This window comes from Microtus pennsylvanicus, chromosome 8 (assembly GCF_037038515.1).
Source record: "Microtus pennsylvanicus isolate mMicPen1 chromosome 8, mMicPen1.hap1, whole genome shotgun sequence".
Taxonomy (NCBI): domain Eukaryota; kingdom Metazoa; phylum Chordata; class Mammalia; order Rodentia; family Cricetidae; genus Microtus; species Microtus pennsylvanicus.
Window position 1 is genome coordinate 96,385,761 of NC_134586.1, and position 143,835 is coordinate 96,529,595.

Consider the following 143,835-nt stretch of genomic DNA (forward strand, 5'->3'; position numbering starts at 1 on the left):
CTTTCTTTCTTTCTTTCTTTCTTTCTTTCTTTCTTTCTTTCCTCCCTCCTCTCTTTTTCTTCTTTCTCTTTTTGCTTTTTGTTTTTTGAGACAGGGTTTCCTCTGTGTAACAGTCCTGGCTGTCCTGGAACTTGCTTTATAGACCAGGCTGGTCTCTAATTCACTGGGATCCATCTGCCTCACCTCCCAAATGCTGTGATTAAAGGTGTGCACCACCACCACCCAATTTCTTTCTAAGATGTATTTGCTTTTATTTTTTATGTATGGAAGTTTACTCGCAGACGTGTCTGCACCACTCACATGCAGCGTCCTTGGGCTTAGGGGACTACAGATGGTAGTTAACCACCATGAGGTGCTCTACATCACAGATGCTCCACACCACAGGCCCATCTCTCCAGCCCTATTGTCAATTTCTTGTTCAACATCTACATTTACGATGGAGATACCTGCTGCTTTCAAAGGCAACTTGACTTTTTCTATGTAACCTTTCTTCTGCTTACCAAGACACTTCAGGGCTTATTATAAAGAATTTGGAAGTTGGATAAGGTAGTAGCACTAATAGCAAGGTTTACGCAACAGGGTAGCAAATTCCAGGTCCACCTGGGCTATGTAACCTGACCCTGTCTCCAAAAATCTTTAAAAAAATAAAGAAGTTAAAAATACTCTATAGTCCTGTGTCAAAAAATCATCACTGCTGACATGTAGATTGTTAGTTTTAATACATATTCATATATGCAAATGTAGACTTTGTATGATTAAGTTTATATGTCGTGCATAAAGTCTAGCATTTTGCTATTGATTGTTCTCTCTGTGTTTGTGTGTGTGTGTGTGTGTGTGTGTAGAACAGGTGTTCTCATGCATATGCAGGTATTCACAGAGGCCAGAGATCAACCTTTGATGTCATCTTCGGGTGCCATCCGTTCGGTTTCTGTGCAGACTCATCCCTGATTCAGCTAGACTGCCAGGTCAGGGAGCCCTCAGGATCCTTCCATTCCAACTGCCCAGTGCTGAGGTTACAAAAGTGTGATACTGCAATAGACTTTTCTTTTTAAAATGTATGTTCTGGGAATTAAGCTCAGGTCCTCAGGCTTGCAAGACTGGCAGTTCACAGACTGAGCTATTGCATGAGCCTTGTTGATAGATTTTTTAAAGACTTAAAAAATTACCATATGTATCTTCTCATGAAGAACAATCAGTGTCAACAGCACTTATCATCAAAACTTGAGTCAGATTTCAAAGCAAATAAGGAAGACTTGTCAGAGAACTTTATATATAAATATATACATATATATGTATATATATATATGTATGTATATATATATATATATATATATATATATATATATATATGGGTGTGTTTGTTTCAGGAGGTGAGTCTTGAGGCTTTGAGTTGTCAGAGAACTTATATATATGGGTGTGTTTGTTTCAGGGGGTGAGTCTTGAGGCTTTGAGTTGTCAGAAAACTTATATATCTATCGGTGTGTGTGGTGGGGAGGGTGTGAGTGTTGCCCAAGAGGCTCGACTTGGGACTTTCAAGGGCAAACACATCTATATCCATTAGTTTCCCTATCACTTTAACAGAGAAATAAGAAGCCAGCTAAGAGCCCTGGGTCTTGCTTCCTTGTTACACAAAGAGGTTGAAAACATAGGCTTCCCGCTTTACAAGCAAAGTGCTTCTCCTCTGTGCCTGCCATGGCCCCTTTCCTCTCCCCTTCCCCATACATCCCCAGAGTGTCTGATCTCTACTGCCAAAGCACTGAGAGTTCATGGCCGCTGCTTTAACAACTTGCCCAGGATGCACGGTGGTGATTCGTGGACACGGTGGCTTCCTACCTATTCCCAAGTCATTTCAATGTGTTCAGAGTCGCCCACCTTGATCATCTCCAGTCTGCTATGAACTTGGATTTGGTGAGCTATTCCTGAAATGTTGGCAAGGATCATGCATTGAGCCAGCTAAAGTCCGTGCAAGATCAAACAGTCCCTTCAGGTTTGGGAACCAGAAGGACAAGGCTGGCCTATTTAGTCTGTTGTTCTCTGGCCACTCCCAGATGGCAGGCCTGGGGACTTCTTTATTTCCTCGTACAGACATGCATCTGAGATCAAATGAGGATGTACTTTACAAACACACAGAGACAGAACTGCGTCTCGGTGGGCTTGTGGGCTTTTCTGGATTTTACTGAGAACCTCAGAGAGATTTTCCTTGTCCACTCTTTGGTGGGAGAAATGGGAGTGGGACTGGCCCACAAGAATGGATCTGGTTAAAAACAAAAACAACAACAACAAAAAAACTTAGGCTTTGGAGCCAGACAATCGGATAAACTGCTTACCCACACTGCGGTTCAGATTTCCCACTTGAAAAAGGAGTTTGGCGACGCCCACATTTTCTGCCTCTCATGGGAACTGTAAGAGAGATGCACGTTTCTGACAAGAACACCTGAGTCACAGTCCCCTCACTGCCCACTCTTCTTATAAACCCAGCAGGGCCTTACATGCTTCTTGTAACACACTGGTTATGCCTGAAAAAGCACAAGGACTCGACTTTGGTCTAGAGCTTCTCTTTCAGCCGAAACCTCTTTATGTTTTAGGAGAGGCATCATATATCGGGGCCATTGTTGTTATTTCATTTGTTGCTCCAGTTGGCTTTGAACTCACTATATTCACCAGGCTGTCTCCTGCCTCTGCCTCTCAGGTGCTACAATTAAAAGCGTGGGCCACCATGCCTGGTGTCACTTCATCTTTTCCTCCAGGACTGGGGACTGAACTTGGGGACTCATTTTTCTTGGGCATAGCTCTACCACTGAGCCATATCCCCAGGTTCAACATCACTTTTTGTTGGAGAGTCTTGTGACTTCTTTTCCCAATTGTCAATGGGCTCCTTCCCTCAGATCCCCATCTAGCAAGTTTCCCTCCCTCATGTTTGAGACATGCAAAAATAATCCAGCGTTTATAACTACAACAGAGCAGCACAGGCGTGGTGACAGAATCGTGAGCAGCCCCAGCTCTCTAAGGTATGAATGCTGAACACTAGGTAGGAAGTGCTACCTGCATAAAAATGAAGTATAAATAATCAAGAAATGCCATGATCCTCATTTCACAGATGAGGAAGCAGGCTCAAGGAGATTAAGGGCTCTCTCCGACCTGAGCACAGATGGCTGTTCACCTGGGACCTGACATTCATCTTTCAACCTCCAAGTTCCTGTTGTTCTACAAAAGCTAAAATATTTAGGGCGGTGGTGGCACACACCTTTAATCCCAGCACTTGGGAGACAGAGGCCGGTAGATCTCTGTGAGTTCAAGGCCAGCCTGGACTACAAACTGAGTTCCAGGACAGCCAGGACTAAACGGAGAAACGGTCTTGAAAAACCACCTCTCTCTCTCTCTCTCTCTCTCTCTCTCTCTCTCTCTCTCTCTCTCTCTCTCTCTCTCACACACACACACACACACACACAAAGAACTAAAATGCCCCTCTGAGGCCCTGTCCGAAGAACTACTTGCTTGTTCCATCTGCAGTTATGTGCAGTTTTTACACACACTCGCTAATTCTCTTGACTTTATCAGACTTTGTTTGTTTGTTGGTTTGTTTTTTTGAGACAGGTTTCTCTATGTAACAGTCCTAGCTGGCCTGAAACTCACTTTTATAGACTAGGCTGGCCTTGAACTCACTGAGATCCACCTGCCTCTGCCTCCCAAGTACTGAATTTAAAGGCATGTGCCACCAGCACCTGGGGACTTTAGTGGACTTTTGAAGTGGGCTCTCAAATGTGGAAGATAATAAGCACCTATTATAAGTACTTTTGGTTTTGTTTTTCAAGATAGGGTTTCTCTGTGTAACAGTCCTGACTGTCTTGGAACTCACAGAGACCCGCCTGCTTCTGCCTCACTAGGGCTGGGATTAAAGGTGTGTGCCACCATTGTCTGGCTAGTACTTGTATTTTTAAATTATTATTTTATGTTCATTGGTGTTTTGGCTGCATGTATGTCTGTGTAAGGGTGTCGTATCCCCTGGAACTGGAGTTACAGACAGGTTGAGCCACCATGTAGGTGCTGGGAATTGAACCTGGGTCCTATGAGAGAGCAGCCAGTGCTCTCAACTGCTGAGCCCCTCTCTCCAGCGCCCAGTACTTCTGTTTAAAAGACTTTACTTATGTATATATGTACATGTCTGGGTATGGGTACATATACATGAATGGAGATACCTGTGGAGGCCAAAAGAGGGCATCAGATGCCCCTGAAGCTGCAATATCACGTGGTTGCAAGCAAACCAACATGGGTGCTGGAAACTGAACTCAGGGCATCTGCAAGAGCAGGGCATGCTTAGTTTGTTTGCTTTGAGACAGGGTCTCTCCATAGAGCCCCAGCTGTACTGGAAGTCAATATGTAGACCAAGCCGACCTCGAACTCAGAGATCTGCCTGTTTCTTGTTTCCCAAACGCTGGGATCAAAGACGTGTGTGCTACCACACCCCCACCTTTCCACCTTGGATCAATATGCGATCTTTTTTTTTTAAAAAAAAAAACTTTTTTTAAAGCTATTTTTGTATTTATTTATTTTTATGTATACAATATTCTGTCTGTGTGTATGCCTGCAGGCCAGAAGAGGGCACCAGATGGTTGTGAGCCACCATGTGGTTGCTGGGAATTGAACTCAGGACCTTTGGAAAAACTGTCAATGCTCTTAACCTCTGAGCCATCTCTCCAGCCCCACTATGCGATCTTAAGCATCGTGCCATCTCTCCAGACCCTGATCTTTATTCTAACTATCAGCTTGATTGGATTTGGACGCCTAGGACACTAGTAATGCACACTACTAGGTGTTAAATATTCTTCCTGGCCAACAAATCTCTCCACCAATGCAAATAATACCAATCAGACCAAATTAGAAAATGCCCAGGTTTAATGGCAACATTCCTGGGTGCCCCCCACTGTCCAGCCCCCCGGGAAAACACACAAAGGCGAACAGAGAACGAAAAGATCACGGAAAACTGGGAGACCACATGTTCATTCTCTGGGATAGGGAGGCGGTTTAAATAGCCTGTGGGAGTGGTCTTGACTTTCCCTGGGGAGGGGGTCACCATTTGATGGGCTTTCTTGGAGGTGGAGTTTGGACTGAGGTAACTCCCAGGGGAGGGAGCTTAGAATGGAGTTTTCCACCCAACATTTCAAAAATGAATGCCAGGAGGCTGGGGTGAAGCGCCCAACTAAACATTCCAGACTCTTTGTATAAAGGGGTGTTAGGGAGCTGAGGTGAAGCCCCCAACTAAACATTCCAGACTCTTTGTATAAAGGGGTGTTAGGGAGCTGAGGTGATGCTTTTAACCGAACACTAGGTATCTATGGTGAAATGTCTAAAGACAAGTAGACCTAATGAATGGATTAATTTTGCATGGATTCACAATTCAATGGCACTGTTGGGATAAAAGTAGGAAGTGGGGCCTAGTTAGAGGATGTAGGTCCCTGCTTGGTGCTCCCTTGGGGGATATAATCCTGCTCAGGCCCCTTCCTGTCTCTCCCCTTTCTCTTAGCTGGCTGCCATGATGTGAGCAGTTCTGTTGCTAAGCCTTCCCCATCATGATGAACTGAAGCGTCTGAAACTGTTGACCAAAGGAAAAAACAAAAACACAGAAACAGACCCCTCCTCCCTCCACATTGTTCCCAGTACTCCAGTGACAGCCATGCAAACATAAGAAAATCAGTAGCCAGAGTCAGATGGTCGCTGTTACTAAACCTACCCATGTGGTTCTTGAGCCTTTGGAACCGTTTGAAGTGGGGACTTGGAAATGGAGAAGTCCTGAAATACTGTTAGCATCTACATGGCTGGTATCTCAGAAGACGGACACACAGACATAAAGGGAGCTCATGAAGGTCCATATGGAAACGGTTGCTGCATTAGGAGCAGCCCAGAGCCCACTCCTGTTACATTCTAACAAAGATTTTAGCATCTGTGTCTGGAGGCTTTGTGGGGCTGAACTTTAAAGTACAGCCCCTGGGGATGTATCTCAGCCCAGCACACTGGAAACTTGGGGTTCAGTGTCTAGCGCTGTATAAAACAAGGGTGTGGTGTGGTGCATGGCTATAACCTCAGCACTCAGAAGGTGGAAAACAGGGCGGTCATTAGTTGAAGGTCATCTTTGCCTATGGAGTGAGTTTGAGACTTCCGGAAGCCAGAAGAGGGCGGCGAATCACCTAGAGCTGGAGTTACAGGCAGCTGTGAGCTACTGGACATGGGTGGGTGCTTACTAAAATCTCTCTCCAGTCCAAGAACATAAAGGTCTTTAAAACTGCAGTATGAAGCTGGCAGGATGGCTCACTGGGTGAAGGCGCTGGCTGCCAAGCCTAAAAGCCTGAGCAATTCTCAGGACCCACATGATGGAAGGAGAGAACTTATTGTCACATGATGTCCCCTGAGCTCCACACATGCACAGTGAGACATTCTCACCCATACACACACACACACACACGCACACACACACACGCGCACACACACGCACGCACACACACACACGCACACACACATACACACACACATACACACACACACATACACACACACACACATACATACACACACACATATACACACACACACACACTCTAAATATTTTTTAAAACTAGCAGTTTGACTAAAAAAAGGATGAAGTTATAGACAAGGAGGCATGATTGTGAAAGAAACTAGGGCCTTTAAAAAAGAAATCAGTGAATTTGCATTGAGACAAAAGGAAAAACACTTTGAGGGTACCTTAAGAATTGCCACTTTAGACCCCACCTACTGCAGGTTCATGGGTATGAAACAGAAGATTCTGAGCTGGGAGATTTGGGGGTGCTGCTCACACTGAGCTGCCTTTGGGAGCTTTTCCAAGGGTTAGCCACTCAGGGCTCAGAGGAAACTCTAGTGAGGTCCACTGGAATTCTGGCAGACAATTCTATCGTCCATATAATGCTTGTTTTGCGAACATGCAAATTCATGAGTTATGAGGTCACGGAGACTTCTACCTCTATTTCAAAGGAAGGCCTGAAGGCCAGGCAGCCTGTGACATTCAGGATCCTAAGAGCACTTCCCAAGAGGACATGTGGATGTGAAGCCTAAGCTGAAATGAAGACTTGGAAATGCTGGGAATGCCAGGGACACAGGACAACTGGCCAATAAAACCACAGGAAATGAGTTGATCCTGCTCGAAGGGAAGGGGATATGCACTGTAAGTGGCAAGACCACACGACTGGAATCAGAAGTCACATCATGACAGCATGTGGCCTAGTAGGGCGAGACATGGAGCTATAGGAGTTAGCATTTGTTTTTCAAGTTTTGGTCTTTTTTAATCAAAGCATTTCTTCCTTTGTCCCCATTCTTCTTGTTTGGGATGGGAACATTTACATTGCCCTATTGTATGTTGGGAGATTGTAAATTTTGGGTTTTGTTTTTGTTTTTTTGTACAGGAGTTTATAGTCAATGTTGCCTTGAGTCTCAGAAGAGACATTGGACTTCATTTAGTTGGTTTTGTTGCTGCTTGTTTTTCTATTTTATTTATAAGTTTGTAGGAATGTGGGCATTAGTGTACCATGTACGTGGAGGTGAGAGGACATCAAACTCTGGTTGTCAGGCTGGGTGGTGAGTGTATGATGTGTATGGAGGTCAGAGGCTCGCCTCTCTACCACGTGGGTTCTGGGGAACCAAACTCTGGTTGCCAGGCTGCGTGGCAAGTGCCTTTCTTGGCTGAGGCAGCCCCAGACTTAAGCTTTTGAGTAATGTCAGAACTGTAAAGATTATGGGAATTCTTGGAGATGAACTGAAAATAGAGTTTGCCTTACGAGGCAGAGATATACAGCCTTGAGAGTGATCACAGTGGAATGCTATAAAAAGTCATGTTTGGATAGCAGGCTGACCAAAGGACGGTGATGGTTGATCTTATTGCCAACCTGAGAACCTTGAAGGGCACCCAGGAAATCAGTGAAACTGCCATGCTCTAGGTTTCTCTGCTCCATCTCTGAAACCATGAATCCAAACAAGTCCTCCCTGATTAAGTTGTCTCTGTTCGGTACTTCAGTCACAGAATGCAGAGGTAACCAGTAAGCTGTACCCCGACATTTGCCCAGGGACTAAAGAAAATGAAGTGAGCAGTTCACACTCAGCGATGAATGAAGGTGAGCAGTTCACACTCAGCGATGAATGAAGGTGAGCTCTTAGCACACGCTACCTTGAGGAGCTCCATCCCTCCCAGCTCCTTTGCCTCCTCTTTTTTCTCATTTGCGTCTTCCTTTCTTTCCTCTCTTCTTTTGGGGATCCTGAGTCGGCCCTGGTGTACACATAATGCATGCCTGTCATTCACCAATCAGGCCACTCACTCAGATGGTTAACTAGACCCTGGAGGACCATAGTGAAGATAAAAGGTCCCTGGCTTCAAGGTCTGAGTTCTGAGGTAGAGGAAACCATACTCTGTCTCAAAGGCATCAATCAACAAAAAAAATTATAAAGAAAGAAAACCAAAGTGAGTGAAGTTAAGGACCATTTTTGTGGGCAATGGTAAGCCAGGTCGGAGCTGCTGGAGCATTCCTGTTACAGCTAAATATCACCTCTCTATATTCTCAGCAAGTAGAGCTAAGAAATTACCTATTTTCTTATCAAGGTTTATGCTGGGGTTAAGTCCACTAAACCTCTCAGGGTTCAGAAGGATCGCTATAGTAGGCGAAACTGACTGAGGATATTAGCTCACATAAGTCTTTTTATTACGTCTCATTTATTCTTCCTGTACTCTCTCCAGTGCTTTCTTGACGTTTCCCCTTCGCTGTTGCTCGCTGTGCATGCTATGCTCCCCATCCCACACGGTTCCAGTTTATATACCCACACACAGGTAACAAGCATGCATTTCACAGAATCACAGAAACCGAGTGGACCTGGCAAGGAGGCACACTGCCTCTCAGAGGGGGTGTGGCTGTGAAGCTCCCCAATAGATACCAGGAGGATTAGTTAAGAAGCAATACAAAATTCTAAGAAGTTTTCGTGCACTGATGACATTTTTTTAAGTGTTACTAGTTAAGCTATAAGTTTGTGATTAATAATTGTAAGGAAAAAAAGCAGGAGTGTTGTTGCACTTTCTGCACACTTCTGATCCCTTTCCCGTAGCTGGGAACACAGCCTTGGTAACCGTAATAACTCAGTTGGGAAAGAAGGAAAGAAAGAAGGTGCTTGATTTGCATTAGCGTCTAGCTGGCTGACTTAAAAGGAATCTCTTTGGAGACTTTGCTTCCAGCTCTAGCAGGGTGTCTGCCAGCACCCAGTTGAGAAGGAATTTCTTTTTCTGGGGCTGGTTTAGTGACTCAAGCCTTTGTCCTGTATCTCTAGGGGTAAAGGCATAAACAGTTAATTTCCTGGACTATGCTCTATGTTAAGTGAAACCAAGGTTAAAGGTAAATTCAGAATATTTAATAGCTTGTTAGGTTAGAGCAAAAGGCCAGTAGAGTACACCTTCCTGAGTCTGCTGCTAGAGAATTCAGGGCCAGCCAGACATACTGTCTCTCTGCTCAGTGCTTCCTGCTTAGGGCTCCTTTCTTGTCAATGAGTCCTGTCAATAAAGATAATTGCAGAAGACTGGCTTTATGTAGATTTGACTATGAGAACAAAGGTTTGGGTAAGTGAATGCTTTCATACCAGGGCTCCACGGTGTGCGAAAAGGTATGCAGTTGACTTACAGGAAACGTCAAGTTTACAGAATGATTTATACACTGCTAGGGTATTCGGGAACGAATCCCACTACGGAAGGGAGAAATGCCATGATTTCACAAGATTTCTACAGAACTGACAGTGTTCCTGAAGCTCTGCAAGTCGGGTTCTCCACAGGGAGTACACATTCCCGTGGGTTTGTCTCCTAGATCGTCAGCTGTACATTTACTGTACAGTACTTGTGGGCTCGCACGATTTCTATCCTGTTCCCCACTCTCCAACCCACAGCTTTGTCTTTCTTTTCTCTTCTCTGGGTGCTGTGCGTGCATGATGCATGTATGTAGTACCTGTGAGTGTTACATATTCATGCAGAAAGCGGAACAGGACATTGGCCGTCTTTCTCTGCCATTCTCCAGATTGTGGCCTTGATATGGTCTCTTACTGAACCAAAAGGTCACTGTGTCGGTGAGACTGGCTGGCCAGGGAGTTCTTGAGATCTGCCTATTTCCATTCCCCCAGGGTTACCAGTATGCATAGCCTTGCTTGGTTTCCCACATGGGTGCTGGGGATTCAAGTTCAAGTCCTCATGTGTGCAGAGTTAAGCACCCTTACCCACTGTTGGCCTCCCTCTTCACCTTGAGGCCACCACAGGATCACTAACCATCCCAGACCAAGTAGGACCCAAGTTCACCCTTCCTTTGTAGGTCTTCCCAAGCATGTTACCCTAATTTGCTTTGTTTCATGGCTTGGCAAATAGGCAGTCTTGGGGAAATACGCATATCTGCTTGTCTTACACTATCAGGACAGCTGCCTGTGGCTTGGGGACCATAACTCTGTATTCACTCATCTCCTTTAAGGTTTTGATTTGGAATTATGTCCAGTCTTTGATATAGCTCATAAATAAGTTACACAGAATTTCTCCTTACTTATTCTCACCCTCCCATACTCACCTCCACTCTTCATGTACACTGTGCCTCTTCTTCATCTCCACCTGTTTGGTTGGAAGAGTCACCTAGGCCCTGACATTCATTTTGGAATGTTTGAGTGGAAAGTTCCATTTCAAGCCCCCTCCCCTGGGAGCTGCTTTAGTCTAAATTCCACCTCAGAGAAAGCCCACCAAATGGTGACCCCTCCCCAGGGAGGGTCAAGACCACTCCCACAGGCTATTTAAACTGCCCCCCCAGAAAACAAGTACGTGGTCTCTCTGGTTCTTTCCCTCTGTGTTTTCCCGGGAGTGCTGGCATCCCTTAAACCTGGGCTTTTTCTAATTTGGTTTGATTTGGTCTGATGGATTACTGCATCAGTGGAGAGACTTATATCTGGAGGTTGCACCAAGATGGTCTGTTTTTCCCACTGGCCCAGGGCTACATGTTGGAAAAACGCTCTTCTGGCCCACGCTCTCCACCAGGCTAAGATTTGGCTTTGTCTGGGTGAGTTCTCCTTTTTCAAGTACATGCCCCTAGGCCCCTGGGCCCATTCATTTGTCAGGCAGTCTGTTGAAGCCCTGTCCGTGCCAGATTCCCAACCTGCTGGCAGTCCTCTCCACCGTCATGGGGTTCAGGTGGACAGAGATGTCCTTCCACAAAATTCTCACACCCCTCTACACACTGTGGTAGGCTTTGAGACCTGAGACTTGGCATAGACTTGTAAAAATGGGCACTTGCAATCAAGGCCTGATCTCCAAATGCCTTTGGGTTGCCTTTTATAAAAACCCTTTTAAATTGGGACTATCTAATACCTTAACATAAAACAAACAAGGCCCCATATGCCCATGGTTTCTGGATGCTGTGCTCCCACTCCCACTCCCCTTCCATGCTCCCCCTCCTCACTCTAGCTGTTTATTGTTTGTCTCCATTTCTGGCATTAATCTGGTCATACTGGGACGCTCTACAATAAATCCATTTTGGACCTACCAAGGAGACATTCCACCTCCAAAATTCTTTAACTTATTAAAATATTCCTTTTAATCTTCTTACATTTATTAGCATTGGTAAACTATAACTAAATGGGTAAAATACATGTCTAAATTTAACATATATGTCAACTTTATTTATTTTTTTGTTTGTTTGGTGGGTTTTTTTTTGGTTTTTTTTTTTTTTTTTGGTTTTTCGAGACAGGGTTTCTCTGTGGCTTTGGAGCCTGTCCTGGAACTAGCTCTTGTAGACCAGGCTGGTCTCGAACTCACAGAGATCCGCCTGCCTCTGCCTCCCGAGTGCTGGGATTAAAGGCGTGCGCCACCACCGCCTGGCATATGTCAACTTTAAATATAACTAACAGGTAATGGTACCCAATTCTCAAGTGCCTCTACAGATCTGAGAGCATTTAACCAAAGAGCTTCTAACACAGAGAACACAGAGACATGCCAGCTCCTGCAGCATCCTATAGCTCCTCCAAGAAGATACATGGCTATAAAAGACCTTCCACTTGGAGGCTGGTCTTTGGGTATGGTAAAGTCATTCACATAGCAAAAAGTGGCCTTCCACCTCATCAGCTTCCTGGACACTACACTGGGGGGTCAATCGTCTCATCCTACCAAGACAGGTAGACTAAATCCTTCCCCCCACAGGAAAATCTTTGGGTTTCTTGGACTCAGCAGCTAATGGCAAGCACTGCTTGTAAGGCTGGTGTTCTCCAAAGACTATAGAGAGACTTGGGATGGCCTGTGTAGCTAAAAACGCTGTCTCATTTCTGCTCATTTATCCCTCTTAGATCGAATGGCATTTGATGACGTAAGGTATTGGTAAATCATTACTTCATTTGTTAACTTTCCTGCTAAAAATACAGACAGGTGTGCCTCTTTCACAGGCTTCAAAGTCCAGAATTAACAGGTTTCAAATGTATTTTAAAAGATCCAGAGTTCCCAATTCCCTTTAACTATCTTCTAAAATATTCCTGTTACAGTTGTCTTACAGATACCTGCAGGTTCCTGAAAAGTTCTATTGCTTTATCAAGAAATCTGGTCTGGGCCGGGCGGTGGTGGCGCACGCCTTTAATCCCAGCACTCGGGAGGCAGAGGCAGGCAGATCTCTGTGAGTTTGAGACCAGTCTGGTCTACAGAGCAAGTTCCAGGACAGGCTCCAAAGCTACAGAGAAACCCTGTCTCAAAAAACCAAAAAAAAAAAAAAAAGAAAAAGAAAAAGAAAAAAGAAATCTGGTCTGGTAAAAACTAAGTCTCCAGAGTCTATTTTAACCTCACCCATTTTCAAGCACATTTTACAGGTCACTCCTGCTGCCTGGGCCAAGACCAACTTATAAAGGGCCCTTCAGACAATGCCAACACCGGCACTAGCTCCTGGAACTTCATCGTTGGTACCAACTCTCCTGGCTCAAAAGGATACCAACCAAAAAAAAAATGGTTTTAAAGGGCATATCTGCTCTCATGTCTCACTTATTTACCCGTGCCTCACCTGTAGAACCAGGGCATTTTTCTGTCCCATTCTTTCTGACAATTAATGATCTTTTCGATGGCTAGCCCCATTCATAGGACCAAAAATAACAATATTTTTTTCTCCTACCAACCTTCTTTCTCATCTCCCTCAAGGAACAGATGCCTGAAGTCTCCAGGATGATAGTCAACCAGATGTCTCTCCAGCCACACCTCTCGCTAAGTGTGAGCCCACCAACTCTCCTCTCCCATGTCACCCCATGCCTGCAGGAAGTAGCCAGACTTGAGTCTGCACCCCCTTTATCCAAGGAGTCTGGAATGTTTGGTTGGAAGCATTACCTCAGTCCCTAACATCCTTTTCCAAAAAAGTCTGGAATGTTTGGTTGGAAGTGTCATCCCAGCCCCTGACATTCATTTTGGAATGTTTGAGTGGAAAGTTCCATTTTAAGCCCCCTCTCCCTGGGAGTTGCTTCAGTCCAAACTCCACCTCAGAGAAAGCCCACCAAATGGTGACCCCTCCCCGGAGAGGGTCAAGACCACTCCCACAGGCTATTTAAACTGCCCCCAGAGAATGAACACATGGTCTCTCTGGTTCTCCTTCCCCGTCTCAGAGGTCCTCCTGGGAGTGCTGGCATCCATTAAACCTGGACTTCTTATAATTCAATTTGATTTGGTCTGATTTGAATTATTGTGTTGGCGGAAAGGCTTATCAGGCTGAAAAAACTTTACACCGGCTGATGAGAAGCCAAGGACAATGGCACTGGGTTTTGATCCTACTGCATGTACTGGCTTTGTGGGAGCCTAGCCTGTTTGGATGCTCACCTTCCTAGACCTGGATGGAGGGGGGAGGATCTTGGACTTCCCACGGGGCAGGGAACCCCGACTGCTCTTCGGACTGGAGAGGGAGGAGGAGAGGAGTGGGGGGAGGGGGAGGGAAATTGGAGGCGGGGAGGAGGCGGAAAAAAAAAACTTTACACCACCCTCATTAGAGAACTTTGTTGATCAAATCTTTGAGAAAAACTAAGTCACAGTAGACCTTCCCCAGCCTCTTTCACTGTGATCACAAACTGAATTGTTAGAGTATAATAATAAAACTCTTACAATAGGTATATAAATACAAATAAATATCTATGACTCTGAATTAAGACATGGTTTTAATATAACCACAAAATTCACAAAAGGAAAGAAAAAGAACTTTATTCAGAAATTTTTGTTGGAGACTGAAGACAAGGCTTAGTGACTGTATAAACATGAAAACTTGAGCTCCAATCTCCAGTACCCATTAGAAAACCAGGTGTGGCTGCACATCTGTAACCCCAGTGCTGGGGTGTTCAGGGCTTGCTAATAGCTCCAGCTTCAGTGAGAGACCCCCACCTCAAGTAAACAAGGTAGTCAGGGAGTGCAGTGGGAACCATGGGGCCACTGATCTCTGTCTTACCTAGTTAGGTCACTACCATCCATGACACAAACCTGGTAAGTGGTATGTGCTTGCTTAATGGATAAATTCTTGTCCATATTTTGCTGAACTTTGTAATATTTAATAAATATATAATGAATCACTTAACAAATAAGTATTACTCATTGCCCTAATGATATGTCCTTGATTTACTAATGGCTGATTGTGCTGGCTGATTTTATGTCAACTTGACACAAGATAGAATTATTTGAAAGGAGGGAACCTCAATTGAGAAAATGCCTCTGTAAGATCTGGCTATAGGGCATTTTTCTCAATTAGTGATCAATGGGAAAGGACCCAGCCCATTGTGGGTGGTGCCATCCCTGGGCTGGTGGTCCTGGATTCTATAAGAAAGCAGGCTGAGCAAGACACGAGGAGCAAGTCAGTAAGCAGCTCCCCTCCATGGTCTCTGCATCAGCTCCTTCCTCCAGGTTCCTGTCCTGCTTGAGTTCTCGTCCTTACTTCCTTCAAGGATGTGGAAGTTAAGCCAAATAAACCCTTTCCTCCCCAACTTGCTTTTGGTCATGGCGTTTCATCACAGCAACAGAAACCCTGAGACATTGACAAACATTAATGAAAGAAAGATTCTGGAAATACACTTCGATTAATAACCACAGAGGTCAAGAATGTCAGATTCTCCAAATACTTAACCCTGTGGGTCACAACACTGTGTGGCTAGCATTTCTAGAGAGCAGCTGGACATCATGAAGGTGGCTGAAATAGAATGAAGCCCAGGCAGTTTCCAGTTCCCTCCCTGCAGTCAGCTCTGATGGCCACAGCTCCTCCTAGTCCTGTTTCTGAATTGTACCTGTGCCCTGGTGTGTTGGCACAGTATCCCACATAGGGCAGGCTCTCCAGAAAGTCACAAAACTGTAGGTTGCTCCACCTGGCCTGATAGGAGACATCCACTTGGCCAAGGTCCAATGGGAGGGAATCTAAGGACAGAGGCCAAGAACCATGGGTGGGGAGGAAGTGGCAGGTCCTGTCATCCTTGTCCTTCTATTCCACTGATGGGGAGGCCACACCTCCTTACCCCAGCACCTTGGGAGAACAACTTAGGCAGCTCCTTAAGGTGCTGAATATGACACTTCTTGCAAATGTCTGTGTTCCTATGTGGCATCCGTGTGTGGACCCATTTGTGTGGAGAGCAGAGGTCAATGTCAGGTGCCCTCCTCGATTACCCTTGAGGTAGTCTCTTGAAATCTGGAGCTGGCCAAGGCAGCTAGACTGACTGACTGGCTCTGAGGCCCCAGAATCCTCCTGTCTCTGCCTTCCCAGTGCTGGGATTACAGCCATGGGCTGCAGAGCAAGCACTTTCTGGGCAGAGCCGTCTCCCCAGCTCTCTCACTATTTCCTTAGACCCTTTCAGAATGGCTGGAATCACCCGCAATCATCTTGTCTCTGTTAATTCATTTAGCAGAGTGGCACCCTGGTACATGGATGGGTGCCCACAACATCTCTGCCTTTAGCACACCATCATTCTTCAGGAGGAGCCTGCTGCAAGAAGGGAACTGTGATAATAGGGAATTTTGGATGGAGATGTTAGAAACAAACCCACATAGGAGGCTGAGGTAGGAGAATTGTGTAGAGTTCAAGACCAGCCAGAGGTACAAAGGAAAATTTTGTTTCAAAAACAAACAAAAGTCCCACAAAACAAAACAAAGGAAACAAATACCTTGAGGGGTTTTTTTTGTGAGATATAGAGAGCTAGAGATATAGCTCGGAGGCAGAATGCTCTTACCTAGCACGCATGAAGTTCTAGGTTTGATTACAAGTTCAAGGGGATGGATGGATGGATGGAGGGAGGGCCACAGAACAGCAACAGCTGTCTTCTTCTCTGCTGGGTGTGGGTCGGTGGCTGTCAGGAGTACACCAACAGACAAAACAGACTTCTGTGACCTCAATAAGACAGAGCAAGTTCTCCTGAGGAGTAAAAGGTGTTTGCGATCAGGCTGGGCCTGACCTGTGTCTTTATCTGCAAAGGTATGGAGGGCGTTTGGGGATGTTTTGTTCACTAGGCCTGTCTGGTTGCCTGTTTTCCAGTTATCCCTGTCTTTCCCCCACTCTGCTTCCTCACCCTCCTTCTTCCTAGGGTGCAGTACCAAGACCAGGGCTCCATGGACCAACCTCCAAAGTAGGCCAACTCCACTCTGTCTTTCACCTGCCTCTGCTTCCTGGTGAGGCCCTTGCCTGAGGCCCAGTAGGGAACTGTAGAGACAGCACATTCTGGCCCCTTCTCACCTCTTAACCAGACTACCAATGATTTCATCCATGCCTGAACAGAAGTCCCTACTCCCCCCCCCCCCCCCCCCCGTTCCCGCTAGGAAGGGATGAAAGCCACAACGTGTGTCTAAGAAGACAGGTGCTCAGGGAACTTACACAGAATAGTCACAAGGCTGCCTGGTTCACTGGGGGCTGAAGTTAATAAACAATACATGTTTTCTGAATGAAAGATTGGTTAATGAATGAAATGTTTTCATCCAGTCACTCGCCCTCGCCCTGCTCAGTATAGACTCAACTATCTGACACTGACCTAAGAAGGGGAGGCGGAGTGCTCCCACGGACAACACCTGGCCCCCTGCATCTAAGCTGCCTTCTCCAAGGACCTTTTCCTCCTGTCCTTTCAGCTGCCCACTCCTGTGGTCACACCCTGTGCCTCGTCATCAGCTGAAACTGCCCCACCTCTGAAATCTTGAATTCCAGTATCCCACTCTCTCGTCACAACCTGCTGCTCCTCCCCCTACCTCTGGCTTGCCTGCCTCTGCGCCTCCCCTTACTCTGCACACACACCTCTGCATTCTGTCACCTCCTGCTTGTCCCTTACAGCCAGGCCTGGGCCCTAGCTCACCCGACCACCCTGAGTACATGGATTCCAGGCACCCTTCAGCCACTGTCTCTTCAGCACAGATCCCATGCATCCACTCTTCTGCCAGTAACCCCACCTTGGTCCAGTAAGGGCCTCTTATTTAGTGCTCTCCTCCTGCATCACAGCCAAGCCAGAAAAAGCCACACTGCTGGGCCAACTGGCTCCACTCTTGGCATAGGACCTTTCCCTAGCTGTCCCTTTCCTTCGGCTACTTGGCTATTCATGCATTCAGCAAATACACAGTGCACACTTGCTTTGGGTCAGCTCTGAGACTGTGGGAACAGTTATTGGCAACACAGGCCCTGGTCTTGGGACTGACTTCTTGAAGGGAGAGTCGGTGAACAGATGCATGATCAACATCAAAGAGCAAAATTAAGGGATGCAGTTCATTGGTTATCAGACACATAAGAAAAATTTAAAAGGAAAGAAGAAGGTTCACAATTTTAGAGAGGTTTAGTTTATTTAGTGCAGAAGGCAGTTCTAGGGATTGAACTCAGGTTGTCAGTCTTGACAGCAAGTACCTTTACTCACTGAGCCCTCACTGACCCATTTTTTTTTTATTTTAGCCAATCAGATATTTACGTACAAGTTATTGTGGGTTTACTTCTTACTTTTCCAATGATTACTCATGTAGAAGACATTTGCCTGTTTTTATTGGCCATAAATATATTGATGTTACTTTATTAGGTTATTTTATCTTTATTGAGTACCAAAAGTTCTGTTTGTTTTGATTTTATAAGTTCTATTTTTTTATTTACAATCCTGGAGACTGAGCCCAAGATCTTATATACTAGACAAGTATTATGCCACCAATAACATCTATTTAAATTTTTTTTCAATATTGAGGCAGTATCTCCCAATGTTACCTAGAATGGCCTTGAACTTGAGATATATATCAGATTGGCCTCAAACTTGTAATTCTCCTGTTCCAGTCTCCTAAGTAGTTAGGGTTACAGGTCTGTGTCATCAAAGCCGGCTTTTCTTTTTTTTTTTCATTTAAATTTTATTTATTTACAGTCCCCAACAGGGTTTCTCTCTGTATACTTGACTATCCTGGAACTCACTTGGTAGACTAGGCTGGCCTTGAACTCAGAGATCTGTCTGCCTCTGCCTCCTAAGTGCTGAGATTAAATCATCACCATGTCCAGTTTAATTTTATTTTTAATTTTTGTACACGTGTGTCTGTGTGTGGGAAATGTGTGCCTGAGATCAGTTGCCCTTGGAGGCCAGAAGAGGATGTCAGATCCCCTGGAGCTGGGGTTTCAGTTGTGAACTGTCATCTGTAGTTGCTGGGAACAGAAAAACAGCAAGAGCAAGCACTCCTTACCACTGAATCTCTCCAGCCTTCTTCCCTGGTGACCTACGTTAGCCATGGACTCAGTATCTTCCTGCCTTAGCCTTCCCAGGGCTAGGATCACAGGAATATACTACAATGCCCAGTTAGGGCCTCTTCACAAGGCTTAAATACTAGTCCGTTGTTAGACATGCATTTTGTAAATATTTTCTTCCAGTCGTGATACATCTTTTTTTCTCTTTTTATTTATTATATGTATGGATCTGTGTGAATGTATGTGCATGTGCTTGTACAGGTGGACAGGCCTTTGAGCACACAGTGATCAGAAGACATTGGCGTCCCTGGAGTCAGATCACAGGTGTTTGCCAGATGCCTGGTTTGGTGTGCGGGTACCGGGCTTCATGAGTGTGCCGCCAGTGCTCTTAACTGCAGTGTCGTCTCTCCAGCCCCCAGTCTTGAGACACCTTTATTCATTTTCTTAAACATGCCTTTTAATGGTCACTGCTACCATTGCTCTCTACAGCAGCAGTGATGGGAGAAGTGGTAACCCACATGTAGACCCCTGTTACCATCTTTGCCTGACCAGATCATCCAGGAAATGAATTGTGTTCCATGTCTTTTGTCATGACCTGTTCACTAGGATTAGGCTTGTTAAGTTAAGCATTCACAGCACCATGGTCCATTCACTCAGATCTGACCACCAGCGTTAAAAAGTGACAGCGCACCAGGGTTATTCACATTACACCGATAAACTGCCAACCTGTTTACACTTGTTGAATGTTGACTCTGAGAGCAACGAGGCCCTTCCTTGTCTCCACCAAAACTCCCTGTTCTGGGTCAGGCTGGTCGCCTGACTCTGTAAGAGGGAAGAAGAGAAAAACATAAACACCTAAGAGAATTAAAAATATTGCATCAGGTTGGAGAGGGCTCGGTGATTAAGGGCAAAAATTGCTCTTGCAGAGGCCCTGGGATTGATTCCTACCACCCATGTCAGGCAGCTTACAACTGCATGTAGCTCCAGTCCTGCAAGACCCAACACCTCGAGCCTTCACGGGCATTCACATGCACATAGCTACACAGTCACAACCACAGCAAAAAAGAAATATTTAAAAATAAAATACTTTTAAAGAATTTGTATGGCTGGGAACAGCTAGAAGGTAAAGTATTTCCAACAGATGTTCCTGCTGTTTATCTCATCTGCAGTGGGAAAAAGGCCCAGAGCACACCCACAGTGAGTTCAGTGGGAAACTCTAGCTGTCTCAGCCTCCCTTGATTTCTGCTGGGTGTTTGCAAATGCACACGTGGGGGCTCCCCTGATAATGTGAGTTTGTTCTCCCAAGCTCTGCAAGTTTTGAGAGTATGAACTCAATTCCATCATAAAGATGGGGGTTGGGAAAAGCACCATGTACAGCAATGCAGTAGTCAGACTATAGTCCACAAATGTAACTAATTAGCTTGTACTTGTTTTCAGTGAATATCCAACCACCTTTAGTCAAAGGATTGTTTTCAAAAACATGACAAGTCAGGTGGTGGTGACGCACGCCTTTAATCCCAGCACTTGAGAGACAGGCAGATCTCTGTGAGCTCAAGGCTAGCCTGGTCCACAGATGTAGTTCCTGGACAGGCTCCAAAGCTACAGAGAAACCCTGTCTCAAAAAACCAACCAAACAACAACAAAAAAAACCAAAAAACTTTTCAGAAAAAGGAGCGGGGAGACAGATTCGTGGGGGATCAGAGACCGATTTGCTTGAATCAGGTTGCTCCTTCCACCTGGGGATCAAACTTTGGTTGTTAAGTTTAGCAGCGAGCACCTTTACCCTCTGAGCTATTTCCCTGGCTCTTAGAGGATTCTACAACTGAAAAGCTCAAGCCTGGGTGGTGGCACATGCTTTTAATCCCAGTATTCAGGAGGCAGAAAGTGGTGGACATCTGTAAGTTCAAGGCCAGCCTGGTCTGAAAGACAGACACTCTGGAACCAGTGATTCATCATAACATACACATTAATTTTCACAACAGGAGCTGCAGCAGACACTGTTACAAGCCTTATTTTTTTCAAAGGAGGAACCAAAGGCAGGGGGTTAACTCTCGTTATTCAGCAGCACATGGTAGAGCCAGCGGTGAAGTGCAAGCGTTCTAGCTCAGAAGTCTGTGCTCTTAGCCTCAGGAGGAGACATGTAACACAGCCTCCTGTCTGAGTTCACTGCTACCTGGGGACTGAGCACCTTGTTAGATAAGATGCCGCAAGCACTGGCACAGTTATGCTCTGAATGCAGCTACTGCCTCAGCAGAAGGACAAGGAGTGAAGTAGAGCAGACTTGGTGAGTGTGCAGAGACTTTGCCCACACTCAAGCAAAGCTGTGTTCTCCTGTGTATAGCTACTGATTCTCGGATGTGCTGTTCTTGTTGGAGAGACAGTGGATGTGTCTGAAGTAGGAAATCATCTTCATGGAGGTGTGTGGAATTAACAACAAAGGCTTGACGTGTATACAACATTGAAGGACTCTGGGTTAGGATGACTTTTTTCTCTTCTTTTTATGTGCGTGTGTCGGGGATCACACCCATAGCTTTGAGCTTGCAGGCAAGCACTCTACCACTGAACTAAATTCCCAGCAAGGAGTGCTATGTCCTGTTTGTCTCTTCCCTCAAGTTCTTGTGCTGAAATTATACCTCTCAAGATGATGGCATTAGGGGTAGGAGTCCTGAAGTGTTTCCAGCAGGCTTTCTGCAGTGCGACAAAACTCCTAGGAAAGCATCTTGAAAAGCGCACAGGTTTATACTGGTTCATCTCTCCAGTGGTGTCAGTCCACAGCTGGCAGCTCCATGGGCTTCAGGACGGTGGTGAGGCTAACCACCACGATAGCAGGAATATGTAGACGGAGGATGTGTGCCTCAAGGTGTCAGGAAGAGACAGAAAAACAGAGAAAAAGAAAGTAGAGAAAGATGAAGAGGAGGAAGCGAGAGCCCCCAAAAGTATGCCCCCAGTGACCAACTTCTCCCAAGCAGGCCCTATCTTAAAATTGAAAAAATAATCTTATAAAAATCTTTGAATTTATTTTGTGTGGGTGAACGTTGTGTCTGGAGGCCAGAGAACAACTTGCAGGAATCATCTCTCTCCTTCACCACATGGGTCCTGGGGGTCAATCTTAGGTTCACCTGGCTTGGTGCAAGGGCCCCAAGTCTTAGGAGCCTATCCAGCCATCTATTGATCGAGGTGGAACAGTGATGATTCAGTCACCTCTCAATTTGCCATCAGCTGGGAATCAGAGGATTCAAAACATGAACATTTTAGGGAGTGTGATAGTTCATATTCAAACATAGTGGGGGCTGACAGAGTTGAAGGTGTTCTTATAAAGTAGCTTTGGGGAAGCTCCCTGTCCTGTCTACCATGTGCCTTACTCAGGAGGTGAAGGAAGTCAGCTCCCTCCAGAGCCTGAGGGTATCTTGGTCTTGGACTTACTTCCCTTCCAAATCGTGAGAAATTTCTGTTGTTTATAAGCCACCCAGCCCGAGGGGTTTTGTTACAGCAGCCGGAGTGACCAACTTTTTCATTTGGTCACCAAGTATTTACTGAAAGGGTCCTGTAACCAACACTGGCTCAAGCAAGGGCCACAGAGAGCAGATGAGGGAGACGGCCAGAGAACTACAATCCTTGATACTAATTACCAGAGGTTTGCTTCCAAATATCCAATAATTCAAGGATGGTAAGGTCCCTAGTGAACTGTCGAAACTGGGTGATACAGAGAGGGTCGGAGACATTAGTTAATATTTATGTATTACTTTACAGCGGTCTAAAGTAACAAACAGGTGGGAAAAAGGAAACAGCGTCAAATACATTAAAGGAGAGCCATTCCCAGGATAAATCAAGATTTTTAGGTTATTTTAAAATGACAGTTTTTGGAGTTGGAGAAATGCTCAGAAGTTAAGAGCATCTACTGCTCTCCCAGAGGACCCAACTTTTGGTTCCCAGCACCCTCACAACCACCTGTAACTTCAGCTCCATGGGACCCAATACCTTTGGGTAGGCACACATACATACACACACAATTTAAAATAAATGTGTTTCATTAACTTCAAAGGGACCACCGTCTCACAGAAACTACGGGGTCTGAAGAAAACAGCCAAGTTTAAAAAGAAAACATCGCATTACTTTTGGTCTCAATATTCTCGACCTTGGGGGGGTGGGTGTTTTAAATAACTGTGTATTTTGCTCGTAAAAATGGGCCGTCAGGGGGGAAAAAAAACACCCAAAATCTGTTGTTAACAGTATTTATATACAACACAGGAAAGTCCTGCGGCAGGTCCGCTTTGCCCAGAAAGAAAAAGCAGACGAGACTGTATAAGCCCTCTCAAAGCCAATGGGCCTAAAGACAAAGATGAAAGCAACCCACCCTTCGCCGATGTGGACCTGAGGGACCTCGGGGAGCAGCAAAGGTTCTCAGGGGGAGCCAGGAGGATTTGGTGTCGTTTCACAGGGCTTTGGAGAAAGCATTACTTAACCTTTCTCTTTCCCAGATTCCACTTTTCATAACGTAAACGTTTAGAGGGAAGAGGACACGGAGGAAGCCTGGAGAGGGTTCTCGCCAGCAGTCAGCCTCTTCGGAATTAAAGCCGTTCCAAGTCCTCAGATCTGGACCACAGAGGCAGCCCGTACTGAAGGAGCAACCTACGAACTCTCTATAAACGGTAAGCGCTGTTATTATTGCCACGTATTTGTCTCATACGTTAGCAGGTTCAAGCTTACTTCCTCACCTCACGCTTTCTCTTACAATTTCCCTTTTCATTTTACTTTTTTCAGCTCTCAGAGCCACTGTAAGTTTCTGCAGACCTCTTCCGTTCTCCTTCAGCACCTCAGCCCTCTGCCGGAGTCCGAATGAGCGCGCACTTCCTGCGCCCGGAAGTGCGTCATCACCCCGCGCCAGTTCCCACACGCTGCACCGGTGCGCCTGGGATTCGGATGCTGGAGTACCGAGGGGCCCGTGTTCTGTGACTGCTTGCCGGGTTCCGGGTGCTCCGCGCCGCCATGCAGGTCTCGAGCCTCAACGAGGTGAAGATTTACAGCCTCAGCTGCGGCAAGTCCCTCCCTGAGGTGAGTCTTCATCTCCTCGTCACCGTCGCTGCCCCTCTCATTGCCCTAGTGATATATCTTTAATTTATCGACAACTGAGTGTGCTGGCTGGTTTTACGTCAGCTTGACACAAGAGTTATCTGAAAGGAGGGAACCTCAGCTGAGAAAATGCCTCCATGAGATCCAGCTATAGAGTATTTTTTTTTAAATTAATGAGTAACGGGAGAGGTCCCAGCTCACTGTGAATGGTGTCATCCCTGGGCTGGTAGTCCCGGATTCTATAAGGAGGCTGAGCAAGCCATGGGAAGCAAGCCAGTAAGCAGTACCCCTCTATAGCCTCTGCATCAGTTCCTACCTCTAGGTTTCTGCCTGTTTGAGTTTCTGTCCTGACTTCCTTCCGTGATGCACCGTGATGTGAACCGTAGCTGAAGGCCATGGTGTTTTATCATACACAGTGACCATAAGACATCACTTTTGTTTTTCTTGTGTTAGGTTCCTGTGAGAGCATGCTGACTGTTTAGAAACCATTCTCACATCCTTTATTTTTTTTATTTTAAAAAATTTTTTTTTGGTTTTATTTTTGAGACAGGGTTTCTCTGTAGCTTTGGAGCCTGTCCTGGAACTAGCTCTTGTAGACCAGGCTGGCCTCGAACTCCCAGAGATCCGCCTGCCTCTGCCTCCTGAGTGCTGGGATTAAAGGTGTGCGCCACCACTGCCCTGCTCTCACATCCTTTAGTAGAAACATCATTGCCTGAAATACAGTCAGAGCAATATCGTCACAGAGTAGCAACTCCCTTACTGCAGAGAGAAGAAAACCTCTGGCCCATCCCCAGAAATTTGAAAGTGTCATTCTGGTGTACACAATGTCTCTATTGTAGGAGTCTGCATGAGTAGAGAGATTATTCTGCCCTATCTAGTAAGAATAGTACATTGAACTGGGCTGTGGTGGTGCACACCTTTAATCCCAACACTTGGGAGGCAGAGGTAGGTGGATCTCTGTGAGTCTGAGGTCAGCCCGGTCCACAGACTGGTTCCAGGATAGCTAGGGCTGTTGCTCAGAGAAACTCTGTCTTGGAAAACAAAAAGCAAAAACAGCAACAACAACAAAAAAGAATAGTACATTGGCTTTGCCCTTTTAGAAATGATGGATATTTTTTTCTCATTTCTTTGGGGCTTTTAACTTTGAATTTATTGACATTTTAAGTTGGACAATTACTTGTTGCTAGTGTTGTCTTATAGGCTGTTTGCCAGCTTCCCTAGCCCATATCCACTAGATACCAGGATTACACCTACCAGATGTGATGGCAGACTGAATCTTCAAGAATTGCCATAAGCCCTCTGGGGAACAAAATTGCCCCAGTCGAGACCTATCCGCTCAGTGTCACTGTAGTTGACAAGTGTTTCATCATTGCTGTTCATTCAACTGCTGCCTGCAGAGCAGAATCTGTGTTCAGTGAATGTGGAATATGTCAGTTAAAAAATACCACTTCTTATCCAGGGTTGGCTATTAGGCCAGTTGTATATCTGTTCTTATTCTTTGTAAGAAATAGATTTTAGTTAGCAAAGAGACACATTTATAATCCTAGCATGTGGGAGGCTGAGACAGGAAGAGTGTGAGTTTGTGGGTTTAGTCTAGGGTAAAGAGCTACATAGTGTGACTATGTGTCAACACAGAGGAGCATACACACACACACACACACACACAGGATGGCACTCACTCCTCATTGAAACTGAAACCCATCATTGAGAGCTTCTGCGTTCTCTTAGCTTAGATGGATTAATTTTATTCTTTTTTTTTGCTTTGTAAAACAGCTATCCAAAATTTTTTGTTTAGAATATGTAAATGTATTTTTAAAAATTCAGAAGATATACTATCATGCAGTTAAGATTATAGAATAGCCCCACTTTCCATTTTATTGTTTCCTGTAAGTTTGCAGTTTTTAAAATGAACTTTTATTGTTTTGCGAGCAGAAGACAATCCCGGTGTGTTTTAAAGCGCAGCATCTGTTCTCTCCTAGTGGCTTTCTGACAGGAAGAAGAGAGCGCTGCAGAAGAAAGATGTGGGTAAGTATCCACGGTGCTCCTGCTGTCAGTGTCCCATGTGACAGTGTCTTCAGCTCTGGCTTTCCAGTGTGGGGTGTAGGAAGTGAGCTTTTGTCCTGCTGATGGTGTGGATCTTGGTTTTACCTCCTTTTCAAGCTAACAAGTTAGCCTCTTCTGGCTTCATGGGTGGCATCAAGGCTCCAGGGTCAGAGACAGACTCCCGGCATGGCACAGATGGCACGACCTCTGCATGTTTGTCCCAGCTGCCCTTCGAGTCCCTTGGGAGGACTTCAGCATGGCTTGGATGAGGTGTGCACACTGGGGGTTTGTGTTTCAGGGAGGAACCCTGAGGTGGTAAGCCCATGGCTTTGCTAGCAGGCAGTAAACAGGCCTGCCCTTCAGTGACCTCGTCTGTCAAAATTCTCAGCTGCCAGGAACCCGGAAACATGGCTCAGGTACAAGTGGCCAGACCCTTGCAGGACTGCCGCACTAAGCAAGATGCACAGGAACACACGAGGCCTAAGGAGGACTGTCTTTCCCGACAGTTCCATAATTGCTTTGTTCCTAGTGGGCCAGAATCCTTTTTTTGTTTTTTAATTAGTATGCACTGTGTTTTGCCAGTGTATATTCTTTATGATGACGTCAGATTTCCTGGAACTGGAGTTACAGGCGGTTGTGAGCCGCCCTGTATGTGCTGAGAATTGAACCAGGTTCTCTGGAAGAACAGCCAGTGCTCTTGACCACTGAGCCATCTCTCCAGCCCCAGAAACTTTATCTGTTAGTTGAATCTCTCAGTTTTGCAATACAGAGACAGTGAACTTTTTTTTTTTAATGAACAAAAGAACTTCACATATAAAATGTCTGAATGTAAACAATGAGATTGAATTGTAACTTAACTGACTTTGATAAATTTATTTCCATTAAAGTTTTCCAGTTCAGGTGCTGTAGATGAGAGGAAACTTATCGTCCTTTTAACTGAGTCTTCTAAAAATTGAGCATGAGGAGCTTTCTGGCTGTGAGATTGAGATCTTTTGGCAAGCTTCTTGGGAAAATAGCTTTTATATAAAGTACCAAAGTCAGGTAGAAAATGAGATTTTTAACTCAGAAGAAATGCTGTTTGGAGCTCACAGATTCGGGTTTTATCTGATCCCCTTCCAGTGTGCTCATGTGTAACAAAATGGCTTCAGAGTATTTATGGGAAGAAACTGTTTTTGGGCCTGCTGTCCATGTGCCACTGGTTCCTGGGGCCTGTGGTGAGGCAGCATATTGTGGTGGGAGCTCATGGTGCAAGGGATGGCTCACTAAACAGGAAGCAAGAGGAGATAGAATAAATGGGTGGCCTATAGTCTCACTGGGCTCCATAGCTCATAAGTTTTACCATCTCCCAATTAAGCCATGAACCTAGGAACCAGACCCTGGTACCCTTGGGCCTTTTGGGGGGCATTTCAGATCCAAACTGTTAAAGAGGAAGGAGCTAAGAAGAAGCTGGGTGAGCTGTGATGGGGCCGTCTCAGGCCTGGGAACCTTCGAGTTGTATACTCTCTTCTCCCCTGATGCCTGTGCTGAACTAGTTTCTTCCTTCCTCTCTCTGTAGATGTTCGTAGGAGAATTGAACTTATTCAGGATTTTGAAATGCCCACTGTGTGTACCACTATCAAGGTGTCAAAAGATGGACAATACATCTTAGCGACGGGTAAGCATCTTTGTGGTTATGATTTGCATGTGCTCCATAGCAGGAAGTGCTCTAGTAGGAAGGGTCACCCTCCATGTTTACCCCAGTGTTTACTTATAATCACTTCAGACGCACAGAAATGCTCAGGAGAGTTAAACGAGCACCTATTTACCTGAGAATGAGATTCTTCCATGAACAGTTTGCTGTGTTTCTCTATCAATACATATAGGTTTTTTTTTAATGACTTTTCAGAATAGGTCACAAATAGCAGCTTTTAATTTTTAGTTTCTATTTTTTGGTTTTTGGGCTTTCCGTGTATCCTAGTCTGGTCTCAGACTTATAATCTCCCCTCATTACCTCCACTTTCAGTTGCTGAGAAACAGACATGTGCCTCCACCCCAGGTTTTGCTCCACTCTACTTGAACGGCTTCGTACATACCAAGCCAGTCCCTTTGTGCTGTGTTAATGGCTGTCTCAGCACCCATGCTATCCACATCACTAAGCCCGTTTTTTTCCATTTATTATTTTTATTTTTGGTGTATGAGTGTTTTGCCTGTATGTGATGAAGTGTATTATACATGCCTTGTGCCCTGAAAGCCAGAAGAGGGCTTTGGAACCCAGGAACTGGAGTTACACACAGTTGTAAGCCATTATGTGGGTGCTGGAAACCAAACCCTGGTTCTTTGGAAGAGTAGCCCGTCTCTTAACTGTGAGCTATCTCTCCAGCCCTTTAGCTTCTTCTTTTATTTCGAGAAACTGGTAAGGAGGGTTAGGAAGATGTGAGCTATTTGGGCACAGGTACTGAGGACTAGAAGGGGCTTGAATTCGTGTCTTGATCTTCAGATCCAGAGACACTAAATGGTGGTGTCCAGTGCTCCAGGGTGTAGATTAAGTGAGAGAGAGTTTTTTGTTTTGTTTTCTTTTTTGACAGGTTCTCACTCTGTAACCCTGGTATCCTAGAACTGGCTGTGTAGACCAGACTGGCCTTAAACTCATAGAGATCCTCTAGTTTGTGCCTCCCAAGTGCTGGGATTAAAGGTGTGCACCACCACACCTGGCAGGGAGGTTTAATGCTAAATTATATTTCCTTTTATGAAATCATTCTCTACTCTGACAAGATTAATTCCTTTATTACTTAAAATCCTTGGGTTTAGCTGGGCAGTGGTGGTGCACACCTTTAATCCTAACACTTGGGAGGCAGAGGCAGGCGGATCTCAGTGAGTTCGAGGCCAGCCTGATCTACAAAGTGAGTTCCAGAACAGCTAGGACTGTTACACAGAGAAACCCTGTCTTTTTTTTTTTTAATTATTTATAATGTATACAGTATTCTGCCTGCATGTATACCTGCAGGCCAGAAGAGGGCACCAAATCTCACTGCAGATGGTTGTGAGCCACCATGTGGTTGCTGGGAATAGACCTCAGGACCTCTGGAAGAGCAGACAAAGCTCTTAACCACTGAACCATCTCTCCAGCCCCAACCCTGTCTTGAAAAACAAACAAAAACAACAACAAAAAGAATCCTTGGATTTTACTTTTTATCTTCAAAAACACCATTTTCATCAAGAATTTGTGAAAAAAAAAAAAAGAATTTGTGAACATTGATAGTAATCTCAGAACCGAAGTTTTGATTTTAATTGCTTTTATTTTAAATAACTATGTACACAGCTAGTGGCTGTCATGGGACAGCGTGGTTGGGTGCAGAGTCCTTAGCACCTCCTTCTTTGGCCCTTTAGACTCAGGGTGCCACTTGCTGTCTGCTTACTTCAGTAGAGCTAGCGCTTTCATCTTTGATTCTGCCACTGTCTCCATCTCTGTCACTGTCTTAGAACTTGTGGCTAAAACAAGTTGGATAAAATTTGTCCTTGGAGATGTTTTAGTCTAGTTGGGGAAATCAACTTCCCCAGGAAGCCAGTCCAGGGGACGTGTGAACTGTGGACCTGTCGCAGAGCTAAGCAGCCTCTTGGTTTCTTTTGGAAACATTCAGTTTAGAATCAGGCCAGATTCAAATCTGCTCCTCTCCTTGCCAATGCTGGGGATCAATCCCAGTGCAGTAGCGACTGAGCAACGTCCAGCTGCAGAGCTATCCTTAGTGTCCTCGTGAGACTTTCCTGGGACACAGGGATGAAAATGGACGCAGAAGTGCTGATTTTATACAACTGTGTGCTTTTTGCCACATTTTCTTTCTCTTGAGAGTCAAGATGATACAAGTGAACCTTGTAGACAATGCAGAAATATAAAGGAAAAACAAAGCCAAGCACAATAGGAGCAAAGGCCCTGCATATATTAATAGTTTTTCCTAAGGCCCATCACACAAAAGTCATTGTCCAACAGTGGATTCAAAAAGTCTGCATGAAATCTCAAGGTCTAAATCAGGAGCAGAAGGAGAGAGAGAGCACGAGCAAGGAACTCAGGACTTCGAGGGGTGCACCCACACACTGAGACAATGGGGATGTTCTATCGGGAACTCACCAAGGCCAGCTGGCCTGGGTCTGAAAAAGCATGGGATAAAACCGAACTCACTGAATATAGCGGACAATGAGGACTACTGAGAACTCAAGAACAATGGCAATGGGTTTTTGATCCTACTGCACGTACTGGCTTTGGGGGAGCCTAGGCAGTTTGGATGCTCACCTTACTAAACCTGGATGGAGGTGGGTAGTCCTTGGACTTCCCACAGGTCAGGGAACCCTGATTGCTCTTCGGGCTGATGAGGGAAGGGGACTTGATTGGGGGAGGGGGAGGGAAATGGGAGGCGGTGGCGGGGAGGAGGCAGAAACCTTTAATAAATAAATAAAGTCTGCATGCTTTTCTGCTCTGGGAGGACTTGTTGTTGCTTTGGGAGGCAGATGTCTTCTCTGGCCTAGAGCTTATGTGCCTTTTGCCTCAGCTTCGTAACTGCTGGGATAATAGGCATGCATCACCATGCTCTGTATATTTCAGTGTTTTCTTTTTTTTAATGAAATCTTAGGTTTTATGCATGCTAGAAAAATGATCCCTTCCTCCCCCCGTAATACCATGTTTTGCTTTTAAAAATTGATCCTTGTTTTTCCTTATTGCAAGCATGGGGTATTTGTCTGAAATACAAAGAGTATAGAAGGCTGTGACATAAGATGTGAGCATCCCCAGATTGTGCTTTAGAGGTAGTTGCTGTGTCTGTGCTTCCTTGTCATTCCTGTGCTGCAGCCCTTAGCTGTACAGAGTTGGGATCATATGCACTGTGTTGTAGCAGTCACCTCCGGGCCTGAGCGCACTTCTTTCTGTAACACATTTTAGGAGCCGCTTAGGCGGCTCAGCAGGTAAAGGTGCTTGCTGCCGAGTGTGACAACCTGAGTTTGATCCTGGAACCCATGTGGTAGAAGGAGAGAACCAACTCTCCAGCAGTCTTTGGGAACCTGCTCATCTTTTATGTGCTTCCTGTTTTCTGGTGTGGGTTTACCATTGTTTATTGATGTATCCACTGATAGATCAATGAGTTCTTTTGCTTTTAGACTCTGGCCATGTGTGACAGAAGTTGGAGTGGACATTTTTCCCATCGCTGGTGTGCTCGTGGCTGGGTTTTTGTAGTTCTCGATTTGTGTAAGCTGACATATAGTTTTAGAGTGGTTCTCCATCACACACACACAGACCTTCCAGGTATTGGAGATTATCAGGGAAGTTGTATCAATTTGTTTATGGCTAATTTTAACTGTTTCACTGATACAAGCATTAAGATATTAAGCATCACTCTCTGTGACTTGCTTGCTTTCCCTTTGTCATTCACTTTGGGATGCTTGTATGGTGCTGCTGTTAAAGTCCTCTCTTTCTTTGATTTGATGATAACTGTCTTACCTCAGGACAGAAAGGACATGCAGCAGTTTCGTAGGGTGTGACTATGAAGAGTGTGTTCTTGGGATTTCTATCAATTTAAATTTTTTTTATAGGAACTTATAAACCTCGGGTTCGGTGCTATGACACCTATCAGTTATCCTTGAAGTTTGAAAGGTGCTTGGATTCGGAAGGTAAGAGACTAACTTTGAACTCATGGATAGCTTTTTGTATTTGTCAGTCATGCTGCTTTTTAGAATGGGAATGGGTTGTGTAGTGGGCTTTGGTTGCTGTGGATTAAATAGTTAAATATGTTGCTGCACTTACAGGCTGTAACCCACACTGGCTGGGCCCTTGGCTCTGCATAGGGCTACCCTCAGTAGGTCGGCCAGGTGGGCTGGCTTCTCTGGGAGAGCAAGTGCTCTTAACCATGAAGCCCTATCCCTGGCCCTGAGAGACCTCTTCTGTTAAGAGATCCATCTGATTAAACAAAACTTTCCATTGTCATACCATATAACATGACCCCTGGGAGCAGTGTCTCAGTAACTGCAAGGCTCCATACCTACTCTCACCAGGGGGACACAGAAAGCACACTAAAATGACACAGTTAACTTATCAGTTAGTCTAATGTTAGGATCAAGGGGAAAGAAGTTAGTGGGATGCAGTGTTGTGTAGAAGTGCCAGCATAGCATTCTAGTCCCCACTTTGCTTCTGAAGAGCGGCAGGAACTCTGTGTGCCATCCATAGCTGTTACTATTTTCGTCTGGAGGTCAACTTTGTTTAGGGAAAAGCTACTGTTGCCTCTTTTTCCTTCTTTTTATTTTGAAACAGGGTTTCTTCCTGCAGCCATAGCTGGTTGGAAACTCCTTATGTAGACCAAGCTGGCCTCAGACTCGCAAAGATCTTCCCCCTCCCGAGGCACGAGCCAGCACGTGACTCCCCAGCCTGGGGCCCTTTGTAAAGCAATGCTCTAAAGGGCGCTCTTCAGTTTCTGTTTGAAAGTCTTAAAAACCATTTAGGACATCTCAGTAAGGCAGTAGTTAAAATTTTAAGGAGTCATAATTTGTAAATTCTCTTTAATTCTATAAAAAAAATCTAGTGGGACTTTTCTTGTTTTATGTAGAAGTAGAAATAACATTTGTGTACAGTTATTCACCAGGCAAAACCAATTAGAATCCTCACAAGAAGCCTGTGCTTTTACTAGGACACTGGTCAATAATTGTGGTTTCTTTTTTCTATTGCTACTTTTCAGTTGTCACCTTTGAGATTTTATCTGATGACTATTCAAAGGTATTTACTTTTTATTTTTATTTATATGTGTATGTGTGTTTGTGTGGATGTCCACCACATGTGTGCAGTTGTGCTTAGATACCAGAAGAGGGCATCAGATCACCAGGTGGTTGTGAGCTGCTGTGTAGGTGCTGGGATCTGAACTCAGGTCCTCTGCAAGAGCAGCAGGTGCTCATCACTGCTGAGCTGTCTCTCCAGCCCTGGAACTCATTTTTCTAATAAATATTTCTTCTATCTTCCCAGTATTAAGTTAAAAATCACTGTGTAGTAATAGATAATTTATTATTCTATTGATTTTTGGCCAGGTACATGCATGACGTGTACTATCTTTTAAATCAGCATTGGGGGAGAGAACCTTTGCTTGACTAGTATCGTTGGTTCTCCGCATTATAGGACCTTGCCTGTTTTCTAAGGAACTTGTAACAGTTGCCCTTTGCCAGGTGTCTAATGGTCTCCATCTGTGGTTCTGATCATTGATACTGGCCTAGGTTTGTTTGCCAGGTTGCCGTCATCTCTAGTATTGATTGATTTACATTTAAACACCATGCAAACTTTATACACACTTCTGTAGTCTGCTAAATGAAAGTGTGTGCACATAAGTCTGTGTATTTGCATACAGAGAGTAAGCAGGGGGAGAGATGAAAGTTTTTCTTGTTTGGTAGTTTTAGTGATGTTGAAAGTTAAGCAGACTAGACTTTGATTGTTTTCTTTCTAGATCGTCTTCTTGCATAACGACAGATATATCGAGTTTCACTCACAGTCAGGTTTTTATTACAAAACCAGAATTCCCAAGTTCGGCAGAGACTTCTCTTACCACTACCCATCCTGTGACTTGTACTTCGTTGGTGCGAGGTATCCATCAGTGTTTTTTTTTCCTTTTCACCTCTCACACAGCTAACTTCACTAGATGATCTGTAGACAAATGTCCTCAATAGAGAAAGTGATGTGTTGTTAGTGTGGAAGGGACTCAATCTTAGAAAAAAGGATTAACAACAACAACAAAAATCTAGTAGATACATAGTTTTTAGTGGGTGGTATTACTGTAATGTTTTATTTTATTATTTTAATTTATTTACTTATTATGTATACAGTGTTCTGTCTGCATGCATGCCTGCAGGCCAGAAGAAGGCACCAGATCTCATTACAGATGGTTGTGAGCCTCCATGTAGTTGCTGGGAATTGAACTCAGGACCTCTGGAAGAGCAGTCAGTGCTTGTAGCTGTTGAGATCTCTCCAGCCCCATTATAATGTTTTAGCATCTGATATTTGCTCACTAAGATCTTTTTGAAAGACCTGACTTTAAAATATGCATGTGTCGAGTGTTTAAGCTAGAACCCACACAAGTCTCACAGAGTAGCCCTGTTGCTGAGTTTACAAGACGCTGTTGTTTAGTTTTGGTTTTGTTCCTCAAGTTTTTCTTTACCCCCTGAGCTTCTAGTTCCTGCTTTAAGCTTGTTCAGTATTTTGTCATTAATGTCATATATATTTAGGGGGGCTGGGGACATGGCTCAGTGAGTAAAGTTCTTTCTGTGCAAGCGTGGGGACCTGAGTTCAGATCCCCAGTGTAATATAAAAACCAGGCCTGACAGTGCTGCAGGCCAGTGACCCCAGTGCTGAGCTATGAGGGAGATCCCCTGGAGTGACAGATGGTTGTGAACGGTCTGAGGGGGTGCTGGGAACTAAACTCGGGTTCCTGCAAGAGTCTCAGCTCCTCACCTCCAAGACTTAGAATAAGTTTTTTATCAGCTTTTCAGAGTGAAGTGATGGCTTACGGGTGATAGCTTTGCATGTGTTTCTGAAGCTTATGTTTACTCACAGAAATGCTTGTTGCTTACCGGGTCTCTTTGTTACTTGCAGCTCTGAAGTGTATAGATTAAATTTAGAACAAGGGCGTTACCTGAATCCTCTCCAGACAGATGCCGCGTGAGTACCTCAGCCCTACTGCTCTATTTATTTTGCCCAGGAGATGGAGCCAGAGGCTCGTGTTTTCATCAAGTGACCTAGTTGCGGTCCTATTTAGTAGGATATCATTAACTATGCTCTTAATCGGAACTGAAGGTGTTGTTCGGTTTCTTTTTTCCCCTAACACCATCAGTCCATCTTCTGTACTTAGTATACACAAGGCCCTTGGTTCGCCGCTAAGCAGATAAATAAATGAAGGACTCGGTTTTTTGTTTTTTGTTATTGTGGTTGTTAACAAATAGATTTGCTGAGAATACCAAATGATTCCTTAAAAGTTTAAGTTCTCATACAAAAAGACTTAGAAATTAATCCCAGCACTCAGGAAGCAGAATTGGATGGATCTCTGAGTTCAGGGCCAGCCTGGTCTACATAGCAAGTTTCAGGCCAACCAGAGCTATATAGAGAGACCGTGTCTTAATATAACAACAACAAAGCTTCTGACTGACTTTAAAAAACGCAGGGTATTATTTTTACCTGTAATACTAAGTTTTCTTAAATATAAAAGTTTTTGGTACTTTTCTTTTTTGAAATTAGCTTTCAATGAATGACATCTGGTTCTGGCAGGGCCAGTTCTGTGTTCATGCACTGGGATAGGTGGCCTGCCCGGGGTCTGCAGCTGCCCTGGGATAGGTGGCCTGCCCGGGGTCTGCAGCTGCCCTGGGATAGGTGGCCTGCCCGGGGTCTGCAGCTGCCCTGGGATAGGTGGCCTGCCCGGGGTCTGCAGCTGCCCTGGGATAGGTGGCCTGCCCGGGGTCTGTAGCTGCCCTGGGATAGGTGGCCTGCCCGGGGTCTGCAGCTGCCCTGGGATAGGTGGCCTGCCCGGGGTCTGCAGCTGCCCTGGGATAGGTGGCCTGCCCGGGGTCTGCAGCTGCACTGGGATAGGTGGCCTGCCCGGGGTCTGCAGCTGCACTGGGATAGGTGGCCTGCCCGGGGTCTGCAGCTGCCCTGGGATAGGTGGCCTGCCCGGGGTCTGCAGCTAGGTAGGCGTGGGAGCTGGACTCCTTCCCATCTGTACTTCCAGAACTCGAACTTTGCCTTGTCTCTGTGAGGTATCTGAGAGGAGAACACAGAGTGGTAAAACTTCCAAGCTGGCAAGATGGTTTTGTTCTGCCCGGGCTTAAAAAATTTTTATGTTTTTTTGATTTTTCGAGACAGGATTTAAAAAATTTGTAACTTCATAATACATTATTGCATAATAAAAAAGTTACCTGCTCTTCAGCTGCTTGCCTTCTTGTTCATAACCTCTGTTATTTATTACGTATCCTTTATACGCTGGGCACTGTTGAACATTTTGTTCTTTAATTTAATCCTCACAGTAACCCATTGAGGTAGGTCAAAATTCACTTCAGGGAGTAAGAAAATGAGGCTTTGTTTGTACTCCCAGGTCTGGAGATTGCCATAGTGATGGCCTGTGTTCCTAAGAATGCAGCATTGCCTGGGAGGAAATAGAAGGGCCTTTTTTCTCATGGTGGAATAGTATTTCAGAGGGAGAACTTCCCCTGTCTGGCATCCGGCAGGTAGTGTCACCCTGGGTATCAGGGCCTTAGGTGAGCCAAGCCCTTAACTGACCCATGCCTCTATGCATTTCATGTAGCTGAGAGCCTTGATCGTGTCTGTCTGCAGCATCTGGTGAGCTACAGACCTCTTCCCTAACTAGATGCTCCTAACACTTCTTTCCTGTGTTTGCTTTACTGTTTTAGGGAGAACAATGTTTGTGACATAAATGCAGTGCATGGCTTGTTCGCCACAGGAACAATAGAGGTTAGCACCTGTTGACTTCGTTTTTGTAAATGTGTTTTCACTTGTTTACAGTTCCATTTTTTTCTTTAAAACGTTTAACATTTGTTTGTGTGTGTGTGTGTGTGTGTATTTTGTGTGAACATGTGCACGCTTGCTGTAGTGCTTATGTAGAGATAAGAGGGCAACTTACTGGAGTTGATTTTCTTCTTCCATATGAGTCCTGGGGATTGAACTCGGGTTGTCAGGCTTGTCTGAGCCATTTTGTAAGACCTACAGTTCTGTTTGTATTCAAAAACCATTTTCTGTGACCTGGAGCAATAGTTCAGTAATTACAAGTGTGTATGACTCTTATAGAGGACCCGAATTTGGTTTCCACTTCCCAGGTAAGTCAATTCACAGCTGCCTGTGACCCAAGCTCTGGGGGAGTCTGACACCATCTTCTGGCCGCTTTTGGCACATGCACCCACAGACTCATGCCTGTACACAGACATACATATACATGCAATTAAAAATAGACACCCGCCTAGCATTGTGAGGCCTAGGTTTGCTCCTTAACAGTGCCTAAATCAGTGAGCCAATCAATTAATCAAGCGTCAGCATTTAATTTCTTAAAAAAAAAATTATACCTTTAGAAATGTTGAAAACAGCCAGGTGGTAGTGGCTTTTGCCTTCGTCACAGCGTTCAGTAGCAGAGGCAAGCGATCTCTCTGAGTTTGAGGCTGGCCTAGTATACATACTGAGTTTCAGGACAGCCAGGGCTAAAGAAATGTCAAGGGTTAAGAGCACTGATTGTTCTTCCAGAGGACCCGAGTTCAATTCCTACCACCCATATGGCAGCTTATACCTATCTGTGGCTTCAGTTTCAGGGGACCCGACACCCATAGCAAAAAATAAACTAAAAAAAAAAAAGAAAAGAAATGTTGAAAACATAGTTCAGGGTTTGCATTCTATATTCCCACTTTCTTATAAAAATGTTATATTTAAAAAATGTTTCCTTAGCCATTTGAAAATAAGTCATGGATATTTTGACATTTCATGCCTAAATATTTAAAGTACAATTTTCTTTTTTTTTCCCCCACGAGATAGGGTTTCTCTGTAGATTTGGAGCCTGTCCTGGAACTAGCTCTTGTAGACCAGGCTGGCCTCAAACTCACAAAGATCTACCTGCCTCTTCCTCCTAAGTGCTGGGAATAGAGGCGTGTACCACCACCGCCCAGCTTAAAGTATAATTCTTAGAAATAAGGAGGTTCCAGCACACTCATGTACATATAGGGAAAGCACCAATGCACGTGGGGCTGGAGAGATGGCTCAGCAATTAAGAACATTGCCTGTTCTTTCAAAGGTCCTGAGTTCAATTCCCAGCAACCACATTGTGGCTCACAACCATCTGTAATGAGGTCTGGCACCCTCTTCTGGTCTGCTGGCATACATGCAGACAGAACATTGTATACATAATAAATAAATAAATATTAAAAAAACCCAATGCACATAAAGTTAAATAAGTTATTAAGTCCTCATCTCAAAATATCAAAAAATAAAATGTATGGAATAATAGAGACTAAAGCAAAGACCTATTCTGTAGCCTTAGCTGCTCAGGAGGCTGACACAGGAAGATCACTTGAGCCCAGGAAGTGGAGGCTAACCTGGATAACAGTAAGGTCCTTATTCAAACAGACAAAACCATGAAGACCTTTTTCATAAAACCACAATATCTTTATTATCACTAAGAAGTTTAACATCACTGTGATGATTGATAAAAAAATACAAATGTCTTTATTGCTCCTTTCTGTGGGAGCCAATCCAAGGCTCAAGTGTGTAGTTAGGACTTTTCATTGCTCGTTTCCTTAGTAATGAAGCAAATCACCTCACGGTGAAGTATGACAGTGCCGAGATTATAGACTAAAAGAAGCTTTGATTCTCTGTGAAATTAGGGGTAATAAATCTTTATTTTTGGTAAATGTTTGAAATTTTTCTAGTAGCAGCTTTTACTTAAAGTTGGTTTTTCCTTTGTTCAGGGTCGAGTGGAATGCTGGGATCCAAGAGTGAGAAAAAGAGTGGGCGTGTTAGACTGCGCGTTAAGTAGCGTCACGGCGGACTCAGAGTGAGTAGTGGAGAACTGCAGTCTGTCAATCAGACTTCTGCTCTAAGTCAGCCTGGCGGCATGACATTAACTGCCAGAGGATGGAGCTCTTTGGGATTTGCCTCTGTAGTTGGTGTCTGTGAGTGCTGGGGCAAGCCAGGGAGATTGCCTCTTTCCAGCACCGCACGTTTAGTTGCTGCGGGATTTGTCAAGTCTGTTGTAAGAACTGACATTTCAGTTCTGCAGGACCGGTGGGTTGGGTGGTACTGTCCCTCCGTTAGCAGCCTGGAAAGTGTGCTTTGAATGCTGTCTGGTGCAGGGAAGCGAGTGTGACGATGTTTTCCTTGTTCTCTTTGGTCTAATTCCTATACTTATAACTTTAGAGAGTGGTACATACTTGGAGAGAGAAGCCTGCAGCCTAAGTAGTGGGTTGCATTAAATAGAGGAAGCATCTTTGGGGGTCCCCCACTTACCAGTGTGGCTGATTTCACAGGCGGCACCACTGTCCCGGTGTTTGATGTGGATGTATGGCAGATCACCCTCAGGCAGATCCTTGCCCTGGGCTTATCTGCTGCAATCAGTTCAGAAATGCTTTTCTATGAGCTCATGGTATTCACCATCCTCTGCTTCCCTAGTACATCCTCGCATACTTCAGAGAGAATTGGCACACCCTCTGCTGATACCCATGTGGGAGGGAGAAGTGTCTGATGGTCACAGTGCGGTGACACTAAGCACCCTTTAAATTACTGCAAAGTTTTCCCACCTTTAGGGAGGGAACTCATCATTCCTTTGAAAAATTTGTTGGTATGGAACATCTTTGGTCTAAAAAAAATTATGAATGATTCAGTTAGTCGATGCAGCTCAGTGGGAGTGTGCAAGGATGTGGAGTGTGTGAGACCGTGAAGTGTGCAGTAAGGCTGCTGGTTCAGTTCTCAGTACTGCAGCAACAAACAATCCAGTGGTAAACAAACCAGGAAGGGCAGAACTAGAAAGATATGTCTTTCTATAAGTCTACTCTGTGTTAATAAATAGATTTATTTGTGTGCTTGTTTTAAACTATTACATTTAAAGTGACAGTGGAAGTAGTTAAAGTGGTTATCAGCGTCATTAATCATGACGTGGTGTGGGGAATACTGAGCAGTTTTAAGCCAGGAAGTTCACTCCCACATAGCCTAGACTAATGCAAAACTGCTTGTTAAGGTTTGTTGTTGTTGAGGCGTGCATGCACTAGTGCAGGTTCCTGAGGAGGCCCGAAGAGGACTCTGCACCCCCTAGAGATTAAGTTGCAGTCATTGTGAGCTACCCAGTGTGGGTGCTGGGAACTGAATTCCAGTCCTTAACAGAGCAGCTTGTGCCCCCCCCCCCATCCAGCTCTTCAGTTCCCATATTATTTTAACCCATCAGCATAAACAAAAGAACTAGAAAAATTAGTATATTAGAAAGTAAAGTCAGTTATGTTAAAGATATTTCCTCATTCTGAAGGAAGTAGAGAGGTTAATTTTCTCTCACCCATAGGCATTCGCTTGTCTTTGAATTACTGTTGAGTTGTGTGCTGTGTTCACCCTGTCGTGAGCATCACGTTCTGGGTTTGTTTTTTCTTCTTCTGTTTATCCATTTGTTTTGTTTTTGTGAGACATAGTCTTACTCTATCCCTGCCTGACCAAGAGCCCTGTAGACCAGGCTGGTGTCAAATCACAGAGCTCACCTGCCTCTGCCTGCCTAGTGCTGGGATCCCAGGTGTGTGTCTGATGACCTGAGTTCAGTCCTGGGACCCATGTAGGTGGAAGAGAACGCCACAGGGTTGTCCTATGACCTCCAGGTATACACCTGTGTGTATTCACACAACTTTTTTTTTAAATGTAAACTGATCTATAGAGATCACTGATAATATATCTTAAAGCTATTTATTTCAAATAGAAACGCAGTAAGTCTAGGAGATGTGATTCTAGACAGTAAGGAAAATCATTTAACTTTGCTCTTGAGAAATAGGGGAGTATTTGTTTTTTTGGTTTTTTTTGTCGTTGTTGTTGTTGTTTGTTTGTTTTTTGGTTTTTTAAGACAAGTTTTCTCTGTAGTCCAGGCTATCCTGGAATCCACTCTGTAGACTTGGCTGGCCTTGAACTAGGAGATTTGCCTGTCTCTGCCTCCCCAAATGCTGGAATTAAAGGCATGGGCTACCATATCTGGCTGAAATATGGAAATACCTTTTAAAAATAAAATTGACCCCAGGGTAGTCAGGGCTGTTACACAGAGAAGCCTTTTCTCAGGAAAAAATAAATAAAATTGGCTCACATTTTGTACTGAATTCTCTTGTCTTTTAAAGTTAAGGCGTTATTCAGCTGTTGTAGTTGAGTATATTTGCTTAAAGCAGTTATTTTGAAAATAATTATATTTAGCATAGCAAACAAAAGATGCTAAGCCATTTCCGAAACTGAAAGAATAGCAGTGGCCCGCCTGCCATGCAGTAGAGTTTAGCCAACCAGCGCCCCCAGGAACATTGAGGATGTTTAGAGTTGGGTGATTATTTCCAGAACATCTAAAACTTGGATTTCTGGGTTAGCACATACATATTCCCAAGGACTTTCTTACAGAAAATCTAGTGTACGTGTGAGCATCTACCAGCCTGTGGATGGGATACTGTCTCCCTGGACTCAGTTTATTCTCCACCCTAGCAGGTGCTCAGTGCTCTTCTTCCTTCCCCATTTTATTGTATTTATTTATTGATCTGCTTTTCATGGGTGGGGTACAGCCGTGCTGCTTCATGTATGTGGAGGTCAGAGGACAAGTTTCTGAAGTCTTCTCTCTCTCCACCCGTGGGTCCAGTTGCCAGGCTTGGAAGCAAGTATCCATGGTTGACCCCACTGACCCATCCCTCTAGCTCACTTGTCCATAAGGGCTGTCCTCCCGGGTTTAAGGGAGTCTTCTGGCTAGTACACAGTAGACATACAACACCATACCCAGTTTATTTTTAGAAAGAGCTACTTAATGGCTACCTTGTTGCTTAGTAGATAGTGGTTTTATTTGTTTGGTTACTTTATGTTTGCCAGAGACTTTGGTGAGTTGTTTCCATACAGAAAGGGATGTTTTTGTTGGGTACTTTTATCTGATGTGTTTTGTAGAAGGCTCTCCATCGGTGGCATGTGCAGTATTCAACTTTTGAGCATTGTGTCTCAGAGGCATGTTCACTTAGGGAAGGGCACATAAAACACCTGCAGATACTCCTTCCTACAGTTGTCAGGGAGGTTTGTTACATCTTTGTGACCTTTTTGTAGAAAGAACAATGATCTCATGTGTGTACAGTCATGGGAAAACATCCAGATACGGTATACCAAAATGTTAAAAATGGTTTGGTTTTTTTCTGCTGATTAAGTTTCAAATGATCTTATTGTATTTTATCATTTTTATAAAGATTTATTCTTAAGTGTGTGTGTGTGTGTGTGTGTGTGTGTGTGTGTGTGTGTGTGTGTACCTGCATATGAAGACCAGAAGAGGGTGTTGGATCCTCTGAAACTGGAGTTATAGAACCTATTGTCTGGGTTCTGGGAAACTGAACCTTGGTCCTCTAGAAGAACAGCCAGTGTTCTTAACCGCTGAGCCATCATCTCTCTAACCCCAGTGTTTTATTTTTTATGTTTTTTTGGTTTTTCGAGACAGAGTTTCTCTGTACCTTTGGAGCCTGTCCTGGAACTAGCTTGTGTAGACCAGGCTGGCCTCAAACTCACAAAGATCCGCCTGCCTCTGCCTCTGCTGGGATTAAAGGCATGTGCCACCACTGCCCAGTTTATTTTTTATGATTAGCTTTATGCTTATCCTACAAGCCTTATAGCCTGTCTACTGTTATTGAATAAACTGTAGAAGGTGAAGAAGCTTTAAACACTGGACAGAGGGGTGGCTATCTTTCTTTTCCATGAGTGACTGATATCTCTCTGCCTGAGGAAGACAGACTCACCTGAAAACCAGGAAGAGCTAATATGACAGTTCCATAAGATGGTTAGGAAGTAAATGTCCATAAGCCATTGATTTTGTTATTTATTAGCAATGCCCCAGTAGGAGGAGGCAGTAGACCAAAGTTCTCATAACATTAACTGTGCAGCTACTCAAGGATTCACTCACTTGAAGAAAGTGATAAAATTGCACTATAAAATGAATCTTGGTGAAATAGGAAAATACTTCCCTATGAAAAATTATTCTAAAGTTCATTTTGAAGACGATGGAATCTTTGTGGACCAGAGGCTTCCTTCTTTACTGCTGTTCAGAGCAGCTCCAGGCTGGGGCTTTAGGTGGCCGGAGAGGATTGATGATGCTGTGGGTGTCAGCCTGGGCTGGAATTGTGGCTAGCAACATGTGGCCCATGAGGACTGAAAGCAGAGCTGTTGAGATTTCACTGTGTAGCCCTACATGAGTGCTGGGGTTACAGGCGTGTGTCACCACAGCAAGCTGGTGTCTACGTCTGACCTATTGTCTCTCGTTTTTCCCACCTCGATCTTTTGGTGCTAGTTTTCATTGCTGGTGTGTGAGAATCATGGTCTATAATTGTAGCCATAATCTTTGTTCTAGCTTCAGTACTTTGGAGATCCTAGGATCTTCATTTAGGTATTAACCTTTTATTTTAGATGAATGAAATTGATCTATTTCATGTTTTAAATATTCTTTAATTATGTGTATATGTGTATGTGCCCATGAGTGTAGGTGCCTGAAAAGAGCAAAGGTATCAGATCTGCTGGATCTAAAGTTATATAGGTGGTTGTGACATGGGTGCTGGGACTTGTACTTGGGTCCTCTGTAAGAGCAGTACATGTTCTAAACCACTAAGCCATCGCTTGCCTCAGTGAAAGTTGTTTTTACATGAGAAGTAAGCATACCCATGCCCCAAGATAAGTTGTTTCCCTGAGTAAATATGGAATGTTTGGGGACTGCAGGTTTGGCTCATTCAATGAAGTGCTTGTTTGCTGTACAAGATATGACTTAGTTCAGATCCCAGCATCCTTATAAACCAGTCACAGCAGACTGTAGACCAGGCTGGCCTCGAACTCTCAGAGATCCACCTGTCTCTGCTGGAATTAAAGGCATCCCCCCCCCCCGAAATGCTTGTCATATTTGAAGTGAAGATAAATGATGAGCCTATTATTTAGTAAAAGATTTGGTCACATAGTCACAGAGAACAAATATTTGCCTTTCAGGATAAACAGCTTGCCCACCATCTCTGCTTTGAAGTTTAATGGCGCCTTGACCATGGCAGTTGGAACCTCCACAGGACAGGTAAATATGTTCAAGGTGGAAATTTCACATGTAAGATAGTATTTTGGATATGTATTGGGAGACACATACTTGGGACAAGAAGTGAGGTTGTTCTCTTTGGCCAGAGTGGAGTGTTCCAGAATGCCAGAGCCTTCTAGTACCTGGGGATTGGTCTAGGTTCTTTGGAACTGGAGTTGAAGTGGAGTAGTTCTCAGGGGTGTGTGTGTGTGTGTGTGTGATTTTTCCAAGCTGTTTGTCTGTTTAACAGCCCTGATTGTCCTGGAACCTGCTTTGTAGACCAGGCTAGCCTTGAACTCACAGAGATTCACCTGCCTCTGCCTCCCCCATGCTGATATTAAAGGCATGCAACACCCTGCAAACTTAAGGTATCTTTTTCCCACATAGTACTTAAACATCATCCTACAGTGTCCACAGAACTTGCCTTTGTTTTACGCCTTTCCTTCATAATGAACCCTTGTAAGTTGTCTGACCACAAAGAGATGGAGAGAAACTCTAATAGATTTACTGCCTCTCTTCCAGGGTGATGGGAGACCTGTCACCTGAGATTGTGAAACCCAGCTTTCTGGGCTCCCCTGCCTCTAATGATGGAAGTCAGGAGAATCTCCTGTCTTGGACCTGCCAGCCCTTTCTTACTGAGGAGTGCACTGGCTCCATTCTCTGTCACGTCGCTTGTGGCGGCAGCACCTGCTGTGGCGTAGGCCATCATACAGATTTGCTAATTAACAAGTGATACACTTAGTGTAGATCCGTAATTATTACATCAGTGTGCCTAAAAACTACTGGGATTGAAGTCATAAAAATGTATTCTACAGGCTGACTTTCCTGTTAGGCTTTGAGTGAATTTGTTTGTTGTGTTCATAGGTTATGAAATACAGGACAGTCATTATTTCAAGTTTTATTTATTTATTTATTTATTTTTGGGACTGTCTCCTGCAGCCCAGGTTAGCTTCAAACTCCACGCGAAGCCAAGGATGACCTTGAGTGCCTGATTCCTTTCCTCTCCCTATCCTAGGTGCTGAGGTTGCCAGCACGTGCCACCATGCCTGGTTTTTGCCATGCTGGGAAATGAACTGCAGGCTTCGTGCTTGTTAGGCCAGTGCTCTCTTAGCTGAGCCACCTCCCCAGCTCCTAGGGTTCCTACTTTTAAATGTGTTGTTTTGGACATTGCTCCTTTGACTAAAATAACTGTTTTCTCTTTGAGGTATTGCTGTATGACCTTCGCTCGGACAAGCCATTGCTGGTCAAGGATCACCAGTATGGACTGCCCATTAAGTCAGTCCATTTCCAGGATTCGTTAGATTTGGTCTTGTCTGCGGACTCCAGAATTGTCAAGATGTGGAACAAGAACTCCGTACGTACTTTTGTTGAAATTGTCTCTGTTTTCCTTGCCTCTTCCCAGTGCTTCCTTTGTTTCCTTTGTGTTTGGAAGCTTGTGTGAGTCCTTGAGAAAGGGGTGCTGAGTGGTCATCTGGGAACCAGCAGGTCCGTCACTGTAGGGCAGGGCACACTGTGTTTGAGTATAGCTGGCATGAGCTTGTCCCCAGTTAAGGAACATCCTGATTGGCCAGCCCTGGCTGGTGTGCTTTTCATTTATTTAAGCACATTTGTGCTGTCGTGTGCGTAAGCCAGCCAGAGGACAACTTGAGGGACTGAACTCAGATCATCAGGCTTGGCCGCAAAAGTCTCCAGCCCCTCAGCCATCCTGCTGCCCCCAGCATACATCTTTGAGGGATGTTAGAGGGAGAAAATTCACTGTGAAGGAGACTTCACCTAACTGTCGCCTGTGAGGGTGTGTGTGTGCTGCAGCACATGTGGGGATCACAGGACAGCTGGGTGACAGCAAACACGTGATCTGCCGAGCCATCTCCCCAGCTTACTCACCACCCCAGCAGAATCCTCAGGGCCGACATTGCCTTTCCATGCCAGTGCCACTCCATGACCCAGGTTCACACCACCTCAGACAAGTAGAGTTAGAGATGGAACCTGTACAGTAATTTCATGTCAGTCAGTCTGTCTGTCTTTGGTGGTGGTACTGGGACTGAGCCCAGGTTGTGTGTGCTTGGCAAACGCAGTACCACTGAGTTACATCCTCAGTGTTCTTTTTACTTTTTATTTCAAGAGAGGGTTTTGGTGAGTGAATAGTGTTTCCTTAATATTTGGATACTGGGCGGTGGTGGTGCCACACCTTTAATTCCAGCATTAGGGAGGCAGAGGCAGGTGGATCTCTGAGTTGAGGCCAGCCTGGTCTACAGAGTGAGTTCCAGGGCAGTCAGGGCAACACAGAGAAACTCTCAAAAAAAAAAAAAAAAAAAAAAAAAAGAAAGAAAGAAAGGAAAAAGAAAAGAAAGAAAAAAATTGGTGTTTCCCTTCAACTCCAAGTGTTAAAAAGTAACAACAGTTTGCATTGCTGATTTTAATCTACCTTCTTTTTTTTTAACTATTTAAAAGTTTTTTTTGTTGTTTTAAGTCTTATTAGCTCAAGATAGCATCAAATTTGCTGTGGGTGACCTTTAACTATTGATCTGCTGCTGAGCCTTCAGAGTACATGATTGTAGGAGCCTCCCACCATGCCTAGGCTTGTTATTTTGTTTTTTAAAACCTAAGTATTAGCAGAGTGTGGTGGCTCATGCCTGTCATCTCAGTGCTTAGGAGGTAAGGTAGGAAAATCAAAGCCATCTGGGCTAGAGTGAGACTGTCTTAAAACCTGAGAAGACTGAAGGTAATTCCATTCCATCAATAAAACAAATCAGATACAGCAATTGTTTCCCTGTTATAGTCTCTCTCTCTCTCTGTTTTTTTGAGACAGGGTTTCTCTGTAGCTTTGGAGCCTGTCTTAGAACTTGCTCTGTAGACCAGACTGGCCTCAAACTCACAGAGATTCGCCTGTCTCTGCCTCCCAAGTGCTAGGATTAAATGCATGTGGCACCGCCGCCTGGCTCTTTCTAAAAATTAAAACAATATATTCAAGTTTTATACATGTGTCTGCATGTATATCTGTGTTTCTGTCATGTTCAGATGCCCCCTTGGAGCAAGAATTACAGGTGTTTGTGAGCTCCCTGACCAGGGTTGTGGACAGAACTCAGGGCTTTGGAAAAGCGGAAAGTACTCAACTGCTGAGCTCTCTCCAACCCTTGGTTTTTTTTTTTTTTTTTTTTTTTTTTAGTCTATACACTAATTCTATAGGCTTAAAAGTGTTCATTTAAAAACACTCCTGAGATGGCACTGGACAGGAGGCCCATGCCCTCCGCATTCACTGCTTAGAGCAGCTGCTGGGTCCTACGGGCACCTGCTGTGCTTGGGCAGAGGGCCACAGGCAGCTCAGTCACAGTCCCGTCACCTGTCACTCTGGCTTTTGTAGGCATTACTTTACTTTTTTTTTTGTTTGTTTGTTTTTTGTTTTTTAAATTTTGCATTTTGTAGCTAGAGAAATGGTTCAGCTGTTAAAAGCACCAGCTGCTCTTCCGGAGGACCCAGGTTCAGTTCCCAGCACCTACAAGTCAGCTCCCAGCTGTTTATGACTCGAGTCCTAGAGGCTCCAGTGGCCTCTTCTGGACTTCCCAGAAGTCCCACATTCAGGCCAACGCACATAAAATGAAACTAAGTTCTCAAGATCTTATTTTAAGTTTTGCATTTTTGTCTCCAGAAATGTGGTGGCCTTAATTTCTGTATTCTTCTGACTCTGTCTTGGTGTTCACAGCCATTCTTGAGATAATCCATTCCTGTGACTGTAACTTAAGAGAGGAGAATCAGCTTATGGCATTTCTGAATTATTGGAAATATTACCCTGATGCTTTCAGGGGCATTGACTATGTTTTCTGCTTTGTAGACTTTGAGTTTGGAGGGTTCGAGGACTCTTGGGGGACTTGGTATATCTTAGACAAATAATTTTTCTGACAGTCCTAACTAATGAAAAACTTTAACTGGGTGGGGTGTGTTCGCATATAATCTCAATACTTAAGAGGCTGACTGAGTCCGGAGGACTTAGAGTTTGAGGCTGAGTTGGAGTATGCAGTGACCAAATAATGATAATGATAATAATAATAATAATATTTAAACTCTTGCTGGTTACATTTAATTGCTAAGTGCATATATTTTTATTTAGATATATTCTCACTATGTAGATAAGGCTTGCCTGGGACTCACTGTGTAGCTCCTACCTCCACTTTCCAAATGCAGAGATTATAGTTGGGAGCCGCCACAGCTGCCTCTTTTGTCTGAAAACTCCCAAGATACTGTAAAGAAGGCATTCCCTTGACCTGGCTCCCATCCCGCCTAAGCTAGTGACCCATTCAGTTTGGATATGTCCTTCCAGACCCCTTACTGCTGCATTCCTGTGCCCCAGGGTCCTGTGACCCATGGATCCCTTTGTCTCTGGTTCTGTGCCCCATGTGTCTGCTGCGCCACACCATCAAGTTCTGTTCTCTTCCTCCTTTCCTTGCCCTCTCCTTCCCGCTTCAGTGCGAGATAGCTGGGCGAGCACTTGGCTACTGTTTTTCATGAACCATGAAATCACCATCCTGCCTGGGCTTCAGCTCCACCTACTTCTGCCCTGGCAGTACCACATCCTGCTGTCGGTCTTCTGGTTATGACTTATGGCTGCAAGAGCTGGCAGAACTTGTCAGCATCCCCACTTGAAGACATCACGTCGTAATTATGGCAATCGATTTTTTTTTTTTTGGCATTTTGTTTCTTAAGACTAAACACTTCCTCTTGACTAACAGATTACCCAGCTCTGCATGACCTGCTTTCCTTGTTTATCCTTCTCGTCTTTCTCCACGCCTACCTCTTTCTGGGCCATTTTTCTCCTATCAGTTTTTAATAGTATAGCAGACTGTCCCCCACCTTTAAAGTAGGATGTGTCAGCCTTCACAGTGTAGTGACTGATACTTTGTATTCATGGGGCTCCCTGTGGTTTTTCATTGCCTTTTGGGCTTTGGTGATGCTGCTGCACAGTTCAGTTTCAACTCTGTCTTCTGCTGTGCACCCGCATCTCCAGTACTGGGATTCTTCTGTTCTGTTTGAACAGATCAACTTTCTGCTACAGCTTCATTTCTAAGATGAGAGTATTTGATGTGTTGATAAGACAAGTAAGGTTAGGGCGGGGGGAGGGGGTTTGAGCACGGTTTCTCTGTGTTACAGCCCAACAGCCCCAGCTGTCCTGGTACTAACTCTTGTAGACCAGGCTGACCTTGAATTCACAGAGATCCACCTGCCTCTGCCTTCCGAGTGCTGGGATTAAAGGCGTGTACCACCAGTGCCTGGCTGACAAAAAAGATTTTAAAGTATAAATTCTTTCAATTAGGTTATTTCTTTTATGTAGCACTAGGAGGATTGTGGTCTCCATTTTATTTTCTTTATGTGCCTTTGCTAAAAAGCTGTCTTTGATGATCTTAGTAATCCAGATTTGCTTACTGTTTTAGGGAAAAATATTTACTTCACTGGAGCCAGAACATGACCTTAATGATGTTTGCCTCTATCCCAACTCAGGTAGGCACTCACGTTCCTGTGCTGGAGTTTCAAACTGCATTTACTTCATAAAATAACATTTGGCCTGGTCAGAACAGTGCCTGGGTTTTTCAGGCACTTGGAAGAAGGAAGAGCAGGAAGCGGTGTGGGTGACTCAGGAAAGGGCACTCTCATGACTCAGTGCTCAGCCCGCCCGGCTATTAGTAGAAACTAGCAACAGACTGCATGCAGGCGGCAGGTGAAGTGCTATTTTGGTGTATTCTTTATGGGATTAGTAATAGCATGTGGAAATTGAGGTTAGGGATATAGAGGGGGCTGCAGTCACCAGGTAGTACAGATGGTTATAGAGTTTTTGAGATATACTGCATCATGTACTGTTCAGCAAATTATATGATAGGTTTCAAAATTCAGCAACATATTCAGAGCAGATCCTGATGGGGATCTGAGAGAATTAGAACCCTCCCCATCTCAAGCCGTGTCCCCTAAGGACAGGCACACACAATTCTGCTGACGAGACAGACAACAAAGCCTGAAGTGCCTCATCATGCACATGGAGATGGTCCCGTGCCAGTGTGTTAGAAGGAGTCATGAGCCAGAGCTGCCGAAGGTGGGCAGAGGAGGCTTGCAGGGCATGTGTGGAGGGCAGTCATTGAGTGGGATTAAAGCGGCTCTGTTGTTGAGGTGATTGACTGAGAAGACAACGTCAGAGGAGTAACAGGGAGGGTTGTGGGAAGGCTGAAGTGAACGGACAGTGGGCTGCAGGTGGTGGCAGCACAGGAGTGACCTGAGAACCTGGGCTCCCTCTGTCTCCAGATGGCCCACAGAGATGAAGGTGGGCTAGCTTGGAACTGCAGTACCTAGGAAAGTAGTGTTCTGCATTGAGGCAGTGAGCATATGTGTTCTTCTGACGTCTAAGTACTAAGCAGTGACATGAGAGGCATAGTGTCTGTTTGTACAGGCCAGCACCCCGAACCCCCTGTGCACCATAGTGTAACTGATGTAGCAGGCCCTGCACTGACCACAAGTCAGCACCCGAGCCGTCTGTGTATAATAGCCTGTGTGATCACCAGGTAGGCAGGTGTGCTGAGAGAATGCTCATAGGTAAATGCAGGTTGATGATTGAAGAAGTGGAAGTAAAGTTGGCCTCCAGACGTAGTTCTAGGATAGCATGGCTACAGAGAATCCTGTCTTCTGAAAAACCAAAGCAGGTTCTGCGCATCAGCCCTCATTCCAGCAGGTCATCCATACGAGGTGATAGCGTTGGTTCGGTGTGTTCGGGAATCTCCTTTGCCATGTGTGGTTTGGATGAAGAACGGCTTTTTCTGTCAGATGACTTACAAGAGGCAGTTAGGTATACAACAGCCAGGCCAGTAATTGTTTCACAAGACCACGGTACAGTCGTGCTGGCCTCCGCCCACTGGCATGGGCTCCTCACTGCTCAGAGACTGTTCTGCACTGGCTTTACCATACTTGCTCTTCCCTTCCCCTCTGAGCTGTGGTCATCATCACTAGGTACTTACTCATAGTTTAGACAAGCTAAACCCCTTTTAGTATGTTCACATACTCACTTTTGGAGTGATTAGAGCCTAACCATGACACTTGTTTAGTAATGTTTTTTATTTGCAAGGCAGCTTGGAATATTGAGAAATGACTTCGCCTCCCTGGCTCATTTTCTGGCCTGTATCTGGCTACTCAGGCAGCCCTTTGCACAGCTCCCATGCATTGACCAGCCCTTCTGCACAGGTCAGGGCACTGTCAGACAGCACAACTCTGGGACCCAGTGTGTATAGCTTGCTGACGAAGAAAGCATGTAAAGATGATGCATGTCTGAGACCCACCCTAGCCTGTAAATGCATGATTTAGAGGTGCAGAGCCATTGGTAGAAAGAAATAGTTAGTGGGCTTTGGACTTGAGAAAGACCTGCCTCAGGCTTTGCTATGCCCATCACGCCCCTCAGCTTTCTTACCTGCCATACAAAGCTGCAGGAAACCTCCTGGACTGTGGAAAATGCCAGGTTGCTCTGCATCTCCCTCAGCATCCTCCAATAGAACATGACGTGGCAAACAGCCATGGGGCGTTTGCACATGTAATCTCACAGTGAACTTACTGCTCCCTGTGTCAGTGAGAAGCTGATGGGGCAGATGTGTTCCTGCTGCTCTTCTTCCCAGATTGTCTGCCCTGAACCGTTCAGAGTGGGACTAAAGCTATGTGTTTCAGTGCAGAGCTTTTCAAATGTGGTTGACCAGCTGGCTAGTCAGGCTGCCTGCCTGTCCTTCCTTTTTTCTGTGCTTTTAACCTTCGGACCCCTTGCAGATTGGTACTTTTGTACAGTACAATACAAATAATTACTAGCAAAATGGTCACACACGGGGATAACACTGCCCCGCGGTTTTGTTTTGTCCTTTTTCCACACTACCATGTTAAGCTGCCTCCAGGCTTTTAGGTTCCTTTCATTTTCTGTACTTTTATCTCCAGCCTGGTAGCAGGTTGCAGATGGCCCAGGGAACTTACCTTGAATAGCACTGCTGTAGATCTCTGTCTCTAGATTTGTGTCTTGGACCTTGGTGAGCCTTTTCCCTGAACTACAGATGATTTCTGACTTGTGCGTGTGCTCAGGGTGGGGGGTGGGGGTGTGCATACGCACACTGTATCAGATCTCTGAGAGTGTCTTAGACTGCAGATGCTGTTGTCTTTTCTCCCTCTGAACAGTTTCATTTCTTTTGGGAATGATAAACAGCAGCATTTTGAGAAACTAAGTGGAAACATTGTCCCTAATTCCAGTATCCTCAGAAGAACTGTTACTGCTCCTTAGCGAAAGTGGCTGCATTAGTCCTGTGTCCTGTTTGAAGAGGTCCTCCTTCTGCACTTGGAGTCACTGCTGCCGTCTAGTTTGACATTGTGCTAGAAACAGAAAGTGGGCTGAGGAAGGCGAGTCGGTAGCCACATGTGTATGCCAGGATTTTCATTTTCTTGATAGTATTTAGACTATTTAATGGTTTATTTGATAATGTAAGAAGTCTTTTCATTTTGTTTTGAGTGGAGTTTTAATGTTCCACTTTACATGGGCTGGTGATGTTTATTTTAAAGAGTACCATGCTCACTGAGATCATATGTGAGCTTATCTAGAAACATACGTTATTATCCTGTAGAGGTTTGGGTAGATGCTGTCTGAGTTCATGTGTAGACACGAGGGGTGTGGCTGTAGTACATCTTGTCACCTTGGAGGTGCTGCAGAAAACCTGAGGGTCCTTGCTGGGAACTGAAACATTTCATATCTGACGTGAAGTAGCCAAATACCTACAAATGTTGGATCTCTGATTTCTTGGGGTTATAGGGAATAACAGGGCTGCCCTCCAGCCTGGTTTTGCTTTCTCACAATGGGGATGCCATGGAGACTAAATTAACTTCTCTAGTGGTTCATTTTTTAAAAAATTCCCTAAGACGATTATAACACTCTGACATATGGGTCTTAAGAAAATATTTTCTGTGTGTTTTGCCTGAATGTATGTATGTATACCACATGTGTGCTTGGTGCCTAGAGTGGTCAGAAGAGGGCATCAGATCCTCTGGAACTGCAGTTACAGATAGAACCATCGTGTGGGTGCTGGGAACTGAGCTGGCTCTCTGCAAGAGCAACAAGTGCTTTTAGCCACTGAGGCATCTCTCCTGTCTTGACATGTCTTTTGGGACGTGGGTCTTTTGGGGGTAGTTCTACACAATGCTCCCTTAGTCATTTTGATCTGTAGTTGGCTTTGAAATTTAATGCAGAAATTCTGATGCTGAGATCTTTTGCTTCCTTGAGTCCTGACTCCAGGAAGGGAGTCTTTTTCTCCATTATTATTCTCTGGGCATCTTATGCATGAAGCTGGAAGTGCTCTGGATCTTATGTAGAGCTGAGTGCCTCTCTGGAGCCTGGTCATGGCCTTTGCTCATGAAATTCACAGACAGGGAGTTCACAAATAGGAAGTCGGCTGTCCCACCACTGAGGTCCCTTGCCCTGAAAGGCAGCTTGCAAGTACTGGCAATACAAACCTTTCAAAATGTAAAACACATAGAAAAGGGTACTTCCTGTCATGTGTTTAACTTTCTCTTTGTGTTTATTTTTAGGAATGCTTCTTACTGCCAATGAGTCCCCCAAGATGGGCATCTACTACATTCCGGTAAGAGCCAGCAGGAACAGGCACAGAGTTTGTGTGTGAACTGGTTGTGTTGACAGCCTTTGGGCTCTGTGTGGCTGTGCTGTACTGCGGACTCACTGTAGATGAGTAAATGTCTCAGCATGCTGCAGTGTGGATTGTTTTGTGCTGCCTTAGCGCAGGCTGGAAAAAACTAGTAATCTCAGCTTTGTTGTTTGTTTGGCTGTGAAGTGTTTCATAATCTAGAACATTGATTCATCTGTTGACTAATTGGAGGTCTAAATCAAAACTAAGAGTCTAGTTCTTTTCTTGTTACCTTGCTTTTACAAATAAGTTGCCCATGAGAGAGGCCATCTTAGATGATCAGGATTATCAGTGATGACATATAAGTTTAAAATCTGTTATTATATTGTCATCCTGAAAGCATTGTTCTTCTGTACCAGGAGTTTCCATATTTTACCTTTTAGTCTATAGAAGGAGAGAGCTGGAATATGTCTTTAGGAAGGCAGTCTTCGTGTAGAGCTGACATTAGCTAGTCTGGGATGTGGGGGAGCAGTGGGCGGGTCTTGCAGATGGGAGGACTTGAGAGCAGTGGGCCGCCAGTCATGGGAAGTCTCCCTTGGAGTAGCTTGGCTGTGTGTGGGTATGTTTTCCCAGTCCGCTTGCTGCTGAGCAGCTGTCTTGGGAAACTGATGCCACAGCAGTCCGTAGTGTTTGTTCTGAGTGATAGTAAAGTGAGGCTGTTCAAGCAGGAAGCTGCTGCTCTTCCTGCCTTGTCATCTGCTCCTCTCCCCCAGCCTCACAGCCTCCCATGTTTCCGTTGTCTAATGGGTAGTCATTGGCTGCATCAGCCGCGTGTCAGGCACCATGCTGGATGCTGGCAGCATCACAGTACACAGTCTATCAGCATGGCTCCATCCTCAGAGTTAAAACAGGAAGAAAAGGGGTTTCAGGTCTGGCCATGAGCTATAGGAGCAAGACTCTGAGAGTGCTCGGGAAGAGAGACCTTTCCCCCAGTGTGGGCTAGGTGCCTGAGGGAAACTCAGAGAACTACCCAGAGTGACTTCAGGGAGCCTGGAGGTTGATTCTGTGGACTGGATGGAGCTACTGCGTGGGAGTAGCGTTCAGCAGCAGAAGATGCCTGTGGAGAGCTCAGGAGAGAGACTCATGGGGCAGAACAAGCCCCAGACTAGGAAGGGTCTGTAAGTGTGAGCGCGAGAGGCACAGGGAGCCTGGCACACCTCGAGCAGCAAAGTGGCAGAGCCAAGGCTGACCTTTGGAAAGGTTTTGGTTACAACAAAGAGTTTAAGCTGGAAGCAGCTAGAACAGACTGGCAGTCCCCACGAGGGAAGGCAGGGCTGGGCTGTCATTTTCAGCATTGGGACTTCGATGGGTCCTGGGACAGTTTGAGAAAGAAGCAACTCTGGCTTGGAATCCATGTCCACCTGTGGAGGTGTGGGTGGACCATAAGAAACTCTGCCCGTTGGTTCTACCTTCCCAGGCCTTTGGGTAACACTGCGTGGTGAGGAGAGTAACTCAGCTTGTTCCCACCTGCATGTTAGGGGCTTGTCTTCCTCCTCTAAGGAGTGCTTCCTGGTGTTGCAGTGAATGGGACAGGACAAGAGCCTGAGTGCCGTGTGGTATAGAGAAGGCAGTTGTGGATTGGAAGACAGACTTGTATAAGTTTAGATGTGGGATGTGAGGGAGAAGAAAGAAATAAGTGTGGCCCAGGCTCTGCCAGGGCCAATGCACAACACTGCCGTCATTACCATCTCGAAAGAGGGGCGGGGCTGTTAAACACGTCCCCTTTGATGCTTATACATTGGGAAGTGGCCTTTTACAGAAATGGCACAAATGTTTTAATTTCACAAATAATGTATCCATCTTCTTTGTTTGTTTGTTTGTTTGAGACAGGGTTTCTCTGTGTAGCCCTGACTGTCCTGGAACTTGCTTTGTAGACCAGGCTGGTCTTGAACTCACAGAGATCCGCCTGCCTCTGCGATTAAAGGTGTGCACCACCAGCACCGGCCCTTTATCCATGTTCTTATTCTCAGTGTTGTGCAAAGTATGAGGAAAGAAAAATGTATTCTGCCCCTGTAGAATCATAGTTGCCATTAATATTTGGAAACATTGTCTTTTCTGTTATGTTGACAAATATTTTTTTTTTCCTTTTTAGTTTTGCTTATTTTTCATGACTGGGTCTCATAAAGCCTGGGTTGACCGGGAATCTGCTATGTAGTCAAGGATGACCTAGAGCTCTCCTGATCTTGGTTTTGCTGCCTTTAGGTTATGAGATAACATGTGTGCTCTACCATGAGTGGTGATACGGCATTTTATAGGTAAATTATATCCGATTTTATAGCATTAATCCTATATCATCTAAAGCTTGCTTTCACAGGCCATGGGTTCAATACCTAACACTGGAGAAAAAGAAATCCCCTAAAGCGGACAAGGGACAGTGGGCACACCTGTGACTCTAGAGTTCAGGATCAGAGGCAGGAGGATAGCCTGGGCTACATAGCAGTCATTTCCACTGTATTTCTTCTCTTTTCTTTTTGAGATGGGATTTCACAGTGTTGTGCAGGCTGGCACAGAATTTGAGCTTTGTAGCCTAGGCAGCCTCAAGCTCTTGGTCCTCCTGCCTTCTTTGTATCTAGGATTACAATGTGTGCTGCTTGGTTTGGCCTCTGTGTTGTATTTTGTTGCCTGGTGTGGGGGGCTGTTTTAGAATTGAGGAGCCCCCTTCCCTACTCACATGCAGTTCTTTGGTTCTGTTTTGTGGTAGCTTGCTCCTTCCTGTCCTTTCCTGCACTGGGCATCACACCAGGGCTTTGCACATCATGTTGCCCAAGCACCCCCCCCCAAAGCTTCACCCCAGCTGACAATGGGGATTGCTCTTTTGTTCCAAGTCATGGGGACTTTTGAGTGCAAGAGCAAGAGGGGCTGATGGTAACTGAACAATGAGAAGCTGCTGTCTTGACTCGCAGGCCTGTATCACAAGGCCCCATCTCAGCTTGGTAGCTGAGATTTGACAGGCAGCTGTGAACTGGGTCCAAAGCTCAGGTGCCTGTACACGTGAGACCAGTGTGCACAGAGGTCTTGCTAGGCCGAGCACTGAGCTGCAGCTTGTCCTCCGCTCTCCTTCCTGAACCCCTGTCTGCCCTGCCACTCTTGTACCAAGTCGTATTCCTCAGCACCATTTGTCTTTGCTTGGCACATGCTTTTTTTCCTGCTCCTTCAAAGCAAAGAGTGAGCCCCAGGCCTGAAAGCTTGCCATTTACTGGAAGATTAATATCAAACTTAAGAGCTGCATTTGGCTTGAAGGCTCATTTGAAGCCTATAGAACCAGAGAAGTGTATGTTCAGCCCGCAGCTGGGTGCCAAGTGTAGGAGGTCTGACCTGTGATTTGTAGGAACATCCTATAAATCACTACAGCGTCCCCACATCCCTGCAGGCTGCTGCAGAGGAGGAGCCTGGTGTTCTCTCTGCATGTTTGCTTCTGCCCTTCTAGCTGATACCATCTTTCCTGAATTCTTGGACTCTCTGGAGATTAACACAGTTCCTGACTTTAACTCCCCGCACCCTGACCTGTGCTGATCCTTGAAGACCAAATGGGTTTCCCGTCATCTTCTCCCTTTCCCAGTCCTTTCCGTTGTTCTCCCTCAGGAGTTCTGCTGTGCTTGTTTCCTCCTCAGCAGTGCGGCTCAGGCTCAGGTTAGTTTCGCATAGTGAACGCCTTTGGCCAACTCCTAAGTGTTCTGTGACGCACACCTCAGCTCGGCCCTGAGGTTAGCACTGCAGTGGGATGTTCCTGACTTCCAAGGCTCTGTGTGCAGCAGACTCCAGTAGTTGCTGACTTGGCAGTCTCTGGGCAACCAGAAGTCCCTGGGTCCTGGGTTGCCTACATGCTCCATACTGGATGTGCATGCATAGCAGAGGAAAATGTATTACTTGTTTTGAAAGCTATTTGATTTAGGAAAAAAAATATAGCCGGGCGGTGGTTGTGCACACATTTAATCCCAGCACTCTGTGAGTGCCAGGCCAGCCTGGTCCACAGAGTGAGTTTGAGGACAGGCTCCAAAGCTACAGAGAAATCCTGTCAACAAAAGAAAAAAAGAAAGAAAGAAAGAAAGAAAGAAAGAAAGAAAGAAAGAAAGAAAGAAAGAAAGGAAAGAAAGAAAACAAAAATAACTCAGTTCAGTAAAATTACATGTTTCTAGTTTTGTTTGAAACATAAATTTAAGCTGCTATAAAGATTATATGAATGCCTAACCTACCTTTCAATCCTGGCAGTTATTTTATTTCAAAAAAATTTATAAGAAAAATCCTGTATTTTTGATTGCTTATCAAATCAGCAAATTATACTGACTAAATATTTTAACATTTATTATTTAATTTAAAAATTGGAAGGTATTTTTTAAAATGCCTAGTCCCTACACATAGGGCAGAGTTAAAGCATGGCAGAAGGGGTAGGTGTACTAGGGAGATGGCTCCATGGGCAAATGCTTGCTGTGCAAGTATGGGGACCAAACTTAGGACCTTTAGCATCCATATAAGTATCAGGTGCAGTGCTGTGCACCTGTAATCTTAGTGTTCAGGTGCGGAGACAGGCGACTTCCAAAGGCTTGCTGGCCAGCCGGTCCAGCCAGAAACCTACGCTCCAGGTTCAGTGAGAGTCTCTAAAAAAGCAATAGACAAGTGTGAGAGACAAGTGTGTACCTGGCATTGCCCTCTGTCCTTTATATGCCTGTGCACTTACATGCACATACGCACGCACACATGTGCTTATACATACAATCACTAATAGTAGTATATAACTCATTTAAAAACAAAACTAAACCAGAGACTATTGTCTAACCTGCACTAGTGCTTCTGTTTTAAGGGCCGAGGTTTGATCTTCTCTATGATCACAGCACAAACCTGGGTTGATACTGTAAATGCCATGGCTTTGGTCCACAGTGCCCGTATACAACAGCAGTGGGTGAGGGTGGCCAGCAGACTAGGCTCTGCTCTTCCTGGACAGCCAGGTGTACAGATAGTCAAGTTCCCTTTCTCTCTGGCGTGCGTGTGACACGCACATCAGTCTTTCTTCATGGTGACATGTCTCCATGTAGCTTTATATAGTATGTGGAACATGATATTCCCGTGGGGCCACGTCGTTCTCTGTTGATGTATCCCAGTGCCTGGGCCTTGGCTCTCTTCCCTCCCTCTCAAGGCTAGGCACACTTGGCTCAGAGCCTGCCTTTCTGTCTGTATTCCCTCCTGGCAACCCGGCGCCCTGGGTCTTTATGACCAGCCACCAGACTCCTCTCCAGCCTTCTCTATGTCTGACATGTTATCCCGTCTTCTGAGTGCTTCCACCTGGATGTCTCCACTGTGTACCGCGTGTCCATGCAGAGCCTCAGCAGCAGCCCTTCGCTGTGTTTGGCTCCCACACACTTTCCTGGAGTATTCATCTTGGCCTCTTAACCCATGTCCCACGTTCATCCGGTCTCACTGTGTCGTCTAGGCTGGCTGCTAACTTTGAGTTGTCCTAACCTCAGCCTCCAGTATTCTAGGATTACGTGTGTACACTCCCATAGCTGGCTTTGCAAGCTGTTTTCCATGCAACAACTAGATTGACTTTAGCAGTAAAAACACAAGTGAAACAAGTATAAATCAGTCCTGCACTCTGCTTTAAACTGGTCCAGTAGGCGATCCGTTTGCTCAGAATAATGTTCATAATGCCTCACGTAGTTTACAGTGTTCTGTATGACAGACAGAAAAGGCTAGAGACAGATTCTCTGTCTCATCTCCCTGTGCTCAGAGTAGATCTTGGTAAAACCATTTCTACTTACAGGAATCATCAAATGGTCAGACCAGATTGCCAGCCAAGCCAGCCATATATAAACCAAAATCCAAATATGAAGTTGTTAGAGGGGAAATTGTTTTCTGGGCGGGCGGCTTCTGGTGAGCTGGTTAGGTTTTGTGGGCTTGACTTGAGCTGGAGTGACCCAGAAAGAGGGAATCTTGGTTGAGGAATTCATTGCCTTTATCAGGTCAGCCCGTAGGCAAGGCTATGGACATTTTCTTAATTAATTACTGGTGTGGGAGAGTCCAACTCACTGTGGGCAGTGTTCTCCTTGGGGAGGCGCTCCTGGGTGGTATAAGAAAGCAGGCATGGAAGCACATACCTTTAATCCTAGCACTTGGGAAGCAGAAGCAGGCAGATGGGTTTCTATGGATTCAAAACCAATCTTGTTTCCATAGTGAGTTCTAAGCTAGCCAGTGCTGCAGAGTGAGACCCTGTCTCAGGAAGAAAGGAAGGGAGGGAAAGATGGGGGGAAGTAGCTGAGCAAGCCACATTTCTCCATGGTTCCTGCCCTTGCTTCCTGATTTCCCTCAATGTTGAACTGTGGTTAAGACATGTAAGGCAAATAAACCGTTTTCTCCCTGAGTTGCTTTAAGTCATGGCGTTCATCACAGAAGTACAAGGCAAACTGGGACACCTGCACACCAGGCCTTGTACGTGCTGGGTAAGCGTTCGACTGTCACATCCCCAGCAGTCTGAACAGAAAAATGAAATTTGGAACAAGGAACTTAGTATTGCTGCTTCCTTGGAGTCACCCGTGGGAGCCAAGGCGCACGGAGCCAGGACTAGCTAGCCTGAGTGAGGTGCATTTTAGGAGACGTTTGCCCACGTCTGTCTGTAGAGCGTCTCCAAAAGACCTTCAGAATTGTTCAGGCATAACTTTTCGAAAGTCTGTGAGGCTGACCCTTGCACAGACAGAACCAAAAAAGTACCTGGAAATTTTAACAACCCACTAATTAAGCTAAGGAACAGATAATGTTTCACAACCAGATCCTAGGAGAAGTCTGGGAAGGTAGGAGTTCACATGGATCAAGTTACACTGAGTGAAAATGTGCAGGCACGGAAGAAGCACAGTTGTGGAGGGCTGACTGGCCACCAGACAACCCAGTCGTTTGGCGTCGCTTCTAGCTGGCTGCCTGTGTCCTAACACACCAGAATCAAGTCTTCTTGATTGCTGTACTCTAGACCAGGGATCTAGTGAGCACCAGCTATCCAAAGCTTTTGAAAACAAGGCTGTATTACAAAGCAGTGTGTCCAGCATTCTCACTGAACACAGCTGAGTGGCTGTGGCATGGACCATGTGGCCTGCGAGCCCTCACATGTCCCGCTATGCCTACTTTACCTATTTCTCTGTGTTTCCTTCCCCCACCACATAAAACATAAGTTGAAGGGAAGTTGTTTCTTTTCCCCAGCACCCAAAGCAATTTTGTCTCACTGCGAATCTTCTGTGTTTAAAATCCATGAGCAAATACCTGTGAGAAGTCTGACCAGATGTTGGGAACTCTAGACAGTGGCTGCATGTTTTGACAAGGAAGATTTGCAGTACTTGAGCTGTCTTTAGAGCAGATTGACATTTTGCATTAGTTTTCTTCTGCTATTGTTACCGAAGTACAGAAGCTGATCCTAGCCGGGTGGTGGTGACACACGCCTTTAATCCCAACACTCAGAAGGCAGAGGCAAGTGGATCTCTGTGAGTTTGAGGCCAGCCTGGTCTACAAGAGCTAGTTCCAGCTAGGAATGTTACACATAGAAACCCTACCTCAAAAAAATCAAAAGATAGGTAGATGATAGATAGATAGATAGATAGATGATAGATAGATAAGTAGATAGATAGATCAAAAGATAGATAGATGATAGATATAGATAGATAGATCAAAAGATAGATAGATAGACACAGACAGACAGCTCTTATAAAGATTCTTAAAGGAATCACAAACCTCACCTTTTATACATGAAAATCAATCAGCTCTTCTTTAAATCTCTAGGGTGCGACCCACTCATCAGTAGTTTCTTATCTCAGGAGTTTGAGGGCAGGAATGGGTATAAGGGTATAAGGAATTAATCATCACCTTTGGTCATCTACCATTCCTGGCAAGAAAGGCATTTCAGCTAATGATAACTGGGCTGCGTTGTTCTTGTTCCCTGACCTCACTGAATTCTGTGCCTTTCTAAAACTTCAGATTTTCTTCTTGGGTTTCTCACCTCAAAGCTATTTAACAAAAACATCTTAATCTAAGTTATTTTCAAAGCTTTGTTTCAACTATGATGCTCTCTGAAACCTGTGAACACCTCTCCCAACATTAAGGTTAAAAGAATTTAAGCTAGCTGGGATACTGGGACTTAATTGTTTTTCTTAGTCATTAACCTAAGTCACAGTCTATGTGGCTTCTCAATAGAAACTCATGTGTTCTAGCTGTGTGACACTTGTTTTATTTTTAAATCAAAAACTGACATTATTTTTATGTACTAGATAGTACAGCTTATGAAGAAATCATTTTCATAATAATCCACAGGTAAAAGTGCCTCCAATAGAGCAGGCTATTTGCATGAGGTAAACACACTACATTACAGGCAGTGGGGATCTCTGCACATCCAGTCACACCATGGCAGATACCAGAGAAGGATGGCAGCAGCAAACACGTGAAGGCACAGCAGAACCGAAAGACATTCTGGGGTCTGTGCTCTCGGGGCCTTTCCTATCTGAGATTCACCCAACAGAGATTTGCCTCATTGTGGGATGAAACCTGATCTTCAATTGCTACCTGCTGATCCTCTGACATAACCACCAGCACTTTTCCAAGGAAACTGAAAGCCAAGGCTATGCAACTTCTGCTGTCTGTAAGGATATGCAGCTTTTGCTGTCTATGAGGATATGTATAGCATTTGCTGTTTTTTTATTGAAGTTTCTGCAAAAGTTGCTCTGTATGCAGGGCACAGTTGCCATTATGATTCATGTGTGAAGACTCAACATAGTCTTTGCTTTTTTGTGTGTGTGGATCTGTGCTATTTCCTGGAGTGGCTGAACGTGTTGTTCAGTCTCCTTCCTAAGCTCTGGGGTCCAGTCTGCATGATGGGCTTTGTAGATTCAAATCAGCTCACTGCCAGCAACACTGGCTTATTGTGAGTACTAACTTGCTATTCTAGAGAGCTCCCCAGGTGAGCTATCTATTGGCACATCAGTATGTACCATATTAGTGTGCATGTAAATCGTGGCAGTGATTGATGGTATTTTCCTATAAAAGGCTCATTGAACCAGAGGACCGTTGGACATGGTGACTGAAGTAATTTTGTTAGAAATTGCTATTTTATAGGACTAGTAGCAACATAGTCCCTTGGTTTGGGGAAGTAGTGCCATAGGCAAAAACACTATCCCCCAGGGACTCTGCCAGCAAGCAGAGGATGTACAAGACAGAACACAAGTAGACAAGTAGCTGCTGCGGTGCCCTCCCCACTCACTACAGGTGGTCAAGTGTGCTTTGAAGGGAGGAGGAAGCTTTTGAAGCCCAGAACAGAGAGCAGGAAGAAATCTTTGAGGTTGCCCAAGCCAGCTTCTTGATTTATAGCTGAGGCACTGGGTTGTTTGTTCAAGGTCAGAAAGTGTTTGTTAGCAGTGCTGGACTAGGGGTGCTTTCCTAACTCTGTATCACTCTTATTTTAGAGTTAGGTAGAGCTGAGTGAGTGCTGGCCGAGCCAGAGTCACTTTCCTTTCTAAGCCATGTCTGGTAGGGTGAGAGTGGGGAGCCAGAGCATGGAACACATCTTTTGAGCTCTTTCAGTTAGGGGTTGTCCTTTGCCGCTCCCTGGGCACCTGTCTTCCACTAACCTTGAACTGGGAGAGCATTTTTTTTTTTTGGTTTTTTTTCGAGACAGGGTTTCTCTGTAGCTTTGGTGCCTGTCCCGGAACTAGCTCTTGTAGACCAGGCTGGCCTCGAACTCCCAGAGATCACCTGCCTCTGCCTCCCGAGTGCTGGGATTAAAGGCGTGCGCCACCACCGCCCGGGAGAGCATTTTTTTTAGTGGTGACTACTCATGTGAACCCCCATTCCTTTCCCTCCTGCATCCAGGATAGTGCTAGAGACCATCATTGTTGGGAGCATGGAGAAAACAGACGTGCCGTTATTTCTGTTGTGTTCTGTGGTTGAGATGAACACAGCACAAGGTGACGTCACAATGGAGTGCCCCTGGTCACTTCAGATAACGGGATTTTGGACATGACTCATTGCTGGACACAAGTCATCTGCTTATACAGTGCTGCTCCAAGAGGGAATGCTCCAGAAGGCTTTTAAAGTTGCTTGTGAAAAAAAAAATAAAGTTGCTTGTGTTGTGTGTAGTATTGGGGATGGAACCTAGGCTCTTACACACGCTAAGAAGCCTGTTACTGCTAAGCCGCAGCACCAGCCCTTTTTTTGTGTGTTTTTTTTTTTTTTGAGATATGTTCCTGTTAAGTGTCCAGGCTAACTATGAATTTTATCTATAGCCCAGGCTGAGCTTAATCTCAAGATCCCCCTGCCTCAGTCAGCCAAGTGGCTGGCACCGTAGGTCTGTGCTTCCAGGACCAGCTTGTTCTCTATGAGGCGGGGTCTTCCCTTGCTGGCCAGCTCTAAATCCTGCTGCCACCTTCCACATGTTATGGCTGCATGTGCCATCACATTACCCGTGACATTTTGTTCCCCACTGTCTGTGTTAGAGCTTACATTCTTTTAAGATTTATTTTTGTGTGTGTACATTTGGGATTTGCCTGTGTGTATGTCTGTGCAGGTGTCAGATCCCTGGAGCTGGAATTACAGACAGTGTGAACTGCTGTGAGGGTGCTGGGAATTGGACCCAGGTCCTTTTGCTTTTCCTAACTCGCCGAAGTCCATAGCTTTCGCTCATAAGTGAACTTGATCTGTGTGTGAGCTTGCAGTCCAAGGCTGTGCTCTTGTTGGGTGCTGTCGTCCATTTATGTGTATAGCTGAAGTGAGGGGTAGCACTCGGTGTAGGTGGCAGTATGTGCTCTGTCTTCAACTTTACATAGAGGAAACGGGAGCTTCCTGTTCTAATCTAAACACTCAGGCAGTGACAGTTTCTGTGACATTTTTCTTAGCAGAGGAAACCCTCTCCACTTCCCATCACAATTATTGGGCCACAAAGATAGCAGACATTCCTAAGGCATTAATGTGTGAAGATCAGGAAGTAATTTTCTGAGCATCCTGCCACATTTTCAAACATTCACTTCAGTTCTGATTGGGTTAAAAATATTGGGTTAAAAATTTACAAGTGGAAATATTTGATACACTTACGGCATATATTAATGCATCAGGTGATTCTTGTTTTTGCTTAAGTGGACACATGTCAGGCCGTTCATTCTTCCATGAATGACCTCCTGTCTGACTGCGGTTTGAATCTGACACCCAAGGCCTTGCCTACAAGCTCCGTTCTTCCTTTCATCTTGGGGCTTTCCAGGCTGATCTCCCTGCTGTCCTTTGGCAGTAAACCTTGTGTACCAGTTTCCTGTGAGTGAGGTCACTTCGATGGCAGAGATGGAGTTCAGCGTTTGCACAGGGATTGGCTTCACCTTCTGAGAATGTTGGACTGAATTTGTGTGTGTTGTCTTCCGTTAATGTGCCCAGTAGCTGTGTTTTCCTTTCTTAAAAATAGAAGACAGAGGGCTAGTGACACAGCTGAGTGATAGAGAAATTTGGGCATACACGAGACAAAGTAAGGGAACTGTGAGTGGTACTGTCTGTCCTCCCGTCAGTGGCCTAGTCCCAGCAAATCTTCTAACGTTCATCTCCATGAGAGAGCAGCTTTGTGTGGCTTTGCTTTTTTCTTATTTATGTCTGTCTGTATGTATGTATTTATTTGTTTATTTATTTATTTATTTATTATTTAAGACAGGGTCTTGCTGTGTAGGCTGGCTGACCTTGAATTCCTTGTCCACTTGCTTTGTTTTGAGATAGTCTCAGTTGTGTTTCCTAGGCTGACTTCCAACTCCATTTCTGAAGCAATCCTCCTGTCTCGGCTAAATATAGTATTACCCTCTTACAGAACTAAGGTGCACACACCTTTATACTCAGCTTGATATAGTGCTGCCCTCTTATTGAACTGAATGGTATTCTTGACGGAAAGGTCAGCATGTCTGTCCTTATTTCTTGTATATCTGTCCATGAGCATATGTCCTCATTCATCTGGTCATCACTAGATTTGGACCAGTTTCTAGCTCACAGAACCGTGAGAATGACATCATCCTCTTATCTGCCTTCCTATCAGTATTCTGTATCATCTGTACATCTCTCTCACTTGCTGAAGCCACCCTTGACTCCATCATCAGCCTGTGTCTATAACTTGCATTAGTTGGTTACCCGAGGTAGATTTTCACAAATGGATGGTGTCATTGGTTACCATGAACGATGATGTCCTATGAAAAACCCATGTACTCCTTCTGTTCCTCCCTCTCTCAGTCTTGCTGGCCCCCCAGGAGCCAATGACCTCTTAATTGTATTCATAATGTTGCCCTTTTTTTCTGGAATATACAGCAGCCATCTACCACATAGTTGTTCCACATTGTCTTTTCCCATAGTGACTTCATAGCTTCTCAGCTTATTTCTGTTCACTATGACAAACCTGTGTGGATATGAACAGTCCATTACACCTGCTAATTAGGGAGTAATTTGCCTGTTGCTGTGACAAAAAGGCTAGTCACATTGTGTCCATAGTGAAGGGACAGGGAGGGAAATGCTGGTGCTCAGCTCTCTCTCCTCAGCCTCACTGTGGGATGCACTACCAGTGTTCAAGTGGATCTTTCTCAGTACATGTGCGTGCACATGTATGTGCATACACACACACACACACACAAATGTTCAGGTGGATCTTTCTCTGTATACACAAAAAAGCACACATGTGCACATACATTGTGTCTGTGCTGATGAAGCCTCCCCCTCCTTCCCTTTCTCCTTCCCCAGTGCCCTCTCCCATTCTCCTTTCTCATCCTTCTTCCATTTCCTCTCCTATTCTGAGTGTAAGATTTCATTGTGAGATTATCATGTTGTTGGTTGGTTGGTTGGTTGGTTGCCATTTCACTCTGGCTTTATTTGGAGAACATGGAAGCCTTTTGCTGGGTTTTAAATGTCTTCTTCAGGCTTTCCTGGTCACTGTGCATGTCCCCCTGGAGATAATGAGTCACCATTAAGGGGACAAAAGATTGACCTTCCCAGTATAACACTGTGAGAAAGTGTTGTAGAATTTTAATAGTTTTATTCGTAGCTTTGTCTTCTAAGGTTTCCTTCCTTGGATGTTTTTGTATATTATATCTCGTACCCTTGGTTTACAGACTTCAGGATTGATTTAGAAAGCACAGAGAATGTGCCGAAAACTTATTAGCATATCCTTTGTTGGCAAGGAAGTCAGGTAGAACGGAAGCACTGGAGTGCTGACAGCCAAGGACAGCGTACTAAACCATCTGTGATTCTTGGCAGAATAAAACAACAAGCCAAGATCTTGGGGGAGAGCTCACTTCCAGGTGCATGATCAAAGAGATAACTCCATTTTCCAATGAGAAAGTTGGCCTAGTGCCTCTCATGTCCATGGGGTGTGTGAGGTTAGTCTGAGCAGTTAGGAAGGAAAAGGCTGTGAGGAGGGGGATGTCGTTCCTGTCTTGTTACTGGAGGCTCTGGGTGTGAACTCTAGGAAGCTCTGGAATTCAAATGCAATATGATAAAAATCTGTTGTGGTTTGCAGCCAAGGTGCAAGGCCAGGCTCCTCAAGAAAAAGTGGATAGGGGAACCTTTAACTATCTGTCCTTCTCATTCAACTAACAGTGGACTTTGAAGAATGAGGCTGTGTTAACATTGCCCTCTTCCTCCTTGTTTGGTTTTTCAGTCAATATTGAAGGAAAATGGAAGCCGAGGAGTTCTTCATGCTATTTAGTACGCTATTCATGGGGCTGGAAACATGGCTCACAATTAAACACCATACTGCTCTTGCAGAGGACCCACATTTGGTTCCCAGCACCATGTAGGGCAGCTCACAGCCACCTGTAACTCCAGCTTCAGGGGCTCTGATGCTTCTTTCTAGCCTCCACAATATTGCACTCATGTGTGTGAACCCATTTGTAGATATATACACACACATAATTAATTTTTTAAAACTGTATGCCATTTATTTTTTTAATGCAAAGCAGAAAGAGATGTAATACTTTTCATTTTTACTTCATGAGCTATGTTTGACTCTCTCTCTCTTATTTTTGAGACAAAGTTTCTCTTTAGCCCTTGGTGTTCTAGAACTCTAGGCTGGACCAGGCTGGCCTCAGGCTCACAGAGTTCTTCTTACCTTGGCCTCCAAGGCTATGCCTGGCTCGAAATATGTCTAATTTTAAATATCTGAGACAGATGATTTGATGAAGGCATTTCATATTTTTTAATAGGATATTTATTCACATAAACTAAGGGATTGGTTCGAGTGTCATTATGTTTCCCTATTTTCTCGTTTAGCAAGAGCGTCTTTAACAGCTTCCTTGACAGAAGAAGTCTGAGCCTTCGAGCAATGTTAAATTTTAAAATGCAAAGGGGTGGGCTGATTCTGTGTCTTTCTGGTGAGCTAGGAAGCAGTGTTTCTCTAGGCAGTCTTCTCAGAGATGGCGTGGGGACCTTGAACGTACTTGGGTCTTTCTGGCCTCTCTGTGGCTCAGCTTTGCCAGGAAGGACTGCTAGAAATTGACCCTAGAAGCAACCCATTGTCTCCCACCCAGTTTAGTCCCAAAACTTGAAAATATAGGAAAAGACTTAAAGATTGATAAAACTGTTAAGTCCTATGAAGCCAAACACAGGGCAGAAGGTGTTTCAGTACTCTTGGCACATGCTCTCTGGGATTCCTGCCAGAAATTTTTAACTGGGTCTAACTACAAGGGGCAGTCAGCGTAATCTAATTATGAGGAACATTCTTAAGAATGGGGACCTGGATAGGCCTGTAGATGGAGACTGGTGTTCATTTCCCAGCCACCCAGACCTGAATAATCACACAGAAACTATATTAATTACAACACTGTTTGGCCAATAGCTGCCTGGACAGTCACCCAAAGTTCTTTTGTAACACTGGGGCATCCATCTTCAGTCTCTAGGCCTGTAATATCTGGCAGACTTTTCAATAAAGCATGAAATTTGAAGATCTGTTCTGCCTTGTATTGGCAAAGTTTGTTACTTGGCTTTATTCTGTGTCCTGCAGAATGTCTGGCAGTTTCTTCTGTGAAGCAGGAACCCTGAAGGACCATCCTATCTTTTGGAATGTTCAGCAGTCCCTTTTCTGAACTTCTGTGGGTCCTGCATGCCCAGTTTATATAGCATACTGTCAAGCAGTCCAGGCAAGAACAGTTTCTTGCCCAAATGGCTAGCTTTGTCACATTGAAGGCAAATTCCATAATGAATTTCTTCAGTGGCCATCAACCTCTCTGAAGTAATTGCTGCTACAAGAAGTAGACGTGTCTCACTGTTGAGAAAAGTCTAAGTTCTTAAAACATTTTAAATGCCATATTCCACAGGTCTTTGAAAGGTTTGAAGAATACCTATTCATCTGAAATACATCTCTGTACATCTGAAAACCTAACTAGCATAAAAGTTTGCTTATTACAGATGACTATTAATCTGCATTTCTTAACTGTACATTACATTTTCAAATGAGGTGTATAAACAATTCTTTAAACAAGAGTTTTGGGAATCCCAAAACAATCATTTTGGGAATTTGGGCATTGTTTTCTCCAAACTGCTTTCTGCTGTTTGTTGGGCAAAGTATTTTTACAGTTCACAGATACCTTTGGCGGCAGGGGTCTTGTTCCATCAAACTACATTAGCCTGAAAGGAATCCACAGGTTCTCATCTTCTGTGGAAACAAAAGCAGAACCTCTTTTCCAAAGTAATGTATCCTTAGACTCAAATTTTTAAGTCAAGATACCTTTAAAATATATATGATCATTTATCTTAGCAGCTCCCAGAATCAAATGTCTCTCTGCAGTCAAAAAGTTCAAAGAAAACACAGTAATTGTATAATCCAGACTGTGTATTTTCATCTTTACATGGCTTTTTTCTCTATTTTTTATATTTATTATCTTTACTCTTTTAACCTATGACTGTCTATACTTGTTCTTCTTTCTCTCCTAAGCCCATGTACATGTATCTAACACTGTGCCCATTCAGAGGTCTTTTTCATCTAAATCTGTCTTACTGTGTTATTGTGTATCTGTAATCATTTTTCTGACCAGGAGAGCTTTTTTTTTTAATTTCAACACTGTTTCGTCAGTAGCTTAGGTATATTGTTAACTAGCTCTTACATCTTAACTTCTATTAATCTGTGTATCACCACGAGGCTGTGGCTTACTGGTAAGGTTCCCACACCTTTCTCCTTCTGCAGCTATGTGACGTCTGCCTTCTTTCTCCCTCTCTCTGCTTAGATTTCCTTCTTTGCTCTATTCTGCCCTGCCATAGGCCAAAGCAGCTTCTTTATTAACCAATGGTAATAAAACATATTCACAGCATAAGCAGGCCCTCTGGCCGAAGCCCTAGAGATGTCCCCATCTGAAAGGCAGGAATCCTCTAGTTAAGTGCACCATACAATCCTTCATTAGATTTTTAAAAACAAGAACTTTCTTAAGAACTCTAGTGTTTGCTTTTTAAAGGGTATAATCTAGTGGCTTCTGTATATTCAGAATACTGCAGTGGTCACCACCATCTAACTTGAGAGTATTTCACACCAAAAGGAAGCCTTCCTCTCTGTCTCTCTTCTCTCCCTCTTCCGCAGTCTCCTTCTGTCACTAGAGAGCCGTTTCTGAACATTCCATGTAAATGGTTAGTTTGGTTTTTACCTGTTTTCAGGGCCCATCTATGCTGTGGTGTGTTACTTCCTGCCAAGTGATAGATTTAGTTCGTTCTGTGTGTATAATGCTACTTTCCCCCATTTGTTAGTCGCTGAGTATCTTTATGACTTCACGCAGGAAGCTCTTTCTATTCTCCCATCTCTGGCACATGGTGTGTCCCCTCAGCCTCCCCTCAGACCCATGTCTTGTCATTTGTTGTTGTTGAAAACTAGAAACTTTAAAGAGTATGTGGAGATTGTGGACCTTCGCTCACCCCACCGAGTTTGTTGTTGCTTGTTAGGTAAGGCTCCTGGGCTAACTATAAAGTCTGCTTTCCTTGTTATATGGAGCTCCAGAAGTCTCTGTTTGCCTTGCTTAATTGTCAGTTAATGATTGAACAGAGATTTCTTTAAATGCCTGGAACCAGCAAGTCTCCCAGCCTCTATCAGAGCGATCTTGTAAATGCAAGTCAGATCATGTCAGTCCTGTGCCAAGGCCTCTGATGGCTTCTGTCTTGCTCAGTAAAGGAAAAGTAAGGCTTGCAGTGACCTGCAAGATGACCCCTTTTGGCTGTACCTGGCACGTCTTTTTACTGACCTCACATAGGACAGGGAGTTGCCAGATGTGCTCTGCAATCTCTCTGTTTGGGTCTCGGTTCAGTCACTTCAGTTAGGGATGGCCTGCCCACCTCCGCTTCATCACATGTCTCCGCCCATTTTCCCCTCAGTGCCTGTTCACAGTGTAACAATTTCCTCATCTACAGTTCTCTTAATGGAGTTTAGGCTGCGGTGGGGTGAGGTGGGGTTCTGCTTAGCTTTACTCTCTTTCTCTATGTTGTTGGAAGTGGTTTTCTTTTCTTTCTTTCTTTTTTTTTTTTTTTTTTTTGGTTTTTCGAGACAGGGTTTCTCTGTGGCTTTGGAGCCTGTCCTGGAACTAGCTCTTGTAGACCAGGCTGGTCTCGAACTCACAGAGATCCGCCTGTCTCTGCCTCCCTAGTGCTGGGATTAAAGGCGTGCGCCACCATCGCCCGGCTTCTTTCTTTTTTTCGAGACAGGGATTCTCTGTAGCTTTGGAGGCTGTCCTGGAACCAACTCTTGTAGATCAGGCTGGCCTCGAACTCACAGAGATCCTCCTGCCTCTGCCTCCAGAGTGCTGGGATTAAAGACGTGAGCTACTGCCACTCGGCAGAAGTTGTTTTCACTTGATGGTCTTGGCCATCTTTAGCAATCCATTCTTGTGTAAGAATGAGGTAGTGGAGTGTTGCCTATAGATCCTGTGTGAGAGTGAGGCTGTGGCTGTTCCTGGGGATCCTGTGTGAGAGTGAGGCCATCCATGGCTGTTCTGGGGATCCCGTGTGAGAGTGAGGCCATCTGTGGCTGCACCTGGGGATCCCATGTGAGAGTGAGGCCATCTGTGGCTGCACCTGGGGATCCCATGTGAGAGTGAGGCCATCTGTGGCTGCACCTGGGGATCCCGTGTGAGAGTGAGGCCATCTGTGGCTGCACCTGGGGATCCCGTGTGAGAGTGAGGCCATCTGTGGCTGCACCTGGGGATCCCGTGTGAGAGTGAGGCCATCTGTGGCTGCACCTGGGGATCCCGTGTGAGAGTGAGGCCATCTGTGGCTGCACCTGGGGATCCCGTGTGAGAGTGAGGCCATCTGTGGCTGCACCTGGGGATCCCGTGTGAGAGTGAGGCCATCTTTGGCTGCACCTGGGGATCCCATGTGAGAGTGAGGCCATCCATGGCTGCACCTGGGGATTCCATGTGAGAGTGAGGCCATCCATGGCTGCACCTGGGGATCCCATGTGAGAGTGAGGCCATCCATGGCTGCACCTGGGGATTCCATGTGAGAGTGAGGCCATCTGTGGCTGCACCTGGGGATCCCATGTGAGAGTGAGGCCATCTGTGGCTGCACCTGGGGATCCCATGTGAGAGTGAGGCCATCTGTGGCTGCACCTGGGGATCCTGTGTGAGCATGAGGCCGTCCATGGCTATTCTTGGGGATCCTCTGAGAGTGAGGCTGTGACTGCACTTGGGGTTCCTGTGTGAGCGTGAGGCAGTGGGATGCTGCCTGGGGAAGCCCCATGTGACCTGTCTTTTTCCCCTGGAGGTTTTCCTCTTGACTTTTTGAACCAATTTCTAGATACCAAGACCTAGGACCTTCTGGGCCCTTTGGCTTTCTCCAGAGAATACCTCCTAGGTTCTTCCTGAAGTAGAAGCACAATCGTGCATGCTTGGCCTCTGGCATTCAAGGGAGTAGGAAGGGCCCTGACATCTAGACCAGCTGTCATTTCAGCTCCACGGCTTGAGTCACTTGCCCCTTTGTTCCATGCAGCCCCGTAGCCATGTGCTGCAGCTCGGGGTTCTCTTCCAGAGTTATGTCCTCTGGTGTCCTTAGAGGTGTTTACTAGCCCCTGCACCTACTTCCTTGTGTCCCAGATGCACCGAGGGACTGTATCTGCCTCCTTCTCACTGCCGCCCACCTCTGCATGCCCTTGCCGACCACTTGTATTCTCCAACACAACAAGGCTTGGGGTTGGAGCAGCCTTACTCACTGAAAGCTCCTTGTGGTTCTTATATTGATGTTAATTTTGTATTTAACTCTTTGCCAGGGATATCGTCTCCCCTGGCTCTTGAATGCAGACATGCTGCCTCATGCTCATTTGTACTTTCAGAGCCTTGCATAGACTAGCTCTCCCTTGACTATCGGATGGGGAGAAAGCGCCCTGTTTACAGGGTCTGTTTGTTTCACTTGGCCTTATTTTTCTTATTAATTTCAGTGTCTAAACTACATTTCTAAACCAAATCAAGATTAAATTACAGATCATTTTTCTCTTTTCCCAAAGTAAGCCTTGCAGTGAGGTAGTCCAGGTCTGTGATTCTAGCACCTGAGGGGCAAAGGTAGGATGATTATTAGTTCAAAGTCATCTTCTTGTACACTATGAGTTGAGGCCAGCCTAGGCTAAACTTGTTCCCAAGAAATAAAACAAGTCTTAAGCCCTGAAGTTAAATCATAGTGATGTTAACCTGAGTCTTAGGAACAGGGGACAAAAGGCTACAGCAGAGCAGTGCACCTTTGAGTGACTAACAGTTGCTCAGGCTAATGCATGTAAACTTGGATGTTCAGTTAGGCAGCTCATTATGCTGCAAACACAATTACATGCTCAAAGACAGCCCCTCCCTTTGGCTCACCCAGTCTGTGATGCTCATTAAGCCTCAGCTGTCAGAATTGAAAACACATACAGGGACAGTGGACCATGTAGCTAACATGGAGTAAGCTGTAGGAGGAAATTTTCTTCTGAGTTTGTCTTAGAGTTGAACATCATAATTTACAAAAATCTATTCTCTCCCTAAAGAATCATGCTGTAAAGCATAAAAATTATCATGAATAAAAATAGTCCATAATATTTGCATTATAGCTTAACCAAATTTAGTATATATTTACTACATGGACCTGTATTTAGTATGTATATTTTTATTGTAGTACAGTGTCTTCATCTCTTTCTTACCTGTAATTTTTATATTAAAAAAAAAGCCTTTCTTTTTTATAACCGACCTGACTCCTTAGAGCGCAAGCTTGACCTAGATTGACAATGATGAGATTCTTGATTTTATATTTTGTCCCAAATAAGTAGTATGAATATATGTGACTCTTCTGTAGACATTCTCAATGGGTTTAATAATGGGCCACTAACCCAGAATCCACTGAGATTTCATATAACCTATGGTATATTTACTGTATTATTATTTTTTAAGGTGCCAGGAATTTTGGGCTGTAATTCTGGCTCCAGTTGTTTGCAATAAAGAGGCACGTCTTCACAGTGAGAATAGCAGCTTCCTATCTGGATCTAAGTTTAAGCCCCACTGGGTCTGACTTTACCCCTTAAAGTCACCAGTGCTGGTGGTGATCGTAGCTCTAATCTCAGAATTTGTATTTCTGTCTGTTTTTAGAATATCCTGAAAACAGTTAAAATAACTGAGTAGTTAACTCATATGACTGCAGAGTGATAAACTTATTCTGTAGTCCAACTTGGCCTCGCTGGGAGTCAGCATCGTTTTTTATTTTTATTTACTTTGTCCATATTTATGTTTGTGGTTACTCAGATCTGGAGGTCAGAGGACAACCTTTTCTACCATGTGGGTACCAAGGATGGAACTCAGGCGTCAGGCAGCCTTTGCCCACCAAGCATCTCATCCCTCAGCATCTAGAATGTGTTAAGTGCATTCTCTGCCACTGAACTGCAGCTCCTAGCTCAGAAAACATGACATGATTGATGGAATGATAATGTCCACTGGTTGTTTTTTTTTAAGTAAGTTTTCCTCACGTTGTAAAACCAAAACTTTGTAAATCAATATATCTCTAAGGATTAGTTGACATGTAATGTTATGCCTTGGAAGACAGCAGGGGACTTTGATGTGTTAATATGCAGTCATTGTAAGCACAGCAGAGACGTGACCATGGTTTTTGCAACTTAATGGTAGACCTATAAAAAAGTGCTGGCTTGGATAAGCATGCAGTTACCTTGTGTAAGCTCCTCTTCCTACAGTGACTGTGAGGTTTTCTCTGAAAAGGAAGTGGGACATGTGCTTAATAAAGTCACCACTAGGTTTAATTTTGGTTTTCATGGGAATATTTTCTCCTATAGAATGTAATGTCCACAAGTCTGATTGTAGAGATTGTTTATCATAAGTAGACCTGTTTCCTGAGAGACAGATTAATACAGCTCCATGAAAATCCAGGTATTTAATCAAAAGGAAGGTCACAGACATGACAAGGGTCTATAAGAAGGCTCAGTAAGTAAAGGGTGCCTGTCACTAAGCCTCACAACCTAACCTTGATCCCTGGAACACTCATGTTGATAAAAAGGGCCATTTTCTGCTGATTGTCCTCTGCCCTCCATATGACACCTTGCTCCCCCCCCCCCGCACACTAATTAAATAAATGTAATGATAATTTTTTTAAAAAGAAGAGTGGAAAACTAAATTTAGAGCTGCTCTGACATTGGTCATCCCTTCCACTGTCCCGAAGAGAAGTCGGAGCTTGAAATCCATTCTTTCCTTGGTCCGTCAGGTCCGACTCTATAGCTGTAGTTTTGTCGCCTGCAGTCAGCGAGCTACAGATTGGAAATACTTGCAAAAACATGGTCTCCATCTTGAGTATATACAGACATGGTGCTGTGTGACAAAACTTCTCCTGGGGATACACAACACACACGTCTGCCTACCCCAGATCAAAGTCCGGCTTGCAGGACCATGAGTTTTACTGGGGTTATTTACAGGAGCAGAAGAAATTCCTCAGAAGACAACTGCATCACCAAAGCCTACCCTAGCACAGGTGACAGCTCAGTAAGCTGGGAACCCAGAGCACTGCAGAGGCCGCCAGCAGCTCACCAGGTTGGAGAGCGTCCTTCCCAGGTGCCTCTCTTGAGCTGAACCTCTTCAGGCAACTCGGCTGCTTTCTGCTGCTTCCTTGTATGAGAGAGACTCTCAGCTTCTGTTGTTTACTCTGACAGGAAGGAGCTTAGTGAATCCAGGCAGTTTCAGGGACTTTCCGGGAGCGATTTTGAGTTCTAGTACTTCTCTTCAGAATGGACTGTTTCAGTCTTGGAGGAGATTGTTATATAACATTTGAGTTGGTCTCTGTTTAATTTGGGAGCTTTGAGGGTCACTTTGCCCTAAGGAATATACTATAATAATTATTTACATAGCCCTTATTATTTGTTTGCTTTTTTGGTTTTTCAAGATAGGGTTTTCTGTGTAATCCTGGCTATCCTGAAACTTGCTTTGTAGACCAGGCTGGCCTCGAACTCACAGAGATCCACCTGCCTCTGCCTCCCAAGCACTGGGATTAAAGGTGTACATCACCACTGCACTTATATCATATTAACTTTTAAAATGAGGATTTTTTTATGTGTATGTGTGTGTTCCTGCATGAGTTTATGTGTACCACATCTGTGTAGGAACCTGAGAAGACTAGAAGGGGAGGGGGCAATAGGTTCTCTGGAACTGGAGTTACAGGCATTGTGAGCCATCATGGAACTCAACCCAGATCCTCTGCAGTAGCGATAAACACTCTCCAGCCCCACCCTAAACCAAAATTTAAAAAAATAAAATAAAATATTACACTGGGCATGGTGGCACATGCCTTTAATCCCAGCACTTGTGAGGCAGAAGCACGCGAACCTCTTGAGTTCAAGACCAGCCTGGTCTACAGGGTGAATTCTAGGACAGCCAAGGCTACACAGAGAAACCCTATCTTGAAAAACAATTTAAAGTATTACTTTCATAAATAATCTACAGATGGACTTTCACAGTGATGGGGACTGAGCACATCTGCTCAGCAGACCTTTACTGTGATTTAAAACATATTGGAGGACACTTCCAGTTTACAGGCATAAGCAGGCTGCTTCATCAGCACCTGCATGGTTTGATGTAGGCAGGAGACTTGGAACTGGTCTCCTGATGGCACCAGGAGTCTCTTGCACCACAGTCAAAATAGATCTGACGTTCACCGAAAAATGATCTTATATCTGACAGTTTTATAAGACACATAAATGTTTTCATCTGAATAAGAAAAAGAGACCATTTGGAAATAGTTTTGCCAGACATTTTCAATTGTAAAGCCTGCATGTGTACAACCCATACGCGCTTTGTCCCATACTTGCCAAGCACCTGCAGCTTGGGAGACTGGCCTAGATACTAAAGAATTCAGCATTAAGAAAACCAATGAGGGGCTCACGTCTCTGTGGTTTGGGCCTCGGGACCTTATGTTATAGAATAGCGACAGTGGAGCCCTTCTCTCCTGTCCAAAAGAAGAAAGGCCTGCTGGGAACACTTTGCTCCTTCGGGTTCACTGCTGCTGGACGAGCCCTGTGCTTGAGAGGGTAGGAGCTCTTAGGAGCTCTGCCAGGACCTGTGAGAAGCTAACTCGTCATTGGGTTTATTTCAGCTGAGATTCCTGCAGATACCTTTGGACTTGGTTCATTGCTGTATGTGCCTAGGGTGTGTGCACACGTGTGCGGGGGGAGGAGGGTGGTGTGTGTACTTACGTGTACACTATATCTTTGACTGGGGGTAAAGTTTAAACTTCAGAAGGATCATGGCCAAAAAGCAAGCACTCTGTATGTTGTAATGTTGAGTATAGGTGTCTATTGATTTCAAGCACTCTGTGTTGTAATGTTGAGTATAGGTGTCTATTGATCTCAAGCACTCTGTGTGTTGTAATGTTGAGTATAGGTGTCTATTGATCTCAAGCACTCTGTGTTGTAATGTTGAGTATAGGTGTCTATTGATCTCAAGCACTCTGTGTTGTAATGTTGAGTATAGGTGTCTATTGATCTCAAGCACTCTGTGTGTTGTAATGTTGAGTATAGATGTCTATTGATCTCAAGCACTCTGTGTGTTGTAATGTTGAGTATAGGTGTCTATTGATCTCAAGCTCCTTTGTGAATTTTCAAATGTGTTGCATTTCTTGAAGGTTTATATGTGTTTGGAATCAAACTATTTCACTTATCATTTAAAATAGTATAAATTTATAGTAGTGGGAAACTGGTCTGTAAGGTTCCTCTATGCTCCTTAAGACTTGGTTTTCATGTTCTTTGCCCCATAGTCTCTATGATAGTGTATTGCCCCCCCCCCACGCGCCACCTTTAATTGAAAAGGGTGTTAACAAGAGCTGTTCTCCTTTGTTTTGCCTCTTCCTCCTACCATCCTAAAAAGTTAAAACCTGATTTCATAGCTTCCATTATGGTTCTGGTTTCTCCCCTGTATAATTACTGCTGAAGTAAATAGGTGTCAGGGAAGTTCCACAGTGCTGACCCTGGGTTCTGGGTTCACTTGTCTGTAGTATCCCCAGGGAATGAGCACATTTCCCGTGAACTAAGTACTGATCTCAATGGGTGTAGCCTGGTGCAGGGAGAGATACTGTCAGCACTAAAACACTACCCAGCAATCACAGTGTTGTAGGGAGGAGTGGGATCATATTGTATTAGCTTGCTGTAAGGCTCTTCCCGGGCTCCTAGCCTTTCCCTGGGCCGCCTAATGGTTATTTACTTTAGGTCAGGCCTGACGGAGTCTGGGTATGAAAATAAAAGTGTAGGTACTAACTATATACAGTATTTTTGGTGTACTAAGGTTTATTTTAGACTGGCTAGGACCGTGCTTGTTTTTTTAATGAGAACATTTAAAATATCTTACACTCTCAACCGTTGTTGAAAATATAATACATTGATTGGTATAGTCTAGAATTCAATTTTGTATGTGTTTATGTGTGGGGAGGGTTGAATACCCACTTGTGTGCATATGTGTAAAGGTCAGAGGTCAATCTCAGATATAAATCTTCAAGCGCCATATTTTTTTTTTTGGACTATTAGGCTTCACTAGTGAGCCCCAGGGGTCTGTCTTTCTCCATTTCCCCAGTGCAGGGCTTGCAAGCACGTGCTACGTGCCTGAGTTTTGGGGTTGGTTTTTGATCATGGGTTCTGAGGATCAAACTGAGATCCTCATTGTTCGGTTGGTTAAGTACTTTAATGATATTTAAATAGGCCACATAAAATTAGGATAGAATTATCAAGTAGTGAAAAATCTTGAAAGTGGGTAATGCTTACTTTAGACTTTTGTTTGTTATGGTCGACAAGCTTTTGTAAAATCCTGGTGCTAAATCTGTGTTACAGAGGGTCTAGCACTCTTCAGTGAGTCACATGGTGGGTAAAGGAAGAAACTATCTGAATTGCTTGTCTGTATTTTTATAGTTTAATGTAACAGTGTAATCTTTCCAGCCTAAATTCTCCTACTTTGTTTACTCTTTTCCCACTATATTCTCTGCCATGTTTACATATACTGTAGCTATCTTTATTCTGAAGGAAACAAACACAGCTATGATTAAAGAACCCTGGCTCTAAGGTGTTGTGGTTGACAGTGACCTTCAATAACTCCCCCCAGGTTCTGGGTCCTGCACCCAGGTGGTGTTCATTCCTGGACAACTTGACAGAAGAGTTAGAAGAGAATCCAGAGAGCACAGTGTATGATGACTACAAATTTGTCACCAAGAAAGACCTCGAAAATTTAGGTAAAATGTGCTAAAAATTATTTTTGAAGTTGTCTTGTTTCCACTTTTAGGAGTTTTAAACATTAGAATTGATTGAGCCATTTTTATCTGATTTTCCAAATGTCCCATTTCTGCCAAATTAGATATCAAAAATGTTCTAAATGATCAAATTTATAATCTCTACTCAGAAAAGGGCTTAGGGAAGTCCAGCTGGCCGACACTCCCTGTGCCGTCACTGGGAGCGGCTTTCTTTCAGCACACTGATGACCTCTCCAGAGAGTGGGTGCTCCCCAGGTCTCCGTGAGTGGAACGTGGCCTCGAGAATGTGATAAATGGAAGCACAGTAACTCTGAGGTCTCGCAGACTGTACACAGGTGGTTCTTGGGTCTCTTTTAAATCTATTCATGAAGAACCTAATCCAAGGCTTAGGGTTCAAGCCTTCCAATAGAAAAGACTCTTCATGCAGATTGAACATTCCAACCGAAATCTGAAGTGCTCCAGAGGTCAGAACTTTCTGAGCACTGACTTGACACTCCAATGTTTTAGGCTTTTGAGCCTAGATTTTTAAATTAGGAACTCAAAGCTTTCCATGACTATAGTGACCAGTTTACTTAATCAGTTTGCAAAGAGATCTATTTTGGATCAAGATAAGTTTAGATTTTGCAGTCTGACTGGGCACATTCACTGGGTAGAGCCATAAGATCAGTTGCTAAAGAGCAAGATTCCTAATTCCCCAAAGGCCTTCCACACGATACCATTAGCAAATATATCTATACTTGGGTAATTAATCAGACCACATACTATGAGGAAAATACATAAGTTGTGTGTTTTTACATGTCACTACGGATTTCTTTTAAGGCTCTAATGCAAAAATCCATCCTTATAATTTCATTAATATATTAACCTCTAGGAAGTATTTTCTGATTAACTCTTATAGTTACAATAAAAGAGCACCCTATTTAATTTTGCCTTTTGTCATTGTTCCAAAATGCATACTGCTTTAAACTGCTACATGGTTTTTCCCAGTCTGATTTTCAGGTCGAATTATGGAAGTCAGAGTCACGTGTTGTTTAGAATGATAGTGATAGCAAATGCCTGTAGTCTCCTGGAGAGACGAGAGCAGGAAGATTTCAAGTTCCAACCCTGCCAGGGATACTCAGTGAGACCTTATCTCAGAATAAAAATAAAAAGCTGCCTAGAGTTGTATCTCAGCAGTACAGAGCTTGCCTAGCATGCACAGGGCCCCTCTTGGTTCAGTCTTCAGCACCACCAAAGCAGAAAAGAAAGGAAGTCACTTGATAGTCTACCAAGCTGTATTTCATGCATCACACATGGTTTCTTTTGAAGATAAACCATGTCATAACATCCATGGTTTTGTTTTTTGTGTGTTCTCTCTGTCTCTCTGTCTCTCTGTCTCTCTCTCTCTCTCTCTCTCTCTCTCTCTCTCTCTCTCTCTGTCTCTCTCTGTCTCTCTCTCTCTCTCTCACACACACACACACATACACACACCTAGAATTTGTACCTAAATAATTTCTAGGGAATGAAGAAATGGCTCAGCAGTTATGAACACATACTGCTCTTGCAGAGGACCCGAGTTGGGTTCCCATACTCACATCAGGCAGCTTATACCCACATGTCACTCAAGCTCCAGAGGATCCAACATCCTCTTCTGGATTATACAAGCACCTGCTCTCACACATATACAGACACATATAAACATAACTAAAGATGTTTTGAACAGAACTAATTTCTTTGACAGCAGAGTTTCTATGTGTTTCCTTAATGTGTTCCTGTTCTAAATTTCTTACTGTTTTATAACTACACTTTTGCGTTCACACATGGTGTGTTTCTGTAGCATGCATGTTGAGGACAGAGGACAGCTGTATAGAGTTGGTTTTGTCCTACCTTTATGTGGGTTCCAGGGATCGAACTTGGGTCATCAAGTTTTCGTGGTAGTTGCTTTACTTGATCCTCTCTCTATTCCTATCCTAAGTGTAATCTACGTAAGAGAAGGTTCCCGAACACCAACTGATAGTGAACTCCTTAGTCTATGCTGAAACTTTGTGTGAATAATGTAGACCTTTGAACAGAGTCTATCTGTAGCCTCGACTGGCCTCAAAGCCTTCCCCTTCCTGTGGTTGCCTCCCCAGTGCTGAGATTGTATTGTAGTCCCGTACTCTGTAGTCCATGCCTAGTGGTGCTAGAGATGTTTGTGATTGAACTCAGAGTCTTGTGCATGCTAGACACATGCTCCTCCAGACATATACCCCCAGCCCAGTAACATGGGTCTTAATGTCATACATATGTGAGTTAAGTTTGTCAGCTGTTTGTGTTTGGGAAGACCAGGCCTTGACAGTGCCCTTTGTTTCTGGAAATATTGACAATACTGCTTCAGGTCTGCTTCCCTGTTCCTACTTAACAGTATGTGTATGTGTATATATATGTGGCAGCCTACTGTAGATTCCCAACATACTGCTTTAAAATCAAGCTGGTTTAGCCCTGCAGGTGGCACCTGCCTCTAGTCCTAGCACTCAGGAGGAAGAGGCAGGTAGAACTCTGAGTTGGAGGCCATTCAGGTCTACATAGAGAGTTACGGTATAGCCAGTGCTACATAGAGAGACCCTGTTTCAGTAAATAAATGAACAAATTATTTCAAAACCCAAGAAGCACTATTATAAGGAACTTTCTTTACCATAGTCGTAGTTCATCAAGCCTTTCCCATTAGTTTTACACTTAAGACATTTAAGACAATGAGAATGGCATTAGTACAGTTTTTTTAATACAGTTTTATTCCTTAAATATTTTACTCTAAAGGGAAACTGTATTATAATTAAATTGTGTTTAAGGAAAACTTAAGGTTTAATGACTCAGTAGTTAAGAGCACACTGACTGCTCTTCCAGGTTCAAGTCTCAGCACCCACACGGCTGCTCACAACTTTCTGTAACTCCAGTCTCAGGGGATCCAACACCCACCTCTGGTCTCTGTGGGTACTGCATCCACATGGTGCACAGACATACACCCGTCCGTACACATAAAATAAATGGTGTTTTGCACCCATACACATAAAATAAAAAGAAAGATTATAAAGAAAGGAAGAAAAGCTTACATTTTACTGACAACTTCATAAAGTTCTTCCCTCTTCTGGTGAACTTGCAGGACTTACACATCTCATCGGATCCCCTTTCCTCCGGGCTTATATGCATGGATTTTTCATGGATATCAGACTCTACCACAAGGTAAATAAGGGCTCTAGGTATTTCAGGTGATGTTAAACCATCTATAGCTGCTTCTGCCTTATTTAAGCCTTCATAAAGCATATTTCTGCTCTGTGAGGGATCCACTTTCTTGGTACAGTAGTCGTGGGACATAAATGCTACTCTATTAATTCTCTTTAATTTCATTCTTTTGTTCTGAAAAGGTAAAATTGATGGTAAATCCATTTGCTTATGAAGAATATAGGAAAGATAAAATTCGGCAGAAGATAGAAGAAACACGCGCACAGAGAGTCCAATTAAAGGTAAAAATTCTGCTCAGCATTGAGCTTGCCAGAGGAAAATCGTTAAGAAGTCTGCCATCATGTCCATGGTTCTCCATTTTTTAGTTCACATCTTTTTTTTTAAGATTTATTTATTTTTATTATTTATACAGTGTTCTGTCTGCCCACATGCCAGAAGAGGACACCAGATGTCATTACAGATGGCTGTGAGCTACCATGTGGTTGCTGGGAATTGAACTCAGGACCTCTGGAAGAGCAGCCAGTGCTCTTAACTTCTGAGCCATCTCTCCAGCCCTTTTAGTTCACATCTTTTGCTTTCTTGGTGTACTTTGTTATGTGGGAAGGTGGTCAAGTGTTTGGGGAATAACATGTACATGATCTTAACCAAAGGCTAAGACACTGGGCAGTTATCTACAGCAACTGTTCTTGATGCACTAAGAACACCTGCTTGGTTCTCAGGTTCTCTGTATCCTGGCATGTCCAATACAGAGTCAGGAAACCAGCAACATCTATTGTATTGATGGGGAGGATTTAGAATATACATAACTTTGTCCACCAGACATTAGAGCCCCAGAAAGGCAGAAACACTGAGGTCGGGGTAAGAGAGGTGCTAACTGCGGGAAGCACCTATCACTTTAGGTCCAGGCATTAAGAAAGATGTGGTCTAGTGAGGAGGACCCAGACTCCTAAGAAGGGGCTACAGGGTGGTTTCTACCTCTGCTGCTGGGGCTACCTGTTGTTCTCATGGCAAAGAACTGCTATTGGGTGCTTCCAGCCAGACCATGTGCAGACAGGGAGGAGCTTCCAGTCTGCCTGTTCCTGCTTTCCTGGCTCTTTGGCATCCTGTCCATTGACTCAAATCACTGAGCGATAAAATACTTACAACTGAACATTGGTTTAAAATATTCATACACTCACTCTCAGTAACAAAATACATGTTCTATTATCCAAAGTTGTTCAGAATTTATAATAGCGGAGAGAGATTACGAGTGTGTGTGTGTTTTAGCAGAGGAGGTGTGTACCTGCCAGAGTTGTTTTTTACTTAGTACATTAAATGGAACATGATGTGGAAGGGGACAGTGGGTAGCTCATCGCTTATCTGAGAGTCCTCAAGCTCCCATCTAGAATTTTCATTAAGAATTCAACCTTTATAGCACTCGGGAGGCAGAGGCAGGCTCTGTGAGTTCGAGGCCAGCCTGGTCTACAAGAGCTGGTTCCAGGATAGGCTTCAAAGCTACAGAAAAACCCTGTCTCGAAAAAACAAAAACAAAAAAAGAGAATTCAACCTTTAGGGAGCAAGGAGCAATGCAGTGAACTTTTCAGAGGTTCCCACAACTGCTACAGAGGGCAGGGCAGGTGTCTGCAATTCCAAGGGATCCAGACTCCATGGCTAGCTTCCCAATGAGCTGGAGAGAGCACGCTCCCAGTAGCAGGCCGTCACGGTTCTGTACCATTTTGGCCCACCTGCTGCTATTCCTTCTGTCATTCTTTCCTGCTGTGGGATGATAAAGTAAGAAATAAGAGTGCACCATCCATTGTTAGCTCACATGCTCACAGAACTGCTAGTATTTAGTGTTGCATGTGTTTATCTCAGTGCATCTATTCCCTCTTTACCAGAAACTGCCCAAAGTTAATAAAGAACTGGCGCTTAAATTAATTGAAGAGGAGGAGGAGAAACAGAAGTCTACACTGAAAAAGAAAGTAAAGGTAAGATGTCCTAAGGCAGAGAAAGCATGAGTAAGTTGCTTTGTATTTAATGGGTAATAATGTATATCTTTTTATTGTTGGGGTTCCCCTACCCTTGCTTTTGAGAGAAAATGTGCTTAGCGTGGAAAGTTTGGAAAATGGGGGTGGCGGATATCAAGTTGAAAGCTGCACCCTGTGATCTTCGTACAGGGAAAACCTTAGTATTGGGCAGATTTCCTCAGTCTTTTTAAAGTGGCATGCCTTATTATCAGGAGTACCATGTATGCTGAAATCTTACCCTGGTTCTAGAAGATAGCGATGCTAGTTTCCCACATTGTTGAAAGTTCTCTGTATTTTAAATGGCTACATATTCTGTGTTCTAATTTACTTAATCTTTTGTTTCTAAATAGCTGTTGCTTGTTTCTATTCTGACTGGGGTTTTGTTGTTGTCTCAGGGCCCTCAGTGGGGGGGGGTCTCTGACCCGAGGTGTGGGCAGTGATGGACACCCCAGCAGAAGTGCTGTATCAGCATCGCTCTCTGAACCCAGCACTCTGGGGAGCACCAACCCTGTGTCCATGCACATTGTGGCCGGGGCGCCCCTCACTGCTCCGCTGTCATGTTGGGGAGCAGGTACACGTGACTTCTTTAAGGTGACATATTTCGGATGTGCACCCCATGATGGCCTAGGCAGTTTCGCAGGGGCTCTAAAATGAGCATGCAAATTTGAACCTCATGATCTACATGGTTTTGTAGAATTTTCTGGGTCAAGAGTTTTTTAATTCCAGACAAAAGTGCTTTTTTTGTTTTTGACTTCCATTATGGGAAGTCATGTGCTGCTACCTGCCTGCCTTTTCTGGGGTGATAGTAGACAGGGACCAGCCAGAAAAATCATAAAAGTAAGCACAGCCTTAATGTTGTGCCAAGGTGGGGAGGTGTGCCTCTTTTTCCAAATTTCTAAGACTCTGGGGTCCTCCCTAGTCCTGGTTCCTCTCCTGTCCCACCCCCGCCCCAGAGAGGGCATGCAGGACCTGGATGGTGGAGTAAAGGGCCTGACCTTGTGGCTGTGGGCAGAGCTTTGGGGCTTCCGGGGGGCTTCCTGTCCGGTTACTTATTCTTTGTCTCTGCTCTCCAACCAGGCAGCTGAATGTAAGCTACAGGTACATGAGCCCCGCTGTGCTCTCTGGTTTTTCTGCCTTCCTCAGAACCCAGGCTCTTCTTCGCAATTGTCTTGTGCACTGGTTGTGACTTAGATGTCCCCTCATCTTCACTGTTACCTGTACCGTGTAAGGACAGGTAGGGACATCTCAGTGCTGTGGTTCTGTGGGAGTTCACTCGCGCTGTACCATTCTGCCACCTTCTCTCCCTCAGCCTCTCCCAGCAGCCTTTCCTCCTGGCCTAGTACATCTTTAGGTAAATTATTTAAATCTTAGGGAGCTCTTTTAAGGTAAAATACATAGATGGTTTCATGTTTCTGTTTCCATCACATGAATAATCAACCAATACTGAACAGTGACTTAAGCTTACTCAAATTTACATTTGTGCTGTAGCTGTACAGCTCCCTAATGTACACCAGTGTGTGTGACCGTGCGTGTAACAGGGTGGAAATGTGTGGCGTCCTGCTCCGCTGGTGTTCTGTCCCTGAGTGTACATTGAGGACAATTAGCCTATGACCTTTTCAGCTCCACAGTGTCATTTACAAGCCATGTGGAGTGGTCATTGTACTTTCCTGACCTGAAGCTCCTAGAAGAGAGTGGAACTAATTTAGATTGTAGATTGGGATATACTTTGTGCTCAGAGCCCTCGTCACAATGGTGTTATGGGGTACTTGGACTAATTCAGTTTTGCTGTTTTAAACATCATGGTATACAGCAGAGCCTGTGATGATAAAAATGCAGAAGTCTGCTCATCCCCCTGGGAGACAGTGTAGGGACAGGGTCTTTGTGTGTGTGTTAATGCACTGAACCTTCGTGCATTCCTCAGGCGCAGTCCACACTGTTTTTTAGACAATGTCTCGCTGGTGCCTGGGGCTCGTTGATTAGACTTTTCTCAGTTGCATCTAAATTCCTAGCCAGTGGCAGTGTCCCTTTTCCTCTCCCAGCTCTGCTTGGTACCTCCCCTCTGTCTGCTACATTTTCATCTTTTCCTCCCTGTTAATTAGCCACTCTGAAGTGAGTTTAGCCTTGGGATGTAAGCGGGAGTGGCCACACCATATGCTCCTGGGCTGTGTAAACTGGTGACCATGAGGCCCATCTCTGAAAGGATTGACAGAAGCACATGATGGCCCCTGGTCTTGAGCCTGGCTCATATTCACATAGGAGTGGGAGTTTGTGGAAGTTCACACTTCATGCTACCACAGTGGAGTAATTTGAGAGGTCACTGAAATTTGAATCCTGTTGTTGGGGGCCCAGTGTTGTTTAACTTAATCTGCAGGCTCCCTATGAGTAGATGTTCTGGAAGTCACTTCCAAATCGGTCTTTTCCCTGTGTTCCCTCAGCATTGACTCTTGCTCACACCTCTCCTGTGCTTCACAGCCAGGACAGCATGCGTGCTCTTCAGACGCTATCTTAGGGTCTCATATTGGGCTTGTACTATTTGTGCTGTTCAGAGAGGGTGAAGCTTAGGAAAAGGTGACCTTCTTCTGTCACCTGCACTGTCTCCTCCTGGCTCCTTATAGCTGGTTCTGTCTTTAAAGCTATGTCACTGACCACCAAATTCTGCTAGGAAGGAAGTTCTGCTAGTAAAATGGGCCCAAATTTACTTTTTATTGACTTAAATCAGGCTTCATGATCAGTGTTCAGTCTTATTATTGAAATGCAGGCATAACATATGGTCTAAAAATCTTTTCTTAGACACAAATATTTAATTTGTCATCTAATGGTTTGAGATTCAAACCAGATTGCTCACAAATTAAGAGAAGAATTCCTACCATCCCCCACCCCCCCTACCCCACCCCCCCGCCCGTCAGTAGAGAATGCTTAGAAGAGTTACAGGTTACTGAGCACCATCAGTCTCCTGTGAGTGGGACTCTCCAGTGCCTTCAGAGCACCACTGCCTCCTGACAGAAAGTGACCTCTGTCCTGGCTGCTCCCAGGTCCTGCTCCCACTGATAATGTAATCGGGTCTAGTAGGCTGTTTACCCTATAGTCAGTTGATGCTGAGCGGGAAGCAAGCGACCTACCGTGTAGTGTCAGCAAGTATGAGCTGGATGCTGCTGGAACTTATAACTTGCTGGTGTAATTATGATTCCCTTTCAACAAACACACATTGAGCTCCCCAAATGCGCAAGCAGCTTGGAGACGTATAGGCCCGTGCCCGTTTGACTTTTAAGGGTCCAAGTGAGTAGGGCCATTTTTCCCACAGCATCATCTTCTACATACCAACTTCCCTCTGCGGCTGCAGTGTATGTGAGCGCGTTGTTCCTGGGTTCTGTGTTTGAGAGAGGCTGTGTGCGGGGCTAGAACACCACAGGAGGGGTGTCTTAGCCTCAGGACTCAGTAAGCACCCTTAAGGCTTTATATTAAAGTGATAATTCATTGCTCTTGGGACAAAATATAATTATGTGCAAACATACTGGGTTATATCCGATAGTTTTAACATTAGAATTTTATCACTTAAAGTTTGTTTAGTTGTCAATTACAATGTTTGTGTTTCTCTTAAATTATAGTAATATGAACACTTAAAGCTAGATGTTGCTGTAGGGCCTGTGGGAGGGTTGTCTATCAGACCTCATCTTCTCCTCCTGCCTTGTTTGTGCGTCTCTGGGGCTCCCACAGAAATACTTCCGCCTTGATAGCTCATTATTTTGGTACAAAATTCTGCTGTTGCCTTTCATGCTGGCTCTTGACTTTTTCCTTCCCACTGAAGCTGGCAGTAACTTCGGTTAAGTCAGAATTGGGCATTCACAGTGTTGAAACTATGTAAGTGCTGTTTGTAGCCGAGTCACTTCGCATGACTTTGATTTCCCCAGGAGTTAGGAATCATTCTGTGTAGCACAAGTCTGGACCTTGTGGCAAGAGTCTTTGTGGATCAGATGTGTCTGTGCGTTCCTGAAACACTTGCTTCTAAGACTTTTGGGCATGTGACCTTCAAATCTTGGGGTTCCTGTGCTGTTTCATGTCCTCTTCTATGCTGGACAAAGAATTGGAAGAACCCTGGGTTTCTGAAGGAATGCAATTTCCACCTAAATGCTTCCCGGTCTCCAGATGAGTGCCCAGTAAGGAGTCATGAGCGTAAATACAAAATGCAGGTTCTTGTGCTCTCCCAGCCATTGCCTAGAGGGGTTACCCCTGAGACAGGAGAGGCCATATCCTAGCAATGCGCTCATGGCCAACATGCCTCACTGGATGCACTTCCAGCTTGTAGTCTGGCCCAGATAGATTGCTGACTGCTTGCTGAGCCACTCAGCCTAGAAACCTAGGTCTTTAGTGTTGGGGAAATTCTCTTGGTGGGGGTGGGAGGAATTGTTATTTTCTGCCATGGTCTTGGTTATTTGTTCATAGTTGGGGTGGGGAACTAGAGAGCTGCAGGAAAATACAGAGGTGGGGACAAGCTGAGGTGTTTGGTAGAGACCCACATCAGCAGCTCTGCTGCTGCTGCTGGAAGGGAAAGGAGGCCCTGGTGTCACCTGCAGGCTGGGAGAGCACCTCCACCTGGCATGCTGCCTCATTTCCTCTCCTGTTCCCACACTCTTCCCTCTCTCACAATGCTGCCCATCTCACTAGACCCCGCCCCTCTTCTCTCGGCTAGAGATGGGGCTAAAGAGCCAGTGTTCTAAGTATGTTTCTATATTGGAACAAGGTAATACCAAGTGTCTGCTCAGATCCACAAATGTGATTCTCTGAACTGAACACCGCTTTCATATGGATTCCACCAAATACTAACGCAAGTGTTGAGTGTGAGTGAGTGCATGTGTGAGTGTGTGTATGCCTGTGTGAGGTGTGTAAGCTCACGTTTCTGTCGTATTTTTTTTTCTTTTAAGTCAGATGTGAAAACAAGCATTTAGACAAGCAAAAATACCCAAGGGAAATACAGCTGGGCAAAGGAGTTTTTATTTTATAATCATTCATCTAAAGTACATTTGTCTTTAGGCAGAATAATTTATTTGTTGTAAATTAAGGGGGAAAATCTTTAAAATACCAGCAACATGTACTATTTAACAGTCTGTTATTTTATTTTATTTTATTTTTAGTTTTTCGAGACAGGGTTTCTCTGTAGCTTTGGAGCCTGTCCTGGCACTAGCTCTTGTAGACCAGGCCTGCCTCTGCCTCCCTAGTGCTGGGATTAAAGGCGTGCACCACCACCGCCCTGGCAGTCTGTTATTTTAAATATAATAAGTAGTAAATACATCAAGGTATTAAATTTTTTCCTTTTTTTTAACCTAAAGTTGGGCACATAGCTATTGACCTGAAATATTGGTAAATCACCAGTACCATCTTTCCCATATTTACAGGTGACTCTAAAATTTACCTGGTGTCCCCTCCTATCTCCTGTGTCCTTTTGTGAGTTATTGTTCCCAAGATACCTAATGGTATCATTCGGAATGTGGATGATACCTGTGCCATACTCAGTCTATAATGAACATATTTCTTTTTTTTTAAATATTTAATTTATTTAGTATACAATGTTCTGTCTGTATGCCTACAGGCCAGAAGAGGGCGCCAGACCTCATTACAGATGGTTGTGAGCCACCATGTGGTTGCTGGGAATTGAACTCAGGACCTTTGGAAGAGCAGGCAATGCTCTTAACCACTGAGCCATCTCTCCAGCCCATGAACATATTTCTTGCACTTTGTGCTGGTCCACACCATTTATCCTGATGCCCTAATGATGGTTCCAAACTCGTCCTTCCCAGTGGTCTGCCCACTCAGGCTTGACAGCTAAGAGCTGTTTCCAGCCCCTTGTTTAATTCTTAATTCATCTCCTCCAACTACCTTTCAGTTCTGTAGAAATATATCTCACATCCTTCATACATCTGCACACCCTTCATACATCTGTACATCCTTCATACATCTCCTCGTCCTTCATACATCTTCACGTCCTTCATACATCTCCTCGTCCTTCATACATCTTCACACCCTTCATACATCTGTACATCCTTCATACATCTGCACACCCTTCATACATCTGCACGTCCTTTATACATCTCCTCGTCCTTCATACATCTCCACATCCTTCATACATCTGCACACCCTTCATACATCTGCACACCCTTCATACATCTGCACACCCTTCATACATCTGCACACCCTTCATACATCTGCACATCCTTCATTCATCTCCACGTCCTTCATTCATCTCCATGTCCTTCATTCATCTCCATGTCCTTCATTCATCTCCACGTCCTTCATACATCTCCTCGTCCTTCATACATCTGCACGTCCTTTATACATCTCCTCGTCCTTCATACATCTCCACATCCTTCATACATCTGCACACCCTTCATACATCTGCACACCCTTCATACATCTGCACACCCTTCATACATCTGCACACCCTTAATACATCTCCTCGTCCTTCATACATCTGCACACCCTTCATACATCTCCTCGTCCTTCATACATCTCCTCGTCCTTCATACATCTGTACACCCTACATACATCTGCACACCCTTCATACATCTTCACGTCCTTCATACATCTGCACGTCCTTCATACATCTTCACGTCCTTCATACATCTGCACGTCCTTCATACATCTCCTCGTCCTTCATACATCTGCACACCCTTCATACATCTGCACACCCTTCATACATCTGCACACCCTTCATACATCTCCTCGTCCTTCATACATCTGCACACCCATCATTCATCTCCACGTCCTTCATACATCTGCACACCCTTCATACATCTGTACATCCTTCATACATCTGCACACCCTTCATACATCTGCACACCTTTCATTCATCTCCACGTCCTTCATACATCTGCACACCCTTCATACATCTCCTCGTCCTTCATACATCTGCACACCCTTCATACATCTGTACATCCTTCTTACATCTGCACACCCTTCATACATCTGCACACCCTTCATACATCTGCACACCCTTTATACAGCTGCACATCCTTCTTACATCTGCACGTCCTTCATACATCTTTATATCCTTCATAACCTCTGAGCATCCTTCATACATCCGCATGCTTTTTCTATGGTGCCTTGTAGCAAACACATTGTGGTTTTTTTCTCCCCTTTGAAGTTGGGTTCAGGAACTGGAGCTTTTCTTTCCTTGATCTATTTTAGAAATGATGTTTACTCAAGGAAGACTTTTGAACTTAGTGTCTCTTGGAATTTTAGTTAATAGCTTATCAATTCAGAGTTTCGTATAAGTAATAAATGGTTCATACTCCCCCATGTCTTGTGATTTGCCATGTTTTTATGTAGCTCTGCCACACAAATGCAGCATTCAGAACTTAGTTCAGAGGTGGAGCATCAGCCGGTAAAATAAAAGTCTGTTCTGTCAAGCGAGAGCCATCACAGGAAGCTGGCCTGTCTCAGCTCTGTTCTAGGCTGTCACTCTGATGTATAATCATCCCTGGGTGACTGTTCCCCTCCAGCTTCCAGGCCATGAGTGTGAGAATACCATCATATGTGACATGAGCACAGCCTGTCATCTGTGTCATATATTTATTGTACATGTTCGGAAGCTTGCTATTTAAAATGCTACAAATAAAAAGGAATTTAATGTCAGCTCTGAGCTATGCAAATGAACCTGAACAGGCAAAGCTTTATTATGTAGTGATAGTTCTGTGTCCTGTAAGACTAAGTCGTGGTCCAAGGAGGGAAACTAATGAACTTTTCCTTAGACTGCATGGAAGTATCCCAGCTTCCAGGTAACTTAGGCGAAATCAGTAAACTGCTATGCCAGCTCTTCCTGCACATCCACACCGAGAACTCAAACTCCTTCTGTTGTGGAACGTGAGGTTGGGAAGCTTCCTTACTTTAGTTTAATATGGTAGCTGTGCTTTAAAAACCATATCATTGTGTATTTCCTTGAGAAATGTTGGGTTGTTTGTGTTTGCTTTGCACTAGAAATATCAACTGAAGAATCTTCCCTCTATAGTAAGTATAAAATTAGCTGAAAAGATTCATTCTTTGATCACTCTGTGTGATGCCCAGGAATTATCAATCAAGTGCTAAGTATATCAATAGAATTTGTTTCGTTGGTGGGAAGTAAAACCTAGAATCAATTAGGAAGTTCTGAAAATCAGTTCTAAAGAAAAATTGGACATTTGATAATGTTAGTAGTCTCATGTGGCTGGTTGGTTTATAATGGAGAAGTGTTGTACAGCCGCTTTCTGATGAGAGCTCACTCAGGCACCCACTTAAACTGGTCCTGTCTCTCCTGCAGAGCCTCCCGAATATCCTCACAGACGATCGATTCAAAGTTATGTTTGAGAACCCCGACTTCCAAGTGGATGAAGAGAGTGAGGAGTTCCGGCTTCTCAACCCACTTGTCTCGAGGATCAGTGAGAAGAGGAAGAAGCAGCTGAGGATGTTGGAGCAGCAAGAGCTTCAAGCTAAGAATGTAAAGCACGCCCGTCACTTAGCTGGGGTGGCTTCTTGTTGTCTGCCTGTCTTAGAGACCGTTAGTTCCTCCCTGTACATGCTGCTGTGTCACACAGGACACCTGGGCTGCAAGTCTACATCGACTACAAGACTACAATCCCCCATACCTCCGCCTTCTCTTCCTGACCCCCTTCCCCTGTTAGTCCCTTTGTTCCACTAGACAGGTGCACTTCTACTCTCATGGCATGTGTACTTACATGATTCTGTGTTTACACAAAATCTAAGAACCTCACATGACATTTCACAAAGACAGATATTGTATGTTAACTGTTTCTATGACCTGCAGTTTTCTGTGAATTACAAAGCCTTTGATTGTACATAAGAGGTAATTAGTTGCTTGCTAATTGCTTGACATTCACCCTGGAGTCTGTCTTATTAATTAAAGGCATTTCTTCTGATGTGCTGTGAAGCAGCTGCCATGGACTCTAATGGGCCGCTGCCTCAGATGAGCCGTGTTTGGCTGGGGGAAGAGCTCTTCATGCTGTTTTTAATTTCAGGAAGAGGAGGAAGAACCGGAAGGAAGGCCAAGCGATGCAGAAAGTTCGGAGAGTTCAGATGATGAAAAGGCCTGGGTAGAGGAAGTCAGGAAGCAGCGCAGACTCCTGCAGCAGGAGGAGAGAGTGAAGCGGCAGGAGCAGCTGAGGGAGGACCAGCAGACAGTCCTGAAGCCCCAGTTCTATGAGATCAAAGCGGGAGAGGAGTTCAGAAGCTTCAGGGAGTCTGCCACCAAGCAGAAGCTGATGAAGTGAGTACTGCCGTGGAGTACCAGCCGTGTTCCCCTCCTTGTGCATCACCCAGAGATGGCACCTGTCCTCTCTAGGGGGTGGGTACCAGAGGACAGTGTGAGGAGCCCGCACCTTAACCCTGGCAAGAAACTCACTGGTAAAGCCACTGGGCTCTATCTGCCTGTTAAACCACTTTTTGGAGTTTTCATATATTACATATGTAAAAACACTTTTAACCTTCAAATACCACACTCTTAATCCCTGTGTTTTCCACTGGGCTCCCCAACCTATAGTCAATTGCCTTGTTCCATGCCCTGGAGGTCAGACAGTAGTAGCAGAGGCTACTTAACAAAAAGTAATGTTTTATTAGTTTGTTTTGAGACAGTTTTGTAATGAAGCCCAGGATGGCCTCAAACTTGCCATTCTCCTGTCTCCACTTGCTTTTGGGTCCTGGAATGATAGGCTAACAGAAATTTGTTTTGTTGTTTGTTTTGTTTTGTTTTGTTTTGACAATTCCTCTGTGTAGCATTGGCTGTCCTGGAACTCTCCGTAAACCAAGCTGGCCTCAAATCCACAGATCCAGCTGCCTCCCAAGTGCTGGGATTAAAGGCATGCACCACCACCATCCGGCCAGAAATTATTTTTAGCACCTTGATCAAGGGCTGGGGGATTCTCATTGGTAGAGTATTCACTGTTCCAATGTGAGGGTCTGAATTTGATTCCCAGTTCCCACGCAAAAGAGTGCCTGGGAACAGACTGATCCCTGGGGCTTGGCCAGTCAGTCTACCTGTATCTGCACACCCAAATTCAGTAAGAGATCATGTCTCATAAAGATAAAGTGGAAGTCAGGTATAATGGTGCACACCTTTAATTCCTGTTGGGATTAAAGGAGGCAGAGGCAGGAGGGTTACAAATTCAAGGCTAACCTGGGCTCATAGTAAGTTCCAGGATAGCCAAGTCTATATGGAGAGACCTTGTCTCAAATAATTTATTAATTAATTAATCTTAAAAAGTAAAGTGGAGAGTGATTGAAGGTACTCACCTTTAGCTACCAGTCTCTGCATAACATGTGCATACATGTATGTGTGCATTTACATACACACATAGGCAAATATACCTAACACATGTAAGGGTCTTGGTCATGTTTACCCTATCTCAGCTACCTGATTATTGGAAATTTACTCAGAAATTTGCTAGAACTTTAAGCCCTTTGCAACTGAATAGAAAGATGCAGAGACAGAGAGGTGACTGCCAGGGCTTGTGAGAGAGGATGGGAGTTTGTGTTCAGTGGGTTCAGAGTTTCAGTGTGGGAGATGCTGTTGCTTGTCAAGGCTGTGCAACAATGGGAAGATGCTTGATGCTCCCAGGCTGTCCACCTTACACAGCTTAGATAGTTTTATGTCATAAATATTGACCATAATGGAAAAATATCAACCCTCAGAAAGTTGTATTGTTTTGGACTATTTTCAGTTGTCAAGTAGCAAGTGATGATTCTTCTGTTTGAGGCTCTGTAAGCAAAGCATTGTAGCTTGAATATAAAACCCAGAGACAGATATTGGGGTTCAAGTTGTAAGACCAGAGAAGCAAAGCAGCCAAGCCACTAGAGAACTCTTCTCTTTCTGAAATCTTCAGACTGAAAAGAGAGCGAGTTCCTGTCTCATCCTGCTTTATATTCCTCTCTGTTACTGGGATTAAAGGCATGCACCACCACCACCCAGCCCCTATGGCTAACTCGTGTGGCTGCTGGGATTGCAGGTGTGTGCCACCACTGCCTGGCTGTATGACTGACTAGTGTGACTAGCTTTCCACTCTGATCTTCAGGCCAGCTTTATTTATTAAAACACAAAACATCACTGTAGAGCATTGAGATAACGGTTGGGCACTCTAAGTGGTCCTCGAGGTGTCCTGAGGAAAGAGCTGGGATACCCTTGGGAGCAGCTATGAGGCCAAAGAGGAGCCAGGGTAGTCAGGTAGAGCCAGCACCATGTCCCATCCCTTGAGGTTCCCCAGCACCCAGTGCTGCTTCTGGGGTTCCGGCATGCCTTTCTCATTTTCATGCATCAACCGCTCATCTAACACACGCCTGGAACTGCAAATGGTGAGTGGCTCCTACCACTTAGAATCTAGAAGCACATATGTCTTGTTCTAATTAGTCAAAGGTGTGTTATGGAATAAAGAAGCTAGTGGTACTACGCATGCCTGTGCAAGTAAGTGTGCGTGCACATGCGCGCGCACACATACATCATAGAGTTTTGTTTTGAGCGACTGCTGTTTGTTTGGTTTGGTGTTTTAGAGACAGAGTCTCACTCTACAGAGAGCCCAAGCTGGCTTGGGTTCTCCTCCATAGCCCAGGCTAGACTACATTTTTGGTTACTTATAAGTGGAATTGCAGTCATATTGCTGTTCTCTGCTTAGCCTTTGAGAAGTGCTGAGCCACTTTGCAGGGCCGGTGCATCCTATCTTGCTTTGTCCAGATGTCACTCTTAGGCCTTGTGTTGGGACAGACAGCATGGAAGCTTCTGCAGGCTGCATGTGCATGTCTTTGTTAGATTTTCCAATGTGTTTGTCTTCTTCACGTGCTCTCACCTGGTACTTGGACCAGAACAGGCCCAGGGCTGACTGTCAGTTACCCCTTCAGAGAATACTCAAAAAAACTCATTTCCCTGGTAACCACTGTTAGGAAACTGGAGTGGTTGTTTTCAGGGAAACCATTGGAATTAGGCCACACTTGGGGATAAGGGTGTGACTAAGCTCACTGACATTTCTTCCTGTGGGCTGGAACTGGATATTAATGTAAAAAACAAACAGGATAAAAATTTATATTTAGGGGCTGAAGAGATGGCTCAGAGCAACATGTTGTTTTTGCAATAGATGGGGCCCAGTTCCCAGCACCAGCATGGTAGTTCAGAACCATCTGAAATTCAGGGATCTGATGTTGTCTTCTGACCACTACAGAACCAGGCCTGCACGTGGCAATGTATGTGAAACAATCAAACACATAAAATACATTTATTTAATTTTTAAAGGATTTTTTAAGTTCTTATTTAGTGGAGCTGGAGAAATGGCTCTGTGATTGAGAGCACTTGCTTCTTTCAGAGGACTTGAGTTCATTTCCAGCACTGACATCAGAGGCTCACAACCACTTGTAACTCCAGCTCTGGGAAATCTGAGTCCCTCTTCCGGCCCCTCTGGATATCCCCACACAGAGCACACTCATGAAGATTACACACATCATTTTTTTTTTTAAATTTAAGAATGGGGCTGGAGAGATGGCTCAGAGGTTAAGAGCACTGATTGTTCTTCCAGAGGTCCTGAGTTCAATTCCAAGCAACCACATGGTGGCTCACAACCACCTATAACAAGATTTGGTGCCCTCTTCTGATGTGTGGGCTTACATGCCAGAACACTGTCTACATAATAAATAAATAAATCTTAAAAAAAAAAAAAAAGAATAAACAGTAGATATGGTGAGGTGGTTCTGTGGTAAAGACACTTGCTGATGACATGAATTTGATTCCACATCTCACATAGTGGAACGAAGAAACTGGCTACTCTAAGTTGTTTGGCTGTCACATATGCTCCCTCTCTGCACACAAAATAAATGAAGTATAGTGAACTAATTTTGTTTTTTTTTCGAGACAGAGTTTCTCTGTAGCTTTGGTGTCTGCCGAGAACTAGCTCTTGTAGACCAGGCTGGCCTCGAACTCCCAGAGATCCACCTGCCTCTGCCTCCCGAGTGCTGGGATTAAAGGCATGTGCCACCGCCGCCTGGCGTGAACTAATTTTTTTAAGATAAATAAGCAATAGCTGAATGAACCCTCTGTAGTAAAACACTTTTAGTGAGTTAAACATTCACTTTGAAAAGAACTGGGGGAGTTACCTTGCTTCCATAAGCCTGAAAAGTCCTGCTACTTAAGGAACTAATCCACTAGAGTGTGCTAGCATTGGCAAAAGCAGCTTATTGAATGCTAGTCTTGACTGGATTATTGTAGCAAATCCTGACCTTGCAGATCTTAATATTATTTAAGCATTGAGCCATTATCCTTCAGAGAGCTGAAGCGACTCCTTATGTTTGCTGCGTGAGTCACCGCAAAGCAGTCAGCATGGGATGTGTCCTGTTTAACTATTCACTTGGACTCACCCAGCTTGAAAATCATTGTGAAAGAAAGTAAATGCAGTCAGTAGTAAGCAGGGTTTAGATAAATGCATGTGTCTATCAATACAGATTTTCATGCCTTGCATGTTGCTAAATGTATTTGTGAGTTGTTCACCCACTTATCAAGTTCCCCACCCACCATCCATTCATCAAACATCCAGGAGTGCCTGGTGTGAGCTAAGACCCTCCTAGACCCTGAGGACAGGAAGGAAGGACACATGCCTGTGTTGCTCTTATCCTAGCAGATATCCTCTGAGTCAGAGAGGTGTGGGAGAGGGACAGAAGAAAGAGAGGGCTTAATTAGGGAAAATTCAAGAAAGTCTTTGTGAGAGTCATGTTGGAACTGGTCTTTTGAAAGCTGAGCACTCAGTGGGGTAGGGACAGGTCCCGCCAGGTCCATGGAAAGCCATAGAGCACTGTCCAGCTGAGATTAATAGCAAATCTATCACAGTCTCTCCCCCAATAACATGAACACTTGCATAATAACAATACTGCACGTTTGTGGTAGAGTCAAATCATAGACGTGTAGGAGTCCCTATCTAGAAACCCACAGCACAATACCTCAGCTCTAGAACAGTGGTGTGGGAGAGTCTGGACTCCAGAGGAACCACTCAGTCAGTCAGATCTCAGGAGAAATTGAGCCTAAGCTGCAAGGCAAGAGGAGCTGACCGGCTCAGAACCAGGTCATTACCTAAAAGACCATTGACAGTGGGCGAGATGGACACCAGCTACAGCACTGGCAACTGACTTGACTCCGAACGCAGAACAGTCGAGGGTGGCATTGAAGTGGCCAGCATGCTGCATGTCCCTGTGAAGTGGTGCAGATGTAACACTCCAAGTGTGGAGCTGGGTTCTCAGCATATGAACTCTACAGAGTCTGTCCTCTTGGTGGCGTTCAGTGGGCAGATGGAGACTTTCTGGGTCTGGATGGACTGAGGAATGCTGAGCAGGTCAGAAAAGTATTTTAAACAGGCTAGTTGATCCAAGACTTCTGGCAGTGAAAGGTGTCACAGTCAGTAGCTTGATGGGGACAGTCTTTGAGGCTTGAGAGGGTGTATGTTACAGGCAGGGAAACTCAACCTCAGGAAGTGGGTAATAGCAGTGAGAGAAGGTAGTTGATTGACAGTGGGTTTAGTAAGGAAGCAGGTAGCGGTGGGGCAGGGCCAAGTCAAGATACTAGCTCACAAGGGCAGGTGTGCATGCCTCCTCGGAGCTGAGAGAGTAGAAAGATGTGAACCATGCTTGCTGGCCTCAGTGGGGTATAGGAACATAGGCTCTCTTGGGTGTGTGGGACAGTGGAGACCTGCAGGACATGACGGGGAGGAACAGAAGCCAAATGGAGTCCTTAGGTAAATGCTGGGTGTACCGTACTCTTCTGGTCCACTGTGTAAAAGTGTTTGTCTTTGAATTGGTACTCTTGGGTAGGTTCTGGAAATTCACAGATTTCTAAAGTAGTTCCTGCCTTTGAGGACCTCGTCGGCAATAGGTAGTTCAGTAGATCTTAGTGATCTTGTCATGGTGGCCTCGCTGTCCCTCTGTGGCAGTGAAGGAGAGCTGACCACAAATGGAACATTTAGAGTATCAAATTCTTCTCTTTTTCTCAGAAAAAGAAATTCCTGTGTGCTGGAATTCTTCCAGACATGTCCTACAAGGTCCAGCTTTAGAAATCTAATTTTAACATTAGTTCCATACTTTAAGGACAGTGTGAAAGCACATGTCATACATGAGCATGAACTGTAACTCCAAAAGTGCACCTACCAGGTGGCACACAGCCTACTTCCTTGTTCTTATGAATAGCAGCTTCCTCCTTCAGCATGCACAGGTCACGTCAGTCATATTGCTTAGCTGGTTCTTTTAACAGTTAATCTTGGAGATTTTGCTTGTATCATAAGTCTACCTTGCGGCTGCATAGCAATCTTTAGGATGGGTGTGTGGCTGTTTCTGTAGTCTTTCCTCTTGGTGTGTATCTTTAGGTTGTCCGCACCTTTCCGATTTTCATGGCTATGAATATACTCATGCACAGGCATTTCTTCAGAATCTCTCAGTGGCACATGCTGGATCAAAAGCTGTTTGTGATACAGACACTGTCAGGCTGTCCTCAGCAGAATGGCTGCTTCCCCATATCTGCAGCAACCGTTGCGTGTGCTGAGAGGTGAGGCGTCACATTTTTGGCTGCTCAAATTGATTCCCTCCTTGGAGTCTTCGAAGCGCCGTTTGCAAGCTAGAAATATTGAGAGTTTATAGCCTTTTTGGAAAGGCAGAGATTTTTCAGTTATTTAATAGATTGACTTTTTATTGTGCATGTTTGTGTGTTTGTATGAATTTATGTGCAGATACCTGTGGAAGCTACAAGGTCCCCTGGAACTAGAGTTTTAGGTAGCTGTGAGCTGCCGATGTGGGTGGTGCTGGGAATCAGACTCGGGTCCTCTGCAAGAACAGAAAATGCTCTTAACCACTGAGCCCCCAAAGTTAGTTATTTAGGAATAACTAAAGTTAAAATTTTAAAATACTAAAGTACTCTATATGTTTGGCTTCCATTTGCCGTGTAACTGCATTCTGTGTGGAGGAATACTCCTCTCCATTCTGTGCGTGTGCGGAGGAACACTCCTCTCCATTGCCTTCTGTTCTTTGGCTTGCCAGCCCTGCAGAGGGACTTTTAAAAACCTGGTCAAGGAGTGATTTTTAATTAAATGTTGTAATTAAAGAAATTATAAAGTATATGTGTGTATTTAAACCTCAGAGAAGTAAGTCATTCTCCTTTCCTGGGGCAGCTAATAAATACTCTCATTTGATTTTTCCCTTGTAGTTTATGCCCATTTTTCTTTTTTAATATTAAGGTATCCTTACTAATCATTTAGGCTCTTCCCTGAGAGGCCTCTGTGTGCTACCCTGGGTAGCTGGGTAGTTCGGCTTCAGTCATCATGGTTTTTCTTAACTTGTCCTGCTTACATTTTTTTCTGAAATACACAGTTGTACCAAATAGCAAGTGTTGTGTATCATCACCCCCCCACACACACACACACCCTAGACCTGAAACCCGGGGTGGGGAGAGACAAGGAGGGCCTGAGGTCAAAAAGGAAGTCAGTCCCTCCCCTACCTGTGTGTTTCTCTACATCCTGTCCCAGGTGTTCTGCAGCTGTGTCTGTCCTTCATAGTCTCTGACCCGTCACACTCCAGCAGCAGACACTGACCTGCTGGGTGGCAGCCACGCTCAGCAAGCTGGCGTTCAAAGGGAGGGAAGTCAAGCTTGCTTTAATGTAGAAGTCTGCAACCATCCTCAGCTGTCTCTGATCTTCTGCCATGGCTCGTCCTAAAACTCAGCTTGCCTCTCCAAGCAGCCTAGACAGAACAAGTTTTTACAGGCACAGGAGAGAACATTGGGAGAAAAGCAGTTATGTGCCCTAGCGTGGAGGAAGTTGGGGCATTCTTAAAAGAGTAGTAATTTCCCACAATTGACTTGAAGAGTCTTTTTACTTCCCAAATTAAGGTGTTCTGTGGCCCACTTTGTCTCTGTGGCTCCACAGTTGTTGGGAGTTCCTGGTGGCTTTGAAGCTCACCATGCGGAGCTGTTAAGAGAGCAGCTGTGAGCGGGCCGAGGAGCCTGCCCAGGTGGACAGCATGCCACACTGCAGGCAGCTTGCATCTCACTTGAGTTACTAAAAAAATTGAAACTAGATTTTCATTTCTTCAAGTCTGTCCTGGGGAAGTGTGTCACTGAGAACACTTGATGGACATGTCTCCTGCAGAGGTATGTGTGTAAGTGTGGTCAGACACACACCTGAAACGCAGAACCCTCCCCTGGAACCCCAGCTTTAGACTGGATCCACATATGGCCCGGGGCAAGTCATTTAGCATCTACCTCCCTTTTGCCATCTATAAAGGATAAACACTTGTGTCTCAGGATTGTTGAAAGGATTAATTAGTTAGTCTGTGAAGAGCTTTGAAGATGAAGAGTGCTTTAAAAGTGCTTCTGAATAGCACTATCGCCTAGGAAAGAGCGCCATTCTCTGCTAACCACTTAGGTTTCAGACGGTAACGCCAGCGCGCTTAGCCCCTTACCCCGCTTATAAAGTGAGAGCAGTTTCTCATGGTGTGGACATCAAACGCCGGCTTCAAAGTCTCACAGGAACCTCACCGTGTAGCAGCTCCTTCAGGAGCAGGGTTCCCACCCGAAATCAGCCACAGAGCTCATCCAGGGTAGAGAGGGCAGCTCACAGTCAGTTGCCTTTTCTTTCTGTCGAGTTTTCAGTATCAGCTTTAACTTAGAGGTCCGTGGGTGGGGGTCCTCTAGTAGGGAAGGTTTTGTCTTGAGCCCTAGCTTGTTTTGAGGAGGAGGAAATAGAATACAAAGGAAACTGTTTTCTTCCCTTCTGGTTCCCTCTTCTGTGCTGTGCTCTCCTGCTCTCCTCAGGGGTGAGTGTGTGCTGAAGCAGTCAGTAAACTCCATTTACTTCAGTTTTCTCTCTCTAAAACAAGTTTGGGGGTTTATGATAGAACATTCCAGTAGTTTGCAGGTAAGTTTTACATGTCATTGCTCCTGCAGAATTTGAGTGTAATATTGGTCCTGGAGAGTGGGGCATGGTGGTGCATACCTGTAACCCCAAAACTAGAGAGACTGAGGCCAGATTGCTTAGTTTTCAAGGCTAGCTTGGACTGTCAAATAAAAGTCTCAATATGGGTGCGCGCACGCGCGCGCACACACACACACACACACACACTCACACCAGCACTGGAGATCACATGAAGGAATTTTAGAAGAAGATTTAGAAGAAAATTAATTACAGATCAGCCAATGGTTATAGAGATTCCCATTGTAAAAAGAGACTAGAACAGTTTAGAAAACCCGATCAAGAAGTGAATTGAGATTTAACTCTGGAATAAAATGTATCAAAACCTTAAGATCCTGCCGGGTGGTGGTGGCGCACGCCTTTAATCCCAGCACTCGGGAGGCAGAGGCAGGCGGATCTCTGTGAGTTCGAGACCAGCCTGGTCTACAGAGCTAGTTCCAGGACAGGCTCCAAAGCCACAGAGAAACCCTGTCTCGAAAAAACCAAAAAAAAAAAAACCTTAAACCTTAAGATCCTAGCTGACATTCTCAGTGCAAAGAAATCAGGTAGACTTTATCCCAAGTATTTCAAGACAGCCAGGGCTGTTAAATGGAGAAACCCTGTCTCGAAAAACCAAAAAAAGGAATTTCCCCGAAGTGCCAATTGTTTCTGTTCCTAGACAGTATGAACAGGTGGATTTGTGTTCGAGTTGTCCATGTGAAAGATGGGGACTGCTTGAAGCTGAGGGAAGAGCAGCAGACGTGTTACAGCAACCCTCTGTGACTGAGAACTGTTTGTAGGCAGTGTTTTGTAGACAGTGACCAAGGGCCATATGTCCACCCACCCCGCTGGTTTACAGTGATTTAGAATCACCGTCCCTGCAGACCATCGCAGGACACCATGCGCCAGAAACATCGCTCCTGTGCTTTAGTTTCAGAATTATAATCCAGTAAGATACGTGTAGCCGTGGAGCTCTAGCCCTTGAGTAGCAGATTAGCGGGTGTTTCTGCCGTTCATTGCTTAAGTGTGTGCTTATGGAGGGTGACAGTCTGAGGATGGCCCACTCCTCTGGGCTCTGCCGGGCAGTGTTCCTGTTTACCGTGTGCACAGACTGACTTTTCTTCACTCCTTCAGTCCTGATTCAACCTTGTTCCAAGTAGTAAATCAAAGCATGTTAGTTAACGTGCCATTCTTTTCCCTCTCCTACAGCAAAACTCTTGAAGATCGTTTGAAACTCGAAGCAAAACATGGGACGTTGAATGTATCTGACACCACTGTTGGCAGCAAGCAGCTGACGTTTACACTCAAGAGGGTACGTTTGTTTCCTGATGTTATTTTTTAATTCACACAGGAAAGCCGTGGATATGTGTCTGGCTTCAGGAACACATTCCCAAGCTTCTCCCACTGAGGAAGACCTGTTCCCTACCCCAGTGATTTCCTGTAGCCGAGGAAGAGTGGCTGGGAGTTTTAGTGCTATGGGCAAAGGTGGGCCTCATGCTGGAGGGTCCTGCTGTGACCTGCTGTTATCTGGGTCTTTGTGGCCCCCGGCTGAGGAAGGGGGGGGGATGAACACACCCAGTACTTACCTGGAAAGGACTAGGAAATGACCAGCTGTGATGCCTCAGGTGATCCCTTGGGCTCACTAAAACACAGCCATTTCCCAGGGGGCTTTCTCAGCCAGTGGCAAGGTGTTACCAGTTGTCTTAAACGAGGTGTCCTGATAGCGGTTCTTAAACGAGGTGGTGTCGTGATAACCTCTTGCACATTGTGGGAGGGCTAAGTCTCTTCAGTATCTACCATCAGCTAATTAGAGAAACAACACCATCTTTCTCAACTAAGTCATTGTCTCATTCCCAGTCAGTCCCCTTAACAAAGTTGCCCAGTAGAAAGGGTGACTGCAAGGGCGACCACAGCACCACCCATGGCTCCTTTGCTGACCCGGCGTGCCACTCACATTCCGTAAAATTACATGCCCTGTTTTTTTGTTAAGTGTGCACTTGTTTAACTTTTAGCACTGTCAAAGGAGAAGATGCTTCACAGGAGCACGCTCTAGCAGTGCGTTTTTGCAGCTTCCTGAAACTGTCAGTCTGTAGTTTACCAGACTGTTAAAGCTAAAACTACTTGATATGTTGGTTTTTTTCTAAAACCAAGTGAGCAGATTGAGTTGTGTTAACAAGGCTTATTGCTAGCTTATCATCTGTTCTGTAAGCGGCAACTGTGTCTCCCCTCTGCCAGCAGGATCTGCTCTAGACACAGACCTGCAGTTTCTCTTTGTGGGGCTCTATGCTGCTGATTGCAGGGCAGCGCTGCCCTTGTTCCTTCCCCATAGCCGTGCGTAGCCCTGAGCCAGGGGGAGACAAGAAGCACCCCTGAGCCCACGAGCGGGGTTATCTGGTTAATTCTTTGAGTGAAGTTGGAAAACACAGACAGAAAAGGGCATGCACACTCATGCTATTCCCTCACTGTCTTTTCTTTCCATTTTCATGTTTTGGTGCTTAGTGTTGGTCCTCCAGGTCCATGCACATGCTAGACCACACTACAGCAGAACCACATCCCCAGTGCTTTCTAGGATGTTCGCTAAGTCTGTAACCTGGCATCTCAGAGTGGGGGAAGATAGCCTAGTGGAAGAACGCTGGTCCAGAGGCCCTGGCCATAGGCAGTGAGAGGATGCAGTATTTCCCACACCACACCACACCACACTGAACTTTTAAGCAGTAAAATGAAAAGATGAAAAGATACCCTAAAAATTGCTTGAAGTGACCTCAGAATCAAATGGATGCTGGGAGAATATACTACATCAACTAGTGTTTGATTTGTGTGTTTTATTACTTGATTGGCATGCTCTTAATTATTAAGTATATCAGTGTTATATATTTAGAGAATCTGTATTTGTTTATAGAAGTTTCTTTCTATTCTGTTTATTATATGTGGTACACTAAAACAAAATCATGGAGTTGTCCGGTACATCTAGACCCTTTCTGCAATGTCAGTAGAATTCACAAGGAGGCTGTGTGCACTAGCGTTCTGTGTGTGTTCTCACCCCTTCTCCGTGAGGCTCTGGGCTACAACAGGGTAGTCAGGGCAGGAACTAGGAGACAGGAAAAGCTGACTTGGAAAAGAGCTAATTGCTCCATAAAGCCTGATGAGTGGGTGACACAGTGGCACGGTCTCTGGCGCAGCCTTGGGGAAGGAGGCTAATGATAGACCTCTGTGTGCGGGAAGCTTTGTCTGCAGACAATAGCGGCCTCTGCCCAGCTCCTCCTGCTGAGCTGTAACAGCAGGCTAACACTTCCAGAGAGACTCCAGAGGGCCCTCCCCTCACAGCTCCCAGCATCCTGCCCTTCTGGACTCAGCGTATCATTTTCCAACAGTATCTAAAGAAATGAATTTTATAAGCCAGGCATGGTAGTGCATGTCTGTAACCCTAGTCCAGGCACCTGGGGCCTGAGGCAAGAAGATGAGTCTGATGCTAGTGCAGGCTCCGTAGACACTGTCTCCGTGCTGGGAACGCTTTTTAGGGAGACTTGTTAATACATAACTGCAAAATGTTTTCCCCCTCTTCTGCCCCCGCCTCCAAATTCTCGCCAGAACAAACCCAGAACCTTGTTCGTCATAATCAAATAGCTGTGTCAACTCTGCTAGGGTCTCGATGTTGCAGTTTGGTCTGCAGGGCAAGTGCAGCCCCCAGGTTCTAAAGTCTCCCTGCAGTTCTTTCTGCCAAGGATATGGGCAGGGTAAATGAAACACTTACAGAATTAGCCCAAAGTAAGTGCTCCGGGAGGAGAAAGAGGTGTCTGTGCACCTGTGGCAAGGCATCTAATCCGTGTTTTAGGAAGCAGAGGCCCATGCTGACATACTCTTTTTATATATTTGTGTGTGTCCGTGTCTGTGTGCGCGTGTGCACACACCATGTCATGCATGTTGAGGTCAGAGGGCAACATGTGTAATCAGTTCTCTCATCCCCCACGTGGGTCAAGGGGATCGAACTCAGGTCTTCAGGCTTGGTGGCGAGCACCTTTACCTACTGAACCACCTCAGCCACCTGACGTACTGTTTTTATTTTTAAAAAATGCATGCCAGCCATGACCAAAGGAGTGAACCAGGAGGATGTGGTTGCCTCACCATTCCCCACTCCCACTCAGTGAGGAAGGGAGCCTCAGGTAGAGCACCGGGCTGCTTCCCTGCTAAACTGGAGAGAATGCGGGTATGGCTTACTCTGAGAATGCACAGGAGATACTGATTTTCAAAAACAGTCCTGGCGTGATGTTCAGAGACCCAGACAGAGAGCTCCGAGGATGTGGAAATGGCTCTCTCTGGTATCATCAGTTGCTTCCCTTCCCTCACCTTCCCACACCCACTGTTTAAACTCAAGAGGGAGACACTGATTATGAAAGTTCCCAGTGCAGCAGGCGCTGGGGTCTGTGAGGCCAGGCCTTGCCCTGTGCAGCCACTCAGCAGACTCCCTCCACCACTCCCTCTAGCACGGATCCGTTCCTCTGTCCAGCTGACCTGCTGCTGGGAGTAGGGGTGCTCCTGGGGAGCAAGTGTGCCTGGGAGCAATCCCGCCTCTCAAGTAGGCAGATGAAGGTAGAGAACTCACGTGCAAACCATCCCCTCCATGGGCCCGGTGCGTCCCGGAGCTGTGAACCTGGAGCCATCTGCCAAGTCTGGCAAGGATTAAGAAGAGCAAGTCTGTTCTTTGCAGGGACGCTGGATTAATCCGTGCTCCCTCCCCAGCACTCACCCAAAAGCTTTGGAGCTAGTTCTAGGAAGTGAATTAATCAGTTTTGTGTCATAACACATTTTGATAAAATTTTTCTATTTGATTTTAAGTCTGTGTGAATGAAGTCACAGTTCTGCTGTGCAAGCTGAATAAGCTTGGGTTCTCTGGCATCATAGAGCATCCAGCGGTCTCCTACTGTGTGCTTGGGCTGGTATATGGGTGTTTCTCCTCTTGCCCATGAATTCAGAATGTCTCCTTTTGACAGTGGAAATTGGGCTTTGTCCGTCCACTACCCCCAGCAGCCAGCACTTGGTGCTGAGCTGCACGGCATTGGTCCCAGGGCTCCATGCAGCCCTTTGCTGCATCTCAAAGGTTTCCAGGTAACTCCTGGCCTTTTCTCTTTTCTTTTTTTGCTCTTTTCTTTTCTTTTCTTCTACTCACCCCACTTTCTTTTAGTCCGAACAGCAAAAGAAGCAACAGGAGGCAGAGAAACTGCATCGCCAGGAGAGGAAAAAGCTGCGGAGGTCTGCTGGTCACCTGCACTCCAGACCCAGAAGAGGCCGGCCCTTTCACTGACCAGGGAAGTCTGCCTGTGCGTGACTAGGACATCATACACAGGCGAGCGAACGCGGTAGTTAAACCTCCATGTAGATGAACGTGCATGGTGATGATGGTCTGACCTGGCCTGAGCGGTTCCAGATGCTGGGTGCTTTTTCTAAAGCAGGTATCATTTCTAATATTGGAAAGGTCTACATGGAATGAAAAGTTTCTCTGATAAAAACAAGAGGTTATTATTTTTATCATTACAATTATCTTGTAGGAAAGTCTTTTTTGTTTGGGTTTGGTTTGGTTTTTCGAGACAGGGTTTTTCTCTATAGCTCTAGCTGTTCTGGAACTTGTTCTGTAGACCAGGCTGGCCTCAAACTCACAGAGATCTGCCTGCTGGTGCATCCTGAGTGCGCCACCACTGCCCAGCTAGAATGTCCTTGTCCACAGTGTCTCCCCCACTCAGGACCGAGTCACGCGGAACTCCCACTCCTATTTACGTGGTGTCGTCTGGTTGACCCTGTTTATGTCCATGAGTTTATGTTGGCAGGTTTACTTGCTGGCTTTTGTATTCCTCTGGTATACTTTTAAAGCTATTTTTATATCAAGAGTATAAATTAATGATAATAAATAATACATCGATGCTACTGGCTGTTTGTTTTAACTTGTCACCAAATCCCGTAGTCATTTCCTAACGAGGTACTGCTTGAGACAAGCAGATGCTTTTAAGAGGAGATACTTTCATTTGGACTACTTCCTTGAGGACTGGGGGAAATTTAAAAATTCACTTCAGCTTCCATAGTTTGGAGTTTCTTGTGTGTACAAGTTAACTGAGAACTATACCTGTGTCAGATCTACACGGTGGGACACATTAGTTAGCATAGTCTGATGATGTGGTGGAAAGGTCTTGGCCTCAGAACACCCCACCCTGTTGTAAGGAGGCCACTTGTTTGTTTCCTGGTCGCCCAGACCCCAGAAATAATCACACAGAAACTATATTATTTACAATACTGTTTGGCCAATAGCTTAAGCATATTTCTGACTAACTCTTACATCTTAATTTAACCCATCTCCATTAATCTGTGCATCACCATGAGGTCATGCCCTACCAGCAAAGTTTTGGCATGTCTGTCTCTAGCAAAGGCTCCATGGCTTCTCCTGACTCCACCTTTTTCCTCCCAGCATTCAGTTTGGTTTTCCCCACCTAGCTCTATTCTACCCTATCAGGCCAAGCCAGTTTTCTTTATTCATTAATGGTAATCACAGCATACAAAGGGGATACCCACACAACCACCCCATCAGTGTTGCGGACATGATCACATTGTCTCCCTCTTTCAGTGTGGCCCCTTGTCTCTTCAGCCTGTGATGTCTACTGGAGAATTTACTGACTGGTGGTGCGTGAATCCACCATGCCCCCCACCACACCCCTTCCTGCCTTCCTGTTCACTCCTTAAGCAGACCCCTCCCTCCCTGCCTTGAAGTTTGTTGGGCATGCTGTGCACCCCACTCTGCCATTTTCTGTGTTTATAGTTGCTTTGATACAGCATCGCCAAAGTACTCAGTGTGGACAGCTTAGAGGACGGTTCATCTTTGCTCTTGCTTTCTGGGGGTGGTGGCGTGTGTGGAGGCTGTGGACAGCACTGCAGGCCAGGAAATGGACTCCGGGCCAGGCCGTGGCCTTAAAGGTCTTGCCTAAGAACCTGGGACTGTTCTGCCAGCTAGTCCCCACCTCCAAAAGCACCCATTCTCCAAGATAGCACTGCTGTCTGGAGGGTCAGGGGCCTTGAGGAGGACATTTCAGATTTCAAACCCCAACCTACTTGTTGGTTACAGCCAAAGGACACGGCTTTGACCCTCCCAGCCCTGCCAGCACTTGTTTCCCTGAGCGCTTAGGAGCAGGTGTGAGAAGTGCAGCTCCAAAGCCGGGCTCCAGGGCATGGGGACAGTTCCTCTACTGCTCCAGATCCCAGTCACAGCTCTGATACACGTAGTCTTTGGAGAGAAGGAGGCCTGCTCAGGGCTGCGTGACCAGGAGGCCATACTGACATGGCAGCTTGCAGAGAGTGCAGGTCCAGGCCCAGAGACTAAGAAGGGCATCTAGGAAGGCTAGTTCAGATCATCCTGCTCTTCTCAGAGTCCCCAGGGCTCACTTCTCATTCCTAACAAGCTGAGTCCCTAAAGGACCCTTGTTTGCGGTCCCCACACTGACCTTCCTCCTTCTAAGGCATTCCAGGCATTCTCTCAGCCTCACATTCCATTCCCTCAGCTCAGAAGCCTGGCCATACCTCTCGGGTTACTTTCTCCCTGGCTGTTTAATTCTTCCCTGTTTAAATTGTCACCCCCCAAAGCCAAGATGACAAATGATACTCCATATACAATACATTTTTAAAACCTTCCTGTGGGGCCACAGAGGCGCCCAGTGGGTAGAGGCACCAGCCAGATTCCTCTGCGCATGCGTGCATGAACACACACACACACACACACACACAGTAATAAATAACCAATTAAAACCTTACTATGGAAAATGTCAAGTACATACATGAATGTCCCAGCTAGTGACTTCCACCTCCTTTCTGCTTTGAGGCAACAGATAACAGCAGCATGCATCTGCTCACCATGAACGTTCTAGGAGGTTTACTTGTCCAATGTTGGCTCCTGTTCCAACATTGGAAGATGTTTTATCAGTATGCTTTAGGCTGTATATCTAACCTCTCAAACAATGTTAAGATGTTATGGGGTACCCACCAGAGAAGACCACTCCGATATAGTCTGTAGCCGATTGAAAGTCTTTATTCCAGCCATACACAGGTATTCAGGACCCAAGGATAACACTTTAGGGTAAGGATTTGTTTTTTGTTTGTTTGTTTTTGTTTTTTAAAGGCAAAACCACATCCTGGTATCTTGCTTGGCAGCTGCAGAGGAAAACTTTATACAAACAAGCAGTTTAGCAGCAGAAGTTACTGTGAGCACCCAGAGAGGGAGGTCTGCCCGGTAGGCAGTGTGACAGAGGTTAAGGCAACTTAGCTGGGCATCTTGACCTTAGGTTCTCAGAACAGAACTGGGTTATTTCCCATGGGATTATCCCTCAAGGAGATCACATTCTAGTTAAACCTGGAGTGGTTTCAGCAAGAATACCAGATGGGGGACCCCTGCACTTCCATGCCCTGTTATGAATGACTGCGTTGAATGAGAACAGAAGATTAAACAGCATACGTAATGTCAGAAGTTACACTCTGTGCCTGAGGAACTTCCCGCCTGAGCTGTCTCAGAGGGGGTAGGACGCCAAAAAGATGAGAGGAAGAAGGGGGAAAGGAAACTTGTCAGTAACCCCTGGGAGAGCTGGAATAAAAAAGAACAGAAAAAGCATTTTCTTTCAGGTGAGAGTGTGGCAGTGGGGGGCTGGAGAGATGGCTCAGAGGTTAAGAGCAATGCCTGCTCTTCCAAAGGTCCTGAGTTCAATTCCCAGCAACCACATGGTGGCTCACAACCATCTGCAATGAGATCTGGCGCCCTCTTCTGGCCTGAGGGCACACATGCAGAGAGTGTGGCAGTGGGTTGGTGCCCCTGGCCGGTGAGACACCACAGGAGACCAAGGTGCTTACTTGCAAGCCTGGCAACTTCGAGTTCAGTCTCTGAAACCCACTTGATAGGAGAGAGTTGACTCACACAAGATGTCCACCGTACATGTGTGCACACACACCCAAATAAATAAATGTTATAATAAAAAAAATCTTGAAAGGAGAAAGCATGACATTAGAGAAATCGGTTCACGGTGGCTGTAAAGAGATGGCGTGCTGGCCAGTTTCGTGTCAGCTAGCCACAAACTAGAGTCATCTTCGAAGCAGGAACCTCAGTTGAGAAGGTGCCACCAGCACAGTTAGTGAGGGGCTTCCGAGAGGCATGGTAGCCTCAAGTGGGAGTAGCGGGAAGACAGAGGCCTGCTGTGCTCCTGGGCTCACACACACACACACACACACACACACACACACACACACACCTACAGAAGAGGAAGTTACTATTCTCTGACAGTCCTTGCTCCCAGCCCAACCCCAACTTCACAGCCGTCAGATGGGAATAAGTCCAGCCATATTCTTCAAGTAGCCTTGCACTTCTCTTAGGTAGAGGACAGAGATGAATCCCAGGCTCGGGGTTAGAGGGGTTTTCAAGTCCAGCTGATCGGAACCCCTACTCAGTTGGATTTCCCTGTCTGCACCTCTTCCCCCTCCTCCCATGCTCGCACCCGGTTTCTGCTCACACTGGCTGACCCCAGGCCCACAGCCTTCTCTTCCCCTAGCCCCTCCTGAGTTCTGCAGCGTGAGTGTAACCTTAGAAGCTCTCCTCCCCAGACCCCACTCCTGCCTCTGTACCCTCACCCCCAGTGGCCACCATCCCTCTATTGGAGACCCATCGTGTCCCTCCGGTCTTGCCAAGTATTGCCAGATCAATGGTTGCCTCTTTCTGAGAATTTTCCTTCTAGTCTGGCTGGGCCTGCCCACCCCCTGCAGTTCCCTTTCACAAGGCAGACAGGCTCTGGGCTTCATTCTTCTCCTTATATGGTGTCTGTCATCTTTTCTTAATGTTCTAAAGCCATCTACCAGACTCATGGTGGCCTCTGGTCCCTCAAGTTCATAGTACTCAAAGTAAAGCGCAGTGTCCCACAGTGCCGTTCCTCTTTCCTCTTCGTCATTGGCCCAGGGACAGAGAAGACATGGTTTGCTGTGTTGATTCCTTGGCTGTCCTCACAAGTGACTAAACAGGCCCTGCTCTTACGCAGCTTCTGTTGTCATGGGATGAGAGAAGAGTTGCAAGGATACAGGCAAAGTACTCTGGAGTAAGGCTGAGTGACATCCAAGTAGGCCCTAGAGCTTATACTCCCTGTGGAGTGGTGTGGGGCTGACCTGGGGACCCCAGAGCCACAGCAGAGACTTAAAAGTGAGCCCTGCCATGGTGCTCAGGGAGGATGGAGTGGAGTGTTTGCCACTGTGACTAGCACAGCAGAGGGGATCCAAGCTAGGATGGATGTCAGCTTTGTGTCCCCTGGGACATCAGGATGAGAGTTGCTCTGTCTTCTTAGGTCATGTCACCCCTGCAAACCTTCCCATTCTCCTATGGCCACTGCCCCTGCTCCCCCTTTTCCCTGTGCACCCCACTGTTTGATTGAAGGTGAGCCCCCAGCCCTCTAACACCCCTATATTCAAAGAGTTTGGAATGTAATCTTGAGTTGGAAGTGTCACCCCAACCCCTCCCCCTGGGAGTTGCCTTGGGCCCGACTCCACCTCCCAGAAAGCCCACCAAACGCTGACCCCTCCCCAGGGAGGGTCAGGACCACTCCCACAGGAAAAGGAACACGTGTTTTCGGGTTTTGCGTGTGCTTCCTCACTGTCTTCCCCCTACCATGCTCCCGCATTTATTAAATGCGGACATTTTTAATTTGGTCTAATCTGGTTTAATTGGAGTTGTTTTGCGTCGGCGGAGAGGCTCTTCTTTTAAGACTTTTCCTAACACCCATCAGTGTTTGTACACAGAAGGCAGAGTCAGGGATCCTCAGACCAGGCTGTGAGAAACTGTAATCCTTTAATGATGGAGGCTTTCCAATGCCAGCATGCAGTCTGTTAGTGAAGACAACAGAGGAAACAAGGGGAGACTCCAGTCTGGTCCGGACTTGCTCACAGCTGAGCTGCCAGTTAGTGGCACAGCCACTTAACCTGCTGTTCCTTGGTGAGTGCGTCTGTAAAATGGGTTTAATAGTATCTGTCCCCTGAAGACTTCAGAGACTTTGTGGAGCTTAATGAGTGAGGGCCATTAAAGCCCTCAGAAGAAAGGTGGAGCTAAATACAAAGCACTATTGTAATTACCCTGCAGGTCCTCCAGCCAGGTCGGATCTTGTTTTAAGAGGGTTACCATGACGATGGATTTGTTTTAAAATCTTGAGTTTCAAAGGCAGAGCTGTAAATCCCCAATAAGGAGTGAAATTTATTTTGCTGAGTTTTGTCATAGGGGGGACGGAGCCTCACAGCCACTTACCAGCTGCCATGTGATGGTGCCCACTGTTGCTGTTGAGGGTGACCTCTGTGCTCTGTGCGGCAAGGACCACAGTACCCCTCCTAGCACATAGTGAGTCTCTTTTTGAGATAGGGTTTCTCTGTATTGCTGTCTGACTGCCCTGGAACTCGCTCTGTAGACCAGGATGGCCTCGAAACCCAGAGATCTGCCTGCCCCTGCCTCTCAAGTGCTGGGATTAAAGGCATGCACCACCACCTGGCCTGGTGAGTCTTAATGAACACTGTTCAATTAGTAAGGTCACAGCACCCAGCTCTTAACAGGCTCAGGTGGTTGCTGGCTGCATGGAGGAGACACTAGAAACAGAATTTGCTGGAAAGTCGTTCTGTGCCGGGCGGTGGTGGCGCACGCCTTTAATCCCAGCACTCGGGAGGCAGAGGCAGGCAGATCTCTGTGAGTTCGAGGCCATCCTGGTGTGGTGTACAAGAGCTAGTTCCAGGATAGGAACCAAAAGCTACGGAGAAACCCTGTCTCGAAAATCAAAAAAAAAAAAAAAAAAAGTCGTTCCGTGAAATTCTTTTTTTATTATTATTTATTTATTAAAGATTTCTGTCTCTTCCCCACCACTGCCTCCCATATCCCTCCCCCTCCCCCAATCAACTACCCCTCTCTCATCAGCCCTAAGAGCAGACCTGGTTCCCTGCCCTGTGGGGAGTCCAAGGACCTCCCACCTCTTTCCAGGTCTAGTAAGGTGAACATCCAAACAGCCTAGGCTCCCACAAAGCCAGTACGTGCAGTAGGATCAAAACCCAGTGTCATTGTTCTTGACTTCTCAGCAGTCCTCATTGTCCGCTATGTTCAGTGAGTCCAGTTTTATCCCATGCTTTTTCAGACCCAGTCCAGCTGGCCTTGGTGAGTTCCCGAAAGAACATCCCCATTGTCTCAGTGTGTGGGTGCACCCCTCATGGCCCTGAGTTCCTTGCTCGTGTTCTCTCTCCTTCTGCTCCTGATTTGGACCTTGGGGTTGTAGTCTGGTGCTCCAATGTGGGTCTCTGTCTCCTTTCATCGCCCGATGAAGGTTAATATCCAGGAGGATGCCTATATGTTTTTCTTTGGGTTCACCTTCTTATTTAGCTTCTCTAGGATCACGAATTATAGGCTCAATGTCCTTTATTTATGGCTAGAAACCAAATATGAGTGAGTACATCCCATGTTCCTCTTTTTGGGTCTGGCTTACCTCACTCAGGATAATGTTTTCTATTTCCGTCCATTTGCATGCAAAATTTAAGAAGTCCTTGTTTTTTACTGCTGAGTAGTATTCTAATATGTATTTATTCCATACTTTCTTCATCCATTCTTCCATTGAAGGGCATCTAGGTTGTTTCCAGGTTCTGGCTATTACAAACCATCCTGCTATGAATATGGTTGAACAACTGCTCTTGTCATATGATAGGGCCTCTCTTGGGTATATTCCCAAGAGTGGTATTGCTGGGTCCAGGGGTAGGTTGATCCTGAATTTCCTGAGAAATTCTGATTTCCAAAGTGGTTGCACAATTTGCATTCCCACCAGCAATGGATGAGTGTACCCCTTTCTCCACAACCTCTCCAGCAAAGGCTATCATTGGTGTTTCTGATTTTAGCCATTCTGACAGGTGTAAGATGGTATCTTAAAGTTGATTTGCATTTCCCTGATTGCTAAGGAAGTTGAGCATGACCTTAAGTGTCTTTTGGCCATTTGAACTTGTTCTGTTTAGAATTCTCTATTCAGCTCATTGCCCCATTTTATAATTGGGTTGATTAGCCTTTTACGGTCTAGTTTCTTGAGTTCTTTATATATTTTGGAGATCAGACTTTTGTCAGTTGCGGGGTTGGTGAAGATCTTCTCCCAGTCAGTGGGTTGCCTTTTTGTCTTAGCGACAGTGTCCTTTGCTTTACAGAAGCTTCTCAGTCTCAGGAGGTCCCATTTATTCAATGATGCCCTTAGTGTCTGTGCTGCTGGGGTTATACGTAGAAAGTGGTCTCCTGTGCCCATGTGTTGTAGAGTACTTCCCACTTTCTCTTCTATCTGATGAATTGTTCCTGTTATGAGTATAAAATGTCCATCTCAATATCTTCTGATTGAATTTAGTTTGAAGTCAGTTTTGTTAGAAATTAGTATGGCCACTCCTGCTTGTTTCTTAGGCCCGTTTGCTTGAAAACCCTTTTCCCAAACCTTTACTCTGAGTAGATGCCTGTCTTTGTGGTTGAGATGTGTTTCTTGTAAGCAGCAGAATGTTGGATCCTGTTTTCGTATCCAATCTCTTAGCCTGTGCCTTTTATAGGTGAATTGAGTCCATTAATATTAAGTGATATTAATGACCAATAGTTGTTTACTCTGTTTATTCTTATTGTTTTTGGTAGTAGAGTTTGTGTGTCTCCCTTCTTTGAGTTGTGCTGGTGAAGGGTAGCTAGATGCCTGAGTTATTGTAGGCAGTGTTGGCAATGTTGGATTCCTTGGGTTGTGATTTTCCTTCTATTTCTTTCTGTAAGGCTGGATTTGTGGCTACGTATTGTTTGAATTTGTTCTTATCCTGGAATGTTTTGTTTTCTCCATTGATAGTGAACAACGATAGCTTGGCTGGGTATAGTAGTAGCTTGGGCTTGCATCCATGGTCTCTTAGTTTCTGTAGTACCTCTATCCAGGACCTTCTGGCTTGCATGGTTTCCAAAGAGAAGTCCGGTGTAAGTCTGATCGGTTTACCTTTATAAGTTACTTGGCCTTTTTCCTTTGCAGCTCTTAATATTCTTTCTTTAATCTGTATGTTTTGTGTTTTGATTATTATATGGCGAGGGATTTTTTTTTGATCCATTCTATTTGGTGTTTTGTATGCTTCTTGAATATTCAAAGGAATATCTTTCTTTATGTTGGGAAAGTTTTCTTCCATAATTTTGTTAAAAATATTTTCTGGGCCTTTGAGCTGTGACCCTTCTCCTTCTTCTATCCCTATTATTCTTAGGTTTGGTCTTTGTATTGTGTCCCATATTTCCTGAATGTTTTGTGATGAGAATTTGTTGGCTTTGCTGTTTTCTTTGATCAGTGCGTTTATTTTCTCTATGGTGTCCTCAGAATCTGAGATTCTTTCTTCTATCTCTTGTATTCTATTGATTATGCTTGTTTCTGTAGTCTCCGCTCGTTGACCTAGATTTTCCGTATCCAGCCGGTCCTCAGTTTGTGTTTTCTTCCTTTCTTCCATTTCAGTTTTCAATTCTTGAACTGTTTTCATTACCTGTTTGATTGTTTTTTCTTGGTTTCCCAGGGTATCATTTACGTATTTACTCATTTCTTCAAACTTTTTGTTATACTTCTCATCCATTTCTATAAGGGCATTTTTTACATGTTGTTTGAGGGACTCTATTGCTTTCATAAAGTCAATTTTTTCCACTTCTTCTGTGCTAGGGTATTCAAGTCCTTCTGTTGTAAGATCATTGGGTTCTGGTGTTTTCATGTTGTTTTTCAGATTGTTGGGTGAATTCTTGCCTTGGTGCCTGCCCATCTCCTCCTACCAATGCTATCTAGTGGGTCTTCTAAAACAGGATTAGGTTTTCCTGCTGGCCACGGGCCCCACTTACAAAATGCCCCCGCTCCATTTCCTGGGTCCCGCGGTGGGCCAAGATCCTTTACACCACTCAGGAGGGTCTACAGGAACAGGAACAGGCTCCCCGTTCGCCAGGAACCTCATCAACAAAAGGTCTACCACTCTGTAGGACAGCCACCAAAACAAAGACACTCCCGCTGCCCTCTGCCCCGAGCACCCGACCCAGTGCCCAAACAGGCTGAACTGGTGATCCCGTGGCCCCGCGGAAGGGAGGGAGAAGGAAGGAGGCCTCTGGGGGCAAGCTGGGATGGACCAGGGAGAAAGAGGTCGCAGCAGAGGAGGAGCAGCCCTAGCAGGCTGACCAGGGAGTCAGTAGGGTCTTCAGGGACAGGTCCAGGCTCCCCGTTCGCCAGGGACCTCGCCAACAAAGGACCTCCCACTTTGCAGGCCAGCCACCAAAACACCTACTTGAATTAGTTGTAGTGGGACAATCTGCTCTCAGTGTGGGCTTCACTGTTTCAAGCTTGGACCATCAGAAAATATAAATTCACGTCTGCCGCGCCTCTGCCCTCGTCTCCGCCGGTCTGCCTGCGCCGGTCTGCCTGCGCTGCCGCATGTGTCTGCGCAGGTCTGCCTGCCCATTCCGTGAAATTCTGAGAGGCTGAGAGCCTCAAGGTCTGCAGATTGCAAGCCAGGGATTCAGGGCAGCTAGCAATGGAAGTCCACTGGTCACACCTGTGAAGAGCTGGGGTTTCAGACTGCTCTGCCTGCAGAAAAGGCAGAGCTGGAGGGCACTCAGCCACACCCTGCCGTCCCACTCGGGCCTTCTATGGGTTGGGTGAGGTCAGCACTCCTGGTCAGTGTATGGACAGGGCCCAGTCACGCCCACAGAGACTTCCTGTCACCCTGACACGTGCCATGCTCTGGTAATGTCAGGCCTGGAACTGAATGGTTTACACTCATCCAGTGTTGGTCAGGTAGGAAGTGAGGTCATTTACCTGCTTATTGGCCTGAGGCAAAGTTCTTTCCTGCCTGGACCTTCATCTCCCCCAAAGGATGGGGTTAGTAACAGAACCCACCTCACGAGTCCTGTTCAGCAACAGAGTGATCCCTCAAGGCATCAACAGCAGGCCAGCCTGCATCCCACAGGAGGTTCAGAGCCTTGTAAGGCCCGTTTCTCCTCCACAAACCAAGATCCACAGGAACCTTGATGGCTCTTATAGAGTCATCTCTACCTTTAGTCACTCTGCTACCCTGGGTCACCCGAGACCAGATGTGTTCTCCTGCCTTCTCCAATACTGCAGCAGCATCCCGCCTGTCCCCCTCTGTCACCACCGTGGTACGGTGGTGACAGAGAGGTGGGTGGAGGGAGGCTGAACTGAGGTGTTTGGCCCGCAGACTCCACTGTTAGAATTAATGGAATGTGTTAGTATGCAAGGCGGAGGCTAAGGTGTGGCTCAGCCCTGAAGTCACATAATAAGGAAGATGTCCTTGAAAAAAACCCACACAGCGACAGTGCTTACAAGGGGAACCCTTCAGCTACCAAGGGAGGCAGGTAAGAGTCCTCCTAACTCACCCACACCAGTTTTAGAAGACCAAGTCTGAAAATAGCTCCAAAAATCTCAGAGTCATTTATATTCTCTGAGCATCAGCTCCCTCAACCAAACACAAAACGCCTAGTGGTTGTGGCTCACACCTTTAATCCCAGCACTTGGGAGGCAGAGGCAGGCAGATCTCTGTGAGTTCGAGGCCAGCCTGGTCTACAGAGCAAGTTCCAGGACAGGCTCCAAAACTACAGAGAAACCCTGTCTCGAAAAAAAAAAAAAAAAAACAACAACAACAGAAAAAAAAATTAGTTTTAAAAAAATCAAACACAAAGTGACAGTCCCTGGTGTGGGAGGTTCTTCTGTCTATGTGTTGCTTTCATTGGTTAATAAATAAAACTTCCTTAGCCTGATATGGTAGAACTTAGGTAGGCGGGAAAAGACTAAACTAAATGCTGGGATAAAGAAGAGCAGAGTCAGAGAGACACCATGGATTCGCCAGAGTCAGACATGCCGAATCTTTGCTGGTAAGCCACTGCCATGTGGCGATATACAGATTAATAGAAATGGGTTAAATTAAGATGTAAGAGTTAGCCAATAAGAAGCTAGAGCTAATGGGCTAAGCAATGACTTAAATAATATGGTTTCTGTGTGATTATTTCGGTTCTGGGCGGCCGGGACGAACAAGCAGCTCCTTGCAATAAGTCCCCACACCACAGAACACCTGGCCTGTTGCCTGCCTGTCCTGGGCAGCCTTTCCCCAGGCCCTGTGCTGAGCCAGGCAGGAGCTTCAAACAGTGAGTCCTCCCTCTTCTGAGGCTCATTGTACTCACAGGCATGTGGACCTAGTGGAGCCCAGCCACCGGCTTCCACAGTTACTAGTGCTTTCACATTGTCTGGATACATCAGTGAAGAAGGTATGAGAACCAACTCTATGACTCAGAGATCAATACTGATTTTTAAAAGGTTAAGAAGGATGACAGGATCTCCCTCTTAATTAGTGAAGTCAGGGTCAGAGATAAACAAGGGCCAGTGTTCATTCCCACTCGGGGCTTTCTTAACCTTGTAGCTACAAAATGTGCTCAGTGTACAAGAACTTAATAGGGTAGTACAGATCCCTCCCAAACATCAAAAGCCAGAGCTGTAATCACAAGCCAGCCTGGAGCACTGACCACAAACAGCACTTTCTACAGAGTACTCTCCACAGGCGGAGCACTCACTATAAGCAGAGCACTCCACAGGTGGAGCACTCATTATAGGCAGAGCATATCACAGGCAGAGCACTCCACAGGCAGAGCACTCACCACAAGCAGAGCACTCTCTACAGGTGGAGCACTCACTATAAGCAGAGCATGTCACAGGCAGAGCACTCACCACAAGCAGAGCACTCCACAAGCAAAGCATTCCACAGGCGGAGCACTCACCACAAGCAGAGCACTCTCTACAGGTGGAGCACTCACTATAAGCAGAGCACGTCACAGGCAGAGCACTCTAAGCAGAGCACACACCACAGGCAGGTATGCTGCTCTGCCATCAAGAAGGACCCGGAGGCTGCTCGCCCTTGGCTATGGAGCTGTGCAGACCACAGTGGAGCTTAGAGCCTCATACATGTGGAACTTGGTCTTATCTCATTGGAAGCAGGGAGGGGGCCCAGTGTGCCTGTACCTACAATACTCCTAGGGACACAGGTCTTCCCAGTGCACCTTGGGAAGGTGTTAGGTGTCACAAATTGTCATAGATCCAGAAACTCAGGCTTCACAAGTTAAATAGACAATGGAGTAGATCAAACTGGGGCCTGGTTGACTAAGTGGTGGGCTTGATGCTGCCTGGCAGTCTATGAGGTGACTGTGCCAAAAAAAAAAAAAAAAAAAAAGGGAAGGAAGGAAGGGAAAGAAAGAGAAAGGGAAAAAAAAATATGAAAGGAAAGAAAAACCTCAAATTCCAATGGGAAACTAAGAAGTAACTGGCTGATAAGTGTCAGAACCAGGATTTGAAAGCAAGGAGGCTAGTTGGCAAGTCCTCAGGGACTGGACAGAACATGACAGTAAAGTCCCTTGTGTGGCTAGAGCCCACCTGGAAGGTGTGCTTCATAGAGAAGTGACTGAGCACAGAACCCTGGGGTTCCCTAACAGAGCATCTGTGGAAGAGAAGAAGCAGAGGCTAAGGCAGGAGCCTGAGAAGGGCATGGGGTGGGCTTTCACTGGGGAGGATGTGAGGGAGCCTCCTTTATCGGGGCACCAGCTCGGTAGGTCTCCAGCCTGCAATAGATGGCTCAAGCCCCGTGAGCTCACAGAGCAAGACACTCTTCGAAGACTCACTGAAGATATTGCTGCTGAAAAAGAATGCTTTTCCCCTCAGGGGCTGGCCTTGCAAGTGGGGTGGTTGCCTTTAGTGTAGCCAAGCAGAGCTCCATGTGAAGAGAGGCCAGGAAAGGAGCCAGGGCTCTGTGCAGAGACCACTATGGTTAGTTACCCCATCTCCCCCACCATGCACAGGCTGGGAGTTCTCAGGGCCATGTTCAAATCCTAGGAGACCAACCCAGAGCAGCCCATCTCCCTCTTTAGCTCCTCTCTTAGCAGGCCTGGCTCTTGACTGAACCCTCACTTAGCCACTGCCAGCCCTGGCAGCTTCCAGAAAGGACACTCTGTGTACTTGGCTCCTGGCCAAGTGATAGGTATTAGGTGACCGCGGTGATAATGGGCGAGGCCAGGAGCCGAACAGTCTCCTCCCTGGGGAGCTAAGGGTCCTGAAAAGACCAATGGGAATAGCCATCAGCCCGCCTGAGGGAGGTGAGTGTTCCCAACTGTGTTAACAAGGTTTCCGTTTCTGGTCCCAGTAACCATCGTGATCCCATTGACAACCTTGCCACTGCCCAACCTGTGCCCTCAGCCGCATAGCGCCTAGGACCATGAGGAGCAGGGTTGATGCTTGGGTTCGCATTTAACTGAAGGGAGCCGAGGTACCCGCTGCATGTGTCAGCGGATAGTGAGACGCCCATCTGGATATCGGCCTCATCCCTTCCGGTTGGGCCCTGGTGGTGGTGGTGGTGGTGATGGTGGTGGCAAGGCGGGGGTGGGTGGGTGGGTGGGTGTGACATCTGCAGCCTCGGAAATGCTGAAAGAGCAAGGAGGCAAAATGGTGCCTTGAGAAGACCCTGCAGTGGCTAGAGCAGAGGCTGAGCCTGTTGCTCATGTGGTAGGCCTCCTGTGCTGCAGGGTACTGGTGGAGGGATGGGGGTGGGTAGGGGGAGACGACCCATGGGAGCAGATCTGTGAGTTTCTGGGCACCTGGGAGCCTGGGAGAAGAAGAGCCAAGGCTGAAGCTCAAGCCAGCACAAACAGGATCCCCTGGGGGTCTCAGTTTCATTGGGAGCAGGTGGAGTGAGCACCCTATGGAGACTGGGTGGCCCTCTCCATTCTGGTGCTTTTTTTTTTTTTTTTTTTTTTTTTTTTTTTTTTTTTTTTTTTTAGCTCAGGTCAACTCCAGAAAGCATTCTAGGAGACCCCAGGCTTCCTGCCAGCTGCAGCCTTTTCCTGTGGAAGCCCGGGAGGCCCTGGGCCCCAGAGCTGGAGCGTGGCCGGCTCCTCCCGGATATGTTTGCAGAAGTGCTCAGAAGTGCTCGCCAGCACGCCCCGGTTGGAAATGTCTTAAGATAGGAAACACAGTTGTCCCTGATGCACGTCTAGGTGTCAGGAGGCGGCAAAGCAAAATCATTTCCTCCGAGGCTGCCAAGTTTGGGGGTCCTGCCCTGCCTGTGTACATCCGGCAATAATGACTCAACTTGAATTTCCCTCCCGACTCTTCAGTGGTTTTCATGCAGGAGGCCAGTGCCTGAAGGAGCCCCGTCTGCAAGCATGGCCAGCCTCCTGCTATTCCACCGCCATAGCTTCTGAGCCTAGTCAGCAGGCCCAGCTCAGCGGCTTCACCCCGCTAACTGTGACGAATCCCTGGCTGAAGCACCTTGAGAGAGGAAGGGTTGGTTCGGACTCACAGTTCAGGGCTGTAGTCCACCATGGTGGAAAAGGCATGGCTGCAGAGGCCTGGGGCCCCTGGGCACGTTGCATTTGCATTCAGACTGAGCAAGGCGGATGAAGGCTGCATCTCAGCTCTCTGTCCTTTTCACGCAGTCCAGGGCCGCAGCCTACGGAACCAGTGGTGTTGCTCACAGTTAAAGTGTTGTCTTCCTGTCTCAGTTAATCTAGAAACTCTCTTGGACACGCCCAGAGGTTTGTCTCCTAGGTGACTCTAGATCGTTAACCACTGCTTGGGGCACATGCCAAGTGATTTTTAAATTTTTATGTGTCGATGCAGTGTGTCAATATGTGTGTGTGTGCCACGGGTGCAGGTGCCCTGTGGAGGCTAGAAGAGGGCGCCCAGGAGCTGGAGTTCCACGCAGTCGTGAGCTGCCCCATGTAGGCAATGAGAGCTGAACTCGGGTCCTCCTGAAGCACAGCCTCTCTTAACCGCAAAGCCGTGTCTCCAGTCCTCATTTTAACCGTTTTTAAGCCCGCAGTTCAGTGGCACTGAGTATACGCACACTGCTGTGTGGCATCCCCACCGTCCTCCTCCAGAGCTTTGTCATCTGCCTGGATGACACCCTGGACCCCTTGACCGCTAGTCCTCACAGCTGCCAGTGACCTTTGTTCTACTTGCTGACTGTGAAGTTGCCTCATCTCATGGGATCATCCAGTTTTGACCTTTTGTGTCTCGCTCATTCCACTAACCGTGTCGTGTTCAGGGTTGATCCCTGTGGTAGCATGGTGGCGTGTCACTCCTTCCTGTGGCTGAGTAACAGCCCTGTTGGATGCATGCACACCACCCTCTGCCCATCTGTTCCTCTGTTACTGGGGACACTTGGCTCACTCCCTCCTGGTTAGCATGCATTGTGCAGCTGTGAACACTGTTCAACCTTGGGAGGAGTTATGAAGGTTTTTTTCCCATCATTATAAAGAAAGAGTTATTTAGTGTGTATGTCTGTATGTGTGTCAGAAGAAACCTTGCTGGAGTTGATTCTCTCTCTGTCTCTCTCTCTCTGTCTCTCTCTCTCTGTCTCTCTCTCTGTCTCTCTCTGTCTGTCTCTCTCTCTCTCTCTCTCTCTCTCTCTCTCTCTCTCTCTCTCTCTCTCTCTCTCTCTCTCTCTCTCTCTATGTCTGTCTCGTATGGGTCCTGAGGAGCAAAGTCAAGTTTTCAGACTTGACTGCAGGCACCTGTTATATTTGTTTGTGTTGTGGAATATTCCTTTAACTATGTAAAGATGTGTTACATTTGTGTTGTGGAATATTCCTTTAACTATGTAAAGATGTGTTACATTTGTTTATGCTGCATTTGTTTAACCATTAAAGATGTGTTGTTTTGCCTGCCTACGGCATCTGACTGGTCTAATAAAAAGCTGAGCAGGCAGTAGAGAGAAGGGTGGGACTGGTAGGAGGAGGAATCTAGGCTCAAGAGGAGAGAACCAGGGAGAACGAGTGCCTGGGGCCAGCCATCCAGACACAGAATAGGCAGGAGAAGTAAGACGTACAGAGTGAAAGAAAGGTAAAAAGCCCTAATGCAAAATGGAGATGAGGAGAAATAGGTTGATTTGTTACAAGAGCTAGTGGGACAAGCATAAATGAGGCCAAACATTCATAACTAATAAGTCTCTGTCATGATTTGGGGTCTGAAGGTCCAAAAAGGCCTGCTACGTCACCCACTTAGCCATCTCATAGGCCCCTCCCTGTGGCTTTGATTTGGGTTTCCCTGTGGCCTTTCAGCATCTTTCCCAGTGCCTAATTCCCACCAGAAGAAGAAACCACCATCCAAGTCCTTTGCCCGTTTTTAATTGGGTCATAATTGTATTATTGTTGCCTTATGGAAGTTATTCACATACTCCGGACACTGTCCCCTGCTCTGGTATTTTATTTGTACCTGTAAATGCATTGATAGCTGCAACAGAAAGTCAGGTTTGTGGAGAATGGACTTGAAGGCCTCCTAGCCACTTCCTGCTTCCAGGGTTACTAGAGGGAGTCTCCAGGGTATTCACGATCAGTGTCCAGGTTCTTTGTATTTCAAGCAAACAGTCTAACTAGAACAGAGTGGAAAGTGTGCACTTATTAGAAGTGAGCACAGAAGCATAGAATTCAGCCCACAGAGTGGAAATGTACTCAAACGAACACGCGACTTGGGAGCCCCAGTGTAGCACAAGAGAGACCTTAGTGGGTCCCATGGTAGGTGAGGAACATGGGTGGGAAACGGAATATACCACGCAGAGAGAGCTTGGGTATGGAGTTAATTGGGAGGGTAAGGGGGAAGAGAGAAAGACAGTGACAGAAAGGGGGGAGAAAAAGACAGACACCTGCCTCTTCAGAAGAATGGCAGGAAGAGAGAGACTGGGAGTGGGCAGAGCTTCTCTTAAAGGGGCCTTTGCACCTGCATAAGCAACCATAGGCCCCTGGGCTGGCTAAGGTACTGTCTGGGTTCATCCTGCCAGGTGACAGGGACAGCCAGCATAATCCTAACACAGAGGATCTTATTACACAGGAAAGAGAGGTAGTCCCTAAAAGGTAGAGCCTTCTTTGGCTGTTGTAGGCGATGATTTTATTTGCTGGAGAGGGGTGTATAATCACTGGGGTGGGCTAGGGCAGTCTGAATGATAGGCGGTTTGCAGGGAGTCTGGGAGTTAACATTTTGTTTTGTATTGTATTTCGAGACAGGGTTTCTCTGTGTAGCTCTGACTGTCCTGGAACTTGCTCTGTAGACCAGACTGGCCTCAAATTCAGAGATCCATCCACCTGCCTCTGCCTCCCCAAGTGCTGGTGGTCCTGGGTTCTGTAAGAAAACAGGCTGAGCAGCACCCTCCAGGGCCTCTGCATGAGTTCTGCCTCCAGGTTCCTGCCCTGCTTGAGTTTTCTATCCTGACTTCCTTTGATGATGAACAGTGATGTGGAAATGTAAGCTGAATAAACCCTTCCCTCTTAATGTTGCTTTGGTCAAGGTGTTTCATCACCACAATGGTAACCTAAACGAAATGGTACCTTTGGAGACAGATGGACTGGAGCCTGCTTCTTCCCAGCTCCTATATGGACTCAGAAGCATGTCCCCCAAGGCCAGAAGGTCCTGGAGCAATCTAACCCAGGCGCCCCTGACATCACCCAAGAGGGTTGCTAGAAGGATTTCTCTGGTAACCCCAGCTAGACTTGGCTCCTAGAAAAGGGTCACTAGGAATGCAACGTTCTTTCTTTCAGCTTGGCCTCTGGCTGGCTCCCTCTCGGCACAGCAGGCTGCCCCTGACCTATTCCCACAGACAAATACAGAGACTACCAGGCCTTTCAGATTTCAGGGTCAAAACTACAAAGATAAGCACGGTGAGGCTCTCCCAGTGAGGAGACTTGTACTGGGAGTGGGCGCCAATCTGGCATCGGGAAGTAGCTGTCTCTTGTGGAAGAGACAGGATGCTGTATTGAGTCAAATGTAAATTCTGTGACTGGAGGCCTCCGCTCTGACCTCCTAAACCAATGTGATGAATGAATGTCTCTGAGGGGACAGCCTGTTGTCTCAGGAGACCTGCTTCAGGCTGGCAGAGGACACGTCCATCCTGTACCCATGTGTGTGTATATTAACGTGTACCCAGTAAACCTTCACTGGTCTGGACTAACCGGCCATTTTCGAGGTTGTGGAAATAAGTAACAGATTGTTAAATTCTGACACAGTGGTATGTCCAGAATATTCCAGGCACATATGGGACCCCTCCAGTAGTCCCTGAGGCGGAAGCAGACAGCTACTCAATTCCGCATGGGTGGGAGTCCACGCTACTTGTCCAGGATGACAATGTGGTTACTTAGCAGAAGCAGGATCAGCTGAGCTGCTAGGGAAGCCAAAGAGGTGCGCGAGGGAGAAGGTGTCTTTCATGCACTCAGCTGACAAGAATGAACGTGCCACGGGGGTATGGCAGCTGGGGTATGTTATTAGAGGCAAGTCTATACCCTAGTTTGTCAGACATTTCTATCCATCCGGGGCTCTGTGTGACCAGCATTCAATATGACTCATGCAACTAATTTGTTTAAAGAATTGTCTAGATATCTTTTAGGTAATTGGTCTGGTGAATTCGAACAACAACTGGAAAAGCTGCGAGTGACGATGGTGACTGCAGATTCCACACGCATGGATACCAGCCTGGCAGAAGGACTATCCTCCTGGATCACTCCATGGATCATCTGAAGGAGTGGGCGGGAATAAGAGCCCTAACAGGCTTAATGGTGCTTGCCTCCCTGGTATGCCTGTGGTGCATTTGTCACATAAGGGTTTCACAGCATCGCAATGCAGTTATGATCATTCAGGCCTTCATGGCCATTGAAGCAGGACAGTCCCCTCAAGCTTGGTTATCTATATTTGAGCACAGGATGCGAGGCTTGTGCACTGCACTTGAGGTAAGCATACATCAGCCTCAAGAAGAGCAAGTCTGATTGCATGTGGGTTGGTGTCTAACTCCCACCTCTGTAAAAAGGCACCAGACAGGTTTAGTGTTCTCTGAGTGGATGACACCTGGACAAACACTAGTACATGTTCCATTTTTAACAGAGATCAGACCTCTACTCTTACCTGTTGCTTTACAAAACAAAAGGGGGAACTGTAGCGAGCTGCGTGGAGCCACATCTGATAATCAACTCCTGAGACGGCTAAGGACTGACTTATGCTATGATAACGCAATGATTATCAGCTGCTTGCATATGCGTGGACCTATGGACAATGCCCACCTGGCAATCTGGGATTGGCAGCCCATGCCTACTTAAGGGCTGGGAGAGGTTTGCCCGAGGAGAGAGAGAAAGTAAATAAAGTCCTGGAATAAACTGCAGTGAGAAGAGCTCCGGTGTGTCATGCCTCTTCCTTGTGGGTCGAGGGTGGCCGTGACAGGGAAAACTAAAGTGAATGCTGGGAGAGAGGAAGCAGGGTCAGAGAGACACCATGTAGCCCTGCCAGAGACAGACACCAGAACTTTAGCCAGTAAGCCACAGCCACGTGGCCATACACAAATTAATAGAAATGGGTTGAATTAATATGTAAGTGTTAGCCAATAAGAACCTAGAGCTAATGGGTCAAGCAGTGATTTAATTAATACAGTTTCTGTGTGATTATTTTGGGGCCAGGAATCAACAAGCAGCCCCCATCTTCCAACACATTACAATTCATAACAATAGCAAAATTACAATTATGAAGTAGCAATGAAATAATTTTATGGTCACCATAACATGAGGACCTGTATTAAAGGGTCACGACATTTGGAAGGTTAAGAAACACAGCTGTTGCCGGGTGGTGGTGGCACACGCCTTTAATCCCAGCACTCGGGAGGCAGAGGCAGGAGGATCTCTGTGAGTTCAAGGCCAGCCTGGTCTACAAGAGCTAGTTCCAGGACAGGAACCAAAAGCTACAGAGAAACCCTGTCTCGAAAAATCCAAAAGAAAAAAGAAAAAAAGAAACACAGCTGTAGGATGTAGCAGAACCCAGAGATGAAAGGAATCTGGGTCTTCAAGTACCTTTCTAGAGGAGGGCTTCTTAAACTTTCCCCATCCGTGATATCTCTCCCCCCTTCCCCTTCCTCCTCTCTCTTCCAGTAAATTTAATTTAATTAATAAGATAGGAGGAGTGAAGCCGAGCCAGTGGTGGTAGCAGCGGTGGTGCTACCTTAGGAAAAGCAGAGGACCCCTAGTACTCCAGAGGCCAAGGGAGTTCCAGGACAGCCAGGGCGACACAGAGAAACCTTGGCTCAAAAGAAGAAAAAAGAAAAGGAGGAGAGGGATACCGTGATGAGACCGTGTGTCTTAGGTAAGGTTTCCATTGCTGTGAAAAGACACCATGACCATGGCAACTCTTACAAAGAAATCATTTAATCAGGGTATCATGCTTACAGTTTTAGAGGTTCAGTCCATTATCATTGAGATGGGCAGCACGGCCCCCCACAGACAGACGTGGTGCTGAAGGCAACGGGAAGTCGACTGGCTGTCACACTGCCGGAAACTTGAGCAAAAGAGACCTCAGAACCTGACACATATTCTCCAACAAGGCCACACCTCCTAATAGTGCCACTCCTTTTGGGGGCCATTTTCTTTCAAACTACCCCAACCTGTCTTTAAAAAAAAGAAAAACAGGAGCTGGAGAGAGATGGCTCAGAAGTTTAGCACTCGCTGCTCTTCTAAATGCCCTGGATTCAGTTCCCAGTGCCCAGATGGCAACTCAGAACCACCTGTAGTCTCAGTTCTGGGAGGTCCGACACCCTCTTCGTACCCCCACAGGCACCAGGCACGCATGCGGTGCATATACATACATGCAGGCAAAACACCCACAAAAAAAGTCTTCAAAACAACAAGAACATCAATGCACAAAAATAGGGTAGCTGTCCTGGTGCCTTGCTCTCCGTCTTTGTCCTGATTGTTCGAGAACAAGTGAAAGTTTTCATTTTAAACTTCTTTTCAAACTGCCGAGTGGTGATGTCATCTGACTTCACATCAGGGAACACCTTTCACAGTCCCCTGTGTCACTGTTCCTAAGCTTTCCTTGTCACGACACGGTCGTAAATAATCAGCCCAGGAGTCTGTTTTCAACATGATCAGCAAAAAATACCTTTGCTGAAGAATTAACAAGTTCCTTCAACTGGGATCCTCCTTACGGTTTGTGACTCCAGCAGGCTTCCAGCGGCACAATGGAAGCTTTCTGAGGGCTCACCTGGTGTTTGCCCAAGTTAAGATCTTAGTAGGTAGGCAAGTTTCTTGTTTGAGTCAAGAACAGTGTTGGCAGAATCACTGTCTATAAACTCTGGTCCAGGCACATTGGCAGATTCCACCTCATCATCTTCAAAGATTTCAGTGCAGCCTTGGTCTGGTGGTGACCGGCTGGGGCATCTGCAGGAGGCTCTGTACAGAGGTGTCATCTTTGAGGTGACGCACCTCCCGGAATGACACTTGCAAGTATGTCCAGCTTGCAGGCTCCAACACCAGGCTCCTCTTTGTCCAGCTGGGTCTGGGTGTCTTAGTCCTCTATGACAGCACGGGAAGGGACGGTGCGTACCTCCGCGGTGCCCCATGACAGCGTGGGAAGGGACGGTGCGCACCTCCGCGGTGCCCCAAGACAGCACGGAAGGGACGATGGCACCTCCGCGGTGCCCCAAGACAGCGTGGGAAGGGACGGTGCGCACCTCCGCGGTGCCCCGTGACAGCGTGGGAAGGGACGGTGCGCACCTCCACAGTGCCCCATGACAGCGTGGGAAGGGACGGTGCGCACCTCTGCGGTGCCCCAAGACAGCACGGGAAGGAACGATGGCACCTCCGCGGTGTTCTTGGACTCGTGCTTCTGGCTTCCTCCTGGGCCAGAGCCGAGTGGAATGTCTCCTCTGCACAGTGTGCCTGGGGCTCGAGGCTCAGGCTGCCAGCTTCCAACTGCAAATGTAGCCCAGTCAGCCAGGTCCTGGGGCAAGACTTGGCTGCAGAAGATGAGGCCAAGACTTGGCCTGCTGAGACTCGTGGACCTTGAGTAAATAAGTATAGAAACTGATGCATACAAATCAAATGTTTACTGACAATAAATCATAACGTTATTGAAAAACAACCCAGAATACATGCAGTTTTGCTATGTATTAGCAAGGAATGTACATTCACATACTAATGATGGATGTGCTTGTATGCTTTTGCATAAAGAATTAAATCTTGCCTGGACTCTGTAGGATATATTCATTATTTTTCAGAATTGATCAGTGTTTGTATTTTATAATCATCAATGCTGATAATGCTGCTTTGCTAAATATTAGTGTAAAATGGAAAAAGTATATCCATGGCTATCCCAGAAGCTGTTAGAAATTCTGACCTTATCTGAAGCCAGAGTCATTTAAGGCAGTGGTTCTCAACCTTTGGGTCCCAACCTTGGGGATCGCCTATCATAGATGCTGCATATCAGATATTTATATTATGACTCATAACAGTAGTAAAATTACAGTTATGAAATAGCAACAAAATAATGTTATGATTGAGGTCACCACAACCTGAGAACTGTATTAATGGGTCACAGCATTAGGAAGGTTGAGAACCACCGATTTAAGGTTTTTTTAAAAAAATGAAACTCAAATCCACAACTCAAACAGGAACTCTGAAAGTGTAGCCTTCTAGCACCACACGTTCTGATTGGTAGCCTGATTTGATACTCGCATGCTCAGGAGTGATGGTGGAAAAATATTTCAGGTCTTTGCTTTTCATAATTGAACTGTTGTTTCTGGCAGAGCGAGAGAGTCTGTGATGGTAAAAATACTGCAAATCCTAGCACGGAAGAGCCTCGAAGCTGAACGGAGGTGTCTCAGGCAGCACAGGCTGGTGGCGTGTTGTATGACGTCATACACCACACGAACTGCATGCTGGGTGTTCTCAACCAATACTGCAGTGAGATCACATGGTACAACGCGGAAGAGCTGGCAGAAATGTGTCGGGTTTGCTGCACATTTGAGTTCAGTTTTGGGGATTGCACATTCAGAGACCCTTTATCATTGCCAAAGTTTTCACAACGCTCCCTGTTCGCTTTCATGACCCCATGAGATGCCTCACAGCGAAGTTGGGTCCTGGCTCGGAGCCATTCCACATCACTGTTTTCTTCCTGGCTGTTTTGTGAGAGGAACTGGCTCTTTCTTCAGGCAATTGGGACTGCCGGTTCCTCCTGCTGCTCAGCTTCCCAACTCAACATGATGTGAAGCCAACCTCGGAGTGTGGTCCCTAGGCTCCTCTCCGTGCCCCTCTGCGGGATATCGGAGGGTAACTTCCCACTACAGCCAGCTGGTGGTAGGCCTCGAGGAAGCTCGCCTTGCCTCATGCCGGCAGGACTGAAATGTGGAAAGCTCTGGTTGTGGTGAGTCCTACATGGGGATGGCCTGGTGACCCGGCTCTTGCTCTGACCATGGTGTCATTTGTCACTTTAGGTGGACACAGAGGACAACTACCACACCTCTATGCTGAGAACCCCTCTCCTACATACCCAGAAGATTAGGGGGACTTCTAGTCTCCCCACAAATTTGGCTCATCAGGGAGTCCCCAAAGGGCCACATGCACAGGAACTGGTGGCACAAGGTTCTTCCCTAAGGTTCCAGTGCAGAATGTCCCTAAGAGCTGGGGCGCTGAGGTACTTCTGCAGGTCGCTACCGTGACATGAGATCACACATGTTATCCTGAGAACAGGGCACACAGGCAGGCCCTTATATGATGTGGGTGAAGTTGCTTGCCACCAAGCCTGGCAACCTGAGTTAACACTACATCCCAATTACTTTATGGGATCCCCACATATGAACTAGATGCTGAATTGTGTCCCATCTCCCTGCTCCCTGAAAAATCAGGTCTCCTGGGATCTCCAAATATAACCTTACATAGAAATTGGATCTTTATAGGAACACTCCAGTGAAGATTCTGTGTTTAAAGTGAGCTACTCATATGACTGGTGTCCCAAAGGAAGTGAAATTTGGGGACACACACACCGGAGGATACTGTAGATATGGTAGCAGAAACAGAACAAGAAACGCATACGCTGAGTGGCCATGTCAAGCACGCCAGCAAAGCACCGATGTTGAGAGAGACCTGGGGCAGACCTTTGCTCCCGGCCTGAGAAGGTGACAGCCCTGCCATTCCAGGGCCACCATAAGCGTGTGTCCAAGCCATCTGTTGATTCACTACAGCAGTGACAATGAGCCAACCTTCTGGAGACCTTAGTCACAGCACTTGGCCTCACTCAAAGGGACCATGGGTCCCAGAAGGGAAGTTTCTACACTGCCCACACCCGTACAGGTTCCAGTGACATTTACTTTCCTCTTCAATCCCTCGAGGGCAGTAAAAGGACAGAGTCTGTGAAGCTGAAGTTCTGCCCTGTAAATCAGGCTGAAAAAGAATGTTCTAGAGAAAGGAAATCCAGATCCCCATCCTACCTCCTGACCAGCAAAGAAGGGAGGCTGTGGGTGTTCAGATGGCGTCTGAGGAACTTGTTTACCAGTGCTTGAAGAGGGCTATCCCAGGGGACTCAGGCCTCCTGATTTGCAGACGTGCCCTGCTCCTCTCTCAGGGCCTAGCGGATGCGCTGCCTTCGGCATTCAGGCAAGCGACGTGGGATTATTGCTTCCTTGATGGCGAGGGTTAGGTTTCCTTCCTGTGACCAGCATCCCTGACCTAGCAGCTCCCTCCCTGGAAAAAAAAAGCTGCAGACACGTGTATCCTGGCCATCTGGGGCTGAGAGTATTTCCTCTTGATTGTTTAAAAGATAGTTCATGGGTAAATATGGAAAAAGCCAGCAGAGCCCGGGCAGGTCACCTGAAGGTGTAGCCCACCAGAGTCCAACTGCCCTGCCATTGCCAGCCCCAGTCCCCATGCCTGGGGGCCACCTCATAGCAGCAATATTAGGATTCCCCCTCCTACCTTTGCAGCAGTAGAGCCCCAAGAGCTATGGGGTCTAGTAAGACAAAGAAAGGATTGACATTCAGTGTTTGCTTTTGTGAGTGCCTAGGGCTTTGATTGAGGGATGCAGAACAGACAGGGTCAGAGTGAGAAAACTGCAGATGGGGCTCCCCGTGGAGAAACCCCATGACTCCCAGTGTTTAAAAGCAGTGACCAGTCCCTTAGTCCTTAGTTGCTCTTCTTGGTGGCACCAGCCAGCCTTCCTGCTGCCCCACTCCAGCACACACACCCCCTCCAACCTCCCCTTCTGTAAGGGTTCCTGCCCCTCACCATGCAGAAGGAGCTATGTTTCAAGGCCTCACAACTGCACACATCTTAGGGACGGCAAGGACTCATTTGTCACTGGTCACCATCTCTTCGCTACTGGACTTAGGGTGAGGTGACACTGGAAAGAGAACTCCCTCCTCGGTCCCCTGCTTCCTCCCTGTCCTACACAAAGCGGACTGTGTCTCCTTACCAGGAGACGAGTGCTAAAAGCTTGCTGGAGCTCAAGCTGAAGACCTAAGAAGGCCAGGGCCTGCAGGTGACCAGCGCCTATATACAGGTGTGGGGACAACGGCCTGCGAGGGTCACCCCACGGACTGCTCCCAAGTACAGTCAGCTTCTGCCAGCTGCCTGCCGTGCACAGTGTTCCCGTGTGTCCTGGAGTGTGTGTGTGCCACTTCACAAAGCTTCCTCCCCATCTTCTTCCCCTTCTAGCACATCCTGAGCAAGGGAATACTGCCTCCACCTCTCTGTTGTGTGCAAAGAGACCCGAGCCAAAGTGAGACACGTCGTATCTGGAAGCTCATGTTCCTTACGAAGTGGACATCCAGCTGGGTTTCCTGCATGCTAGACAAGCACTCTCCCAACTGAGCTAGAGCCCTCGACCCCAGTCCTAGTGTGTGTGTGTGTGTGTGTGTGTGTGTGTGTGTGTGTGTGTGTGTTTTGAGACAGGCTTTCTCTGTGTACCCCTGGCTGTCCTGGAACTCACTCTGTTTTGTTTGTTTTAAAACAGGATTTCTCTGTTGCTTTGGAGCCTGTCCTGGAACTAGATCTTTTTTTATTTTTTTTTTAATTTATTTATTTATTAAAGATTTCTGTCTCTTCCCCGCCACCGCCTCCCATTTCCCTCCCCCTCCCCCAATTAAGTCCCCTCCCCCTCCTCAGCCCGAAAAGCAATCAGGGTTCCCTGTCCTGAGAACTCAAGAACAATGACAATGGGTTTCTGATCCTACTGCACGCACTGGCTTTGTGGGAGCCTAGGCAGTTTGGATGCTCAACTTGCTAGACCTGGATGGAAGTGGGGGTTCCTTGGAACTAGATCTTATAGACCAGACTGGCCTCGAATTCAGAGATCCACCTGCCTCTGCCTCCCAACTGCAGGGATTAAAAGTGTGTGCCACCACTGTCTTTGGAACTCACTCTGTAGACCAGGCTGGCCTCAAACCTGGAGATCCATCTGCCTCTGCCTCCTAAGAGCTGGATTAAAGGCATGTGCCACCACTGCCCAGCCAGTCCTAATCTCCTGAATGTGAAATGACATTACTCGGAAATTTTCTGCCTGGAGCCTGGCAGACCCAACCCACTGGTGTATAGGTAGTGTCTGTGCTTTCCACGACTGGTTTTCCTTGGAGACACAAAGCCTTGCATTTTCTTCCGTTCACTCCTTGTAGCATACAGCATACAGTAAGCACTTTGGTTCGATTGGATGTGTGCTTTTTAAAACCCACAGGATGGCACAGCTTGCATGACTTCTTGCCATCTCCAACCATCCTTCCTTTTTCCTTCTGAAAATTGCTGTGTGATGGTTCCTGACAGGCTCCCTTTGAGGGACGCAGAGCTCATTTTGACCTAGCACCTGCTCTCACACTAAAGCCCAAATGACCTCACTTCTTAGATCTAATCTCCCGGATGGGAAGCCCCGGGGGCTGCTGTAAGGAGTGCTAGCTAAGCGGCAAAAGATGGCAAAGATCTTGAGGGAGGCCACAGGTCAGGCTGGAGAGGGAGAAAGAAAGGCTTCCTGGAAGGAAGGGCTAAGATCAGACAGAAGCACGGCCTACAGCGGTGTGGACCTCCACATAGGGGATGGCCACAGCATACGGTCCTGCTACTCACTGAAAGCAAAGGGATGCCTGGGGTAGCATGACACTGACCCTTGTCCTTACAACAACAGGAATAAACAGGATACTGTCTATGGGGGCCATAGGGTCACTTTTCTTTGGGTCTAGAGGTGAGATAACTGGAGGCTGTTTTTCTCCTCCAGCTAAAATCTCATCCTGGCTGGGGATCCTTCTTCCGATTCTGGCTCGAGGTGGGGGAAGTTGGGGTGCTTTAGATTTTTCTATGTACACATCAGCATTGTTCATATTTTTTAAAAGTTTATTTGCAGCAGGTGATGGTGGCACACACCTTTGATTCCAGCTCTCAGAGGCAAAGGCAGGCAGATTTCTGTGGGTTTGAGGCCAGCCTGGTCTACAATGTGAATTCCAGAGCAGCCAGGACTGTTAAACAGAGAACCCTGTCTCAAAAAACCAAAACAAACAAAAGGTTTATTTGCTTATTCTTTATTCTTGCCCGTTAAAAAGCATCATTTGAAGTAGACTTTAGAGTAACAAGTAAAATACAACTACTGGACCATCCATCCACCGTCTCCTGGACCATCCATCCACCGTCTCCTGGACCATCCGCTGTCTCCTGGACCCCATGCAGCCCCTGGACCATCCACTGTCTTCCCTGAGAACAGGACCTGGCAACTATGTAGCTCCTCAGATAAAATGAACTTCTTTTTTTTTAATTTATTTATTTATTAAGGATTTCTGCCTCCTCCCCGCCACCGCCTCCCATTTCCCTCCCCCTCCCCCAATCAAGTCCCCCTCCCTCATCTGCTCGAAGAGCAATCAGGGTTCCCTGACCTGTGGGAAGCCCAAGGACTGCCCACCTCTATCCAGGTCTCGTAGGGTGAGCATCCAAACTGCCTAGGCTCCCACAAAGCCAGTACGTGCAGTAGGATCAAAAAACCCACTGCGATTGTTCTTGAGATCTCAGTATTCCTCATTGTCCGCTATGTTCAGCTAGTCCAGGTTTATCCCATGCTTTTTCAGACCTAGGCCAGCTGGCCTTGGTGAGTTCCCGATAGAACACCCCCATTGTCTCAGTGTGTGGGTGCACCCCTCGTGGTCCTGAGTTCCTTGCTCGTGCTCTGTCTCATTCTGCTCCTGATTTGGACCTTGAGATTTCTGTCCGGTGCTCCCATGTGGGTCTCTGTCTCTGTCTCCTTTCATCGCCTGATGAAGGTTAATATTCATGAGGATGCCTATGTGTTTGTCTTTGGATTCACCTTCTTAGTTAGCTTCTTTAGGAACATGAATTATAAGCTCAATGTCCTTTATTTATGGCTAGAAACCAAATATGAGTTAGTACATCCCATGTTCCTCTTTTTGGGTCTGGCTTACCTCACTCAGGATAGTGTTTTCTATTTCCATCCATTTGTATGCAAAATTCAGGAAGTCCTTGTTTTTTACTGCTGAGTAATACTCTAATATGTATATATTCCATACTTTCTTCATCCATTCTTCCGTTGAAGGGCATCTAGGTTGTTTCCAGGTTCTGGCTATTACAAACAATGCTGCCATGAACATAGTTGAGCATATACTTTTGTTGTATGATAGGGCCTCTCTTGGGTATATTCCCAAGAGTGGTATTGCTGGGTCCAGGGGTAGGTTGATCCCGAATTTCCTGAGAAACCGAAACACTGCTTTCCAGAGTGGTTGCACAAGTTTGCATTCCCACCAGCAATGGGTGAGTGTACCCCTTTCTCCACAACCTCTCCAGCAAAGGCTATCATTGGTGTTTTTTTATTTTAGCCTAAAATGAACTTCTTCAAAGACATTTAAGCAACAATATTAGTCAGCTCTCTGAATCTCACTCAGTTCAGCTCAGTTCGGTCAAGTTGACACATAGAATTAGCCGTTATCCTAACCCAAGATGGTCTAACAACTAAATATTGTATATGATTCTTCCAACTTGGTCTCTATCAACTGCCCAAATGGCCACTGATTGGCCCAGAAGGACTTTGAATTCATGCCCATTAGTTCCCCAATCTGAACCATCTGTAATAGCCCTGGATGGCTGAATGGGCTGGCAGGCACCGTGCGTGCCTCAAAACTGATGAGGGTGTTAAAACAAAGGTCATTCCTATTCCGACACTGCACGTTTCCTTATCAGCCACTTGCTGTGTGCAAGGCCTCTTGGTGAGCTCAACAGAGGTCTGAAAACAGTGACACCAAGGTTTTCTCCCAGAAGCTGACACGTGGCTAGGAAGCAGAGGCTTGGATGCACGTGGCAGGGACGTCATATGGAGACCCCAGGAGACAGACAAAGCCCCTCCAGGGACACAGTTATCACAGGGGGAATACTTCCTGCAAGAAACTTGGGTTGAGCTGAGCTGTGACCCATAAGTAGGGCATGCTTGAGAAGGTGAAGAACCTTCCAGAACGGAGAAATGGAATAAACAAAATAAGCAGGCATATTGGGGAAAGGGGGGAGACGACAACGGAGCAGCCTGGCCAGAGTAGCCACGGTTGTAGCAGGGCCTGGAGGGAGATATTTGGGACACAAAAAGAAATAGAATTTAGCCTTTTAAAAGATGGAGATTCAAACACGCACCAGGGCTTCCTTCTGTGGTATATTAGGCAAGGCACGATAGGAGACACAGAAGGACAAACAGGTGTCTGAGGTCCCTAGAGTGGCCAGATACTTAGAGCCAGGATGCTAAGTAGCAGCCGCCAGTGGCTGGTAGTGGGGGGAATGAGGAGTTGGTATTGAGTAAGTATAGAGTGTGAGATCAGGATAAGAAAGTTCTGGAAACAGATGTTGACCCTGGCTGCACAACAACACGAATATATGTAGTACTTGTGAACCGCGCACTCATACATAGTGTGGGGCTTGGTGATATTGGCAGTGATCTTAGCACTCAGGAGGTTGGGACAGAGGGGCCATGAGTTTGAGGTCAGCCTAGGCTACATCTGCCACAGCTCTGAGGGCAGGGCTCAACAGAAAACGTCCTTGGTGCCATGTCGTCCTGGGGTTTCTGTTGCTGTGAAGAGACACCATGGGCAAGGCAACTCTTCTAAAGGAAAACATCTAATTGTGGTGGCTTACACTGGGGGTTGTCAGTCTAGGGAGACACCTGCTTTGGTTAAGGAGCTAAATGTCTGCTTCTAAGTGACTGACTTATTTCAGATTTGTTTTGGATGATCTTCATAACTGAGAAACACCCAGCCAAGATACAGACCCGTGAAGGAGGAAGGACTCAGTTGTCCGCCAGATAGGACTTTGGCTTAAGTTCACCAGTTGTTTCCTTTAAAAACTTGACTAATCAACTTCCCAGCATCCCCATTATCAGTCTTTTGCTTTTGCAAATTAACCAGAGGGGTTTGCACACACTCCCCCACCCTCCGTCTCTTTCTCTCTCACCCCTCCCCCCACTTTTCTTAGACAAGGTTTCAGTACTAGAACAGACTGGCCTTGAACTCACAGAAGTCCATCTGCCTCTGCCTTCCCCGCCCCCCAAGTACTGAGATTTAGGGTGTGACCAGTGCTCCCCGCTGCCCCGCTGTGTGTTTTGAGATAGAGTCTCCCTATATACCCTGACTGTCCTGGAACTCACTCTGTAGACCATGCTGGCCTCGAATTCACAGAGATTTGCCTGCCCCTACTTCTCAAATACCGGTATAAAGGCATGCACCACCACGGTCAGCTTCAGTTTTTATATTTTTAATAATCTTGTTGAAAACCCACCTGCTCTCTTCATTGGAAGCTTCTAAGTTAGAGAATTATGCTTCCCAGCTTGTCGTTGTTAGGTGGAAAGATGTGATCTCTCGATATCTCTCTCTCTCTCCTTTTTTTTTTTTCTGAGACAGGGTTGCTCTGTGTAACAGTCCTGGCTGTCCTGGAACTCACTTTGTAGACCAAGCTAGACGCGAATTGATTTTTTTTCTTACTGGACACGGATTTGTTAATTTCTTACACAGCATTGTAATGTTTCAAACTGCTCAATTGTACAAATACAGCATTGCTTTCCCCTGCTTTTGAACTTTATGGTGCTAAAGATTGAACCCAGGGCTGAGCTGTCTCCTTAGCCCACTGATTGCTTTCTTAGGATGAACCACCAGTTTTCCCTGAAGGTTTCCCTGTGTGCCTATGAGGGTTTGCGTGTGTGTGTATGTATGTGTACATGTGTGTGCCCGTGTGTATGCATGCCCGTGTGTGTGCATATGTGATGTACATGTGTATGTCTGCATGCCCATGTGTGTACATGTGTGTGTATGTTTGTGTGAGTATATGCCTGTGTGTTCATGTGTATATATGTGTGCGCATGCCCATGTATATATGTGTGAGCAAGTGTGTGTATGAGTATGTATATGCATGAGTGTTTTTAAAATCTAGAGTACTACTCACCACCCACAGCAACTGACATCAGAGGACAGGTCAGTGAGTCCACAGGTTAACCTTTGGTTTGCTTGTTCTAAGCTCACTGAATCTTTTTAATGTTCTGTCCCCTGATCATCTCTGAATTTTTGGAACAAAATATTTTATTCCCTCTTTCCCTCATTTCAAAGCATTGGAAAAATCCATGTCTGCATAAATTCCTGTGTTTATCATGAGAGAGCCCCATGGAATATATGCCCTCCCTTCCCCCTGCCAGGGACAAGGCCGTGAATTCCTGTCCTATCTCTGTAACTGGATTCTGACTTTTTTTTTCTTTTTAAATTCCAGGTTAAATGCCACTTCAATGGCTCCGAGTATTTCAATAACATGTTGTTTTTCCCTGGAGAGGTCAGTTACAGTTGAGAAAATACTTCCTTTCCCTGTCCATCCTCGGTGGCTAGAAACAAAAGCAAATCTTGTCAGCCCCAATAGCAGTACCCAGAGTGTTATTCCAGCACACGGCATGTTCCCACTGAATAACCCGATCCTGTGATTGTTACCTTTGCAGTGGTGGGCTGCTCTTGCTTCTTTTCAAAGACAGGATCTTATGCAGCCCAGACTGACAACAAAACTTGCTATATAGACAGGGATGACCTTGAACTTATGATCCTCTTGTCTCCTGAGTTTTGAGATTATAAGTATATGCTCCCATGACCAGGTTTATGTGGTGCTAGGACCAAACTCAGGGTTTTGTGCATACTAGGCAAGTATTCTACCAACTGAAGTACGTCTCTAGCCCTCAATAATAGTTTGTTAATTTTTTAATTAATTAAATTTGAATATATCTCATGTGTGTGTGTTCATTCGTGCATGCATGGTTCTATAAAAAAGCAGGCTGAGTAAGCCATAGGGAGCAAGCCAATAAGCAACACGCTCCATGGCCTCTGCATCAGCTCCTGCCTCCAGGTTCCTGCCCTGACTTCCTGCAATGATAGACTACAACGTGTAGGTGTACGTCAAATAAAGTCTTCTCGCTCCAGCTTGCTTCTGGGCCATGGTGTTTCATTGCAGCAATAGTTACCGTAGCCTTAGCTGCTGGACCATCTCCCCAGCCTCGGTTCTGTTCTGTGAGCATGCCCAGCAGCATTTGAGCTTTCTTACAACCTGTTACTTAGTCCATATTCAATATTTGCCTGATGTTATTACCTCCTAGACATCTCCTACTAAAGCAAAACAAAGCTGAAAACAACCCAAATGCATTTCTCAAGAATGTTTGCTCAGTCTTCAAGACTTTGCAAAGAGCTGGGCTGCACGGTACTTCAAGCAGGAGCAGCTGTGCTAAGGTTCCTCTTGAGTTCGGGATGTCCCATCCTCAAACGTGCAGCTAACGGAAGCGGCTCCACAGGCGGGGAGCTGGCATCCAGGGCATGGCCACCTCTTTAGCGGGGCAGGAGGCTCTTCAGCATGGTCAGCAGCTAAGAAGCCATGTTTGACGTAGTGCCTGACATCTGGTTCACTCTGCAGTTTCTGTGACTCACGGCCCAGTCCACCTGTTTGGCTGAGTGGACTTTGCTCTCCCCAACAGTCAATCTCAACACCACCTTGATGTCAGGCAACTTAATTCAGTCTTGACACTACCTGCCTGGAATTAGTCCCAGACTTTAAAACGTAAAGGCCTCACACCCACGAAGACTGCGCTCTCAGGTCACTTGCCAGCCACACATGGGGTCACCAGAGCACAACTCTCCTGCTGGGTGTAGAGGCTGCAGTCCCCACCCCTAGGCTGCGGTAGATCACTCACTGGAGCAGCTCTTAGCTGTCAGGAAGCTCTCTGCCTTCTGTCACCATCTGTCACAGAGGATGCCAGAGGACCACCACATGAGGAGACTCATCAGCAAGATCAGAGCAGTCCCCAGAGGTAAGAGGGACATCTTCCCTGGCACATGAATGTGTTAGGTAACTTGAAAGCACCCCAAACTCTTCTTTTAAATTTTTTAAATCGAGGTTTAATTACATAAGCATGGCTGATTAAAACCGTGGCCATTAAGAATTAACCTAGCTGGGCGGTGGTGTGGCACACCTTTAATCCCAGCACTCAACACCCAGAGAGGCAGAGGAAGGTGGAACTCTGTTAGTTCGAAGCCAGCCTGATCTACAAAGTGAGTTCCAGGACAGCCAAAGCTACATAGAGAGAAAGTCAATTGCTAATCTCACTCACTGACTGGGGTGGGGCTGAGGTTCCAGCACTTTCTGATGACCAGTACCACTCTGAAGTGGTCTTGGTGCCCCTATACACCCTGATTCATATGATGGGGGGACACTCTTGTCACTAGGAGATTCCAAATGTCTTAGAAACCATATCTCAGAAACTGGGGGTGAAAATATTTTAAAAAGTTAGTTTTATATAATGTGTATGTGTGTTTTGTCTGCATGTATATCTGTGCACTGCATGTATGTCTGTGCACTGCATGCATGCCTGGTGCCAAAGAAGGCCAGAGAAGGTGTCAGATATCTGGAACCAGAGTTACAGATAGTTGTGAGCTACCGTGTGCCTGTTGGTCACTGAACCTGGGACCTGTGGAAGAGCAGCAGGTGCCCTTAACTGGTGAGTCAAGTCTCCAGCCTACCACGAACCCCACCACAACACCTCCACCACCTCCACCACCTCCACCACCACTACCACCACCTGCACCACCACTACCACCACCTCCACCACCATCACCTCCACCACCTCCACCACCATCACCTCCACCACCTCCACCACCATCACCTCCACCACCTCCACCACCATCACCACCACCTCCACCACCATCACCACCACCTCCACCACCATCACCACCACCTCCACCACCATCACCTCCACCATCACCACCACCTCCACCACCATCACCTCCACCACCTCCATCACCATCACCACCACCACCATCACCTCCACCACCCCCACCACCATCACCACCACCACCTCCACCACCTCCACCACCATCACCACCACCACCTCCACCACCATCACCTCCACCACCTCCACCACTATCACCTCCACCACCATCACCTCCACCCCCCACCACCACTCAAATATTTCTTAAACTACACCTATTGCTCACTTGAGCTCAGATACTGGGATTAATCTCTACTGGGGACCACCCCAATAGTTTGGCTTCCCATTTAATCATTCTTAGTAGCCACTAAGCCACATGTCCAGATTACGTTTGTTTTCATATTTGTGGGGGGCACTCATGCCACAAAGCACAAGTGGAGGATGCTAAGCTTTTGGTGCCAACATTTTACCCCCTGAGTTATCTCACTGGAACCTGTTAAACTGTTTTAAAGTCACTTTTCTATTTTAGAAGCATTTTACATGGGGTGTGTGTATGTGTGTGTGTGTGTGTGTGTGTGTGTGTGTGTAGATGCCCATGTGCACCAGGACCCATGCTATGGCACCCTCGTGGAGGACAGAGGACAACTTGTAGGGAGTTGGCTCTTTCCCCTGGCCATGTTGGTCCTGAGGACTGAACTCAGGTCATCAAGCTTGGCAATGGGCACCTTGACCCAGTGAACCAACTCTATGACCAGGCCCAACCATTTCTCTATTTTTAGTTACTTTAATTAAAATTAGGTAATCCGATCTCCATAGTGAATCCTATTCATAGGATGCACATGATGAAATATGTCACATGATGATACAAAGGGACAGGTGTGGGTGGGTGTCTGAGCCGTCTTCGTGCAGTGTTAGCTTAACCTATGGCCAAGAGGTTACTGGTGATAATCCATTTGATAAACGTTTGTAAATCTTACTCTATTTAGAAACTGAATCATGGAGGATCCTTGAGGGTTGGTGACTCATGGGTCTACCCACCCCATGAACGTGGTCTAGATGAAATCACAAGGTTGGATGACAGCATCCTTGCCCTTGAGAAGGCCACAGTTCAGTCACCAAGGGGCAAACCCAAAATTCCATCACAGGATACAAATAGAGTTGGGGGTTGGAGGAGCTGAGGGAAGGGAAGTGGCTTTGACTTGGTTTTGAGTCACTGGGAAAAGGGTCAAAGATAAACTTCCCGGAGAACGGAGGATGTGGCGCCTGTTGCTAAACTCTCAAGGTCAAAGTGGAGTGAGGACCTATGCTGTACCAACAAGGTTCAGCAAGCTACCAGGGAAGACTGAAGTCATGGAGAAAGCTCTGAGACTGGCCCGGAGGAAAAGAAAGGTCAGAGAGAGGCCACAATGCTGGTCTTCCCGTGTGGAACGAGGAGGTCACAGGTGCCCTTGAAGGTTTGAGGGGGCTAGGAGTTATTCCGAGGAAGCTGGGGAGACCAGACCCTGTTAGGGTGTTAGGATAATCTCTCTCACAATGCATGGAATTGGTATAGCAAGGAAGAACTCGGAAGCATGAGGCCAATCAGAGAGGTCAATGTTGCTGTGGAGAGGGACAAAGAAGATGAGGTCCCCAGAAAGGGGGTGCTACCTGAAGTCAGTCAGACTCAAGGCTAAGAACACAATCCACACAATGATGGCCTCATTTACACACCAGCTA

General features: G+C 45.8%; 1 protein-coding gene and 1 long non-coding RNA gene across 2 annotated transcripts; one reads left to right on the plus strand and one right to left on the minus strand.

Annotated features, from left to right (window-relative positions):
* Window positions 1-21,159: 21,159 nt before the first annotated feature.
* On the minus strand, window positions 21,160-23,490 carry LOC142856521 (uncharacterized). The gene is made up of 2 exons (XR_012911651.1): window positions 23,402-23,490; window positions 21,160-21,540 (listed from the first exon to the last, which is right to left on the minus strand). It is a non-coding gene; the product is annotated as an uncharacterized LOC142856521 (long non-coding RNA).
* Window positions 23,491-23,548: 58 nt separating this feature from the next.
* On the plus strand, window positions 23,549-108,006 carry Nol10 (nucleolar protein 10). Its single transcript, XM_075984057.1, has 21 exons — window positions 23,549-23,738; window positions 25,736-25,781; window positions 27,355-27,453; window positions 31,353-31,430; window positions 32,489-32,526; window positions 33,242-33,378; window positions 34,384-34,449; window positions 36,189-36,249; window positions 38,244-38,329; window positions 43,489-43,567; window positions 44,769-44,918; window positions 48,988-49,054; window positions 53,141-53,193; window positions 78,783-78,909; window positions 82,046-82,125; window positions 82,308-82,406; window positions 84,003-84,092; window positions 92,419-92,595; window positions 93,134-93,381; window positions 103,274-103,376; window positions 107,244-108,006. Exons 1-21 carry the CDS (start codon window positions 23,673-23,675, stop codon window positions 107,361-107,363), a joined length of 2,070 nt encoding a protein of 689 aa, XP_075840172.1. The 5' UTR covers window positions 23,549-23,672; the 3' UTR covers window positions 107,364-108,006.
* Window positions 108,007-143,835: the final 35,829 nt, after the last annotated feature.

Coding starts and splice junctions, on each gene's coding strand:
- Nol10 (XM_075984057.1), top strand. CDS start 23,673: ATGCAGGTCTCGAGCCTCAACGAGGTGAAGATTTACAGCCTCAGCTGC. Junction 25,782..27,354: donor GCTGCAGAAGAAAGATGTGG/GTAAGTATCCAC, acceptor CTCTCTCTGTAG/ATGTTCGTAGGAGAATTGAA. Junction 82,126..82,307: donor ATATCAGACTCTACCACAAG/GTAAATAAGGGC, acceptor TGTTCTGAAAAG/GTAAAATTGATGGTAAATCC.